A 144179-nucleotide genomic window follows, 5' to 3' on the forward strand; every position below is an offset into this window, starting at 1 on the left:
GGTATTTTGTTATATTGGGTCCCTTTACATCCAGTTTCCACTGTACTCTGTATTGATTGAAAGTAATGGCATGCATGCTTTCCAAGACTTTGTATTAAAGACTAAGTTTTCTTTTGATATGCCTTCACATTTGCTCATCTGTCACTACTACTGTGTATGAACTATGATGGTCTTCAGTGACTACTCTACAACCAGACTGTCAATTGTGGCATGAATTTGTATATGTGCACGTTTGCATGTGTGATGATGAAGGTAATGATGTGACAGTTATATTTTTGTTGTACAGTACACGCTTTGTTCCAGTGATATCATTGATTGTATTTTGTTTTATACGTACATTGATGATGAATTTTATATTATTGAAACCAAATAAAGATTATTAGAAAAACCAACCAAAGAGTGTGTGTGTAAAGTATTGACTAATCATGAGTTGTGTCCATATGGCATCTGCTGAGAATGAAAAGGGTGGTAAGTTGCCACTAAAGCAATTGTGTTTGAGGCACCTCCATGCTCTTCTCATTCTCAGCCAATGATAGATGCTTTGTCAGTATGCTAATAACTAAATATTGAGGTATCTTTCATACCATGTTTATCAACTGATATGGGTTGAGAAAGAAAAACTCAATTTTGAGAAGCTGTTGCTAGAGATTATCGGCATCTTTAACTACCACCACCGAAGGAGTAGTGATTCCTTGAGGGATGGGGGACATGCCCCCCCCCCCCCCCACCAATTGTAAAGCTTAATATTTTTATCTTTTTATGTTTTTAGCATCTTTTACAGAAATTGTATTTGTGAACCTGTTCAAAAGATTGAACATTTCTGATTTATTTATTGAATTTTTTACATATTCCACCACAAGAATGCACAACATTAAATTTCAATTTCAAGAATGCAATTGAAGTTCCCTCATGTCAGAGGGGGACACCCTGTCCCACAACCTCCTTCTGTTAAAGGGATGGTACAGTATTGGTAGAGATGAGAATTGGGCTTTTAACTTTTTGCGAGACACCAAGAAAACACTTATGAAATAGTACAGAGCATACCATTTTAAGAAGAATTCAAAATTTATTTGATGACAATCTGGTTTGGAATGACTGAAACATCCAAAAACAAAGTAAAACAAAGCGATCGTAATAAAGTGTGGGTCCCACACTTATTAGAATCGCTCTGTTTTAGATATCTCAGCCATTTCAAAACCACTTTTCATCAAATAAACGTTGAATTCCTCATGGATTTACATGCTCTTTCATATTTCATAAGAAGTTTCTCATTATCTCACCAAAAAAATGTTAGAAACCTGAAATTAGGTCTCAACCAAAACTAAACGATCCCTTTAACCTCCACAAACTTAATACATAGTGAAGATGCACATGCAGTAATAATATAATCACTCACTCATGATTGTCATGTCTTTAACCATCACTAACATCTGCTAACACCACCACCATTACTACCATCATGGCAAATACATGTAACATCCACATCTCCACTAAAATCATCACTGTCACATACATCAGCACTAACATTACAAATGCCATCACCATTGCAAACACCATTGCCATTGCCATTTCTGTCATCAACACCATTAACATCATCACACCACCACCACCACCACCACCACCATCATCACAAAACCATCTTCATCACCACCACCACCACCATAAAACCATCATAACCACCACCACATCACTATCATCACCACCATCATCACCACTACCTCCACCACCATCACACAATCACCACCACCATCACCTTAACCATCATCACAAAACCATCATCATAACCACCACTACCACTGCCATCAACACCATCATCACACCATCACTATCACCACCATCATCGCACAATTATCACACCACCACCATCATCACCATCATCACCATCATCACCCCCACTATCAACACCATCACCACCACCACTATCAACACCATCATCACCACCACCACTATCACCAGTCATCATCACAAAATCATCATCATAACCACCACCACACCACCATCACCACTACTACCACCATCGTCACAAAACCATCTTTATCACCATCATCACCACCATCACTATCACCACCATCATCACTGCTACCACCACCATCATTGCACAATTACCACACCACCATCGCACAATTATCACACCACCACCACCATCACCATTATCACCCCCACTATCAACACCATCACCACCACCACCACTATCACCACTGTCATCATCACAAAATCGTCATAACCACCACCACCACACCACCACCATCATCACAAAACCATCTTCATCACCACCAACACACCATCATCACCATTACCACCACCATCACCACAAAATTATCATCATAACCACGACCACACCACCACCATTATCACCACCATCACCATTATCACCACCATCACACAATCATCATCACCACTACTATCATCATCACACCATCACTATCACCACCACCATCATCACAAAACCATCATCATCACCTCCATCATCACCAGTAATGTTTCTCATTCACAAGTACAGAAGCACTTCAGTGATAACCAGGAGTATAATCACATCACAGGTTTTAATACAAAAAGCACCATAAAATCATATAAATCTACACTGTAAGTAAGAGTACAACTATTTACACTATGGTACACAAACCAGGCACTGTGCCCTTGTCAATTCTGCAAATACAGCAAGTGCATAGATCACGGTACTAGTTACTTTCATTCTCATTCCACACTTGGTATCATAATATAATTATGTAGCTTACCTTGGTGCTGCAAAAAGGATAAAAACAACAGTACGGCATATGAGCCTCCTGTGACAGGCTTCTACCAGGTCTTCTTCAGACTGAGTTGACTTATACTGTGGAAGCAACACTGAGTTTTGGAAGGCCTCTATTCACTAGTATGATCAAGTTTTAGCTTAGTTAGAATTGATTTGTCTTTCAGCCTTGTGCCTTTCCAAGGCACAATGTACCTACAAACCTAATGTGAATAAGTTCTGGCTGTAAGACACAACTGTCTGGGAGCCAGAGTAGCAAAGCCAACTTTTAAGGAGGCAACGTAAGGTAATTTCTTTTTTTTTTTTTTTTTGTTCAAGTACAATTCTTGAAAGTTCTAGGGAAATTAATGTCTCCAAGTGCTTAGATAAGGCATAGCTACAATAATTGCCATGAACATGCAACTAACATGCTCACTTCATGAATGTAGGATTAAAAACAGAAATAAAAACCAGATTGTTCTGGATTATTAGATACATATATTGCTCATGTAGTCGAAAAAAGTTGCAGCAAAAGCTTTGTCATAACCATCTTGCTTTACCATTTCTGCATACAGACACAAATTGTTACACCACTACACATATACAATAACTTCCCCTTTCAAAATTGCTCCAGACATATTCATCAGAAAAATTGTGCACTGTGTGAAGGCACAATAAGTGGAATATTCCTCACAGCAGTGTAGAAATTTTTGTTAGCTCAATATGACACAAACAAAAGAAAATGTGCCAATATTTTGTTTACTACATTAGTTTGTCAACATGAACTACCAGTAGTAGTGCCGTTAACACAGTGGCAGTCTGCAAAAGTAAGAACAAGCAAAGTTTATCTTTTTGCCATGGATTAAAAACATTTTACTCACACCAAAATTTCCACTTTTACAGAGGCTGGTATAGGAGTTCCACTTTTGTCCTGTAGCATTACACCAAACAACTTCTGCAGCAACTGCACTCATATTTAATTATACTACTTGACATTTTGTGTTCATTTTCACATTCAAATACATGGAGCTAATTGTAGTTATCCTGAGAATTAGTAATGTATCAAATTTTATAAAATTGCCATTTTACACCCTCCATCCAAAATGTGAGTTTTTGCAACTGAATTCTAATAGCGCTTTTCCTGTACAAGTTGAGATTTATGCATAATATTTAAAGTACGTACTAGAACAAAGGGTCAGTAGAGAATAAAAAACATATGTACATGTATGGGAGAATATATTTTAACAGTTTTCTGCATTGATACTGTTGTCAACTCTCATGAAAGGAAAGCATTACATACATTGTACATTTAGATTTCACATTTGACAATAATTAAATCTTAAATCTATTTCATATACAATTCCATACAAAGGCTTTCAGCAAATTTTCAGGACAAAGATTTTGGTACATTAGGAATAACCTATGATCTCCACTCTTTACTATTGATTCCTCAGAATCATTTCATATGAATTGCCATAATTGGACCAAATCTGTTCTATAGCAAACAAAACTTTGCTCTGCGTACTTTCACTCTAAACAAAGGCATAAATAAGACAAAGCAGAGCTTCAGTATCTACCCGTACACAATCAAATCCATGCAGCACCATCATACAGCCAATAAGCTTCAAACTTGCGTACAAAGAATAGAAATGCAGTTTCCAAGAACTTTTGAAAAATTAAGTTTGTAAGTTCGATATGTTCAATTTTAATAGTACCATCATTGATATACTCTTGTGATACATACTATGGCTATAAAGCTGCAGATAAGGTGAATGAGTTAATGGTATTAGTGATGGGGCTTACTTTTAACATTTCTTGATCAGTCATGATTTAAACCAAATTATGACTTTTAAGGCATGTTTTCATGCTCCTGTTATATAGGGACATACATACATACAATGACATATTGCATTAAAATATTAAAAAAAAATCGGCAAAGTCTATCATTTGTTTCCCCATGACATCCTCATAAGGCAACAGCAGCATTGAAAAAAAAAAAAAAGGTTCAGAACTTGCTTTATGAAATTGATTTTGTGCAGCAGGTTTCCTTTTAGTGTGGGGCAGCATGCTTTTTCAAGAAAAATAAAATATCTTGTTAGTGGGGGAGACTCCTCACAAACTTTGTGCGTGAACAGTTTTAATGTATTAAAAAATAAAAATCCCAATACGAAATGGGACTCAAGGCTTGCTCAAAATATCTAGTCGCAAGATCCAAATAATCATAAAAGAATAACTGTATTTCCCTTTGAAGAAAAACAAACTTTCATAAGGCGATGAAAATCCCTCTCATACAAGATGAAAGGTACACTCACTGAGAACCAAACATGCTTTTATCAACACACACAGATGTACCCCTTTAAACCATTGATTCCTTGTTACAATTTTAAGAACAAAATATAAACTTCAGACAAGTACTTCCTACATGCCCTTGGTAACAAAAAAAGCAAGAACAATTACAAAAACAAACCACCATAACATCACAAATAAAACACTAACTTGCTTTTATCAACAAACACCGATGTACCCCTTTCAACCGTGGACTCTTTCTTTACACTATAAAGAACAAGAAATATAAGTCAACTTCTGACAAGTACTTCCTACATGCTCGTAACAAAAAAAAAAGCAAAAACAATTACAAAAACAATCCACCATGACAACACAAATAAAAGACTTGGATGATGATATGAGTAGAAATAACTGTAAAACAATGCAGACTTGTATTCCCCCTTAAAGGGATCATATAGTTTTGGTTGAGACCTACCTACATGTTCTAACCTTTTTGGGTGAGATAATGAGAAACCTCTCTGTTTTTTGATGTATCGGCCATTTCAAAACCAATTATCATTAAATAAACTTTTAATTCCACTTAGAATGGTATGGTCTGTACTATTTCATTTCTTTAACACACAAGTGCAGCACTGAGGTTTAGTAGCACCAATTTGTATTATTGCTCTTAACACACAAAAATGCCATTGCTATGGTCTTCACGTTACCATTACATCCACAGCACCCTGTTAAATCCTGGAAATGGTTTTATTCAAAAGAAGAAAAGAGTATTTCATTACTGCTTAGCAGTGTTATTAACACATATTATTATGCTCCAAAGTATTGAAATACGTACTTGATTAATTTACACATTTTGTTCGTAGTTTGTCACAAAAATACATCATTTCATACCGATTAGAAAAAGTCTTGAAAATGTCTATATTTATATACAATGATAAAACCCAAAAAGGGGGGAGTTTCTATCACACTAGCATAATGAGACAAATGTACTTCAAATACACAGCACAAGCTGGAAAGACATGGATGGGGAACAAAGTTTCTAATCCCAATTTCACCGTTTAAACTCTTTCTTTTGGCCAAAGTCACCAATATCTATCTTTCATTTTCTGCTAACAGACCAAAAGTCAGGACCAATCACCAAAATCATAATGTTAAATTCCCACACATTTTCTACATAGGTATGAATTATTCACATCATCTTGGTGCATAAAGTTTTAATGCTAATTCTGTCCATTGTAGATAACTTGCTGTTACAAAAGAGTAGAATGCATAGAAAGTCCAAATAAGGAAGCTACAAGATCATTAAGGATAATTAAGGCATTGTGGTTCAGTACTTATAAATACATGTACCTGGACATCCATTACTGTTATTTTAGGGCTACCATTATGTTCAAAGTTATGGTCCTGAATCATTCCTTTGACAAAACTGCTAGGAAAATAAACCTAAAAGGAAAAAAAAATCTAACTTCACAAAAAAAGGCTCATGTTTTTCATTCATTTCACACTAGAGACACAAGCACTCATTTCATTCATTATCAACCCTCCTGCAATTTCAAAAGAAAGAAAAAAAAATGTACTTTAAAGTCTTGGCAGCCCACCCCACTTTTTGAGAATTAAATAGCTTTTTATATTATCCATACAGAATGTATTTACAGCGATGTTCCAAGGGAATCATCTCTCAGTTTATGACATTGATGCTCCCTGGAAACTTTCTGTCCTCGATCACACCACTTTGCCAGTCTTCGACGTGTCGTAACTGTCACAGGAATGAAATGTGAGAGAGAAGAAAGTCATCATCAATATCTGATAACAGATATGGAAAGAGCCTGTTCTCGAATATAAAAATTCTTTATCACTTGTAGGTAAAGCAAAATGTTTAATGTCATTTTTTTTCACTGCACAATTCCTTTTTGAGTGGCATAGATTATGCTGCTGAGCAAGCTAGACTGTTTGGCGTGAAAGATGTTGATATTGTACAGAGACATACATGTTTACAAATCATATAAGTTTGTTATGCAGATTTCCAGTCACACACTAATGACTTATCAATTTGCCTTCATGTTTATAAATTCTTTCTTTGTCAACGGTGAAATTTCCTTAAGGAATACAAACAAATGTTACTTTCTGCAGTACATTGTAAATACTGCATTATGTCACCTGTTCAAAGCCATCCCTATCTATAGCAGTGTGAGTGGACTGGTGCCTCTTACAACTTATATCACCAAGGGGCTGTTTCTCAAAGCTCTAAAAGCAATTGTTTAGTTCAATTGAGCTGATCTTAGGGACAATATTGGGATCAATCAATCCCAAGATGTTGGGAACTGTTTCACTAAGCCATTTGGGATCAATACCTTGTGCCAACCCTGCCACATTGCAATGTTTTTATTTTCGTGAATTTCATATGTGGGTGCTCTTTGCAAGATTAACAACAAGCAAATTTATTAACTCTGATCTCAACATGAATGCAACGTGCATGCGTACATTTCTCTGTTCATTAATTCTGTACTCAATGATCACAAATTTAACTGCTTTACATGGCAAAATTATCAGGAAGTCCCAATTCATGAAAAATTAGACTTGTTGAATATATGGTGTAATACATCTTGAATGTGATCTCTTAATCTATTTAAATCCTTCCCAACTAGACCTGATGTGAATCTGGCCCATTTTTGGGTTCATAGTCTGACTTGATATAGTTCCCATGGTAGTGAAACAGGGTCCAGACCTCAATCTTACCCTGATTTCCATGCGAGTATTGTTGCGCCTCAGTTCTTCTATAATGTTGGTCATAGAGTCCACTTTCTTCATCAAATCTGTTATCAGTTCCTGCATCTCCTCAAAATTCTCACATGTGGGACAGGCTGTTGGTAAAAGGAGGGGGGGGGGGGAGACAGGTTGAAGTTAGAGCACCTCAGACATACTATCTTGTCCTGGAAGAATTACTGATATTATCATGTTTTCCTCGTTAGATTGACACCTGAATTTCACTGTGTACTTTGTATCAAGATTATTAGAACTTGTTGAATTCATTATCATTTACACAAATTATAAAGAATCTTTAAAAACCCCACCAATTTGAGAGAGAGAATGAAGTTTAATCTTATGAAATGTGTTGCCAATTTGTAAGAATCACATTGTCGGTCACATTGACTATCATAATTGCTTTGTGAGCAGAATACAAAAGACTTTAAAGCTTAATCATAGTGAAAGAATTCCAGACAGATTTTGAAAGAATACTTCAGGCTACATCAAGTTGATCTGATTTTTATTGTAATTAAAGGAAAACTCCAGACCAGTTAAAAGTTAGCCTGAGAAGAAAGAGTTAAATGTGTGAGCACAACAGTGAAAAATTTCATCAAAGTTGGATTAAAATTTTAAAAGTGATGAAAGTTTGAAGTTTTGCTAATTTCACAGAAGGAGAAGGTCTAGAAACAAGATTTGAAAGAAAAAAAAAAACATGCTCAAGAAAAACTTACGTCTACAAGAGCTTCCATCAATGCCAAGCTTGGAGTTGGCTTGGCAGGAGCAGTTAAAGCCACCAGGGAAATTGGAACAGAAGTGATCACACCCTCCATTCTCCTGTGAACCAAACACATCACACATTTTGTTAAAAAACTGACATTTCTGTATAAACTGGTATTTATGTATTTATGATTCCCCTGCAATGTCGCACAATCATGCCTTTGTCTCAGGGTGAAAGGCACACCGAAGGTGAAATAAAAGATCCCCATCCACTGTATCTCAGAAGTGAGAGAGAGTTTGGCATCAGATTTTATGTAATTCAAGTCAGATTTAACAATTTGGTGTAAACATAGAACCCTCCAAATTATGTACAAGGGCTTGAATAAGTACTTTTAACGGTAGTTCTAAAAACAGATGTAAATAGGTCAAGTCTAGTCTGTTCAAAAGATGTGTGCAATACCACAGAGGCATGTGAGACGTAAATGCGTCATCCATTTATCATGAACACTGCTGATCAAATTAAGGACTGCTGGTTAGAGAAATGCCGCTGGCACCATCATAATCAGCGAGTGCAGTGACATCAAAGTTGCATTACTTGTGTATTTGATGTACATCTTCCATTTGAATCATTCAGTACAGGGGTCTGTTGCATAAAATTTGAGATCAAACATAGATCATGACTTTGAATACTAAATGCTGTTTGGCTGAACCTGACTTATGTTTGATTTTGAGACATATGTTTGATTTTGAGACATATGTTTGATTTTGAGACATATGTTTGATTGAATCTTTTTGTGCAGCAGGGACCAGTTTTCAATTTGAATTCCTCAGAAGAGGTGAAATTTAAGAATGAGCAGGTTGCATTTTGAGGCTGGTGTTAATTACTAACTTTAACTGCCCACAATATGTAAAAAAAGAGAGAAGAATAAGAAGGCTTGTTATTGTACAAACAATGAAATTTAGACATTCCAAAGTTTTTAGCAATCAGACAGAATGAAACATTGTCATCCACTACAGAATGATACAAAAGTTTTGACACAATGAGGTCCAAATGTTGTACATGCCAAGTTGTGTTAAATCTTTCCAGCTGTATTTTCAGGGTTATATCTACAACACACTCATTGTATTCAGCAATCAAGATGTCCTGAAGGACTTGCCTTTTTTGAGACCATCCTGCCCCCATCCGTATATACCCGGACATTTTATTAGATTGCCTTTAAATACTTTGTGACACAACTTTATTGAGTTTAACTCTGTTCTCGTGTATATGAAGACATTTGATGTGGTGATAAAGTGCCAGTAATTTAATTGCAAGTCCTTGCCAACTGCATGTGATGCAAACAATTGCTGTTTTGTGTGTGTCTGAAGTTCATGTCCAATTTGCTACATTTCCAGCAATTTTATCAGCTCTTTATCTCAATAACAACCTCTCTCACATTATGATGTAGAAACCACATACAGCCTCTGTGGCACCCTACTAAGTCATTTTATGAACTTACTGGGGGAAAAAACTGAATTTATTGCGGCACACAAAACCTTGTGAAACTCTCCAGAAAATAAGATAATCACTGTAATCATTAAAATAGACCTAGCAAAACATACACACGACAACTACAACCCACGAATTGCTCCTGCATTAGTCTCCTTCCGTACAAAGAGGGACATCCTCATCAAGAGTCCATCTAAATTTTTGGCACACTTTGAAAGTAGATTGAGTTACCTTTTTTTTCTTTCTTTTTATGAGTCTCTATTCTAAAGCAAGCTTGTGTCTCCAGCATTTCTCTTGACATCACTTAGTATCAGATAAATGTAATTTTAAGGTCTATTTTTTGTGTGGAATAAAGGGTTCATAAAGCTAGAGACATTTCTCACCGTAGCACACTCGTCTATATCTCTGCACCTGTTTGAGGCGATGTGATGCTGCTCATATCCTTCATGACAGGAACAGCTAAGAGTGAGGAAGGAGATCAAAAGAAATCAATACTGGTTAAGAAAAAAAGATCATAGGATCATATTATACAGATATTGCCTGTGTAGAGGTCTAATATAACACTTGACATCATTGCAGTAGTTGTATTTTCCCGAAGAGATCATAATCTATATAGTATATACTACCGTCTTGAGGAAAATATATCTCCCAAGGGAGTGTCGAGTGTTATATTACGCTACCAGACAAGGCAATATTTGTTATATCACATGGTCTACATGAATCTCACATGAGTCTCAACACTAGTTGACAGAAACTCATCACAGTTTGTAATCTCAAAATCCACACTTACTTGTGTCCTCCGTCATAATTTGTGCATATGTGGTCACAGCCTCCGTTGTTCAATTCACACTCGTTGATATCTGGAGGAATGGGACAAATCATAAGGCAGTATTTCATTTATAGTGGTTCATCTATTTAGGTCCTTGCCCCCATTCCAAGTATGAGCGAAGGAGTCATGTAATCAATGAATTAATGTACAAAATGAGTCAAAATGTGAATGAAATGACAAGAGATCAGATGGAGAGAATACTGTACCATTGCACTATTTTCATCAAAACAATTGCAACAATGTCTTTTATAAATTGCTTCCTACTACTACTAATACGACTGACAATGACTACCACTACTACTACGACTACGACTACTACTACTACTACTACTACTACTACTACTACGACTACGACTACGACTACGACTACGACTACTACTACTACTACTACTACTACTGCTGCAGCTGCTACTACTGCTGCTACTACTACTACCTCTTCTTCTTTTATAGATACCACTAAGTTCTACAGTACTATCTCTTCTACTATTACTACAACTTCTGGCACTACTACTACCTCTACTACTACAATTACAATTACTATCACTCTTCTTTGCCTGTCAAACATCTTGTAGTTTCAGTTCTCCATACTAGCTAGCTTACCGAGACAGGTGCAGTTATCAGCATCCATGTAGAAGCCTGGATCACAGCTACAGGTGTAAGTACCCGGGAGATTCACACAGTTGTGCATCTGGTTGCAGCATGCATAGTCCGTCTCACACTCATTGACGTCTTTTTTTTCAACAAGAGGAGACAGACAAAAACAAACAAAAACATAATGGATGATGATAATTGATTTAAGGAAGTAACTCTTCTGTGCAAGTCACTGATGATATATTGTTTATGCAAAATACTTTTTTGATGGTTTCAATTTTTGTGATCAACTGATATTCATGAAATATTAATACAGTTAAAATATTGCCTCCCACAATACAAATGAAATGTCTATTGTCTCCAAGGTGGGAAATCACTTTAATATTGCCTCCTGAAAATGGATGATACTTGTTTCTCATTCTGTTGCTCGCAATTTTAAGTTACAAAAAAAATTTTTGTTGCTCTTTGACAACATAACATCATTGCTATCAGAGCTGTAGATTAGCCTCCATCATTATAACCATAAGAGAACAAAACCCAAATATATATTATATTTGTGGAATAACATTTCACCATATTTTCCTTTTTCTAGAATTAAAGCACTTGACTTACATCTCCTCGGAAACAGGGGGAGTTATATTACCCGGGACATAAGTCAGAATCAATAGGAGAGATTGTGTTCATTTCATAAAACATAACATTTTGTGGAGTTATCATGTTTTCTTTTTAGGCCCTATCATTGTCCAGAATTATATCATGAAGTGAAATAATTTCCTCATCCAGGAATGGCAGCACTGAAACTTTCAAACTTTATAACTTTTGAATGGATTGTCTGATTTTCCCCAACCTTCACTGATGTGTCCTACTAATACTACTGCATTCCATCAATCCACATATTGTATATCTTGGTTTCATTTTCCTTAAAGTTTCAAAGACTCACCTTTACACGTCTGTCCGTTTTTCTTCAACTTGAACCCCTCTTCACAGTCACATCGGTGTCTGGACATGAAAAGTTTGAACACAACAGATCTCATGACAGCAAAACAGCACACAACTAGTGACTTCAAGGGGTCAAAGGTCATACATCCAGGTTCAGCCAATGTTACCTTCCACCATATAAACCCTTCACATATGATGCATCACACGTTACCCCGGGGTACCACGTTGTGTAGCGCCACCTCACGTCCACTCAAGGACAGCCGCAGAGGAATGCATGCACTGCGTGTACGTCTACAGTCATTAACTCTTAATGTGCCAGGCCCAAAACCTCTAACGTGCCAGAGGTTTTTACCTAACGCCAGAACGTTTCGAAACTGCACTGACAATGAAATTTAAAACCGCCATATCTCTGAAATTATTGACTGTTTTGAATTGAGTTCTACACAACAATTATCAAGAAATGTTTGTTCTTTCGTGTCATGTAGTCAGTTTGCCATAATATCTATCTGAACCTGAAATATTGCACAAATAATTGATACATCAGAAAAATTATTAGAAATTTTTGTGTAGTATGGAAAAAAAGAGTCAGTCGTGTTTTTTCTTCAATAGAACGCTCCCTTGACTCTGTGAGAAAGTTTTAGAGCAACATCTCCTCTTTCAAATGATAACTAAATTGCGTTCTAGAATTGTATGATTCCAAAGATACTAGCAGTTTATTTTGTCTTAGCAATTTCTCTTTCTGCCTCAGTAATTCATTCCCAAATCTGAGTCCTTTAGTCCCAGATCCTGTATTTGAAACTGAAGTGATTGTCCCGGGCCCTGGAAGAGTGTCTTTTGTCCACTTGAGAAGGAAGAGCCTGCTAATCCTTCTTTTTTCTAAGCGGACCACGGGCGGGGGTACTCTATTGAAATCGGCAGGTCTTTGTCCGCGCGCAATTCCTATGCTAGCGTGGGGACGATTAGTGACGTTCACCAAAACAAAAGGATGAAAGACTTGACCGACGAACGAAAGCTGACCTTCTTTGAGGGACAAAATCAAAAGAGCTTCCCGCAGGGACAGCATCCAAGCGGAACAATGCGAGTGGAACCGCATAGACAATACACGCAGACTCAATAGCATACACACGTGTGGTTTACCAATGAGACTTTTGATCCATACACATCTCGCAGAGGGTGCGCTCGCTGCGGATTTTCCCGACGCGAAAAAAATACATCTAGCTGAAAAATCATGTAATTACTCAAAATTTTCTAATGTAAGCATGTTCACATTTTCAGTGGAAACGATGGCTATGCTAATTAATCAGCTACCACTACATATCATTGGCAGTTTCTTGGTGTAACACATTGCGGTACCAGAAGAACTTAAATGATCAATGCTTTTCTCGCTCTTCTTAGTCGCCGATCGGCGACCATGGCACGTCAGGACTAAGGTCGCCGTTCGGCGACCATGGCACGTTAAGAGTTAACCCATGCCACTGCATGTGATGCATACATGGTATGCTGTGCTAGCAATATAGCGTGTGCTCAGTGCAGGGGCTAGCGCGCTAGCTCCAGCACCAAAATAATTTCCCACTTTTTGGCACCCACGGTACAACCTTTTTTTAAAAAAAAAAAAAATAATTCAACAAAATGGCTGATTTTTATTTGGTACCCCGGAATACCATTTATGTCATCATATGTCTGAACCTCGAAGTATGACCTTTGACCCTCCACCATGAAAACCCTGATGGAGTCTGGAACAGTAAGACAAAGAGCAATGCAGAATAATGGTAATTTGCCTAAAAACACATGGGGAAAAATCACTGATATTTCTACAGTTCCTGTCCAATTTTCATATGGATGGATATTAATTTTTATCTCCTGAAGTTCCTGATTACTCACCAGTGATATTACAACAGTAAGAGCACAAGTTTTAGCACAAGGCCATATAGCTTCCTACAGAACGTAGCAGCCAGAATGACGGCAGCGAAAGGAGTATCTTTCCTGCATGATGACACTAACCCTCCTCTGTCATTGATGCAAATCTGCTGGCAGTGTCCATTGTCCACCTTGCATTCGTCGACGTCCGAGCAGGACACTCTGTCGGAGGTCAGATAGAAACCCTCGTGACACAGGCAGGTGAAGCTACCATTAGAGTTGGAGCACAAGTCGTTGTGATCACAGATCCCGAGGTCACATTCATTAATATCTGCAGAATGGAATGGAAGAATGAATTTGTGTAGTCTACGTGCTTCCTCCACACTTCAGGGGCGCATCTCTAGTAGCGTTTTGTCAGATATTTCGTCTGACAAACTGTTAAAAGCTACTGAAATCCTTGCATCTGATTGGCTGAGAGCAAATTTGTCCGACAAAGTTGTCAGACAAAATGCTTCATGAAATGCCCCCCCAGAAGTCGGTGGGTTGAAAGCCTGTCAACTTTGAAGCCCTAATCACAAAATTGAGATATGTGGTACCTCTCTAGAAGCTCTGGAAAAGGGGCACCACTTTCTGTCATTTTTATTTCTTTAACACCCTCTGTTTCACAGCTCATTCTTTTGGTGCACAAGAAGTCTGATCAAGTTTATCATGTACATTGATACATGCTTAACAAATATAACATCAGACAGGAATGCCTGAGCACTCATTCAAAAGTCATCTGTGAGCTTTATGTATAATTTACTGTTCTGCTGCATATATCTGTCATAGACCTATCATGAAAATGATATTAGTAATTTCCCTTCTAACTCAACATCACAAAGCAACATGTTCTTGATAAGAAAAATCTTACAACACAGCTCAGATTATTTTATTGCAAGAGGTAGACACCACACACACACACACACACACACACACACACACAATGTAACTATATTATAACATTCCACATGTTTGTTGATTCTTTTATATGATGCACATATACAATATACTTGATATGTAACATACAATATGATATAATCTACAAAATTCACAGTAGAATCAAACACGTTGCACTAGATGCTATTTGTAATACCAACAGGGAATAAAATCAAACAGAGTATGAAACTCATGACTTACTACACAGATACAAAGCATTAATTATGAAAATACAGCATAGATTTAATCAATACTCACCTCTACAATGTGTTTCATTGATTTGTACATAGCCATTTTCACAGGTGCATATATGTCTGAAAAGAATAAGAATGAAACAGTCATGTGGTAATGTGGGCACTGTATGGTAGAAGCACAGAATGAACAAACATAAGAGCAAAATTCCCCTTTCTGCACTCAAAAGCAGACACACAGTCACACATAGACACACAAAAACATATAAAAACACAAACGTATAGGGCCTACACAGCTAGAGTCTATTTACTAGCTTCAGAGAAGCTAGTTCAATTCTAGAATCTTCATAACCGCGGCATGTTTACAGTCACTCATTACTGACATGATAGTTCAGGAAAGAAAATGTTTACGTCACTTCTTTCAACACAGGATGTTAAAAATGCGTTTTCCTAAAATAGTACTGAATGTAATATACAACTTACTACCACACATAAAACACTAGTGCTGTTTTATGTCATCAGCATCAAAGGAATCACTTATCAAATGCTCTAATGGTACCTACATTGTAGATTGATTTGGCATGTATATGTTATTGGCAAATTGTGTTTTTTTTTCATGTGATCCACTATTTCAGTAGATCACTCTTTTCTATCTCTGTATCTACTTTTTGTCCGAAAAGTGTGTATTATTTTCTCATTATATAATTATATAAATAATGTGAATTGACAAATGTATACTCTGTATCTTGTTACTTTTTGATAGATGGAAAGAAAGTGTAATTTAGTTGAAATTGTGAGCAAGTTGGTAGCTCATGATCTGATTTAGGTTACCAAATATCAGAACTGCCAAAAAGAAGGAAGATAGTACAGCATCAGTGATAGACACTCACCCGCCAAGTGTATTGTTGCAGATTTGCTGACAAAAGTTGAGAGAAGATTCGCTGCATTCATCAATATCTGGTCAAAGTAGAACAAATTATCTAAATCATCATGCAATGCATACAGTACAACACAGAGAAACTATATGGCTCTAATCATTCTAATGCTCTGATTCTGCATGGTTGGTACTGTCATACTATGGTGGTAAACTGAAGTAGTGTCTTTCAAAACACAGATGGGTTAATTGGCAATGTCATTCCCTGATTGATAATACTGCTTCTGGTCTCGTTCAGATGACGCCTCTTTGAAAAGCACTGTCATGTCTGTTCATCAGAATGGAACATCACTGAGGGGAAAGTTCAGTGGCAGATCCCCCCCTTTATTTTTCATTAAAGACAAAAGAAAAAAAATGAAATGAAACCCGGATGTGGCACCAGAAATATTTAGTTGCGCCCCCCTCCCCCCCCCCCCCCCTTTACAGAATTCCTGGATCCGCCCCTGAAGTTTGTCTCTCTTTGGTCTCCATACTCATATCAAGCCACACAATTTATTCCAGTAAATTAAATATTTTATAAAAAAAAAAACATGTATACACGTATCTAATGAACTGCATTGACTTCATTATATATTAAAGTTTAATTATACCAATGCTAGAGAAACTTGTTTATGCCACCATTAGGGATAAATATATATATATATATATATATATATATATATATATATGTATATATATATATATATATATATATATATATATATATATATATATATATATATGCTTGCATATTATAAGTAAACTTTGTATTTCAAAACATATAATAATATATGGCCAGTACTCTACATGACATATATTGTCAGCAAAGCACATATCAATCCTTTGTATACCCAATAGAATAAAGAGCTATACAACAGAAACAGATGGAAAGACAGACAGAAGACAGGATAGATGAAGAATGGGGGCGAATGAGCGGTCGCCATGGTTATACTCACCTCTGCAATGGAGCCATTCATAGGTTTCAAACCCATTAGGACAACTACAGGTGTAGTTTCCTGCTGTGTTCTGACATATGGCCTCCTCTGATGCCACACAGCGGTGAATGTCTTCTCGACACTCGTCGACGTCGACGCAGACGTCTGCGTCTGGAACCTCGGGATTGCGTGCCCGGAAACCATCAAAGCACCTGGGGTATTAGGCAGAACATGAGCATCTAATTCTCACAGAGAATCAAGACAGTTTATGATCCTGCTTTATGTGAAACAGGCAAACTCAATAGCACAAGGGAAATATCCATATAATATTGACAGTCCTGGAGAGTAACATCTACATAATTGCCTCTGTAGCATCGCATCGAACAAGTGTGAACTTTCTCACAAACAATGCCAAGCATGCACTGTGATAAAAGATTATACATGCCACAATGCCGCCACTGCAGCAGAAAAATATGATGTTGATATATAAACTATAAGATAGTGTAAAACAGAATATCTGATACATATGATGATATGTTTTATTGGTCTCACATATAGTCTGGCCAATACATATAAAACAAAAATTTGCTTTAACACACTTACAGCTATTGACAATATTCCCTTTCAGACTGTTAGCTCTGTAAAATTTGAGTAAGACTACCTGATTCTCAATGGTACTAACTTGATAAGTTTATAATTTCGTTCAATTTCTAAAGCCTTCAAAATGGCAAAAGAGGGTGCAAGTTATCTTTCAGTTCTTTTAGGCCAATACAGGATTCAGCTAGTGTCGCCTACATTATAATAATAAAACAAATAGACCGCAAGAGCAATTCTCCATCACATTGACAACAAAGTTTGTTTGTTTGTTTGTTTGGTTGGTTTTTGTTTTGCTTTGTTTTGTTTTCTTTTTTTAAATAGCTGTTTATAGCAGTTGTCTGTTTCAATGACAAACAGACTCACTTGCATGTCCAGGCTCCTGGTGTGTTGATACACTGCTGGCTACAACCACCATTCCTGTCTTGACATTCATCAATATCAGCGCAGGTCAGCTTATCCTCTCGGAGGTAGAATCCACTCCTACATGTACATTCAAAAGAACCTGGAATAGGAGATTCCAGCCATTACAATATGAAGCAGACTTCTAACTCAAATTGAGAAGGATATACGCTGACGCAAATGAGCATCACTCAATTCAAATATCACAAAGACACATACCTGTATTTGTGACTCATAACCTATGGAACAAGACTACACATATCATGCTGAAATTTGATGATCCTCCTGTCATTGAGTGAATGAAAACTTTAGGTGCCATGTCTACGTAAGCAAATAGTTATCATAGACATCAAAAACCAACAACAGAAGCATCTATAGATGCATAGTGGCTTGGCCACAGCAAGGAAACATTTTTTATATATGGCATGTACTGTATAAAAGTACACATTTTCATGGTGTTGAAATTTTTGTGCATTTGCAGAAACTAGTGCAAAAATTAAAAACACGCAAAAATTTTTGCTTGCCATATGTTCCAGTATTTGATGTCTTGATTCCACAGAATTAGATACACAAGAAACTCTCTTTACGGAGCCGAGTGTGAAAAGTTAGTCAACTTTTACAGTGTGCCAATCGTTGGACGTACAGTGCACAGTAAGGGGTAATGTATTTGGTACTACAGTGGACTCCCATTATAAAATCCTCGGGACCAGCAGTTTTCTTTCGTTATAACCGAACAAATAAACAATAAAAAACATAGAACCGATAATTTTGCGACCCACATTTTTATTTCGCTGTAAACGGAATTTCGTTATAACCGTGTTCGTTACAATGGGAGTGCACTGTACGTAGTACACTTGACTAACCTTGTGAGTTGCTACAAAGGTGGTCACAGGGACCACTCCGGTCTGCCGCGCACTCATCTATATCTACACAGATGGTGTTGCTGAGATCAGTTCCCTGGAATCCGCTGCGACACCGACATTCGTGCGACCCCGGCAGGTTGACGCAGACCTGCTGGCAGCCGCCGTTGTTGATGTCGCATTCGTTGATGTCCAGACAACCCGTTCGGTTCTCATTGGAGGCAAAGCCCTCACGACACCCACACTCAAAGCTTCAGGTGTGGCAAAGTAGTCATTGGAGAAGAAAATAGGAAACATACCCAATTAGACTTAGTTTTGATTTTGTTCTTTTTGCAGAGGCTTATACAAGGGAAAATTCCATGAGACAAAACAATGACCTCAGTTTCTACTTGTTACTGTTCCTGCTTCTGAAGAAAAAAAAGATGAAAAAGAGTCAACTTACATCAACTTATGCTTTGTCATCTCATATAAAATTTGATGCATGCTTCAAAGAAAGTAGATTGACCATACACATCATCAAAATCAAGAACAGTTCAAATTGATATAGTCTGTGAATAAAGTGAAATTGATCATTGTTCTCGATGCTATATGGCAAGTAAAGATCTTGCCATTCTAGTCACACTTACCCTCCTTCTAAATTGGTGCATACATGGCAATCATCCATCGGCGGGTCACACTCATCAATGTCCACACATTTGATGGTAGAGGCCATGGGCTGGACACGGTAACCAGGGAAACACTGGCATCGGAACCCTCCAGGAAAGTTGATGCAGTCGTGTTCACACTGGTACCTCAACTCCGTGGCGCATTCGTCGACATCTGTTCAGCAAGGTTTGATTTCAAGCATTACAGTTTTCATTGTAGTTTAATGTCATGTTGATTAATCGCTTTTCATTCATTCATTCAAGTCTCTTAACCTTACCTCAACGTAAGATCTCTTAAAGGGTGTGTACAGTTCTGGTCGAGGTGAGGATTTAGCATTTAACATTTTGATATTCAGAAACCACTCTATGAGATGCCAAAGAGCATGCAATTATAAGGGGTATCAAAAGTTTATTTGATGAAAATCGGTTTTGGAATGGCTGAGATATCCAAAAACAAGGTGAAACAAGGAGATCCTAATAAAAAGCGTGGCCTGTCGCCTTTTGTTATTATCACTTTTTTGGATATCTCAGCCATTTGAAAACCAATTTTCATCAAATAAACGTTGAATCCTTCTTAAAATTACATGCTCTTTTATATTTCATAAGAGGTTTCTCATTATCTCACTTTAATAGGAATGTTCAGAACATGAATCCCCAACCTCAACCAGTACGGTACAGTCCCTTTAACCTTTAGTCTCAACTTACACAAGAAAAATCTCCACAACAAACTACTATTCCAGCCAAGAGTCAAGCATTACCAACAGCTAAAAGAAGATAGAGCTGATGAGATTTATATAGTCATATATCTTATGTGAAATACAGGATTTGGATAATGTTTTTGTCCACATACAACCAACTGTCACGATCAGCTAAAATTTGCAATGCTTGTGAAAAGATATTCACTCACTGTACATAGAGGGGCAGATCATGAGATGGACATCTCAAAAAAAATGGATGCAAAGTCATAATAAAGCTTTTTTTTAAAATATACAAGAAAACAAGGGAATGCTGTTACTCTGCACACTCAAGATATTCCCATCAGTAACCTCAGCTAATGGCCATCAAATACATGATTTTCTGGAATTTGCTACCAAAGACAATCTGGAAATAAAGTTTGGTTAAAAATGAGAGTTTTTGCTGAAGAGAACTGCTATGTGTAAAATGGTTCATGTTGCATAATATTGCCAATCCTACCTTTACACACCCTGCCATTAGGGCTGAGTTCAAAGCCTTCATCACAGTCACAGTAGTAGCTTCCGGGCGTGTTCAGACATCGCTGGTTGCAGTGGTTGCTGTAGGAAGACTGCTCCGTGGCTGGAGTCAGACACTCATCCACATCTGAGAATGGTGAAGAGGGGAAGAGAAAGAGAGATTGGAAGAGAATTAGAGGAGGAAATGTGGAAGGGAAATGAATTGGAGATGGGTGGGGGGGGGGAGGGTTTGGTACGTGAATGTGGGAGAGAGAAATAAAATACAGAAACATACGTATGAAAAATCACACATCTATTGCATGGCTCGACACTAACTTTTTTGTTTGGTGGCCCGATGGGGCCACCAAAATCCTAAATTTCAAATTTTTGGTGGCCCGAGAGAAAAATTTGGTGTCCCGAAAAAAAACAATAAAAGACATTAAAAGTCTCTTTTTTTTTAAATGAGTCAAATATTTAAGTTTTATGACAGTAAGAATTAGAAGTTGGACATATCTACTCATAAATAAACTTCAACAAATTTGCAACACTCACTCTCAAGCACTCATTCAGTCCTTTTCATCCATCCTTTAAACAAATTTAACTGCTAATTTCCGGCGCAAAAAGTTACGAATTTATTGACATACTTTTCAAAAAATTTTGGTGGCCCGAGGCGGGCCACCAAATTTGCCCTTTTTGAAATTTGGTGGCCCGACTTTCATTTTTGGTGGCCCCCGGCCACAGGGCCACCGTTAGTGTCGAGCCCTGTCTATTGTGCATACCTACACATTTAAACACAAATATTACCATTAGATCAATTACCAGATCCTTAGGTATATGCAAGAATGTACTTTCCTGAAATTATTAGAATGAAACTTTGTTACGACAAATTACATCTATGTGACGATAATGTGACAATAATGACCTTACCTAGCAGCTTAGAGCTACTCAAGAACTTACTCTCCCTAATATAATATAATCATGACATCATGCTGAATTCTAGACAGAGGTTTTTTACAGTCTCCCTATCTGAATTTATTCTACCTGTAGTTGAAATAACATTTCACACTGGTGAGGTAGACAATTCATTCATTTTTTTTCCTCATAATTTTTTTTTTCTCACAATGGTACACTCTCTTTTTCACAGGTAATAAAAGGCAATAAAAGTCAGGATGGAAAACTAAAAAGGAACAGGAAACAGGTGAAAATACTACCAACCCCTTGAGGGTTACCCAACTAAACACTAAAAAAAAAAAAAAAAAAAGGGGGTACCTGTGCAGTTGATGCCATTGGGGGCCAGATTGTAGCCAGCATGGCAGGAGCAATAGTGACCTCCGACCCGCTCATGGCACACCTGCTGGCATCCTCCGTTGTTGTCACGGCAACTCGTCTCGATTATTTCTGTATGAGATGGTAAAGTCATCAAATGACGCATCAGTGATCCTTAGCTCAGTGTTTGTTTTGGTTAATGTCCATGCACAGTAATGTGTCACATTTCATTCATTCAAACCTGGGTTAACTAGTGATGCAAGGCATACAAGTAAGTTTGTGTTTGAAGCTACTGCCTTCCATGTTATCACAACTATACGGAACAAGAAAGGTGATGTTGTGACACATCAAAACCCTTTAAAAAATTACCCTTGCACAAAAATCAGCTATGGTGGTCCAAAACATATATTTTCAGATCAATTGGGATTTGTCCATCATGCAAGTTTTGTAGGTTTTGTAATGTACTGATCATTGTAGAAAAGGGATTCTCTTTAGAAACATCAAGATGATGTATTTCAAGCAGATTCACAAACAAGTTTATCAGTGTTGAATGCATGTCCTTCCATCATCATTTTATCTATTTGCCTCCTCCCCCCCCCCCCCCCCCATTGGTTCTGGCAACAGTCATGCTGTTATTCCTCAGATTAAACAAGTTCTGGCACGCAAAGTACAAATTATGAACTCCTTGAAACATTTCCGTCAACATGAGACATGCTTCATTAAACTTGAAAATATGACGAGGAAGTCATCTCTGGAGTACAGCCAGATTTATATCACTGAAGGAACAGTAGAACATTGCTTATTCAGCTTTCATGACACACGGATCTTAAAACTCAAAGTCTTTCTTCTGAAAAGAAGCATAAGGCAAAAAAAAAGTTATGGTACTGGGAGTCATGTGTCACTGAAAAATTGGTTAGGTAGGGCATCTTTTTTTAATAGCATGAATGTGCTTTGCTTGGCTTTTACTAACCGCAATAGAGTAATAAATTGTGGATATCACCAAAACAAGTGTCACTAGATATGCTCACAAAATAAAAGAGGTTAAAGTTTCACCACAACTGCTTGAAGCACATATTCTATGACAGGGAAAATACATATTCTGTCCACAACAATACTTCACAATTTGCTGAACAGCAAATTTTATTGCAAAGGCAGCATGATCATTATGAGATATCGATAGCAATAAAAAACAAACATAGAGTCACTGATATATTAAGGGTCAGGTGAGTTACGACAATACAACTGCCCCCCAGAAGGGTGGGGGGTGGAGTGCCTGATATTGTGGCAGATGAACTCACCAGGAGCACAGGTTCTCATGTCATCCATAAGGATCATCCCTGTCTCCTGGCAACCACAGTAGAAGGAGCCTCGGGTGTTGAAACACAGCTGTGAGCAGCCTCCATTGCTGGTATCACACTCATTGATATCTGTGAAACATATACACATATAAACATGAAACATATAAATTCATATCTATATCTATCTATTATAATCTATGTATACCTTCATATACATTATATAGACATACTGTATATCATGTTTACACAGACAGGCATATATTCTTAGCGGTGTACACACATACATCTAAACAAAAAGGTACACTTTGTAGATTGATATAAACACATACAGGCCTACTACTACCACTAATAACTGAAAGGAATGCAAGCCAAATTTTGTACCTATCACATCTTTAAGTGATTTTGTATTCACCAATTTCCATGAATTGATTGCTACATGTTATGAAACTTAACAACATACTAAGAGACAGTGGGAAAATGAATAATGAAAGGTGAGTGTGTTTTTCAGCTCTGTTTTTGTAATTTACTATCATGAATATCTTACAATGAAAAATGACAACTTCTGGCACTTTAAACATCCACATCTACTATGGTACAGTTGAACATTGCTGCAAAGCTCTAGAACTTACGATCACTTTTATTTTGCAGTCAAGATATAGGACCTACCAGAGCTCATATGCAATTCACTAAATTGGCAACTCAACATATCAATTGGAACACATTCCAAAAGGTGAAAAGTTCAGTGCACTCTGAGGAAAAGGCACTGACACAGATATATTTGCATGACCCATATATTGCTCAATCCCAACATTTAGGCTAGCTGTGGGGAAAACATTAAAAAAGAAGATGAAAAGACACCCCTTGATAGGCAGAAAGGAATTACATTTTCAATTGTCCAATTACTCTACACTAAGGGTTATCCCTGGATTACTTTCATACAAAAAAAAGGAAATAACTGAATTAAAAAAGATCTTATGAATCATAACAATTATTAAAATGTATAAATATGAGCTTCTTTACCCAGGGTAGCCTCTTCAGTGCTGACGATGTTCTACCACAGGGCCCTGCCATCATTATCACCCCAGCATTGCCAGGTACCCTTTTTTACACCCAAGACATGGTGGATAAAAATACTTTGTCTAAGGATGTAAGCACTTGGTAGGACTCAAAATCAGGTCCTCCATTTTAAAAATGAAGAGTGGTTTCCACTGTACCACAGGTCCCCCAATTGTTTATGGCAAATAAACATAGATGTGCAATGCTTGAAGTACATCAGGAAAGATTAACATGACTCATTTTCACATTGTTTGACATTTCCCTTCGTGATAATGTGGTCAGCTCTAAAGCTTTTTCCTCTTCTTTTGCGCAACACTTTGTCACGCGGGTAGTGATGAGGGGAAATCGCTTTTCCTACTCGGGCACCCAGATGACGTGATTTGTTTTTGATGCGAGAATGAAACATGTGTGACCCATCACGCTATATATGGACCTCACCGTCACAAGCCTTGCCATTGGCCGAGACTTGGAACCCCTGGAGGCATTCACACCGGTAGCTTCCTTCCAGGTTCACACAGATGTGGGGGCAACTTTCGCTCCTCTGACACTCGTCAATGTCTGCCAAAGAGGACAGACATGAGGTAGGAGGATTCAAAGTCTTTCAGTAACAGACATGTGGAAGGACTACTCTAGTTTGATTAACCTCTAATAGCAACTGAAGATTCTGTACATAATGGCCTACGATTCTCTGGAAGGTACAACAATGTTGCTCTCATTTCGACAACTTTCTCAATGATGTAAAATAGCTCACTGCATGTTTATTCTTCTTCCATCTAATATAAGTTATGTTTATTTGAAAGCCAACTAGGAGTTTACCAAGAGAATGGTGTACCACAAAAATAATTCTGACATACTTTAGTTGACCTTTGACCTCTTCCAAATTACATGATTATATATTCTCTACAAAAACAAAAACAAGATATACAACATATAACTATGGAAAAAAGGGAGGGTGGATTTTGGTATTTTAGTGAGTAATAAAACTGGCAGTTTCAGGCATTTCATTGACTAAAAGGTTAAGATGATTAGGACATGACAAAGTTGAGTAAAGAAACCCATGAGGTTATGATCCATGTACATTGAACCTTATTTCCCCACAATATATTGATGGAATCATATTGAGTTATAACTTCTCGCCACAGACAAATTGTTTATAAATGGTCTACCTGTATTTTGCAACATATTTTGTTTTTGTTTTGTTTTTACTTTTCTTTGATGGGAGTGTAGCGAGTCATTGGCCCAAAAGGTCTGCCAAAGTGGCCATCATAGGCAGTTTACCAAGTGTAACCTCTTTTTCCAGGATTGTTTCTGGGGTGGAGGGGTGAACACCCCCCCCCCCCCCCTTTGCCCCAATACTTTCGAAAACCCTTTCCCCCAGATACCTGTTTTTAGTCAATACTTCGTTATTAAAGTTTGTTGTAAGGAAGGGGGTGGGGTTGGTTTGAGCCTCCACCCCTTCCTTACAAACCTGTATAACCCCATCAAAAAGAAGAGCCACCACTGCATCAATACAAATCCTTGAAGACTTTGTCTAATTTTTCTCTGTCTAGTTTTCCTCACCTACACAGTCCTTCCCTGAGGAGTCTAGTTCATAGCCCTCCAGGCAATCACACACAGCATTGCCGTCCCCGTCGACCCGGCAGTACCCTGAGCAGCCGCCGTTGTCCACCATGCAGGGATCCGTGGCAGCAGGGTTTACCGCTGCTGGACAAAAATCAGAAAGTGATGTGATGAAATTTTGATTGGAATAAATGCAAATAAGGGAAAACTAGACCAGAAATTTTCATTTCATTTCAATTTATTTTCATATTTCTCACATATAGCACAAAAAAGTATATAAACACAAAAAATTATACAAAACATACATTGATGAAACTTCACCGGAATGTACAAAAGTTTGTCTTGGTATAAACACACAAGGTCTGTATACGGTACATGAGAGTTGAGCTATTGGTCATAATGCGAGAAATATGTATGATGGGGCTTGCGTAAAAGCATATGAATTAATATATTAGTGAAATAAATTTTTGGAAACCTGATGGGATCTTGATGGAATCCCATTTCTTTGCTCAATTTTTCACAAAGAAATCTCTATTGGAGTAAGATCCTCCTGCATCCCCCCCTTTTTTTTTGGGGGGGGGGGTGGGGAGGGGGGACTCCAAAGTTGGGATACTGCTTACACAGAGGGGCAGCCTTATTGCCAGTGAATATGGTATCTGTCTATCAGCAGCACAAAATTTGACCTGACCAACAGGAGATATGGACATGCTAGTAAGTACTTACAAGATTTCCTTCCATTGTTCCTATCTATATTGATCTCACACTGATTTGATAAAATAAATGAATTGAAATTGAAAATTGAGATTGAAATTTGTGTGTCAAATTGCTCAAAGTATAAATTACACAATTCTACAATACATTACATAACCACAAGCACATAACACTTACTTGGGTGAATTGTATGCCTGCTAAGCATGCATGCTCATCATATCATATTGCAGGTAAATATGAACTGAAGTAGAGTATTACACAAGACATACCAAAGAAAGAATTTGTTTTGTGCACAAGGGAAAAATGCCTGCTCACCTGTTGCTTCATACTCCAGCATGAAACCTTGCATCTTGACAGACTCATCGGTTACAAACCTCAGCATCATCGTGTTGCCAGTGGACACCAAGACTCCCGGGTCCTCCTCCCCACAGAACCGGCCTATCGACTTTGACTCTGAGAGTCATAAAAATCAGCATGAGATGTAAGAGTGCAAAAGATGAGAGAGAGACAGGGAAATATATACAAACAGAGAGACAGACAAACAGACAGACAGACAGACAGGGGCACAGATGAATCATATGGAATGCACAATTCAGGGGCGGATCCAGTAATTCCGTAAAGGGGAGGCGCCTTTGCAAAATTAAAGGGGGACGCACGCACACCCCATTTTTTTTTTTTTTTTTTAAACCAAACATAGAGAAGGGGTGCAGACCCGATGCGCCCTCCTCTGGATCCGCCACTGCAATTATTGTCTTATACTGCACTTCACATATAAAGAGAATGTGTGCTCTTTAATCCATTTGAGCTAAAAAGAGGTATGCATGTACTTGTTGTGCTCACAAGTCAAATGTTGGGAGACAATATATACACTTTCAATTAACATCCAAAAGCTCCAAATATTTGAATAATGATGCCTTTCAAGTATGAACTAAGAAGCAAATTACTCGTTCAAGTTTCCTTTTAAATTTTCTCTGAACAGCATTCGACTTTAAAAATCTGCACATTTTTTTTTTCCTGTCAAAGCTTGACAGGAATGGCATTGAGATTATGGCTGTGATATGATAATCAAACACTACACCATCGTGAGTTTTCATTTATGGGCCAAAATTAATAACCTGTCACTATTTGAGAGCTGTATCAGTGATTTGCATATACTGGCTCATAAACATATAAAACATCATTGAAGAGGTTACAATGAGAAGCAATGGCTAATGTAAAACTAGAAATTTTCATGAGCATGAAACTTTTCACAAGTTTTTGCAAGGAGCCAGGATTTGCAAAAGTAAAATGAATGCAAAAGTGCTTGTCTTACCAAGGCATTGAATGCTGTAAAAATTTTCAAAAGGTTCATGCTGCAAAAAGGGCAGTCGGTTCCAATTTGTGAAAGTTTCATGCCACTAATGTTTCTGGTCTCACAGTAATCACTTGGGTAAGGAAACTTTGGTCAAAACTGAGATATGTCACAAGAATGTGCTGGTTAAGAATGAGCTGAGAATGTTAACAGCCTTGTCACAATTACACCACTTGACAGCACATTTTTCTAGGCCGCCAACAAACAAGAATGCCATATCGCTATGCCAATCTCTGCGATTGGAATAACTTCCTCCCTCTTTCCGGCATTAGCGGCGCCGATCCCAATGATTTCCACCGCGGCCAAAAAAACACCCGGAGCACTTCCCTCAATGGCAAACAGGAACCCACTGCTTAAGCTAAGAAAGCACGGAACACTATAGGTCTAATTCCCAACACATTGTTTTTCTCTGCCCAACTATGCTAAAGTTTCTTCATCAAAAGATACACACTGCATTGGCAGAAACTGATATTTTATAAAAGGAGTCAAAAAGAGAGTTTAAAAAAAAATCTTCAGCTAATGAGTGGTAGATAGTTGGAACAAATTCCCAGAAGATGTCATCTAATTGCTGACACTCCACATACAAAAAGAAATTGTCCAAATTGGGTTACTAATGGTCTACAAAGCTCCTCAAACCCTGCAACACTTGCAATCTAAGTGAAGATGGAGGTGCAGCACTTTAAGGTTAATTCAAGGTAAATTCAAGGCAATGCTCAAAATCTAGAACATTCTAGAAAGTACGTAGGAGATAGAGAGAGAGAATGCCTACAGCACCCTCTGAAGTGAAGACATTTAAAAAGAAAAGAAGCGCTTATCAAACACCACCATATGACAAAGGCTTTTGTACATGTACTAGCTTCTAATGATTCTTAAAGGGAGATGGTAGTCCCAATACCATTGTAATCATGAAGAGTTTGTTTTAAAACACAAAGTTTTCAACTGAATAAAAAGTCAAGCAAAATTTGATGATTGTGCTGAAAACTTTAGTTCCTCTACGGTGTAGATTTTTTTTTTCAATCGTTGCCTAAGAATGGATGGCATGAGGCAAAATGAGTCCATTTCTACTTCAGACTTTAGAAAACACTTTACAAATGAAGGGCTGCTGCCTACAACACTAGACAGCTACTTCATAAAAATTAAACTCATCAAGCACAAAATTCTAAAATCCCCATACACTTAGCACACGACCTGTCAGGTTCTATGGGTGCATGATGAGTTACATCACATCTAGGATGGGCCTGAAGACATTGTTAATTACTGACTGGACAGCTTGATGGGAAGAAATAACATGTTGCGCAATCAGTCTGTTAAAAATGCACAGTCACCCCCAACTTTTATTGTGTGTATGTAGCTATTTTTGTCTCAGCCATAACCGCAAACTTTGCAGTACAATAGAGTCATCCAGGGTCTCTCATGCTTATCAATCAAAATACCTCAGATGGCTGGTCTTAAAGGTTGATGCTTTTACTTCCACCTTCCCCAATGGTTCCCATGACAACCTTCCCCACTGCCACCCAAAAAAAAACAACACAACAAAATGATTCCCACTGTCATACATAAGCACTGCTTACCAGCTGAGGATCCATCTCGTATCTCCAAGTAGTCATAGCTGCAGTACGCTGTACCGCCCTCTACAGAGAAGGCCCGGAAAATGAGCCGTATCACCTTGTGCCGCCCCACCACGATCTTGAAGATGCAGTTGAGGTTGTCGAGGTACCTGCCGGGGTAGTTTGGCGAAGTCACCGTCCCCCTTGGTCCAAATAATGTCCGGGAGCATCCTGGACAGACGTGGGGAGTGAGAGAAAGAGATGGAGAGAGAGAGGGAGAGATGGTAAGGGAAGGAAAGGGGGTGGGGTGGAGGGGGAGAGAGAGAGAAGGAGAGGAGAGAGAGAAGGAAAGGAGAGAGAGAAAGAAAGTGAGAGAGAAAGAATGCAAGGTAGAGATGGTGAGGGAGTGGGAGGGATCAATGAATATCATATCATACAACATTATATTTGAGTAGGAGGCAAAAATATCATATTTTGCTAGAAAGTCAGCACTGAAATATTGAAACACAATGTCAGCTTTTCAAATATATACATCTTCTTTCAGTTTATATCTAAAGAATTATTACTACACAAGTAATATGAGAGCTGGCTATCTGATAATACAACATGTTTTTGAGAAAAATTGGCAATGAGGTTAAAGGTGAACACCCTCATGCAATAGAAAGGCATTCAGAAACTATTGGTCAACTAAAAATACATCACAAACATGATTACAGCCACAAAAAAAAGTCTAAAATTCAGAAAGATGTTAGGCAAGATATCAAAATTCCTATCCTTTTGTTAACCATTCTTTGATAACATATATCTTTGGAAAGACCCAAAAGTTTTATGTCTTTCTCCACTATAGTTTTTTATTAGTGTACGAGGGTGATTGACAGGTCACGTGTACATAAACATCTTACATTAGATATTCAAGTTATGCAGCATCAACAAACATGTATCACAAACAATTTCCTTTGTTAGCTCTGTCCTTGGTTTTCAGCTGCCTACTTTCTGAATACTTGATTTTCTTTTATTACACAGCAATTAAGTTTTATTTGTATGTAAAGGGCATTTTTTTCCCAAAATTGGGCAATCTACAAAAAATAAACAGTATGAACCTAAATTCTGCACAAGAGCAGTGGTGTGTATCACTTTAAGCTGAAATTTTGAGGAAGCACATAAAAAATGAAGTATGCAGAGGAAACATCTTTACAAAAAAAAAGGCTGATCATATATGTTGTGAAATGTGGATTTCACACAAATTGCAGACAGCATGATTATATGTGAATCTCTCTGCTAAACAGTGCCTCTGCTCAAAGTTCTTTAGATTGCATTATGACACAAGGAATAGATGCGATATTATGCAAATTAGACAGGGTTATCGTTCCATCACCATACAAGTCTCCAGCTTCATTATATCATCAAATCATTCTTGAAGTCACTAATTCAGGAATTTCGACCTCCCTCCACGTTACATTATCATCATTGCTCAGTCATTTAAAGTTTTGCACAATTTGAAACAAAGGATGTTTCTTTTTTCCCCAGTAAACATGATCATAAACCCTCAGTGCGCTGACTGAGTACTCAGCCGATGATACGGTGACTGAGTTGTTTGGAGATTTCTTGTAAACAACAATAGTTGACTCCACCGCAAGATTTCTAAAAATAGGCAACAAAACGTGGGGTGCTGAAGAAATACCTCAATAATGGAAGCAATCATGCATACCATGCTTTATTCTAATGTCTGTAGGCATATACTTGGAAAATGATTGTATGCCGATTGCATGTAAACACGCACGTGGCACTCCGCCACGTGGCCATAAATATTGAAGTGACATTCCATTAGTGGCGAGCAAACACAACACATCAACTGTTAATGTTTAAAAAAGGAGAAAATTTTGATAAAGGTATGTGTGCAAGTGTGTATATGAGTCTTTTACAGACCATGACATCTTCATTTCACCTAGTTTGCATAAGTGAATGGACCGTCATCAGTTTTTAACGAAACAAGTAAAACTTTGACATTATTTGAATTCTCTTAGCCAGTTGTGGATGAGAGTTTTAGTGTTATGATTGTTTGAGCTCACTCTATTTCATCAAGGTCTATTCAGTCAAGAAGTCAATTATTATTGAATGTCCCAAGTGATAGAAAAAACAAATAACAACAATGGTGAGCCTTTCATGGTCATACAATACCACAAATCAGTGACATGAATTCTGTGCTGAACTCTTGTCCATGGTTACTTCATGGTAATGAACTTTTAAACTCCTGGTAAATCTACTTTTGCAAAGAAAAACAACTAAAAATACACATACAGGATGAGCTTGAAAGAATAAAGAGTCACAAACAGAAGAAGGTGCCTTACTAGGTTACCTCACCTTGCTCTTTTTATTAGCTTATTGGCATAATCTCTTTACAGGTAGGGGATACCTTTTACAGACCTCCCAAAATGCAGCAAAACATTCAATATGAACCTCAGGGGACTTGTTTAGGCCACTGCTGAGAAATTTGGAAGTCAACAGTTATCTACAATTTGAATAATGCACAAAACTCAACTACTCAGTAGTTCTGTGTGTCAGCCATCACTTAAGCCTTTTTGTTGCAGTCTTCTATATTTTTTATCTATAAACACAAATCTAAAAGTATAAGAGCTGATGTAATAACATATAGAGTGTGTGGCAAGAATGTATATGGAAATGTTTGTAAGTTTTGATGAACTTTCTTCACAAAATATACATGATGGACACACATGCAGTGCATGGGTCTGCAAAGCTAGCCTAGTAATGCACTGGAATTTACGGTGAGCCCCGAAAAAAATTCAATTCAAAATCTAACGGTCAATAAAAATGTACTAAATGTTACCTTCCACTTTCAATACTTTATGGGAGTTTCTAAAATGATACTCTCTTCAACATACCACTATATTTATACAACTCTTCATTTAAGGCATGCAAATGGGATTCCCCACCTTTAAATCAATATCAGCACATCCTTAGAGGTGTCCTGATCATATACTTTTTTTTTTTGTGGTGCATACTCGCACCTTCCTGCTTTTGTTTTTGCTTTGTACTATTTTTCACCTAGATCTAGCTGAAGTTTGCTGGGATCTTTCTCAATGACAATAAAACAGCTATGCATGAGTTCACAAAAAATTAATCTACCTGCACCATCCAGTTACATAATTGAATGTAATGGTTGTAATATTCGTTTATATAGCTGACATACTGTGCCATCCAAATCTATGCTGTCAAAATTTTACTGAATTTGATCAGTTTAGAGCGCTTTTGTCAATTTCATTAGCAGCACCCAATCAAGTTGACTGATCAATTTAAAATGACTCTTTGAGACTGTTATGGCTACACTAGATTGTTTAAATGAATAGCCATCCACTGGCAAATCCAGTTGTTTGATATTCCAAGGCAATATGAATGTTTGTTTCTAAAAGAATATAAAAAACCCTGAAACCAAATATAGTATTTGCTTCTGAATTTATCCGTGAAATATTACGCATTCCAAAGAGAAAGAGCAGCAATAATGCTGCATTTCATCCTCATAGTTTTTAAGTTGATATCTATTATTCAATCAGTAAAGACGCCCCCCTCAAAAAAAAAAAAAACATCCTTTGAACAGAACAGATAGCATTCTGCACATACTTGTCTTTCAGTACACATAGACAGCATGCCCTTGAAACTGCCCACAGTTTATCGCAGCAAAAAGATAGCTCCTTTTATTTAAAGAGTACATGAAAGTCATTTCCATCTTGTCTTTAAAGGCACACAGAAATGAAATGTAGTCTGAATTCTTATAGGAATTCTTGATGGAGGAAATGGAAGAAAAAAAGCCAGAGTCCTATTTCATCTCCTCCCCGAAATCCTAGTTTTGAACCAAATGGTGGTATTATGACCTTTATTCTAACTAATCTTGTTTTCCCCTTTAGGCTACGGGTCTATATGTGTCTCGATATATGTATCATCATTGTCATTCACATCTATTTCACAAACACTATTCCTTTTAGTAATCTGCCACTAAAAAGAACATGTCAGTTTACATAGAGGAATTTCCAGTAACCTTACTGATTAATTAGTACTTGAAAGAAGTTATGCACTTTAACTGCTCTTTTTTTTTGTTTTTGTTTTGAGGAGGTGGTGATGGGGCGGGGGGGGGGGGGGGGGGGGGGAGGAGAAGCAATTTGTTGTTTGACAATTTGTTTTGGATTGTGGTGGTTTGGTAAGAAGGTGATTAGGCCTATACATTGTCCTTAACAATACTCAATACTAAGAGACATTCCTTGCATTAATCTCAGAAGTTATGCAGACCATTTCTTTAAAACACACTGTCCTAAACAACAACAATGGAAATATTTTATAATTTGTAAACCCCAGGTGAAGGCTTTTTGGATTGGTCCATATTCATTGGATCCCCCCCCCCCCCCAAAGTCGGTAGACCGCAGAGCTCTCCTTTCCAAGAAATGATACCTACTCTATGATGTGATGAATACACTAAACTGAGCAAAGGTTCTTATTGTGATTATTTGTGGCTTCATGCTTTGATCACATTGAACTAATATTGATCCTTACGTGGTTACAGCGGTAGGGCTAATCCTGTTTTGATGGCAAGCCAAGGAATGTGGGCTAATCCAATCTCAGCAAGACATCTATCTATTCACTACCTCTAAAAGAAGACCAGAAAATAATTCGGACACAATGTCTCGAGGTCTATGGATCTCTCAACTCAATATTGCCAGTTGATTCGTAAGAAACTACAATGAAAACTTGTCAACAGGTTTTCATTGTAGTTCCTTACGTCTGAACTGGCAATAAATCAAATCATTCCATTCAAGGCAACACTATAAGGGACAATTTGATGGCAATTGAAGAAAATGGGAACAGATATGAATAGGGTATTAAAGAACTGATAACTTTTGCAGAGAAAGTATCCAATAACATGTGGATTCTTTTGCTCTGGCTCTGTGAAAGTAAGATAGCTTGTTTTCACTGTATTTTAGCAAATGAAGCAAAAACTTGAAACAAAACAAAATTCATCCCTTTTTCTTCCTCTTTGGTCTCTTTTTCCCCTGATGCTGATTGCCATTGTGTAGAGAGATAACATCTAAAGAAAATCTGCAGGTCATGAAGATTGAGGACCTTTACAGGATGTCAAGAAAAGGTTTGGTCTGCTGCTGTCTGTTTGCTTCAGGTGCTATTAAGCCCTTTTTACACTTGTGTTTCTTAATCGCCAATAAATCCCGTACTAAGCTCTTGTCCTGGGCCTAAGGAGAAAACTGACCTTTTTACACTCGTATTTCTTAGTCCCGGACTTTCCAAACCACATGAATATTCATGATTATGCTGTGCACTGTACAAGTACATGCACGCATCCGCAGCACTTGATTATCTCGTTTCTGATTGGTCAGTGGGGGGTCGTACTTCGTCTCCGTCGCTTAGCCCCGATTATTTTTTCGTTCTGTTTACACTCGCTTGCTTGGCACTGCAATTGCAGTGATGCGGTGCTAATGCTGCTTTTTTGCAGGGCCAGATAGTACGGGATTATCGGTGGGGCTAGCCCACTTTGGCAAAAACAAGTGTAAACAGAAAGTGGGCTAAGGAAAGTCTGGTACCAACGGTGGGGCTAAGGCCCCCCCCCCCCCCCCCCCCCCCCTTAGCCCCACCGTTGGTACGGGACTAAGCAAAAATTTGGCAAGTGTAAAAAGCCCTTTAGTAATGACTGTTTGCACAAACTCACAAAATAGATATTAGCATGCAAGAGCCAGGATCAAGGGAGACCTATCTCTCTCATCACCTCCACTGAAGAGCTGAATCTGAGGAGTGGTGCCCTGAAGGGGCTAGTGTTTGCAGAAATTTTAGAGTTAGAAGTGGTAACACATCATGCATCAAGACAATATATTTTTACCAGTCATTTAAGAAAGATTGATATCTAACATATGCCCAAATATGGTATGTATACATCTAAAAGTACTGGTTAAGTATGAGCAGACAATCAATGCTCTCCATCTTTCTCACTCTATCCACTTCTATTTTCTTTCCCTATTTTTTTTTTTTTTTGCAATACGATTTACCAATTCATTATCACATCATTGTGTAATCAGACATATTACACAGCTCCACCCACGACAAACTTCACCTCAAAATTCTTCCCCCAAACAAAATGAAAACAGATCAAAACATTTATTTGGTCAGTATCAATCATGCATGGGCAAGGTTCTGTCAGTCAAACATCTATGAGGCACGCCAATCATATTGTTCCCTTCCTCAATACCAAAATGCCTCAGTGGGAATAGTGGGCAAGCTTAATTGCCTTATCACTTCTCTTTGGTAGACAAATAATAGAAAAGTTCATTGTCCCCTACTAAGTCAAACAATACATGAACAGTAGACATTCCTCATGTCATAACAATGCTCCTCTCACGAGGGAGCTATAGCCACTCAGGCACAACGCTCCCTCAACCAAAGAGAGAAAAAACAAAAATGAAAGAATGCGAAACGTGCAGAATGAGTATTGTAACAGCAAACCACAAGAACGATGTCTTTAAGTGGATTAATGCTACCAAGAGATATTGCACCATTCTTTGGTTGATTAGCTGTCAAGCCTACTTCACAATCCCATCATGTTAGCTAAAGGGTAACTGTATTCAAAAGCAATTTGCATTCAATTAGCCTTATCATCCCACTTATTGCGACCACATGATTACCTACTAACTTATACACTTCCTATCAAATCATATTACCACTTGACTTTGCCACTGCCAGCTGAAATTGTGGCTACAAACATAATATCTTAAGAGCTAGGGGATGGGGTGGTGAAGTGACCTTAACTTTGAAGTTTGACCTGTCATGGAGATGACTGTCCCTATACTTCTATCCTTCAAGCTGGGGGCATTTCATGAAGCATTTTGTCCAAAAACTCTGTCAGACAAAATTGCTCTCAGCCAATCAGATGCAAGGATTTCAGTAGCTTTGAACAGTTTGTCAGATGTAATATCTGACAAAATGCTTCATAAAATGCCCCCAGATCATACTTCCATCAAACATTTCTTATTATTATTATAATATATATTATACATATTTGTGTGTGTGTGAGAGGGAAGTAGTTACTGTGGAATTTCCCTCTCAACTCTGTCCTGGGTTTTGAGATCCAGGCATGCTATCATGTCATCATACTTCACTGGCCATGGAGAGCCTTCAGGGTCACCAGACAAAGATAGACAGTTCAACTCTGATTGCTGTGGTATTTTTATGACAATGATGCAACAAATTAGACACATTGATGAGCATGATCATGAGGCATACCATGCAAAATTGCTTGGTGCGTAACTGATCATTTGGCATGCTTCTGGAAAAACCAAGTCTGTGACCTTGCATCAAAGAAAAAAAAATAGAATTGCCTGACATGGATTTTTAGTTTAGGCAAAATTTTGACAGGAGATATGAACTGAATCATAGCTCATCAAACCTGGATGCTATCAATTTAAGCAGGTGATTAGAACTGCTTATTTTATGAAATGTTAACCCATTGAGGACGGGCTGATTTTACTACAACATGCATTTCCCATAGACACTCACCTGAGTATACTCATCCTCGTCTCAATGGGTTAAAAATTAGGATTTAAGTTACAGTAGCAATAGTACTGGTAGTACATAAAATATCAGTATAGATGTGGTAGTATGCAATTGTACTAGTGGTCATATTGCATGGTAATATGGAGATACATCAAAAGGGATGGTATATATAGTTTTACGCTGAAATGGGGACTCGGGTTTCCTTCTTTATTTGTAAGATAATGAGAAACCTTCTACGAAATATGAAAAAGCATATAATTCTAAGAGGAATTCAAAGTTTATGTGGTGAAAATTGGTTTTGAAATGGCTGAGATATCCAAAACAAAGCATACCTAATAAAAGGTGGGACCCACCTTTTATTAGGATCGCTTTGCTTTACTTTGTTTTTGGATATCTTGGCCATTTCAAAATCAATTTTTGTCAAGTAAACTTTGCATTTCTCTTGGAATTGTATGCTATATAACTTTTCATAGAGGTATTTTTAGGTATCGCACAAAAAGTTAAAAGCTAAATCCTCACCTCACCCAATTCTATACCATTCTTTTAAGCATGGTGACGAAGTATCACTTGCATGGTAAGTTAAGAAGACCTTTAATTGACTATTTGGCAACCACAAAAGTTCCATGTAGCTTTCATAAATTGAAAAAAAAAATTCTCACTGGACATGCCTGGGCTGAAAACTGATTGACATTATTCATAATTTTTGGGGGTTATATCAAGAAGCTGGTGAATTCTGCACATCTGTCAGTTCAGAAAACCATATTTTTACTTAATACACCATGCTGTGAAACCAAGAATGTTCAAATGCATTTTAATTTTGTGAATTTTGCATGAGTCTAGATTCGTAAAATTAAAATGCACACAACGGTTCTTGTCTACACTATATGCATTGAATTCCGAGGGCAATTCAAGAATTTCATGCTGTGAAAAGGGCCATCTCGTCCAATTTACAAAAATTTCATGCCGCAAAAATATCTTGCTTTACAGTAATTAGAAACAAATACCTGTGCTATAATTGGCACTAAAGCCCAGCCTCTCAATTGACGAATCGGTGACAAAGCGGACGAACAGCGCCTGCGAGCTCGATGTGATGATCCGCGGTTTGGTCGTCCCGCAAAACTTTCCAAGCAATGGCTCCCTCTGACTATCTCCATCATATACTTCCACATAGTCATAGCTGGTGGGCAAGAAAGAAAAGAAGAGGAAACCAGAACAGAATTTTAAGTAAGGTCTCAGAAATAAAGAAACTCTACAAATAGCAAATAGCCACTCAAACTTTGGTATTTGCTGGAGACACTTCCACACAGTGACAGTTCCTGTGCAGAAGAGCAATGATATAGAGCAAGATGTTTCGATAGTGAAGAAGTGAGGATGTATCATAATCCATATGAAAAAGATCACAATTGTCTAGCTTAACTTCAAAAAGTTACCAGACATGGCATTCTGTAGGGACCACAGCATTGTATTTTTCATTCATGTTACAATATATACAGCTCATGTAGAGCTCATCATTTATCTTTCACACAAATGTTACAGAATTGGGATGAAAGCCAATCTAATCAGCCTTAATTCACATGAAAGAAAATTACCCTAGAGCAATTTTGTTGTCATTAGTGTTCCATGTCATGACCAAGTTACATCTTGCAAAAAGACAATTACAAAACACTTCCTACTGGAAAATGTGACATTAATTCAATTCTTGCCCACACAAACAAAAATATGCCAGCAAAGACAATGAACATTCTGAACCAAACTGTTTTCTGAAACCATATCCCTGTCACAAAGTGATTTTAACCCATTATGGTATATTAAAACAGATAACCCATTATGGTATGATAAAACAGATAACCCATTATGTTATGATAACACAGATAACCCATTATGGTATGATAAAACAGAACTGCTAGACCGGATCAAAGCTTAACAAGATCAGTCATGGAAACTGCTGTAAGCTGCTGATAATTTTCTGTGCAACGGCATCTCTTTCTGGTAATTTATTTATGTTTTTCTATTACTTTTTAAGTCTCCTGTTTTGAATCTACAATGGCTGTTGATCAGTTTCCACGCAGACTCCATGAACCTATTCTACACGTGTACTTGAGTTGTGAAAGCTGCACACAGTGCATGCATAGGTAGAATCTATCATTGCATCTATACTTTCTCACAATCAGAGTGACTCAAGTTTGCCCTAAGTCATCCGCTACTTGAAGTATACACATTATAAGCTGAATATTTCACATAAAGCTAGCAATTAGCAAGTTGGAAAAGAGAGATAAAGAGAGAAAAAGATATATCACTACAACCTCCAACTGCTGGACATTGCATTTGTGAAACTTTTATGAAAGTAAATAGTTCTAAACTTCCTTTGCACTTTGCTACCACCAGCCACCTCCAATCTACTATCACATGACCATCCCAGCAGCCAAACTATCCACTGAACTGGCTTTGAACTCTTTCAAATTCCTGCAGACAGAATTCTGCTCTACACCAGATGATTATGGGGGGGGGGGGGGGGGGGGGTGATGCCCTCTTTATGGGGCAACGAGAACAACATCCCAATACCATTACATATTAACAACCAATAGACCCCCCCCCCCCCACCCCCGCCAAGAGGTAAAGGTATATTTTTATCTACCAGGGGAAATGAAATAACTACAACAAATGGTGTTTCCATTGGAGAAAAAAACTAAAACAAAAACAAAACAGAATTGCATGCGGTCAAAATTAAAAATATCTCTGACCTGACCGTGATAAAGGTAGGCGTGAGATGTCCTTCAAATCTAGGGACTTTATTGGAAATGAGCCTAGACAGGAAAACGTTATGAGTGGTAGAGCTGGATCAAGTCTGGCAGAGGAGTCTGCACCAGTCTGCAGAGCAGTCATTGATGGCAACGAATATTTGTGGTACGATCACTGTGTTGTTTTGATGTACCAGATGTTTCTACAAGGTATTGTAGAAGCACATTCACATATATTGGGGGATCTCCTGACTCAATTTGTCTTATTTTTTTCCAAATAACTTGCACTACTACTGGTAGATTAGAATTGGCAAAAATAAGCAAAAGCGATTGACAAACTATTCTCCAAAATCAGTATTCTTAGGACCTGTCAGAATTTTGTTCAACATTTCCTCTCGTAACAAATTTTGCAGAGCTAGGCTTGCCCTCTCCCCCTTACTAGCCCCCCCCCCCCTTTTTATCTTCTTAAAGAATTTTCACACAGTCAATTAGTGAAAAAAAAAAAATAAATCCATTTCATCATGTTGACTTTATGAATTCATGGCAGGGGCGGATCTAAGAATTCCGTAAAGGGGGAGGGGGGGTTTACAATATTAAAGGGAGGGTGCACACACACCCTCCATTTTTTTCTGTTCATTTCTTTTGATTGAAAAAAGGGGGGCACGTGCTCGGTGCTGCCCTGCCTGGATCTGCCACTGCATTATCTTTTTTTAACAATCCATCATAAATTGTAGACAGAAGGTAAACAGAAAAGATTACATCCTCATCTATCACAACTAGAAGAAGATATCATTGGACTAAAAGCTTCAGCATTTAAACTTGAAGGACACAAAAGTACAAAGATTATAAAAAGGTCACTTCCCAGCTAATGTGTGGCTAATTGTAACATGCAATTCTGATGAAGTCACCAAAATCATACTCAGTTAAACCTGCCAACACTGCTGAACACAAGTGATTTGTATTTTCCCCATAATTAATAGAATAAAATCTTTAATTTCAAAGTATGTTCTACCTCAAAATATCTGTTTATATCAAGAATGTTCCTATGCCATGTTGAATTGACCCATTGTTTATTATGTCTGATATCCACCTTGATTGATTGCACCCAAATTTCAAAGCCAAGTTCTAGTAACTGCGGGTTGTCTAATCCCTTGTTTGGAATGGTTCGTTTTGTGCTTTTATTTCTTTATTTTTTACAGTCTTCAAAAGTTAGAACTAATAAACATCAAAGTAGGTCAGTTGACCTTGTAGGATTCTCATGGTAATTGGGTTATATATGCCTATCCTTATGCTTTTACAATATTGTAGGTGAGGAGAGAATTTGTTAAATCAGTTGGTCTGGTCTTGTATTAGTTTTTAAACTCTTTGCAGCAAATTTCACTTTGAGAGATGTCAATCATGCATGACAGGGAAAAAGTATCTATCAACTGGTGTGTTGTCTGAGTTTCTGCCAAGTAGGGGACGTGCCAATCTCATGCTGTGTTGACACCAGGATTTTGTGCCACTCTCCTTTGACAATGGGGAACTTTTTTTTTTAATTCCAATGGAAACCTCATCACATCCATTTCTCCTCTTTGAAACAAGGTATGTGTGGAACAGGGCACGGTGAGGTGACTATTGAACACATGGTATACAATGTGCAGCTAGGAATGTATGTCAATATTTGGTCAAAAAAAATTCCACAGGAATGTAAATATCTAAGTTCGAGGAAAATATTGTCTAGGAATGACACACCTTACAAATCAAACATGGCATGTAATAGTCAAATTGTTTGATTTAAAAATCATGTTGCAAACAAAACTGCACATTTTATTCTAAAATATCTGTCATGATCACAGTCAGATCTATTTGCCTTTTAATGAATCACACATTACAGAAAAAGCCATCGTCAGCCGGAGTCTGACAATCTTGATATAATCACATTCAATGGCCTGAATCTCTTGGAAATCATACAATTACGTCGTTAAACATATAATCCCTGCCTTACTGCTATTGTGTCATCATGTGCTAACGCTGTAACCTTTTTGACAAATCCTTCTGCCTTGCATCTGCTAGGTAAACATGTGGCAGTTAAACTTTGCATCTGAACATAAAGTAGCGCACACGGAAGTTTTTCAAGATGTCAAAATGTTTTGCGAATAGATACTAATTCTTCTTGAGTGTGCTTTATGCCATTTACATTGTAGGTATTAATCATTTCTTTTAGTTCAGACAAGCACTATCAAAGGCACATGTAGGACACTTCTTTATACCATGAAATGCTCAATGGTTGACATCCAGTCTGAGCTAGCCCTGACTTCAAATCCTGATCATGACAATATCTTTTCTTTGAATTCTGCCATTACCAGGGCATTACAACAGATATCTCCTTCCTTTACCACAGTGGGCTTTCCAGCAATGACACCGCATTTTCAACAGGCTAACTAGGCAAGTGTACTCCTTGCACTCCGGCAGGTTTTACTTGCTCTGGGCAACCAGAAGCAAGCTATGGAATTTCGAAGCTTCACAGGATGTTTTTTTAAAGCAAAAAATTATATCGGTCACAATCCACTTCATACACTGACTGATGAAAATCATATTTGCAAACCTTATATGCATTCCATCTTTAACCTTACAGACATTGCTGATACCAGAAATTCTTTGGCAACTAACAAGAGTTCCTGAGTGTCATCTTCTGACAGTTCACCCTGCCGGCACTATTTACCGTCATCATATAGGTCAGGGAATCAAGCAGTAATTTGGCACAATTTATTGAGCTCGCAACACAATCATCCCCTGAGCAACAGGGAGTGAGAAACTCATCAAATTCACGGCCAGCAAACTCCTCCTCCATGTGAGACAGTTCAAGTAACATTTCTATAGATTTAATCTTAAAGGTTATAGTTTTGGTTGAGATGGGGGATGCAGATTTTAACTTTTTGTCACAAATGTACACACTAGTAGTTATGTACACGTACATGTATGATGTACTGTATGCCTGGCTGTTTTAATGTGTATGTACACAGGTGGACCAGATTAATGGAGAACATTCTATGTGGTATAGATATAGTACATACAGGCTGACCAGATCAGTGGAGAATTTTCTAGGTGGTATACAATGTAACTACACAGTACATGCATGTAAGAGGAAATACATTATAACTCACTCAATCTAGAATGATTTCACCCTTTCCAGAATTTTCTGGGAAGTGCTTACATATTTGGCTGAGTGAGGCACTGTCCCTGTAGCCCAATGTGATTGGTAGTTATTCTTGGTAATGATGTTTTGTACATAGTTAGGTAGTGAGTCATCCAGGTTTCCTGGAACTTGGACTGGCTAGTAGGTTGGAGAGAGTTATAGAATGTGCTAGAAGGGGTTGAATGGATAGTATATAAGCCAGAGAAATTCTGCAGTAGGCAGAGTACCCAACACCTCTGCTCTGAGAGTTACGTCACTTCTGGCTCTGAAGCGACTTGTTATAGTCAGTCCTGTGTTACCTGCTGACCTGTTATGTTTGTGGAGATACTTGGCCTGGGAGACATTTTGCCTGCAGAGAATTAATGTGCCTTCATTGGACTCCATATTTTAATGTCAACGGACATTGCTACGGCAAAGCTGTGACGGGCTGGATTCCTAGCTGGACAATATAAAGTGAATCATCATTCAACGCATCGACTGGACGTGGTCGTTGGATTCTGCACATTTTGCTGGGAACATAATACTGTGGATCTATTGTGGACATATACCCTGGAATTATAACGCGGACTATTGTAACCTGTGCCTCTGGATTTACGTCGGAGGAATCATTCATCAGTGCGTCGCGGATCATTCATTTGTGCATCAAGCATTGTATTTGGACACTACCAGGGAACTGTAGGGATTTCGTGATTTAGTGAGTAAGTGATTTCACTACCGATTTATAACTGTTTCTATTGATCATTGTTGTACTGATGTGACGCCGATTACCAGTCTGTACCCACAATATCACTGTTAATAAACCGCCTGAACATCAGTTGATTGTTTCTTTTGTGCGATCATTCTCGGAGTGATTTTGGTCGTAACATTTTTGTGAGATGATTAGAAATTACTTACGAAAAATTGCAGAGCATACAATTCTAATAGGTATTCAAAGTTAATCGGAGGAAAATCGGTTATGAAATGGCTGAGAAATCTACAAACAAAGTAAAACAAAGTGGTCCTAATAATTCCTGGATATTTCAGTCAAATGCAAAACCAATCTCAATCAAATAAACTTTGAATTCCTCTCAGAACTGTGCACTCTGTAATATGTCATAAGAGGTTACTCATTATCTCATTAAAAAGTTAGAAACCTGAACCCCCCATCTCAACCAAAACTATCTCATCCCTTTAAAAGCCTATGTTTCAAACAAAGTAATTTACATTACAATAATGCTCACAATTTCCAGCAACAGACAAGTACAAACTTGAGCAAAATGACTAGACATTACATTAGGGGCTTATAATGTTTTCTTTCACTTTAAAAAGCAGTAATGACCTCTCAATTAAGTCACAGGCCAACTACTGGAGAAGTCTCAGTGCACCACTATAGGGCACCTACTGATGATCTACCTGGTATACAATAGTCTCTAAACTTAAAACCTTACCAATCTGACGACCCACTCAAGTTTAACAATACTACCACAGTCCCACATTATTTACTTTAGAGCAATTATGGATGAATAATATTTCTCTTCTCCATCCCAATCCTCTCCAAGAAGAGAAATCCAAAGGGGAAAATGGTCGCATGAATGCTTACTACTTGGTATGAATTGATGCATGGTTACACTGGTATAAAGATTAGTGATTTTGTATAATTTAGAAACATAAAATAAATAGACTGTTGCAACAAATCTACAAATAAAATACAGTGATATAAAAAAAGTACAAATAACAATCATTAATTATAAACAGTTATCACTATTTTACTATTTGATTAAAAGTGTATCAAATTTACTGATTTATCCTTAGTGTATGTGGCACTATATTAATGACTTATACATTCTGTTCTAGGTATAAAAAGAGGGAGCATCAAGGCCACCACTTATCCTATACTGGAGAATACAGCCAAGTCAGTATAGCGGGCAAATGCCAAGGTCAGACTTATAGAAAGGTTACTTCCCTTCAATCCTCCCCCTTCTTACAGCCAAACCTCAAAGTTTTTAAATCAGACAGAGGAAAGAGGACTTCCAGAAACTGCATTTTTTTAGTAACTTTGCGAGGAGAAAAAAAAAGTACATGTTGTTAACGAACACACAAGGGACCTGTTTAACATAAAAAAACAACAACCTCACAGTATCTTATATTGTCTGCAAATACCACAGCTTGCAAGTCTTGATTGGGTGTTTCCAAGCTTTCATCAAGGTAGCTCGAACTGCTTGGGGTTGAAAGTCTAGCAATTTTACTATGGCATGAAACTCACGCCTATCTACAAGTAGATTATTAATCCTCTTTGCGATAGTGTTTCACCCTTGTTCCTGTTGTTGTTTTAAAAAGAAAAAGAAAAGGAGAAAAAATGGGACCCTATTAAAAAAATAATTCACCCCAGACATTTATACTGACATAAAATCAGACCATAATAAATTCTAAACAAATCAAACATTATCACTAGATATACAATATTAAGTCTACACGAGGGAGCTCATAATTAAAGGACAAGTCCACCTTCATATACATAAGGATTGAGAGAATGCAGCAATATTAGTTGAACACATCAGTGAAAGTTTGAGGAAAATTGGGCAATCCGTTCAAAAGTTACGAATATTTTAAGCATCTGCGCAGTCACTGCTGGAAGAGAAGACTACTACAGTGTATGATGTCACATGCGTACAACTATATAAGGAAAATAAAAAGAGAATTTCACAAAACTTTACTTTTTGAATAAAGTGCACATTTCTTCGACTTGCTACTGACGTATGTTAAGGGTAATATCATTCCCCCTGCCTTCTGAAAGAGAGAAGTCGAGTGTTCTTTTATTATGCGAGAAAAATGGAAATATGTTGAATTTTCTTTATTCTTTCTTTATATCGTTGTACTCATGTGACATCACAAGCTATAGTAGTCTTTTCCTCCAGCCATGACTGAGCAGAAACTTCAAAAATTCATAACTTTTTAACGGATTGTCCGATTTTGCTCAAACTCTCATTGATGTGTTCTATTAATATTGCTGCATTCACTCAACCCACATGTCTATGAAGGTGAACTTGTCCTTTAATGTCTCCACAAGGGAGCTCGGAATAAATGTCTCCACAAGGGAGCTCATAATAAATGTCCCCATGAGGGAGGTCATAATAAAAGTCTTCAAGAGGGAGCTCATAATAAATGTCTCCAAGAGGGAGCTCATAATAAATGTCTCCACAAGGGAGCTCATAATAAATGTCCCCATGAGGGAGCTCAAAATATTACCCTGCTTGTGCTTTGTTTGCCACTAGGCACAGATGCTGTGAGTACTTTCAAGCACTGATTGGCACAGATGGCTGGAAACTAATTGTCAGATGAACTAAGATCATCTAATCCGCCTAATCCAAATTGTGCCACCATGGATCATCTAATCCCCCTAATCCAAATTGTGTCACCATGACCATCTGTTGGACTGAGGCACACTGGTCCACCTATTTGCTTAATGGGTTTGAAAATCTACAGTAAAAGGGTCAAGTTTTACCAGTAATTCAAATTGCTAATTATTGCATCGAGTTGGCTTGTATATAGCAAACTGATTGACAAATTGCCCTTCATCAACATAAATACACACCGATTATTCAGTGTTTTTGAGTAATAGCCATGAGAAAAGTAGGTCAAGCTTTGGAAGGATTAATGAAGATAAAAAGTTTGGCAGGTTGAGCTATAAAAGTAACCAGGCATACAAAGGGTGAAGAAACAAGACACATTCACAAATTGGATGTAAAAAATTGACACTTCAGTGTGGTCCAGATCTGTAATATTCATAGTGATAATTACCACTAATAGATATCTGGACACTGAAGTGGCCTATAATTGGGCTTCAAAAAGTGAGTAACAATGTCTTAATTCATCTTTACGAAACATTCACTTAAAAAAAACTATTACGTATTGTATCTAGTAAATTTCAATTGAAAAGGTCACAAAAAAATGGCATGATGGATGCCCGACAAGAATGAAAAACTTATTATTTTCACCATGATTACTGAAAGTAGCAGTAGTAGTAGAAGCAGTATTATTCAAACTGTTAACATCACAAAACATTTGAAAACATACTATAAATTGAGTTCTTGGATGACAGCTAGAACCTATCTTTTAAGGGCACATAACATCAGCAAATACTAAATGAGGGCCCATACTTCAAAATTCCTGCACGATCCCTTTAATTTCCCTTTCCTTACAATCGGAAACCTCTGGAGCCCTCCTTTGCCAAGAAACCCATCTTGGTGACATTACATGCCACAAAAAAGAGAGTATAGAATGAAGAACCGAGGGACATCTTTCATTTCCTACAGACAAAAACATGACAGTGACCTCCTGTGCGATTAGCTGCACTTCCAGACCTTTGGCATTAAATATTATTTGGAGACACTCAACTTTTTACAACCTACTTATCCTAATTCAATGAATGATCTATTCAGAACCCATTATTGTATGTCTTTGAGTTAAATCAATAATTTCACGCTAATGATCAGATATGCCTTGTAGCCCTATAGCACAAACACACATACATTGTACATAAAAAAGAATGGCAGGAAGGAACTAGACTCCTTGCTTTTGAGGAGTAAAAATAAAATAAAATAAGGCTTTATAATCCCAATGGACCTCCCCCCCCCCCCCCCCCCCCCCCCATAGTGTCCTGGTAGTGATAATCAGCCCATGACCCATGTGTTAGCCATGATTCTCATCATCCCGTTGACAATCCTTCAACATGTGTGCCTGAAAAGTGACGAGGGAGAAATCGGAGACTCTGGAATCATCCACTGAAATTGACTGATGCCAACCAGATGGGTTGTGGATACATTAAAGGGAACCCAAACCCAAAGAGCAATGTGGATCGAGTAAAAGCAGCAACATTAGTGAAACACATCAGTGAAAGTTTGAGGAAAATCAGACAATCGATGCAAAAGTTATGAATTTTTAACGTTTTGGTGTTAGAACCGCTGGATGAGGAGACTAAAAAAAAAAAAAAATCATTTTTCATGAAAATTACACATTCCATCAACTTGATACTGACATATGTTATGGGTAGCAATTATTCTTTCATTATGCTAGAAAAGTGAATTTTTGTGGCATTTTCTTTATATTTTCTTTGTATTGTTGTCCGCACATACATTGTACGTCATAACCTCTAGTAGTCTGCCACACATAGTACATTATGCATCAAATGCCGAAACTTCATTTTTTTTTTTTTAAGTCACTGCTCCCAAAGGTTAACAGTAGGCCCTACCTTTAACTTTGTGACTTGGGCTGCGTTTAGCTAACAATTTTCTGAGGGAGAATCACGACCCTAAACGCATTTGAAGGCATTTTCAGGGGTTAGATAAATGCAACCGTGTTTTCAAACGCGTTTAGAAATGCCGTTTTGAAACGCCTTTCAAAGGGCATTCTGAAACACGTTAGAGACCACGATCGTCGTTCTGAGAGTAGATAAACGCAATGCCGTTTTAAAACGCGTTTATATCTCAAGGTCAAATCCCAGCTGTTTCCGGTTGTGCTGTCTACCCATTATTTGTGTGTGAATGATGAGGCATGTTTGGTGGCGGGGTATGCAGTTGACCTTTACTTCCCGGGGTCAAACGGCGCAAAGCAGCTGAGCAGTGGCACCACTTGAATCGCGATTGTATGATGGTTAGATAAACGCGGCACCCTGAGAAACGCGTTTCAAACCACGTTTGGAACGGTGTTTGTAAACGTGATTCTCCCTCTCAAGTTAGATAAATGCAGCCTTGGAAGAGCACCTAAAGCCCTTTTTACACTTGTGTTTTTTCACCCAGTACTTTCTCTGAGCAAGGACTATCGTTAGTCCCATCGGTACCAATTTTTTCAGCTTTTTACACTCGCCAATAAGTCCCATACTAAGCTCTTGTCCAGGGCTACGGAGAAAATTGACCTTTTTACACTCGTATTTCTTAGTCCGGTACTTTCCAAACCACATGCATATTCATGATTACGCTGTGCACTGTACACGTACACGCACGCACCGGCAGCACTTGATTATCTTGTTTCTGATAGGTCAGTGGGGGTTGGACTTCGTCTCCGTCGCTTAGCCCCGGATTATTTTTTCGTTTTGTTTACACTCGTTTGCTTGGCACCGCAATTGCGGGGTTAGCACCGCAATTGCGGTGCTAACCCTGCTATTTTGCAGGGCCAGATAGTACGGGACTATTGGTGGGGCTAGCCCACTTTGGCAAAAACGAGTGTAAACAGAAAGTGGGCTAAGGAAAGTCCGGTACCAACGATGGGGCTAAGGCCACCCCTTAGCCCCACCGTTGGTACCGGACTAAGCAAAAATTTGCAAGTGTAAAAAGCACCTAAGAGTTATCCCAATGTGCTCCTCCTTGTTAGTCTCCTTCTTCCATGCTTACTATGTAACTGAAATAAATTATACACCCAGAAATAATTAAATGAAGATCGTTATTCTGAAGGTTCATTACTCTGAAACTGAAATACGGTTAGTTATTCGGAAGGTTTGTTAATCTGAAATGAAAAGGAGAGGCATATACTAATGAACTCTCAGAATTATGAACCTTAGTTGCACAAGTGGAAGTTAACTTTGAACTTGACCTAGTAATAACCACACATTATTTTACATGAATATTCATGCATTCATTCTAACATTTCCTAACAAATAAATTTCTTAGTGAACACTCCTAACTGAAATTACTGCTAAAAAATACCACTGTAGCCCAATTTTACTGACATTTGACCTTCCATTTTCACCTTTCTCAGATTTTGTCCAAATTCGCTAATCAGCACATCTCCAACTCATAGCCTCAAGTAGTACAAGTGTACAAAGAACCAAGAAAGTTTATAAGGGCATTCTTTTTTTCTTATTAGAGAGGAAATCCATCCAAAAAATGATTAACTGCAAAACAAAATAAATCAACAACAAATAAAAAATGAAAAAAATTGTATGAGAAATAAGATATGACATTTTGAAATTTCAATTTTTTTTTTTTTGTGGAAAACATTTCCTGACCAGTCCTTATTTAGATGAGTGAGTTGATAATGTCCTGCCCTCACAATTTTCATGTATGTTAATGAAATTCAGAAAAATTGTCATTTTTAGCTGACACATGAAAAGGCATAATGCGAAGCCAGAATGCGAAGTGCTCCCATGGTACAACTGCACAATTCAGAGGGACAACTCAGCCCTGCCGTCAAAGCAAGGCCAAGTTGTCCCCCAGTCCGAATTAGCCTGACCCCGATTGGGTAAACTTTTTTGGTTAATATTTTACATTTTTTGTCGTTACCAAACGAATATCCTGTTATTAAAGCATTACTCCACACATTTCTTAGGCATATGTGTACATTTTGGAGCAAAATTTGACAGTTCTGCAGGCGTACGAGAGCTATGTTTTACCTTTAACAGTTGTTATTTTTATTTCGGGTGGTTTTAAGGCAAGTTTTATATCTACACAGCCAAAAGATTAGATTTTCGTTATTTCTGTGTATGAAATGAATAAGAAATTGACCTGGATTTCTTCTTTAAGTTGTGGTGGAAAGATCTAGAGGAGACAGAAAACCATGCAATCTCAATCAAACATCCTGTGGAGACATTAAAAGATGTATGCAAATCCAATTTGACTACCATAAGGAAAGAGGGTAAGATGAAGATGAGACTAGGGTATGTGACCTTGAAGTCATCCAGATAACATTCAACCGGTCTCCTCATGATCATCCTCATGTCAAACAGGTGGATTTCTTCACATGAACAGTGACTCGTCTCCACTTTTGCAATATCGAAAGTGATCACATGAGCCAGACAGAGCAAGAGACTTATCAAAGAGAGAGGTATATGAAAAATACATTTCTTTAACAAAATACAGTCAAACCTGCCTTTGTGGCCACCTGTCTACCTAGTGACCACTTGCCAAATATGGCCACTCAAAATGATCAGGTAAGACCGACACAGAAGGAACTTACCAAGGAGACAGGCACATGAAAACACACTCCCTTATCCCGTTGAGGACAAGCTGATTTTGCTATAACACATGTTTCCCATAGACACCTGCCTGAGCATACTTGGGACAATGGGATAACAAAATACAGTCAAACCTGACCTAGTGAGCACCTGTTTATAGTGGCCATCTGCCATATATGGCCAGTAAAAATACCCCCCCCCCCCCAAAGCCATGTTAATAACCCTGTCTATAATGGGCACTTTTTACATCTCCCTTGGAAGGCCACTATAAATTTAAAAATTAAAGGGGGTGCCCATGCCCCCTTTCAGGTTTTTTTTTTTTTTTTTTTTTTTTTTGTTTAAAAGGAAAAGGTGCGCACGGGGTACCCCCCTCTGGATCCACTTACGTTTACTGTGAAAGGGAAACTGATCCACCAATAATGAGCTTGTTCACTTATTGCCTATCGCAAATGACAGGATTTTCAGTTTTTATCGAAGAGCAAGTGTTAAGTTGTGCTAGCAACAACTTTAGTTTCTTGCAAAGAGCTTGTTCCCAGGGAAATCAAAATTTTAATTTTGTTTCATTAAACATATAAGGCTAGCTTATACACTGTATGAATGTATTCCAATGCATCTGTTATTAAGAGGTTGTAGAGGCCAAGATTAATCACGCGTTCATTGATAACGGCTTTCACATGGATCACTAACAGCAAAGCTCCATTGGGGATATCCCCTATCTATCCAGCCATCTGAGATAATCACTGCTAATCTTGTGGTTACCATCATCCACTGAACTTTATTATAATTTGAAGTTAGTACACTATAGACCCATTCACACACACTCCCCCACAAGAATTGACAAGATCAAATGGGGAAACACAGTACAAAAACTGGTAAATTTTTGTGTGTGAGCACATACACACAAATCACTTAATATTGTGATCCACATGATGTTGCTACAATCAGTCAATCATCTTAATAGTTATTTTTTCCAAATCCTTAATTTGCTTCATGCAGTGGGAGTGATGGGCCTGTGCTCAACAATTCTTTTGTTGTTGTTGTTTTTTTTTTAAATCCCATGATCCAACTCGTCCTCCAAACCTGGCATGAGGGTGCCTGGATCATGTTCTAGTTGTAGGCATGAACAATTTTAGGATTTAAAAGTTTCAACAGAAGCAGAGTGAGTTTCTTGGCCATGTGTGAATGATAACAAATAAAATTGATTTTAGTCTTGCAAACATGATCCGAAAATTGATAATACTACATGTGTGAATGGGCCTTCTGAGAAATTCTTGAGGACCCTAACTTCTAGCTTACCTCCCTTTGGGCATTATTATCATCATAAAAAGGTTGGCTAACTCCATGCTCAACTTAAAGTAAAGCCAGCTCCTTGTGAATCTTACTAACACATAGGGGTAGTTTAACTGCTCATCTGCTTATAATCAATATGAGCTGAACATTTATGCATCATAGAAACATGAGAGTCTCTTCACTGTCAATTTCCATTATGCCATGCTCATGAGTACATGAATCAGATCCTCTGTTAAGCATGCACAAAGCCTGCAGCTCTCCCCGCATCTCCAAATATCATAAATCCTGCCATGCGACTGCACCATGCTCTGTGTTTGAATGAAAATGTGTGCACATGCAGGGTTGCTATCAACATTCACACATCTTATATTCAAACTCAGGAAGTCCCCACAGAGAAATCAAAGAGATGCTGCTAGTGTACATGGATCTCTAATAGGTGGAAAACAAATACCAAATCAGGAGGCTTCTATATTCTCTTGTAAGGGAAATGACAAGATTTTTAAGTTTTCAGGAAACCTACTGCAGAATAAGACAGCTTTGTGTGTTCTTGCTAGCACACGGCTTGCACCTGAGCGACTAAACTTGAGCCCTCGCAGGCCTTCAACATTGGGCTTCTGGTGACTGAAACTGAGCAAAATGTGATGTTTTGATTGACGAGGGTTTTTCTTAAATCGCAACAACAAGATGTAAAATGGAACGAGACATGAAAACTCGTCACATTGAGGACGAGTTAGGTGATACGCTTGTGGTCATGAGATGACAGTCATCTGTGATCGACAAAGAAAAGAATGTGATATAGGCACCTTGAAGTTATATTGAGCGTGCATGCGAAACCGTATCTGTAACCACTCGACCACGGGTCATCCACGGAAATGGTAAGACAAAAAAACAACAACAATGTATAGATATAACGGGGGGAAAGTCAATGCCCACTCAACTAACGTGGCCGTGTGAACATCTATTGCATTGCTAGACGGAAAAGCGGCCTTGTAACGACTGAGGTCGCTATGCCATTTCTGGCAACTTGGGAAAAATACGTCCCGCAGACATAAAACCTATAATCGGCTGGTTTTGATACCTTGCCTTTAATCACAATTTTCAGTGTAATGACGTCATCAAATTACAAAACAATGACATGGTCTTGAAAGAAAATTGTTCAAAGTACAACACCTCAGTCGTCGTCATTACATACTATGATCGGTTTGACAAAGTCAACCTGCAAAATGTTGCTGCAGTCGAAGCAATGTGGTCTCCAACACACAAAAAAGAGGGATATGGCGTGTGTGTGTGTCTGTGTGTGTGTATAGGTGCGTTTATATACGAACGTGATTTCTACATGGACGAATATGTAATACAAAATTGAAGAAAAAAAAACAGTAAAGTAGCTAATTATTTTGTTTCGTGATCTTGTGGGGTTCGAACCCGCAACCTCACGTCTCTGAGACGTCGCCTTTAACCACTCGGCGACACGTCTCGACGGGAAAATATGGGGAACGTTATGGACTTGAAAGACAGTTGTTCAATATATAACACATTCATCGTACGTTGTCAGTTTGCTATTGACATGACGATCTATCATTTGAATATGAGGCAGGCATTAGTACCTGTATGAAATTATTATAGGCATGGTTATCAAATTGCCCTAAAATATCCTTATAATTGCCTTATTTTTACACACAGTTACGCTATCCCTTTAAACTCGTCACAGTTTAATCAGAATCATTAACATCATACATTAGTACCATATTCAGTTCCATAGCTGATCACGTTTGCTAATCAATTAAGAGTAATTGTCTAGCATGTGTCATATGGCCAACCTGTATACACACGTATATACACACACACAATGCTAAATGTATGTATCAAACATCTGTAACACAGCTTTGAACTAACTATAGGAATTATCGCTGCACTTATCATCCATACTTTTTATCACTATCTGAAACTCCACAAAAACCACTAATTGACAAATAATCATCAATACAGAAGAATGAATACCTTTTTTACAATGTATAGCTTGTTACATGTATAAATCAGCACAAAGTAACCACGACTACATTGTGTTACTGAATTAATATGAACAAATTTCATGTTGTGACAGTATACTATATCAGTTTGAAAAGCCCAACCTGCAAAACTATAATTTTGCAGCAGTCGAAGTAATGCAGTCTCCAACGCAAAACAAAGGTATACTGTGTGAGTGTGTGCGTATAGGTGTGTTTACATGCAAACGTGATTTCTACATGGACGAAGGTGTAGTACTCTATTGAAGAAAAAAAGTAAAAAAAATATATTATTTTCTTTCGTGCTCTTGTGAGGATCGAACCCGTACGTGTGCAACCTCACGTTTCTAAGACGACGCCTCTAACCACTCGACCATACGTCTCGACGAGAAAATTAGAGGAACGTAAGCTTATGTACGTGAAAGATGAATCAGGAATCGTTTGGTCCGCATTCCATTCTCATTTTCAGTTTTAAATTGCAAAATTGTCAACCTCATGAGGAGATTTCAAAGAATAAAATGCATGATTACTGCAGCTTATTGTCACAGCTACAACATAAATAAGTTTCAGAGGAAATGAAGCAAAATCAGCTGAGATAAAGGTGCTTAAACGTTGTCAAGTCAATGCATGGTTTCTAAAAAAATCACCTCCCATAGACATAACACGTAAACTTGTCCGATTTTGCGTCTTTACCTTTAAACACAATTTAAAGCATGATGACGTCATCAAATTTCAAAACCATGACATGGACTTGAAAGGCAAATGTTCAAAGTACAACATATCTGAATTTGGGATAATATTGAGCTTAAACAACAGAGATACGAGCAAATGAATGTCAGAAACAGTACCTCAAAAAAATTAATTCCACTTTTTTGATTTCAGATGACGATATGATGACGTCATAATGTAATTATGGAAATAATGATACTTGAAACGTCATGTCCAATTTATATGCTTTTGTAATATGCAATAAAAACATAGGGTCACCTGACGTTTTAAAGAGCTATGGCGAAATAAACAAAGACATGTTTTTTCACTATATTTGCACATAGACGCGCACGCGAAATTTGAACTTTGACGCAAGTGCATTGCTTTGTTATTTGTAGGAATCGATTAGAAATCAATGGATATTGTTGCTCAAAGTATCAGGAATCCAAATCTGTCAAAAAAAGTGTATTTTCATGTTGCTGACGCGCTGTGCGCGCGAAAATGCGCGGACGGACGCGCACGCGCAAAATTGTTTGAAACGCATAAAATTGTCTGAAACTTCGAGATTTCCCATTGGAAAGTTGTTTTGAGCCTTTTAAAATTTTGATGCGCGCTTACGCGCACTTAATGATGTCCTAGGTAATTAGCATCAAAAGAAGTAAGATAGAACGTGACCTGAACTTTATGTCCACAAAAAATGATACAGAAATGACCTTTAGTTATGAAGTTATGATCGATCATGTAACATGGTCCAAAAATCACAAAATGGCGCCTAGACGACGTCATAGATATGTTACTGTCATGAAAACCTTATTGTGGCTAGATATTGTCATGAGACATGTTCCCTGAAAATGTCATGTTATTCCGTAATGTCATTCTTGAGATATTGATGACACAAAATTGTCCAGAAAGAAAGAAGAATAAAAAGAAACGAGACATGAAAACTCGTCACATTGAGGACGAGTTAGGTGATACGCTTGTGGTCATCAGATGACAGTCATCTGTGATCGACAAAGAAAAGAATGTGATATTGGCACCTTGAAGTTATATTGAGCGTGCATGCGAAACCGTTTCTGTAACCACTCGGCCACGGGTCATCCACGGAAATGGTAAGACAAAAAAAAATAATGTATAGATATAACAGGGGGAAAGTCAATGCCCACTCAACTAACGTGGCCGTGTGAACATCTATTGCATTGCTAGACGGAAAAGCGGCCTTGTAACGACTGAGGTCGCTATGCCATTTCTGGCAACTTGGGAAAAAAATACGTCCCGCAGACATAAAACCTATAATCGGCTGGTTTTCATACCTTGCCTTTAATCACAATTTTCAGTGTAATGACGTCATCAAATTACAAAACGATGACATCGTCTTGAAAGACAATTGTTCAAAGTACAACACCTCAGTCGTCGTCATTACATACTATGATCGGTTTGACAAAGTCAACCTGCAAAATGTTGCTGCAGTCGAAGCAATGTGGTCTCCAACACACAAAAAGAGGGATATGGCGTGTGTGTGTGTCTGTGTGTGTGTATAGGTGCGTTTATATACGAACGTGATTTCTACATGGACGAATATAGAATACAAATTGAAGAAAAAAAAGTAAAATAAAAAAAATTGTTTCGAGATCTTGTGGGGTTCGAACCCGCAATCTCACGTCTCTGAGACGGCGCCTTTAACCACTCGGCCATACGTCTCGACGAGAAAATATGGGGAACGTAAACTTATGTATGTGAAAGATACATGTGAAATCGTTTTGTCTACATTCCATTTTCATTTTCAGTTTTGAACTGCAAAATTGTCAATCAGATGAGGAGATTTCAAAGAATAAAATGCATGATTACTGCAGCTTATTGTCTCAGCTACAACATACTAAAGTTTCAGAGGAAATGAAGCAAAATCAGCTGAGATAAAGGTGCTTAAACGTTGTTAAGTCAATGCATGGTTTAAAAAAAAATCACCTCCCATAGACAATACACGTAAACTTGTCCGATTTTGCGTCTTTACCTTTAATCACAATTTAAGGTATGATGACGTCATCAAATATCAAAAGCATGACATGGACTTAAAAGGCAAATGTTCAAAGTACAACATATCTGAATTTGGGATAATATTGAGCTTAAACAACAGAGATACGAGCAAATGAATGTCAGAAACAGTACCTTAACAAAATTAATTCCACTTTTTTGATTTCAGATGACGATATGATGACGTCATAATGTAATTATGGAAATAATGATACTTGAAACGTTATGTCCAATTTATATGCTTTTGTAATATGCAATAAAAACATAGGGTAACCTGACGTTTTAAAGAGCTATGGCGAAATAAACAAAGACATGTTTTTTCACTATATTTGCACATAGACGCGCAGGCGAAATTTGAACTTTGACGCAAGTGCATTCCTTTGTTATTTGTCAGAATCGATCAGAAATCAATGGATATTGTTACTCAAAGTATCAGGAATCCAAATCAGTCAAAAAAAGTGCATTTTCATGTTACTGACGCGCTGTGCGCGCGAAAACGCGCGGACGGACGCGCACGCGCAAAATCGTTTGAAACGCTTAAAATTGTCTGAAACTTCGAGATTTCCCATTGGAAAGTTGTTTTGAGCCTTTTAAAAGTTTGACGCGCGCTTACGTGTCCTAGATGACGTCCTAGGTAATTAGCATCAGAGAAAGAAAGATAGAGCGTGACCTGAACTTTATGTCCACAAAAAATGATACAGAAATGACCTTTAGTTATGAAGTTATGATCGATCATGTAACATGGTCCGAAAATCACAAAATGGCGCCTAGATGACGTCATAGAGACGTTAATGTCATGAAAACCTTATTGTGGCTAGATATTGTTATGAGACATGTTCCCTGAAAATGTCATGTTATTCCGTAATGTCATTCTTGAGATATTGATGACACAAAATTGTCCAGAAAGAAAGAAGAATAAAAAGAAATAAAGAGAGATTTTGACAATCACAATAGGTGATACGCTGATAGCGTATCACCTAATAAAGAGAGATTTTGACAATCACAATAGGTGATACGCTGATAGCGTATCACCTAATGATGGACAAAAGGGTGCTTGGACAGGTAGTTCTCTGTTCATAATATGTCATGCATTTTCAGATGTCAACATTTTTTGCATCAATGAGAAACTCTGGTACTTGACAGATGTGCTAACAACTGAACTGGTATTCCCAAATGATTTTTTTTTAAATAAACATTAAATGCAGTGCTCATTGTCTGCCAGGAATATTCAATATTCATTTATCAGCATAAAATTGTAAAACTCTGGACTCCTACACTTGGAACAGGGAGCAGATTGTTTACACTACTTACAAAAACGATTGATCTGGCATTTAAAACGACACTGCTGGTTACCTGCTAATCGTTTCAAACTCTTTGAACTTTCAAGCAGGAGAGTGAAACTCTAGGATTGGACAGTTATGCCAGGAATATTGGGCTGTTATTCACAAGACTCTTGTTCAAGCATTAATGTCACTCGTCGCGGAGAGAATCGCAGCCGAGGGGTAAATGACAATCAGATGTGGGCACCAGAGAGAGAAGAAATTGGCATGTGCGTCATCACGGTCGGTGCTCCAACGCTTAGGAGTTTCAGCTGTTCAAAAACGCATTGTTTGTAATCACGTTTTGACAACCATTTCTACACGACATGCTCAAGAGTTTTCACAAACTGAAATGAGTCCTTGTTGACTGCTTACTGCAAACAACATTCCACACAACAGATGTGTAAAATTCTCCCTGGCCTGTCCATCAAATATGCAACTATTGACATGCCTACACTGCAAAAAGTCCGGTGTTAAATGGTGAACACCGAGCTGGTGTTAAATTTTCGGTGCTCATTTATGGTGTTAAATTAACACCTCCGGGTGTCATTTCCAAATTTTAAACTGTTTTTTGAAGAGTTTCTTAGTAACTGCACTTTTTGTTGATTTCTAATTTAAACAAGACGATCAAGAATTTTGCATTAAAATATTAGATTTTTGAAAAAATGTGAAAATAAATTTACACCAAAGTAACACCAGCTGGTGTGGTCTCTTATTGAAGCTGGACGGGTGTTAAACCATTGATATTAACACCAACAAATATCAAATCAACACCATGTGGTGTCATTTTTGAATTAACACCAGTACAGTGTCAAAATAACACCAGGTACAGAGTCAAATTAACACCACGAAGTGTCAGGTGAACACTTTTCAACACCATCACAGTGCATTTTTAACACCTGTGGGTGTGGTCCTCTATTGAAGTTTGATCAGTGTTAGATTTAACACACCCGTGGTGTTAAATCTAACACCGATGTTTTTACAGTGTACATGTCAGACGACATAATATACAACATGAACTTGTATATAAGTAATCAATCTCAATCATGCTTTAGTGGTCTATACTTTCAGACTGCAAACATATACATAAGAATCATGCAAAACTACCACTAGAAGCACTTTAAGGATAACAAACAAGCAAACATGATTGGAGAAATTTAGAAAGAAATGTGATTTGGCCTGCTTTCAGACTTACAAAAGCAACCTAATTAGAATGAAATATGTTTTAAACTTATTGATTACTGCGATTTTTTTCTATAGTCTGAAACCACACCCTTTGCTTCCACTGCCACTACCACCACCACCACTACAACCACCCATTCCTCATCATCAGACAGTGGGGGTGTGATGCCAGCAAAATATTCTGAATTTTATGTCCACTATTTGTTTTCACAGACTGTTCGGGTTGGGTGTTTACCTAGAATTTAAGCAAAAGGATAACATTAACACAGAGTACATTTGATCTGAGCCTTTCTGCTGAAAGACATCATCCAAAGAATGCATCTCATGTTCTACACATCTTCCATCATCACATGATTTCTCTAGCATGCATGTTCAGGAAGTCAAACATATCATCTGGCAGATCTCAGGTCAGGTTGAGAGCATGACTGAAGCTTTCTGAAAAACTTTCAGAGAAACCCCCTTGCCCACTCCCCCTCCCAGCCCCACCCCACCCCCCCCCCCCCCAAAAAAAAGAAGAAAGCACCGCCCTCTTTGGCAAACCCTTGGTATCTCTGCCCAAGTTCTGTCTGCAGGTGACACATGACACCAGAACAACAAGCGTCAACTATCGGCTAAAACTCACTCATGTGTTTAGTGGTGATGAAAGAAAGGAATACGTCTTTATCCGTTGAATGTAGAGAATAATACCAGGCAGAGAAGCACTAGAAATGTCTTAAGCTTTGACCCGACAGAGTTTATGACAGCAGGACTTCAGATTCACAAGATGAGAAGAAGAACCTACATGACAAAATTAAAGTGACACATCTTAAATCTTGATAAATGATGCTGCTCCCAAAAACCACTGAAAAGAGAGGGAGAGCAGGAAGAAATGTGGTGATGCATGAAAACAAATTGCAGACATCTTGTTATCACGTGTGAAGCGACTCAAGTTCACGTTCAAATGTCATCACTTACTAGCAGCCTGGGCTCTCTTCCAGTTCAAACGCCTCAAATGTCAGTGTCACATGACCCGTATCCTCGGCGATAAGGGTCCACTCGCAGCCGATGTCGCTTGGATACTTGCTGGGGAAGTTGGGCGATTTGATGATGCCCCGTCCAGCGTAAAGTCTAGACCCACAATGTAATCCCGTTGCTGTTATGTGGTGCAAAAGACTGCACAGTCTGAAAACAAGAATGAATGAGACAAAAACATTTTGAGTTGGACATTTTATGAACTGATTGATATCCAGGTGGGTTTTTGTGTATTTCTTCTTTAGCCTCTGTTTGTTCATCTTGCAGATTTGCTTAACCGTTTGAGTGTGGGCATTTATGTATGGTATATGTTGAATTCCTCTTGATTGGACTATGAGAAAGCAAGCTGTAGTATTCATTTGTAATACTGACCATTTACAATGATACAAACTACACTGTATATATAGTTGGTGCTGAATCTTAACAAACAAGAAAATACAAATAGATAAATAACAAGTTTTTTATGTCACATCATATGAACAAATAAACATGTATTATGGCATAAGTCTTGCATCACTGGTTTCAAGGATCACACACAGAAAAAATGACAGCCAATTTGCAAAACAAAACAAAAATAATGATAATAAAAATGTGCAATTATACATGATAACACAATGTAACATATCAAGTCTTAAAGTATGTGTGTTCTTTTTTATTTGTTATATTTGATATCAATGCATATGATTCCAGCTGAATGACTAGACATACACTGCACAATGCCAACAAAAATGCAAGCCACCCAGTTAACAAACGGACTTTTACAGTGGTTAGATCAGTCAACTGGGGAAGTTAACCAATTGTTCTTCACATCACAGCCACAAACAGCCTAATTTTGGAAGAAAATAGCGATCAGTGGACTGAAAGGTTCGGGTCTGTTAGAGACGCACTGAGCAGAAAAGTAGGGTAATATCATGCAAGCCTTGTGTTTTTTCTTCTTCATATGGAGGTCATGAACCCATCCAAGAACCCAATTCACACTTATAAAAGAAAACAGTACTGTGAACATGCACCAACAGCTGACAGTATTCCGCTACAGTGTTCCAGCAGATCTAACTGAAGATGAAATAGCACAAGCTGTACTCAGACATCACAGTAATAGGATCCTAATAATAGGCTCATTTGGCTTTCACTAGGGAAATAATACTATCCGGCAGGAAGACAAAAGAAGCATACAAGTTGATGGTCCTTCTGAGAGGGTCTGGAAGAAGCCATGTGCATTATAAATCACATGTGAATGGGGTCTTATTTTTATCTTGACTCCTCCTGTCTAGACTCAGTCATCAGACATGGACACTGCCGTCAGTCAGGTGTCCAGCTCAGAGACAAGTGTTGGAGACGAGAGTCGGAGACAAGAGTCGGATTATGGCATGATTGAATATGGAACAGCTGTGGATGTGCAGGGGAAAGACAACAAAGAAATGTATGTCGCCTCTGAAATTCCCTTTGTGCCAGAAAAATTAGCTAAAATCACGGACCCACCCTTGATAAGATAAGATAACGGTAACAAAGAAAAAAAAATCTTGTTTGTCGATTTTAAGCAAGATAACGGTGATGTTATTTTCAGGCCTCAACTGACATGAGGAAGATCATTCATCATCACTATACACTGATGAGTTATAAGTGATGCCAGTTTCCCATTAAGTTATTGATACAATAGAGAACATATCAAAAGGGAAGATTTATAAATTGGATACAAGCTCATCACTGAAATTAGTCAGTTTTATCAAAAAAGTCTGGTTCACACCTGCATGATGACAAAATGCCATGGCAACAGCATGAGAAAAGATACATCATTTTGGTGACGCTTGGTGTAACGCTTGACGTCAATAGAGTAAAGCTGAGCTTGGCATGGTTATCAAACAACAACAAAAAAAGCTGCATAATTATTTTTGTCTTCTGTCATCTACTACAGATCTCTAGCTTCATAATAATAACGACTACCCATGAAAAAACACTAAAAGAGTTTGGCTTAAACTAAAATTGCTGAAAATTCCCTTTGCACAAAGGAAAAAATAGGGCAAAGTTAGAGGCATTTGCAATGTCTATTTAACTCATTAAGGGTATGTCAACAAAATCTAAAAGTCAATTAAGTTAATAATTTAAATATACTTTTCCTTTTCATGTTTGTTTGTCTTTTCTAAAAAATGTAATGGCCTTACATGAACCAATTATTTTTGCTCAAGACTTTTCCTACAGTCACAGATATCGTGTCATCCTTTCCTCCTTTTGTTTCCCTATGTCTGGGCTGACCAAACTCTTCTTGATCCTGTTCTGCTTCTTGTAACCAATCATTACTGACATATGAAACCTTATCTCAGGAAATTTTCAATTCTCAAATTACAATGCCACAAATAACCCATGGGAGTTGGGCCAGCTTCAATTTCTCCACTTGGAGAGGATGTTTTTGACCAGCAGGACAAGTTTTTAGCTATCGTCATGGAGTCAGGAATACTTTCACATCAAGAACAATTTTTTAAACTTTCATGACTGAAATGTAGCCTACTGCAGCAGTTTTCTTGCTGTGACAAGCATTTTAACAGTGATAAACTCCTCTGCAAAATTTTGGAGAAGTCATGTAAAATAGAATTCAAACATTTCCCTAGTGTTTCCATTGGTGATCTCAAAGAAGACATCGCTAATATATGACAAAACTTTAATCCGTCACTGCAATTTTCCACTTTTTGTGTGAGATGTGAGTGGAATTTGAAATCAGTTACAAATTCTAACCTACTCCAAGAGCTAACAAGCTCCATAATTATCTCCGTTCATAAATTTCAAGTTCACAGCTTTCACAAATGTGCTTGCTTTTTTCATCTTCTTTACTGGGAGATCTTGCAAGGTCATTAACAATCGTATTACTTGAAAATTTGTCCTTCCTGCATTGTGTCATTCAAGAATTTCTACCAACAAAACAAAAGATTTAATAAATATGGAAACAATAGATGTACACATTTACACTTACACAAGATTAAAACAATGAAATTTTTTGGTCAATTTTCATAGCATTAGATTACAACATAAACCAAAGGCATATATATTCTTAATATATGGATGAATCAAAGTTTAGAGATTAAAGCAAATATGCAACTTTGCGCTTTCTATGTAAGTGTCAAGGAACTCTCCATTTTGCTACACGCAAAATCAAACAATTTTTATTTTTCTCCTGTAAATTTTTTCTTCAGATCTGTTCTTGGAATATCATTCAAGTAATATGTTCTTGCCTGCCACCCTCAGGGCATACGTTCTTTTTGCATCCATACATTTGAGAAATATGAAAACAACTGAAATTTTGTGAACAAAACAAAAGGAGAGTATCTCAACATCTATATTACACAGTGTCACTTTGACTTACTCTCTCAACTTTTACAAGTCATAACTTTTTTAATGTGTCTGATTTTTTTTCTCCAAATTTTCACTTTACTTCTCTGATTTCTCTACTTTCATACAATTCAAGCAATACAATATTAGGATAGATTTTGCCATTAAGACTACTTTGAAAATGATTGGATTATCTTTATGTACTCCACTGTCCCCTCTAAATGAGCACAAGCTGTTTGTGTCTGTTCATGGTCTAACAGATTTATACAACTGTTGAGCATCAGACAACTTGTTTTCCTACAATCTTTTCATTAAGCCATGGAGCCAGAGAACACAATTAACTTTGCCTGCCATTGTTGGGGGAAAGCAACTGGTTCCCCAGGTACAGCCATCGACGACATGTTATTGCACTGAATGATCTATTATGATGACGCCCACTGGGGCATTGTCTGTTTTTTCCAACAATTATCCACAATGTTTGATGTGGTACATGGGGGGAAGAGAGATGAGTGGCATAATAACTCATAATGCTTTGTTGAAACTATTTCCCTAGAGATAAATGGACGAAGACAGAACTCCATCATCCACAGAAAGAATTTGAACTAGTCCATTTATACACTTTTCTCTTCATCTCCCTAACATAATTGACAGAGGATTATCCTGGTAAACTACAATACCAATACTTAAACGGTCTGGAGGTTAAGAAGGTCAGATGTCTCATCTAAATCCCTTTGGCAATGAAGAGACAATACCATCAAGGTGACAAGCGAGGCATAGATAAAATCTGCTACCTGTCACGCACTCTAGCTCACGGATTCCCTCTCAGGTGATAATGCTATAAGGTACATTGAGTCACTGTTGACCTCAGAGAAATTCAGAAGTTGAATTCTCTACTTTAAAGGGATCATATAGTTTGGTTGAGACTAAACTTCAGGTTTCTTACATTTTTGGGTGAGATAATGAGAAACCTTTTAGCATGAATATGCATATATCTTTGTTCATGTCTCAAGACAAAAATGTTCTTTATACACATGCACACACAAAAAACAAACACGCAAAGATCCTTACCACCAAGGATATTACTGTCATGCCACTTTATTACACAAATATTTTGGCTTGTTGAATGCTTTAATAGGCGATTCATTGGAAGTTATATGACAGCAATATCTTTTTTTCCTCATACTTAGCTAATTCTCTCATTCTTGCTTTTGTCACTGGCATTATAACAACAATAATTTTTTTTTTTTCATATTAATCCACTTCTCTTACTCTCTGTAACTCTTGTCTCTTGCTTTTGTTTCACTTTTTTTTCTCACTTCAAGTTTCTTCTTTAGTATCATTTTCCTCTGCTGAAATAAAAACACAAAGACAGAAAGACTAGACAAGCAAGGGACTGTCACTTCCTGTTATCCTAACTTTTAAGCTGGTTGCATCCAGAGGCTCCGGGACCTCAACTTGAATGTTAGACAATTGGATTGTAAAGCATTATACAGCTGGCATTCCTTAAACTGTGTTACTGAATGAAGACAGAGACAAAGTCTCAACAGAGGCATGCATGAATTTCTATTGTTCTATGGATGACTCAGCATATTGGTTATGATGTAAGTCGCTACGCCTCCAAGGGGCTATGACGCACTGTTGGTTAATATTATGACCAAATGGTACATCGAAGTTTAAACAATTCTCCCTATTAGACTTAAATTTGCTGTAAGATGACCTGAAAAACCACAAAATAATGAATTGCAACACCCATGGCTGCAAAACATAGAACACTGATATGAAAGAGATGACAGATCCAAAAGTAAAAGCCAGGAGTATTTGTTATGTTGCTTGGATGCTTCTGGCTGTAAGTATCTAAAGATGCAATCATGATATGAATTTGACAATGATCAACATTTATAAAAATGCCCCACACACAAAATATTTCAAGGTGCTTGACATGGAAACCATATAGGACCTATACTGTAAGATGATGGCAATCAATTATCTAACTGTGATCAAATTACACACTCATATCATACCTTTACAGCTACAATGAAGCTTTCATAAGATGGCATGAAACTAGAATAGAGTCCAGTTTTAACCCATTGAAGACGAGTTGATTTTGCTATAACACGCATTTCCCACAGACACCTGCCAATCTTACTAAGGACCAGCCTTCAACGCGCTAATTTCTGCTATCTGTTTCCTACTGAAGCATATATTAGGTCTGTGAATTTTTCAGCAGTATTGTAACAGCATGTTAGATATTTCACTGTAAAAAGTCCTGCTTCGGAATTGCAACAGCCTCAATAGAAAGTATGAACCGAAGACTTATTTTTTCCAGCAACTTTGTGAATGACGTGTGACACATTGCGGGAGCCGGGTGCCTTTGAATGTTTCAACATATAAATGGCGCTATATAAATGCTGTTTCATCATCATCATCATCATCATCAAAAAGTTAATAAGGTCTCAAACCACTTTGTACTCTTCATACATCTCACTTTACCTCACTTGACATGACTTCATTTCATTTCATTTATGCAATAAGTTCTGCAACATATTTCTAATAAATGTCCATATCATCTTGTTACATACTTCTGTTTTGCATAGAATGGTATTGCCAAAAAGTTGTTCTACAGCTATTTTTGCCAGCTGAGAGGGTTATTATGGCTTCCTGCCCTACATGTTCCAATAAAGTAATCAAATAAATAGTTCAAGTGGTCAGCATTTCTACAAATCACCTCATGGGTACAGCTTGATTGACAATGGTTGACGCCGTGCCAGGAATCACATCGTTTAACAAATATTCCTATTATCCAAGAGAGCTGTTTTTCATGCCGATGTAACAGGTTCCCTCATGCTCAAAAAAAAAAAGAGAGAAAATGATGCTGTAGCTGTTAGAGTTGAAGATAATGATAGGAAATTGTGGAGACTTAACTCGTTTGAGAGTTGGCCAAGAATTTCTGTTTTGCACTCAACAAACTGAAGGGCATTAACATTTTGAAATCAGATGGACATCATATGATCTTTCAGGAAAAATATTTCGGTTCCAGACAGAAAATCACACCAATCACAAGAAAAAAAGAAGAAGATGGACATAACAATAATCTCTGCCAGCCACATCAAGGCATACTAAACACATTTTTTGTAGATTTTTTTTAATGAATTGCAGCAATCATAAATCATATCATCTGCACAATAATTAATGACAAAAGTTTTTATGCTGAGTGACAGAAACAAAGATTGAGCAAAAATGAGAAGAAATTCAAAAACTTGCTTTACATTGGCTTACTTTAGAAAAGCATATGAAGAGTTTGAATGCAAAAACAGATAAATGCTATTTTCAAAGTTTTTGAAGGTCATTTTCACTCATAGAGGAATAATATCTGTCATTGATACTACTCCATTACTATACAAGAAATACTTTTGAAGATGTCATCAAAATTATTGAATATATTTCAATACATATATTTCTCTGCTTTTCAACAGATTCAATCTGAAACATTTCAATTTCTTTTTTCAAAATGGAAAGACTGCTTTTTTTTGCATCTAAACCCTTCATAAATATCAAAAACAGTTTTCTTTTTTCCTGCTGTTGTTTCTTTGTTTGTGTGAGTGTGAGTGAGAGTGTGTGGTTTTTTTTTTTCTTTTTTTTTTTGGGGGGGGGGTGGGTTGGGATGGGAAGAGGGAGTCTTCATAACAACTACCCTCTGCTAATCTTGGCACAATTTCATGGAAAGGCATATTGGTTTTGACGGAAAATGTGAAATTAGCGAGAGAAAATGTCTTCCTGGCAGACCAAGGGGTTTTCTGTCAGTGGGAGACTTTGAGGGACCTGTCAAGATCAGTGACAAGGTCAGGAGAAGTGACAGAAAGGGAGGGAGAGAGGGAGAGAAGAGTGTGAAGCGGAATTGTCTAACAGACATGGTGGTTAGAAGCTCAGCCAGCTGTATAGTACAGAGTGCCAATGCCAACTTAAAGGGACTGTACAGTACTGGTTGAGGTGAGGATTCAGCTTGTAATGTTTTGCAAGATATTTAGAAACCACTCTATGACTTGGTAAAGAGCATAAAATTCTAAAGGGAATCAAAAGTTTATTAGATGAAAATCGGATTTGAAATGATTGAGATAGGCCCCTACCTAAAAACAAGGAAAAACAAAGAGATCCTAATAAAAGTCTTGGCCTGTCAATTTTAATAGGATCACTTTTTTTTATATCTCAGTCATTTCAAGGCCAATTTTCATCAAATAAACGTTGAATCCTACCTGCAATTACATGCTCTTTCATATTTCACAAGAGGTTTCTCATTATCTCACCAAATATATGTTATAAACCTGAATCCTCACCTCAACCAGTACTGTACAGTCCCTTTAGGGAGATTTAAAGGGAGATTTACCACAAACATATGCATGTCTGTGGATGCAGTGAATGCAGAAATATTAGAGGAATATTGGACAATCCAATATTCAATATGAACTTTCAATGGTCAAATCCATGCACTGATATCACTGGACAAGGACTACCAAAATAGATATCACAGTAGTTGGAATTATATAAATGAAATATAAACAGAATTCCACAAATGTGATCTTTCTCATGATAAAAATTACGTATTTCCTCAACTTATTGCTGACATGTGTTAAGGGTAATATTACTCCCCTTACTTCTGAAGGAGATTTAATTCAGTTCAGCCCCTCCAAAAAATATGAGGAAATTTCTTTGTTTTTTTCTTTAAACCATTCCCCTATTGTGACATCACATATTTTGTAGCCTTCTTACCCAGTGAAAACGGTACATGGATTTATACATTACTTCAAAAATCCATTAAGGTTGATGTATTCATTGTAAGGGTATATTCAATGTGGATGAGCAAAAACTTTCTTTTATAAGCAATACTTAGCACTCCTCACTTCAAAAATATCAATGCATTTGGGATTCATTAAAGGGGCATTGCACACGCTTTTATCAAAATAGGATAAAAAAAACCAACAAATATGCATGAACACACAAAAAAAAATTAAATGAATAAAGCACTACCACAGGCTACATACATGCAGTGTCTAAAATGATATAGTTTGATCTTTAAGAAATGCTCATAAATGCCAGACATTTTTACAGATATTATTCATACACAGTCAGAAGTCAAATATCCCCTGGAGAGCCAACATCTGGTAACAAACCAGACTCTACAAACATTGTTCTGCTACTTGAAAAGAGACTTGTGTCTGAACCCATTTCCCATGAAATTACAAAATCCTCTACATATCCTTTTGACTCAAACTTACCCTCTAGACTTCATACAGGTCATACCAGGTTATCATAGGCTTAGCAACGAGGTAATAAGAAGGATAAGTCATTTCAATGAAGTGACACAGCAAATTTGCAATATAAATAACATGGCATATCCAAACAGACCCGATTCACATTGGCAATCTAGCTCTCTTCTTTCTTTCTTTTTTTGGCAGTTGATAAACATTAAGCTGTTTTGAATATGGGATTAGAAACTTGTTTCTGAAACAGCAAAAAAAGTGCAATCACAAACGGGTTTTGAAACGCATCTCTGTCAAGTTGACGAATCTGCCCACAAAAACTGCTGCTGACTACACATCTCCACTCCTTAGGTCAAACTGCGCAATGAAGCAGCACAGTGACAAGGCCTCCCTATCAACTCCCGACAGAGTTGATGAATGTAGCATCTCGAGAAATGTGCTCCTAAAGGCATTTGTAAGTTACACATTTTGATAGCAGGTATTGAAAATACTTTCAAAACATGGGAAAGTTGATGAACTCAGTCCAAGAATGTCAGTAACAAAAACGTGAGTGGAAAATCCAGGGCACAACTTCCGCCTACATTACCCTGTAAGTGACCTGGATTCGAGATTAAAAATTAACATGGTTTCTTCAATCAACGAATAAGTAGCCTTGCTTTTGCATGACTAAAACATCAAAGACTTTATCTGTATGTTGCTAATGGCACTGGAACAGCCTGGGTCAAAGGTGAAGTTTAAACTGTCTCCCATGAGAGCACCAATTTCCTCCACTGATGACGAGAAGCCCAGTCCCAGTCTGCTATGAATCACATGGCTCTTACAATGTGTCAGCCTTCATTTTGACATCCACTCAAGCATTAACTCATAACTGCCTCCTAACTACATTTTCAATCTGATTACTCCTGAGACATTTGATATACAGGGTTCTGCCAAGGATTACACAGTGGACTGTAAGATATGTTATTGGCACAACAACTGCAGAACAGGTAGGTGATGATGCAAGCCTACAATCTCATCATTTTATCTATTCTCACATCAATTTCTAGTACATTCTTTCTTGACCCCCTTAGCTTTTACCATTCTGAGTCATTGCACTCTGTATCTTGTCCTATTTTGCTATACTCAGAGTACAAGTTGCATGATAAACTATTCTTCGATTATTGCTGAATCTATATACACTGTCCTTTTGATTCACTTAACACTACCAAACAGATATTTTCGTCCTTGTTGTCATCATCTTACTCTTTCTTCCCCTCTTCCTCCTCTTCCTTCTCCTCTTTCCTTCTTCATCATACTCCTTGTCCTCATTTTTCTCTTCCCCATCTTCTCTGTATCTTTCTCTTCCTTCATCTTCTTTCCTCTTCTCGTCTTTTTTTCCTTTGCCCTCCTCTTCCTCTTCCCTTTCCTTTTCTTCCTCTTCGAAGAGGAAGAAAAGAAGGAAGAAGATGATCATCATCATATTCTTCTTTCTCCTCTTCCTTCCTTATCTTCATCCTTCTTCTCATCCTTTCCTCCTCTTTGTTCTCCTTATCTTTCTTTTCCTACTCTTCCTCCATCTCCTCAACATCCTCCACGGGTCACTGACGGTTGCTATGGTAATTATCAGAGACTGATAACTTGTCAGGACTGACAACCTTCATGGAAAATTGCCCTGGATTATTGATAGGAATACAACTAATACTGAGAAAGACCCAACAGTCTGAACGTATACTGAGCCATCCAAGAGGTGATAGGAATGAGTGGTCTCTGGTCAAGTCACCTGACTAGTCATCTGACCATGACATTAGTCTGTCAATTAATGTTCAATTTTCATATAACCTTGCTCTGTACATGAAATGTCTCCTGTTTGTTGGGGCTTTCTTTATGGGGGGAGGCTCTTGTATCATACCTCAGTATTCCACTTGAAGTCATTTGTGTGTATGCGAGCAAGTTTCAAACAAGTGGTCAACTTCCATCCTCTTGCAGCCCCCCCCCCCCCCACAACACAACAAAACAAATCTTGAACTCATGATGTACAACTTCAATATAGACTATCAAATGAGAATACAGCACACGCTGGATGTAAGACGACAGCCAAGGTTGAGTCACTTTATAGTGAAGGACAGAAACAAGATGTCCTTTGTACAGAGCTTCTCAATGATGCCATCATGTTGGAATTTGCCACATCACTGTCAAAAGCCTATAGTTTCCCTGCTAATACCATCTGTGTAGCACTGGGGATCTCTTACCATCTTTTACAAACTTTACAAGAAAGCTGTCTTTTTGAAGCAGGGACTTGGTTGTCAACATGGCCAGATGAAATAACACATCAATCAATCAATCAATCAATCAATCAATCATAGTTTATTTCCAATCATCGAAAATCAAAAACATAGTACAAAGTATACATGTGATGAAATAATATTGTTCAAACGTTTGCAAAAGATTCATGTAATATATATAATATACGAGACAAATTATAGAACAACATATATGTACAATAATTAGGAAAAACACTGTATAAATACTTCGTGGGCGAGCGGAAAATAAATTCGATTATGGAAAATAGTAATCCACTAAAAAGCAAAGCTTGTCGGACGTGGATCGCTAGATAAATAATGAGTAAATGATATACTATTCTATAACAATATACATGTAATTATTTTGAGATACACCGGTTGGGAAAAAAAATATAGAATACCAATGCTAGTGCCCGGACACTGTTCACTGAACCACGTGTACCGGGAAAATATGACAAGGACAACACGTTCGTACACACATTCAATTACCCACACTGTAAGACGCGAGACAGTACCGAGAGGAGAGAAGACGGTAACAATACAAGTCTAAGAAGAACAAAAGACAGGAAAGGAAGAGGAGAGAAGAAAGAAGAGAGGTCTGCACACAGAACACGCCAAGTGCTGCGACATCAGGACAGGTGAAAGCTCAAGCATGAATTAAAACAAATTAAAACAAATTAAAACACATAGACAAATAGAAAAAAACCCAAATATGTAGTTTATAATAACAAAACAATATTAATAATATAAGTGAAAATGGGACTCTTGAATATATTTAGCATGACACATCAAATTTTAGAAATACAGATTATTTCAAAAACATGCATGCTTCTTACTTTTAATGAAGACAAAATTGCTACACATATTTAAAAACTTAGCATTTGGAAGCAGTGCAAAGGAATAGCATCAGACAGTCATGATATTCCACAGATAACATCCGAAATACTTACTCATGTATTCCTATTAAATTGTTATGAGATTACGAGGTCTGAGCATAATATGTCTTTTTATATCACCGTGCACAATGCATACCGAAGTTGTTCATTATCATCAAACTCCTCATGCTAAACTATTTATAATGATCGACTGTACTCAATGCCTTGTGATGGTAAAGAGGGTCTATGTTGTCTGTACAGGGACTGCAGACAGACAGGATGTACTTGACTTCTTCTCTTCCTCCCATCCTCACTCAATTCTTCCTCTCCTCAGATCTCTCCTTCCCTTTCATCCACCGTATAGTAATCTGCACACTAGGGGGACGACGGCAACCTGGTCTAAATTCTTTTCATTGTCTGCCTCCTTAAATCTCTTACGATGTAAAGACATATCTCTCAGCCCCCAAACAGGTGCCTTTTGATATTATTATCTAACTTCATAACCCTCTCTCAGCAGATTATCTTGGTTTTCTTTTATTCAGGCCTCATCGAAGTCACATCCCCCTACTGGAGTACCTCGGGGGCATAAATATGATATTTACGTCTAAATACACGACTCTGTAGAGATTACGGAGTTTCGATCCCAGCAGCCCAGGAGAACATGAAGGAAGCAAGGATCAGTCTAACGTGGAAGAAATCTTGGAAGTTTTGGACCGCCCCGTGACTATTTACTGCTTCACCTTTCAGTTGCCTCTGATAAGGGAATGACCTACAAAACTTCCTCCAGAGCTCTGGCAGATCAGGTTGGCTGTGTCATTAATACCTGGTCGTCTGCCGTTCACTTGAATTTCTACCATGTAATGACATGATGTTGAAAGCTGTAAAAACAATCCTAGAAAATCTATGTAGGCAAATGTCTTGCCAGATGTTATGATCTGAACTATGGCTGAACAATGATGCCCTTCAACAAGGAAAAAACAAACAAACATGCACACGCACATACAGGCAACACTGGGAGTCCTGAACTGCTGTTCAGGACATTTTGATAATGAAGGTTTAAAATCAGTGGCATACTCCTCTAAAGAAACTAATGAATAGATGGATTCAATGAGTGATGTAGAATCCAACAAACAACTCAGCCATCAGAAACAGACAAGACCCATTTTTTTTCTGACTCACCTCACAAATTTACACAGGGTTACCAAGTTAAAGGTGCATGGTCCCGGTGTTTTAGTCAAATGCATACGCGAGCGCATGGCGCAAGCTTCCTATAGAGACCTATGCTATCGACTCCTCTTTGGCACTTACACTGTGGCCTACTCCCCCGAGTCCGAAGAAGTCTGATTCACTGTAATCAGTGGTCCGATCACAGTTCGGCTCATGATTCGGCGGAGGGGGATGACAGCTTTAGCAAACTTCTTTTGTGATGTCATAATAACAAGCACATAAGCACACACCCTGGCATTACTACAGGCTGCGCGATGCGCACAGAAGACAATGAAGGCAACGTTACTTAGCAACACCTACGCACTTTACTCTTGATGACAGCTCAACTTCGGTAATCTTCGTATCAATGCTAACGGTGACCGGCAGTATCATCAACAGCACCCTCTACACTACCGGGACTATGCACCTTTAAATGCTCACATCTTTGATATCTGGTAAGGGAAGTTTGTGGTCACATGCAGGATGAGCAGACACATTTTGCTAGCTGCTTGAATTCATTATGGCAGAAGCTTGAAAATGAGTTTAACTACTTTTTTTTTTTTTTTTACGGTCATAGTAATGACACGGTGCTATCAAGAAACACAGGGAAGCTTGTGCACACCCTAAGGAGGTACCATTATACACAACTTGTAAAGTTGAGCAAGTACAGACTTGGCTGATATAAATCTGCACAGGATTAAGACTTGCATGTAGAGAAAACATCTAGGAAGATCAAGAAAATAGACATTTTTCTCCCAAGAATTCACCCCAACCCCCCGAAAAGCCTTTCAATTGCAAAGTCACATGCAGACCAATCTGAATTTGCAGTTCCTAACATGTTATATGTTTCATGACTTACATTCATTCAAGTATTCATATTCTTCTCTGCATATATATTTGTTTAAATTCATAAATTCTGTGTTTGTAAAGTTTACTGTTTTTTTTCTTATCAAAACAGATAGCTCCTGAGGAGAATCCCTTTACCTGAAAAAAAGTTTCTTGAGGTCCTATTAAAGGTAGCAAACATTCCTCACAGTTCTTTTAACGTTTCTTGAAGAGTTTTTTACAGATAGCATTCAAAATCAAAATACTCAGTCAAACATTAGCTAAAACTACAGAAGCACTAAAAGAAGAAAAAGAAATTGTATTTTTTTTTTTAATACCTTAACCCGTTGAGGACAGACTAATTTTGCTACAACACGCATTTCCCATAGACACCTGCCTGAGTATACTCAGGACTTGTCCTCAACAGGTGGAAAACTATCTTCTTTTCTGACCATGAATGAAATAATGAATCAGATAGATCAGATCCATAATATTAATCTTTACATAAGTCACAAAATGTTACCACTTCAAGTTGCATATATAAAATCTTTTATAATACCACCTGCCCTCTCATCCTACCCATGACCCCTCATAAGAAAAGACAAAAACATCCAGAAAGTTCTACCACCATCTGGTAATTGCTACCCTGCACAGCAGTTAATGGATTTAAATGTTTTCCATTTCCGCCTTTTGACCGACTTGACAGACTCGTTTCAGAGATCACGGAAGACCCTACTTCCCTCCCACCCAGATCCTGGCACGCAATCACAGTCTATGTTTGTTTGGTATTAACATGAAACATGAACACAAATTCATTGAGGTAAAAGGCCCTAGCCTCCACTGGATCTCTTTTTCTTCTTTTGTTGGCACGACGCAAGGCAGACACCATTTTGTGGCTTGCTAGTCACCTGAGGCAGACCCCATAAGATAGGTATCATTCCGCTGCTCCCAAGGTGTGTGAGTATAGACCACTTGACCAGTTTTCACTCTGCTCTTCGTGAGGAAGTGAAATGCTGTATTTTACGAAGCATGAGTTCTGTCTCTCCTACACACAGAAGACCCTCATTTTACTTTCTATCCTACAGACCAGGGTGTTTTGCCTCTTCGTAGAGTTAATGGAATGACAAAACATGATACTGCATAGCTAGACCCAACGTGGGCCTCTCGCCCAGACAAATTGATTATAAGGCAGACACCTCAATCTATTGGATTTCAAATCTAAGGAGTGTCAATGACTGTACAACTAAAGTAACAACACAAATCAATTGCTGCTCATGTATGAAGTAAACTAATTTTCAACTTCACCTCTTTCTTATGCAAGAATTCAACATACAACATTATTTGTGACCGATTGCAAAGGAAATACCTCTACACTCATCACAATTTACAGGTACAATTTCTTAAATTAACCTCAGTACTACCATATTGTTTTGAGTAGTTACATGGCAGACCAAGGAACAAGGAAGTAGCTACAGGAGAACGTTCACACTTCTAAACAGGAGGCAGATGGATTAACTTGAGAGTACATGGAGATCAGATAGACAAGGATAGAGGTTCTCTAGCCATAGAGATTTGAGAGATGGATTTGAAACAAAATTATTTAAAAAATCAATTGTGTGACACATGAAAATTTTCAAAATTTCATCACTTTCATACATTTTGTTTGCTTCTAATGATTTTGTTTTCTTTCCATTTACTTCTTTTTATTCTTTATCAGAATCGACACAGACATGGAGTAACAATAAACTTAAATAATGAAGAACTTAATATCTTCTACAGTAAACGTAGCTGAAAAGAAGCTGTAACATGTTGAATTGTCTCCACACAATTCGTTCCTCATGAAATTCAAAAACTGCAAGAAATTCTGGCACATTGGAATGGTGTTTGCAGATTCATGCATTTAGCATCAAGAACGCAATGCCATCTCTCCCACGTACAAACTTGGACGACATTCACGCCATCGTGTCGAAATCGAGAATGACTCGGTCGGAATTGCTGCCTCCAACCACTTCCCAGGCTGAGCTCGCATCTGAGGGGATTTTCCCCGGACCTGTTTTGATTATGCATGCCTCCCACAATCCATGGGATGCACCGCAAGTCTGGTTGCCATGACAACAATATTCAACAAGACCAAACACTTGTCTTCCTTTTCTCTCAAACTGCAATTCCAAATATCAAATTTTGACTCACATGTATCTCCAAGACAGAGAGACAGTGGAGAGAAACTATTTCCTACTTGTGGTCATTTTATAGCATATTTCATTTTATTTTCAACAAAGAATATAAAAGTACAAAACATAATATGAAAATCAAAAGCAACATATAGGCCTATATATTCTCCATATGGCATATATCAACAGAGAAGGGTACGGAGTGTGTAGAACTACATATCGACAAAGAAGAGTACAGGGTAGTTAATAGGTTCAAATTCAATGATAACCAGAAAAGCATTGCTTGTCCAATCGTTAGATTGAGGCCAACTACTTTCAAATACAATCTATACACGGAGCTTCCATTAGAAAAGGAATGTAAGCCCTCTGTTGGCTAACATCCAGGCTGTACTCAGTACTCAAGTGCAGCTGAGTAGACAAGAGCAGTATGAGATAAGTGTCAAGCTAATAAGGAAGTCACTGAGGCTCCTTGGTCTGGTTCAAAACTCCTTACAAATATTGGCCAACAAGCACAGTCATGTCAGAATAATCAGCTTTAATGCGTGACAGAATGGTGGAATATCCATACAAAATCAGACCTGAAATAAGAATGCTGCAAAATGTTTAATTTTTTTAATGTGTTTTACTAAATAGTGATATACTTTCAACCACATATGCAACTAAATTTAGGTGAAAATGTCACCAACTCACAGCTTTCCCATCGATTTGTACACAACTATATCATGAGAATATGTTTTGGGTCAAAACTTTTAGAACTACATTTTTTACAGAAAGCCATTTTTGCTGGGTTACAATGACTCAACAACAAATGTGAAAGATGTATTTTTTTTCTTTAAATTTTTATGTCAAATGGGTTAATTAGTAAAGATGTGCATGCATATAGGCCAATAGGAGACCTCATCCCCCTCCCCCGTTTTCCCGTTTGCATTATATGTGATTGCTACTAATATTCATGTTTTGCAAAAAAAAACAACATATGAAACTGGAGAATTTGTTAACTTTCTATTGATAAGTCTGATTCTTATGAGACCTCTATCATTCTTTTTTTTAAATCTACAAAGAAAGTAAAATTAAGAATTGTTTGGTAATGAAATTTGCATTATATCCTCAGCACACAAGAAGTATATATGCTTGTATTATTTTGTCATTATGATTCACATGGAAAAGTTAAGTTCTGAAACATGATTGAACTGTTCAAGAAGTGAGCTCATCGAGAAGAAGTCATATTACCATCTCTTTAACATGGCTGCTCCTCAATAAAAATATCATCCCATCCTCTTTATGAAATGCTTTGAAAATGAACTATATGATAGCAAGAATTCTACATTACAGCACATTTTTTGATATGCTGACGGAGCTGTATAGAGGTGTGAGTGAAGCAAGCATCGTGCACTGTCATTAGGGCAAATTAGATTTTGAGCGAAGTATAATGCCATGTTTGCACGCATCCTAGCAACGAAGGGCGAACTTCGCATCGGCCCTTTGCGAGGAATCAACAAATGCACTGCCGATAGCGGGATATGATGGCCCTGCCAGAGACATGCTCTGGGTCAAACGTGAAATCCTCGTGATGTGTTGAAGTACATATCCCAATTAAGAGGATCAAGCGCTCTCTTACACAAGGAAAGTTGTTGTGCTCGTAAAGATTTTAGTCAGCTGCACTACTTCAAAGGAGGTTGTGAGTCGTCTTGATCTTGTCCAGGTCTTGCTGCACATGGGAAAAAGAAGCCTCATACACACTGTGACATAAACACACTCCTTGTCTGTATCTCAACTAATCTGTGATCATTCGTGAGAGGCTCCATTCTGGATGTCACAGGATTCACTTTACTTTGTGGTATAATTGATGTCATTGAGTATGGCTTTTGTGAATATTCTATTTTACATCACAGAGAGATGCCTTGATAGAGCACTTGTCAAACATCTAGTATTGATCAATTCACTTATGTTGGATTTAAGGCCCTTTCAGACGTATCAACTTCTCGTACTTTCATACGACATATAGTTCACGACGTATTGATATAAGTCCATTCAGATGCAACACCCTGTTATTCAATAATTGTATGGGAGCAGATGAGAAAAAAAGATGCGATTTTTCTGTATATCGTTTATCCATACATTGTATATTGATACGAGAACTCTTGTCTGATAGGGGGTATGACACATTCTGATGGGACTGAATAGTGCAGTATAGAATGAAGACAGCAGATTGCATTCATCACTACTTTAAAGCAAGTTGACACCAGAAGAAAATAAGACCTGTTTGATGTAATTCAATAAGCAATTAAAGTAATTGTAGATTTTAAATGCTTCAATCACCACTAATACTCTTTGTGCAAAAAACACATGCCTTTGAATTTGGAAGTCATTCCCATCACACTCCAATGTTTCCAGATAATTTTTTTTTTCCTCCTCACATGGCAAAGCCGCTTCCTCATTTCAAATGGTGCAAAGTGATGTAATGTCACTTCACTGTATGTACAATCACATGTCCATTACCACATTTGTTTTTCATTACCCCCCCCCCCCATTGCCGAACAACTTTCACACCAGGGAATTTTCACTACGTGCACCGAGGACAACCCACTAAATCAAACTCATCCGAAATCTCAGCATAACTGGTGTTGAAACACCAATAAAACAGTGACAAAAAATTTGTGCTTAGAATGTTACCTTCCTTACTGGGTGATGTTTATTACTCCAACTATGAACTACTCACTCTCATGGTTTGTTATTCTGAATTACATGAATTCTATATACCTAGATATTCATCAATCTGAAAATGAAATACTGGTTGGGTTCGCGAATCTGATAATTTGTGGCATTATTCCAAAGGTTTGATGTGCTGAAGGTTTGTTAGTCTGGAAATGAAATAAGGTTTGTAACTCCATAAGTTTGTTAATGCAAAAGTGAAATAAGGTTCATCAATTTATTAATTCAAAATGAAAGAAGGTTTAGTATTCCAAAGGTTTATTAATCTGGAAATGAAAAAGAAGTGTACACTGACAAATATTCAGCATTATGAACCTTTGAAGTTTACCAACCTTCTTTTCGTTTTCAGATTAATAAATCTTCAGAATAACAAACCTTCAAAACAACAAACCTTCAGAATAGCAAACCATTTTCAGATTCATGAACCTTTGGAATACCAAATCTATTTCATTTTCACATTAACAAACCTTTGGAATAACAAACCTTTAGGAATAATGAACTGTAACCTCCTCAACTTCCCTCACAGTAACTTCTAACTGTTTGATGGGGGACTCAGTGTCATGAGACTGTGGTTTGAATTCCCACATGCTATTTTATGGCATGGTGTGCAAGGGAGCTAGCTCTTCCTGATGTGTATTAATTCATCGACGCACGAGATACGCTATGTCAAGCTTTTAGTCTGCCATTTAGGTCCAGAAGGTATAAGTAGGAAAATTTGAGACAGTTCAAATCACTATAAAAAGTTAATGATTTTTAAGGGATAACTGGAATATTTGTGATCTCATTGCTCTACAAATATCGTAGTTGAATGTGCCTGAAAACATCATCAAATTTCAATGATTTGAAATGAAATTAAAAAGACCAAATCCCATCTTTCATGTCAAATTGTTGTGGAGGTGAATAACTGAGTAATGAGTTTCAAGGAAGGGTCTGTAATTGCTACATCATCACGAAAAAGAAAATATCATACATCAAAACACCAATGGAAGAGTTGTGAAGCAATGATATCATAGCCAATTCAACATATGGATGTGGTTGATCAAATACTAACTATTTTCAGTATTACAAACAAATATTGTACAACAGGATTTATATATTTGTCTCTTCATACATTTGATTTCAGTGAATCTTCTTTCGTTGCTTGTGTGACCCAACTCCATTCATTAAAATTAACTCGAAGATGAAGTGATGATACACTAAACCACAAATCCTAATGTAATGTTTACATGCCTCAATCAATCTCTATATCTTATTTCCCCTCCCCCTAAAACATAAAAGTATCACAGCTGGTTTCATTGATAACCATTACACAACAAGGTCATTATGATATTACACAACTCATGCAAGGTTATGTTGCAAAACATTTGCTGAAAGCTTTCGTCACTCGATTACACAAGCATGAGTCTACTAGAGAGGTGAAAACATTAGTGATAACACGTTTAGTGGTTTCCACAGAAATCTTCTCTTCCTCCAAATTATCACCTATAGGTAGACCAAAAAAAAAAAGAACATAAAATTCAAATCAGTAAAGCACATATTAATTAATGATTTACTTAATATTTGATTATAGTTCTAAGCTACTGATAGGATTCTTCACATATTAATGTTTCCCTTTTCCTTTGGGAAAGCAAATAAAACAGCACAATGCATCATCATCACTATTTTTTTTTTTAATGCGTTGGCAATCCTCATTTCCGCCTTCTACTCCCATGAAAAAGCTAATAAAATGATAATAACAACAAAACTGAACATGATAGGAAGGATAGCAGGTACGTCATATGGGTCAAATGGAAATTGAATTCTAATACTAGTACTACAGAGAAGTGCAACACCATGGAAGACTATTGTGGAAAGAGCTTACAGTTTCCTTCTGACTCTACAGAAGGAGAAAGAAAAGTGTGTTTGTGTGTGTGTGTGTGTACGTGTTTGGGAAAGGAGAAGTTAACCTGGGAATTATAGCCTCAATAAAAGGCTTAAGTATGACACGGACATCTCTGTAGCAGGGGCCATCGTACATATTGAACATTGCTGAAGACTAATTGCCCTTGTGGACGTAATGAGTTCCTTCCTGGAGTAGTTGAAGGGAAATGTGTGGCAGGGGTGACTTGGACAGAGTGCTGCTGACAACAATCCTCCTACCAAATGTCACAAGATTCCTTCTTTCCTTCCATCCCTCCCCTCTCTCTCTTGTACCCTCTTCCACTCTCCCCATCTCTCTCTCCCTGTATTCATGTAGCTTGTGTAATTCATTTTGTATATCTAGTTTCATGTACAAAGTAGAATATCAATTATATGATATGTATAATTGTTTTACTATGTTTGGGGGGGGGGGGAATGCACCCTACAAGCATTTCTTCTTCAGCATTCCTCCCCATCTCCTGCATTTTCCAAACTGTTGTTTGTGCTTTTTCTTTTTCACCCTATCATTTGTATATCCATAAATTTCATTTATCATATTTTGTAATGTTGCCATATATATGTACTTATATCTTATGTGAAAACAAAAATGTATTTACAAGTTCTATTGGAGATAGAAAGAAATGAATGAATGAATGAATGAATGAATTCATCTACAATTTCATTCACACTTCACCATTTGCATTCCCTTGCTCTTGTTGGCTATTTCTGACCATATGATCACAACTTAATTATTTTCTTCCGGTTCCCATACAATATTCAATAATTCTTTGATTGATATGTAATATTTATTCCACCATCAATTTCATCCAAACATCCACAGGGCTGCCATCTCTAACATGTTAACTCTTTTTGTTATGTTCACAATTGTTTGTGATGATTCATAATATTACCATGAGGTATTTTTCCACTCAAGCATGACATTTACTGAGATCAGAGCAAGACTGTAAGAAATACATGAAATGCACAAGTCTTGTACAGGGTAGAGACTTCATACAGCTCAAACAAAACAAAATGCATGGAATAAGAATTAGTAACCAGAGTGATAATCTTATCATGGGGTAAGAAGATTCGATCATGAAGACAGAAATATATATATTTTTTTAAAGTTTTCAAAGAAATACAGCACATCAACTTGATCATATGCAAGCATCAAATGATAAAGTCAATTAGCCATTAAGTATGGGCAAGTTGCTGTGCTACAGTAGCGCAGGTCCACTTGTAGATCTATCACTTCTGCACCACATAAACCAGCAGCATGCCAAAAACCGAAATGTAACACTGATCGTTGGGCTTACATTTCAACAATTTAATTTCCAATGTAGAGCACCTGACTCATAAGTTTGATTATCTCAGACACAGGTACTCTGCATCAAAACTGATACGTCATTACGGCTCATTATGAAAGCAATTTTGCCCATCGTTAATGCCATTCTATATCCCTCTACCTCAAGTTATGACTGCATTTAACGATCTATTCCTTCCCATCATTCCAAAATGACCTTGAGTCGAAGAGAAGCATCCTAAGGATTTCCTTCAATCCAACATCTAATCTTCCTCATTGACAGACTGAGTGCCTGAGGGGTTGATCTGATCATTACAAGCAACCTGGCTGGTACCTCACAGAAAAACATATATATGGGACTGCAGCTGTAGGAAGCAAGATATATTCATTGACCTTCAGAAACCTTGGTGAGATACCGGTACACATACTCGGTGTTTCAAAAAACATTTCCCACTTTTGATTCTTAATAATTCATAAACTATATATCAGATAACACTGTCATTGATATGAGTAATAGCTGAATAGTGTACAATTTGGTTGGAGGTGGTTTGAATATGAAAACATAAATCAGTTTCATGAAATCAATGATTAATTTCACAGTTAGGTTCCAGATTTTGCTCTATTTTCAACCCTCTGTACAAAATTTCACTTTGCACAGGGGTCAATGGGTGTGTATGGGAGTGTGTGGTTAACACCCTGACAATGGTCCTAAACAATGGTTAGGGTTTGAATGCTTCATTATTTATTCATGAGAAATTCCACTATCACAACTAGTCTTTATTCAGCCTCTGGCAGTATCCGTGTAAAGTCAAACGCCTGCCGATACTGTCGTTGGGTCTCAACAGTGCTCTCCCTACTTCTGAAAAACGAAATTACAATGAATACCTTCTGTTCTATCGTAAACATGGTGACAGGAAGCAAAGAAAATCAATTAGAGTATACACTTGTGTAAATGGAGCCTTAAATAAATCTACTGTGAAACATATCGCCCCAATGATAAATGCTGCTGAACTCTTAACCAAAAATGATTTCTTTTTATCAAAAAGAGAAAAATTTGTCAGACTATTTAATTAGTAGACAGTTGTATTAAAATGAGGAACTTTAGATCATTTATGCTTATTTACATCCCAAATTTAGTGATATGTGAAGCAAAAATTGAAAATGATTGCCAGCTGGAAAGGAATGTGGTGTTTGCAAGCACATGGAAACGTGTGCATGCAGTTTACCCTTTACCGTGCATGAATCCAGACTAGCAGTGCCCAGGGCAATCTACATGAATTATTGATTAAGCATTCATGTGCCTGGGAGCACGAGACTGACGCCTAGTTAATAGTGGTTCAGGCATGTCCATTGTTAAGGGCCATTGTCAGCACACACTCACATACACATCATTGCTTCCTGTGCAAGGTTCAATTTTTGTACAGAGGGTTAAAAATTGACCAAAATCTGAAACCTTACTTCAAAATCAATCTTAGATTTAATGAAACTGATTTATGCTTTCACATTCAAATTACCTCCAACCAAATTGTACACTATTCAGCTATCATTTATATCAATGACAGTACTATCGGATGAATAGTTTTGGAGCTATCAATGATCAAAAGTGGGAAATGTTTTTTGAAACACCTAGTACATGTGCAACATATATCACATTTGTTGACTGAGTTGTGCAAGATAGACCAATAAAGTGATTTACTCTATAGCCAACGTAGAGAGGCATATGCTGTATCTTTCAGGGAATATTTTCCAAGTGTCTATTTCACATAGTCAGTCAATTTGCGCTATATTGCTATCAGTGACTACACTACACTGAGCTTAATCATGATGTTTAACTCTTTATGTGCCATGTTCGCACGTCCGACTCAGTCGACGGCATGCCAACTTCACATATTCCGCTCAAAAGCACAAACCCGCGCGCCCAAACCGATTGATAAATCGCCAAATGCCACAGTACAATGAAAGCGTTTCTCGCTATTCCGTTCCTCTCGTCTATAGCTTGCATTTTATGTGGTGATTGACTAACAAGCAGTGTTTCACACTGTATTTGCGTGCAAATTCTAAGTTTCTGTCTCTGTTTTGTGTGTAAAAGTCATACATTACAGTAATGTAGTTACTGGGCATTTCGAAGAAAATTAGTTATAGATTTGCCGTAGAATTTACATCAATGCAAAGCTTGGAATTTTTCTCTACAACTTTGCTCACTTCGTCTACAATTCAACATAAATCTATAAATGTTATATAGATTTGAACAAACAGTATGTTTTCTCATCGCATGACTACGTTGGTGTCTCAGAATAATGTGGCACACAGGGGGTTTCCACCATGGCACATAATAAGTTAAATGGGTTTTAGAAAAACTCACAGCAAACAAACTTTTTGAGAATTACATTGCCACAATCAAGAGAGCTGCATCATACCAGGATACACTATCTTGCTATATGGTTAATTCTAACACTACTGCCTACATGAAATAATGGCATGAATGGTAAATCTAGTGTCATATAGATTTTCATTCTTTTTTCTTTCCACCTCACACTTTCAACCCTACTTTTTTTAAAGATTCAAATTCACACAATATCAGAGACTCTTGTTAGCATCAGTCCAAACTGGGCTATTGTGAAAGAGTTCCTTTATAAGTCAACTCCATCCTTCAATAGTCATTCTGGGTTACAACAGCATCCGTTGTAGCCAGGGTTGTAGTGAATCCCTATGAAGCATCACCATCACCATTGCTGTGTTGCATGAATAATACAGAACTTCAATTGCTGCAGGGACAAAGTGAAGTACAACCTGTTGTGATGTTACATTGTCACCAAGTAGGGGGGCATATTTTCCATAATCAGTATTGACACCAAGGTGTCACAGAAGACAAAGGAGATGAAAGGCCGCCCTCATGTGGTGAGGAAATTGCATCCAGCTGCTTTTTACAGCGTCCCCTTTTAGCCTCACATCAACTTTGGCAATCTGTGCAGTTACTTTTAACTTCAACACACAGGCCAGAGGGTAATATGTGGGGAGAGAGTCATTTTCCGAAGTCTTTCAGCTGTCCCAATTGGCTCATTAATGGGCAATCTCAAGTTACAGACCCCACTTCGAAAATCCACATCTATGGTGTCACCGCTAGCCTCAGGAAAACATATCACTGCTTGAGAATTAGAAGCAAGCTACAGAAAAGGATATTGTGGATATAAACTTGATGCTGCACACACACTTATCAGCATCCTTCTGATATGCAATACGTACAATGAAACATCTGTCACTTTTGAGCATAACAGTCACTTTTTGTCACAATGTGCTTAGTAATACACAAAGGGTCCTTCATAACCATGTGTGGATGATGGTGCAGCTCATCTGAGTAAGTGAATGAAATCAATGTGCTTTTTTTCCTTTTTTACTTAATCAGAAGTCATGATAAATTGACAATTTACAGCAATTTATCTGCAGATTGCAGTCAATGGAAATGTCTCCAACTTTTCTCATAATAACTTACTTTGCCAAAAGTATGGCTCTACGTTTAAGTCCCTCAATCTTGACTACTTACCTCGCTAATTGACTTTCAGTCCTCTTTCTCCCAAAAATATGAATAACATTCTCATTGGATTTTCTTCAGTTATATCCCATTATTGGTATTCTAAGCTAAATGTTGGTGACCCTTACTATTTCAGCCCTGTCAGTTCACATCATATGATTAAAACACATTTTTATCCACCTCATCGAATGGTGTACATTCAGTTCTTCCAAGCTGAAGTGACAGGTGGAAAGTGATATCTCTACCAAACAACATTAAGATCTGACAATATACTAGTACTCTGTATGCCCCAGCACTTCATACAAATAACTGCTAATTCACGATCATGGTATCCTTCCAACCAAATTATATATTCATTGGACTATTTGAAATTACAGCTGGTTAAAAGAAGAAAATTAACAAGAGACCCGAGGGTCTCGCGCTCACCTGAGTATTGCACCTTCACCCGAGTATTGCACGTTCACCTTCCATGCATTCTTGCAGACTCTTACCTGAGAACATTGGAAACTTGTAGTGGGGGTAGCTTTGAGAGATGGGGGTATGGTGTCCATTTGCATATTCCATCACACTGGTAAAAATACCTGTCAAGTACACTGTACTTTATGTTGAATGTTGGATTATGCAGTATGGAAAAAAAAAGACTTAAAGCCCTATCACTTAAAATGATTCTAGAGAAAAATATTATTGAATATTCACTAATTTACGAGGTTTGGACCCCCTGGGGCCCCCAAGGAAAGCATGATGCCCATTCAAACACTCTGAGATCTTATCCCCCTAGGAATGCTACTTGCCAAGTTTGGTGAAAATCCATTATGCTGTTTTCAGCAAGAAAATAAAGATTTAGGCCTGCATTCCTCACTGGGGGGACCCCTGGGGGCCCCCCAGGTGGGGCATGGTGTCCATTTGATGGAATTGAGATTCTATCCCCCTAGCGATGCTACCTGCCAAGTTTGGTGAAATTTCATGATGGGGTTTCAAGAAAAAGATGAAAATTTACAATTTAGGTCTAAATTTAGGCCCCCTGGGGCCCCTATGTGGTTGGTGCCCATTTGATGGGAATGAGATTCTTTTTCCCTAGGGATGATACCTGCCAAGTTTGGTGAAATTTCATAATGGCATTTTCAAGAAAAAGATGAAAATGTACAATTTAGTCCCAATTAGGACCCCTCCCCACCCCCCTCCCCTGGGTCCTAAGGGGGGCACCCCTGATTCCACCATGAACAAACTTGAAACTACAGTCATCAATGTACTAACTCATAGTATTAACTTAGCTCTATCACTTCTGGTTCTAAAGAAGAACCGGAAGATTTTTAAAGATTTCTTAATTTTGGGGGTTTGGGCCCCTCTGGGGGACCCCAGGTGGGGTATGGTGCCCACTTGAACAAATTGAGATCCTATCCCCCTAGGGATGCTACCTGCCAAGTTTGGTGAAAATCGGTCAAGAAGAAGAAAATGTAAAAAGTTTACGCAGGACGGACGATGCACGATGGACGCCGGACGAAGAGCTATCGCAATAGCTCACTTGAGCCTTCGGCTTAGGTGAGCGAAAAAGCAGAAGTCCGGTGACATTTGACCTTGACAGATCATGCTAGAATATAATCAGAATATCAATACTTGTATACGTGTATACGTGTATTATTTCTGGGCCAATTATTATGAAAGTCTACCAAAGGAAATTCCTTAACCCTTTCTGTGCCAGGAACTTTGGAAAGTGTGTACATTGCTATGACGTTCGAATTGGCGCTACAATGTAAAAGCACACAGAGGCTTACGGTTAAATGTGACCCTGCATCACAAAACCAACAAAAAGTCGCCAGACATAGATTTTTAGTTAAGGGCAGATTCTTAAAGAGCAGACTCTAAGCTTTAAAATGATGTATAACTAAATTCAAAAGGATTCCCCTAACCTACATTGTATCTATATACTAGAAAGAAAGCACATACTCTGGAAAAGTGTGAACTGAGAAAAGAGGCTCTGAAGTACAGGGTCTATTCAAGGGCTTAATCTTTACCTAGCTGTGCTAGCTGTGCAATGAAAGGGACAAAACACAGAATGTAAGTCACGGAAGCAACAACAATGAAGGAATTATCAGATCAAGCCATGTTCTATTAACACATTCTGTCCATGATTAATGCCAACTTTCAAAGCAGCAGTTATCCTTTCAAATGTTATTAGACTTGAAAGTGAAGAGTGTGCAAAGGATTTCAAGAAATGAAAATGGGACTCTAAGACATACCTGATCACTCTATTCTCCCCCAAAAAAAAGGGTTGTAGAAAAACTGCTGAAAAAACACTTTCCCATTCATGTAATGACCCAAAACTAAAGAATAATGTAGAAGTATAGCTCTTTCAGAAAATATGAAAAACTCAAGATTGATTCGGTTGACCCATTTCACCTTTTTTGAGTCCTCACGTAAAATCAAGGGGTGCGAAGTTTTGTTCGTTTTGTGATGCATGGTCACAAATCATGTTCCTGAAATTTGTGACAAAAAGACACACACACACACCAATAAAACAAAAAAGAAAAACAAGAAAAAAAAAAAAAAACTTGCCCTCAAGTGACATTTGTAGAAACTGCTGCATGTTATTATAGTATACATGCAACTATGTATTTATACTCCAGCCAAGTGGTTTTTAGCTGGAAGAGAGATACATATACTGCTGATGCTAACATAATTTAACCCCCTTGAAGAACAATTTCAGCTCATTCTGCCCGTTATTTCCTAAAGCCTCCCTACAGACTGCAATGCTTTAAACTACTCATATCATTTTTTCTTTATCTTTTCCTTCTTCTTTTCTTGCTTGTTTGCCTCAATTTCACCATTTCTTCCTTTCTGCTTTCTCATTCATTTCTAAGCAGAAGGGTAATTAATATCTTGTCCCTGTTTCACTGTCCCTATTGCAAAGTTGTAAGTCAAAGTAAGACAATAATAGTAATTCACAATATTCAATTAGCGCATTATCACATGAAATGTCTCTAAGTGCTACGGGGGAAAATAGAAAAGGAAGAAGAAAGAAAGAACGAAAGAAAGAAAAACAGAAGGTACAGTTTCAGAGATGGTTAGATATGAGATATAAGATTACTCAATAAAGAAATAAGTGTTCAACATGGATTTGAATTTGTTTATCGAGTCTGTTTGTTTTATGCATTCAGGTAAATTGTTCCAAAGCTCAAAGATTTAAAAGTTTCGTCACCTGAATTGACAACCTAGTTAGTAGTGACTTGGTTGTAAGGTATTTAGTCATTGTGGGTTTATTCCTGTAAATGGGCTTGCTGGACATCTGGTTGTATAACTCCACTGGCACAGATATATGGCCTGGAAACTGATCATGAGGTCAACGTCCAGTCTTGTCCAGTACTTACTGGGGTCAACATCAATTCATCACCAAAATATAATGTTCAATGAGGTCAACTTAAATTCATCACCAAATGTTTATTGAGGTCAACATAAATTCAAGCACAATTCTTGATGAGGTCAACAACATTTAATCACTAATGTTTGATACATTGGCATCAATTCAGGACTAATATATGCCGAGGTCAAACATCAATACTTGTTAAACCTTTGAAGAGCAGATTCAGTGCATTCTGAAATTCTACACTAGATTCGCAGTCAGATGTGCTGATAATTGGACTCACTCTTCACTTCCCAGTGTTGAAACATCACAGAATGGATGGATGCCTCTTGACAAAGCAGTGAGCAGGGAACTTGAACAAGGTCAGAGGAGAAGCCTGGAGGTATCCCATAGCAACCGTCTCCTGGGAGATATCCTCATGAGGTCATACATCAACATCAGGCTAGGGGCCAGTCATAAATCTCTTCTAGTCTCTCACCGCAGACTCCTTCTTTACAATATCTCTCCTTTATACAAACTTAGGCTGCATTAATCATCTTTCCCCAGTCTGAAACAGCTTTCTATACCCACTATCAAAAGTCGTTTCTATAGCCCTTTGCAAACGCCTTCCAAAATAAGTTGCGTTTATCAACTTATCGCCAACACGAAAACTGGCCATGTCACTGCACAGCTATACTGCGCCGTTTGACCCGAGGAAAAGGGGTCTTATACAGTGTGTACAGTTTGCGTTTACCTCGCTTCTAGAAATGCGTTTCTGGCTGAAACCCGTTTCGGAAAGCATAAATTTGTGGTCTTCAAAAAGGCTTTCCAAACCCCATAATCAAAACAGCTTAGCATTTATCATCTCTAAAAAAAATCGCTGAAAGCCATTTGGAAAACTTCTGCCGAAAAAAAGAGTTGATAAACGCACCCATAAAGACTTTGCTTTGCATGAACATTTCTTTTACAAAGTAGCATAACAATCTGGTCTACTTAAGTTGTGCATATAAGTCCTATATCCTTAATAGGAATCAGCATACACAATTAGCACATATTGAGCATTCACACATGTATCACGACTGGTATGCCATTGTGATTTATCATGTTTGCAGAGAGCTACTGTACAAGAAACTTATGTCAGCCTCAATCAATAACAATAAAAAAAAAAACAGGGAGAAAAGTCACTGATTTATTGTCAAGTAACCCAGAGTGGAATGCTGAACTTGTGCACTGTCCTACATTCAACAACCTGTTCATCCCCATTATGCCCCTAACTTCAGCCTTCATATAATCGCTGTTGTTTTAACCCATCAAGTTGCACTGCAAAAAAATATCATATTCTCCTCATTAATTTGGCAACTCTGTATTTTACTGCATATCTTTATATTACAGAGAGACTGGATACAACTTAATTAACTCTTTAAACTGCACAAAACAGGAAAATACAAAGAAATGCCCAATTGATGGAAGGAAAAAGAAAAGAAACTTCATTCCTCTAAAAAATGTTGCTAATTTGATGATCAGTTGTAACTTTAAGAAGCATAGGCTTCTAAAGGCTATTAATAGTTTTAGTAGCATACAACCTGGACAAAATAAAAACTAAAAAGACTGAAATGAAAGAATTTTACTCTACCTATGAGATGATCATGATTACTAGCAGAAATTGCCTTATGCACTCATTGAATTTCTTGAGTTTGGAAAATATCTCAGATCATCCCGAGTGATTCACTAAAAATGCCAATGACAATTTGAGCAATTAAGAGATTCTTTCTTCAACCCTGGGGCAACTCCCAATAATCAAACAGTGATTCAATAGAAGATTCATGTTTCTATAAGGCCTCTCCCATTTAATCAATGTTGAAACAATGCCATTTACAACCACACACCCCCAGATCAAGCTATTAACATTGGTGGCCAAGTTTTCATGGCCGTTTGGTCTGAAAGGTAGGTGGAGGAAATTCCTGTAACTCTTTAGGTGCTACGTTCACACACCCAAGTCAGTCAACGGTATGCCAAGTTTGCATATTTTGCTCAAACGCTTAAACCCATCCAAACCGACTGATAAATAGCCAAGTAAGACGGTGTATTGAAAGCTTCACTCACGTTTATATTCCTCTCACATGTAGCTTGCATTGCATGACAATTGGATATTAAGCAGAGTTCCCTAGGGATTTAAATTCTAATTTTTTGACATAGCTGTTGTGTTCAAAAGTCATGCCTTTCATTCCTGGACAATACATGCAGTTACAGTGTCATAGCCTATTGAAAGAACAGAACAATAATCATAGAATGTCATATAATTTACATCACTTTATGTCACTTAAATCATGGCTCATAAAGAGTTAAAAAGTAATTGGTATACACCATATATAACAGAAAACTTTCATCAGTTTTAGTAAGATAATACCAGAAAGGCCACAGAGCTGGATGGAAGCTGGTCGGTAAAATATAAGGTTTGTTGCAGCATAAATTTTATTGTGAAATATATATAGTGAAATAAACGCTCATGCTATCAGGAAATTGATCACAAGTTTATTTCCCACACATGAGGCTGTGTAGTAGATGTACAGAGTGAACTGAGTCTGTTAAGCTTTCTTTTTATACATAATCCAGGACAGTCGGTGGAAATTTAATCAGTCTGTCACTGGCTCTATTTGGAATAAAGAACAAGTATATCTTCAACTTATTTGCAATCCCATATTACCTTTTGATGCACAAATTCAGAATATGAGTTGCAGGGGTAGTGGTTTTGTTTTTTGTGTTTATTGTGTGTTTTTGTAGAAGCTCCTTGTCATATGACACACAAAAAAAAGAAAGAAGAAGACTGATTAGATCAAAATGGTTGGATCAGTTTTCATGAATCCTCTATTCTACTTCTCAATGGTCTCTTTGAATGCCTTCATACATATCATATCACAGATTATTGAAATTTTACCAGAAAAGGCCAGTATCTAGACAATCACTGAGTTGATTTATGAATACAAATTGTTCTGTTACATCTCTTTGGTTGATGATTCTTACTGCTATAATTGTGAAAGTTTAATGCAGGCAACAATTTCTGCTTTTACAGTAGTGTGAGAAGCTGGGTTTCTTTTAGGAATGTTTGTAATCCTAGATGGGAAGTGTCAACGCTGTTCTGAAAGTTGAAAAGCCATCAACAATCTGAGAGTGAATAGGTGGGTTCATTTTGGGTCAGAGGAGTCATAATTCTACAGGGTACTGATATGACCTTGTGACAAAGGCAGGAAGTCAACGGGACAGCTGATGTAGGAGCTCTTAGAACAAATCAAGCTGGACTGTAAACAATCCGTACAGTGAAGTTCTCAGACCATCCAACTTCAGAGTGACCAACATGTCATGCACAACTCAACAATCACACAATTCATATAGCCTTTTTTTAACCCATTGAGGATGGACTGATTTTGCTTCAACACGCATTTCCCATAGACCCTTGCCCGAGTATACTCAGGACTCATCCTCGACAGGTTAAAAGACTAGTTCTCAATGCCAACATTGCAAGTAATGAGAGCTAAAGTCGAGCATGTCAAGAGAATTTTTAGATCTGCAAATGTGACTACTATTCAGTATTCATGAGCTGAAAGAAAGCTTAACCTGCCTACTACACCTCCTGTATAATTAAGTAACAACAATTCAGTTAGTTAATCAAATAAATGGAATTGCTGATATTGCCCATCAGCATTGGTGTGAATTATAAATGCATTAAGCTTCTTTGAATACAGCTCCACTGCTTGGTTTTGATGTTTTTAACCAGATGCTGGTAAACATACAAAGTAGGGACAAAATATGTTCTCTTTATATAACAAGCATATTTCATTTGAGCTGAACTATATCACATGCTCTGCTAGCAAATGTCATCTTCAGACAAAATTCGTTAGAAATTGGGAACAGGAGTTGCAAAGGGTTACTCCCATCCTTTTTAGAGGGAGTTATCACTCTGTCAATCTGTCAATAAGCAAAATTGACCACACATAAGAATGTGTCACAAAACCACCAAGATTCAATGTATTGAAATATTGCTGAAAATCCTTACAAATGTGTTGACGCCCAGTTCTATTTTCACAGGAAATTCCAAGGCCTAAATGTAGGAGGTGTTGGCACACTACAGGGAGTGCAGTCCAATAACAGAGAGTAAAATTGCTGCCCACCTCCATGATCCAGTATTTTTGTGTCACATTTCAAAACACCATTGTCTAGCTATCAATCACTTCTTTATCATTGGTATGCCAGAGTAGTGAAGTAATATTTATATAGATTTAGAATAAACTCTTCTTTATATCTGGGAGGAAGGACATGCCACAAATATCATTCTCTCATTCCCCCGCCCCTCATTCTCCTAGGGATCACAACAAAGTTTAAAGAGAGGGGCGTCCCTTGCACTTTAAGGCACCAACACTTGCCATCACAATTTGGTGACTCTGTATGACAGACGTGCCCTCAAATGACCATTCTTGCTAGTCTCATTCTTCAGCCCCCGATATTTGCTTGATGTAAACACCACCGAACCACCACCAGTGTCGTGGCGTCATCTATAGCTTGTGGATAAAGAATGTTTTCTAGTACAGCGCGCTCATATTAAACTTTCAGTCACAGCTTACAATTTGCCTCAATCTTTGACTCAATACAACAGGCAAAGGAAAGACTTTTGAGATGATATCAAATAATAGTCTTGGCACAAGGGCATTTCCCCAAACACTGGGTTGCCCAAAATGGGCACGTGTTTACACCCAGGTACAACAATAGATCTTGGAAGGAGCACTTCTTGACAAACAAATTACTGAGTTAGACAAACACAAACAGACCAGCAAACATTCGTGGTTGGGTTCAAGCATGACAAAGCATGACAAATGCATCACAACTATTCAAATACTCCCAGTAGTTGATGAAACAGCAATGCTTTTTCTGAAAAGAGACACAGTCGCCATATGAGGTATAGTGTTTCAATGCATCTCATACTTTGAGCTAAGGGGGGAGGGGTCCAGTCAACTCATTACAAGGGTAGTGTGTACAGCCTTTCAGATGGTCAACATGATACTGCCCATATCAAAACTAATAAAATAATGTCTAAATCTTGAATCTAGGCCACACTAGTCAAACGTCAAAGCAGACAACATGGCCTAATTCTGTCTGAATTGATTAGAGTCCTTTCTCACAAAAAAAAGAAGAGAAAATACCAAAACTGTAGCTATCTTTCTTATCATGCTTTCTATCCATATAGCACTGGGAACAGTTAATCTGACAGCAATCCACTCAAAAGTACAGGTTTGGTGGCGCTATGAATGTCACCAAATAGGGAACAAATCTAATCAATTTAGTCTTTAAAATACTGGAGCAAGAGAAATGAAGAGTCCAGACTAGGAAGCGGGTGCATCCAATTAGTGTATCCTCTAAAGTCCTCAGAGAGAAAAGTTCTCTGTACAGTAAGGGGGGGGGGGGGGGGTGGGGGGGGGGCGGAGTAGGGAAGAAAGATGGACAGAAGCTTCAGTTTAGGATGCCTCTCAACACACTTCATTCCCACAATTCCTTGACAGCTAACAGCCCAAACTTGTACACCATCCTCAGGGACCATTTTAGTGGCAAACAGTTCATAACTTCAATTGACAATCATGTACCCCACTGTAACTATACAATCAAAGCATGGACTACTTTTTTCTACAAGGCCAAAAGAGAAAACATTATGCAACTCCAGGAAATTAAAGGAAATTGCATAGAAAGCCTGAATTTTTGTGTCTACGCCAAGAGACAGTTTTGATCTTTAATTTGTCATGTTGCATAACAGTAACCCTTCAAAGGATTCTTTTTCTCTTTTTGTGTTTTATTTTCCTACAAAATATGTCAATGGCACGAAAGAGGGGCATATTTTATTAAGGACATGATCAATGCTAACTTATAAGCTGTTCTATATGTAGCCTGCATATTCTGTAATCATGAGGGAAATATCCCTAGTGCATATTTCTTTTACAAATGGCATGCAGTCATCCAAAACTTTTCTTGAACCCACTTCAGATGCTGTAATTTTTAGAATTTTGTTTTTTGTTTGGGGGATTCATTTTGTGTTTTTTTGTTTTTTGTTTTGGGTTGTTTGTTTGTTGTTGTTGTTGTTTTTTTTGGGGGGGTTCTGCTATTACAATGCCTCTTAAATCATTTGAAGTGGATCACAGTTCTATTGAAAGTAAAGCATATCAAATAATATTTCAGTAATTGGTAATATTACCATTCAAGGAAGAGAGGTGACTGAACTATTTTCTCATTTTGATTTTTTAAAGAAAGTGAGATAATTCTCCTTTGTTCTTGTCCCCTCCTTGAACTCATGCTGAAACCTCATGTTCTGAGAGGTAAACTAATGTGCTACAAAAACAAAGAAATTCTGTAAATTTCAACTTTGTGCATCAGCGCATAACATTTGCCACAAACAAACAATTATGCGAAATTACATAATGCAAACATCATATACATGTGCATGTGTCTTCAACACCACAAACATATTCGATGGCTTCCAGATATTTAGTGCCTCATTGCATTTAATAGGTCCTCACCAACGTCATCACATATCAAATAGACAAACAACACATAGGTCAGATAAAAAGATGATCTGGAATATTCTGTGATTCTTACTCTATTGAAGCAAAGCAGTTGTACAATGATCAGAGGAAATAATGTAAATATTTGTTCCAAGTGTTCTATTAATGAATTAAAAGCAAATGCTGATTCTTCTATACACACTCTCTTTCATGATTTTTAATAAAAGAGGGGAAGTAACAAAAAAAAAGTAAAAGTCTGAGGCAATTTCAATCAAACCTAAAACCGTATCCAAATAACGGCAGAACATCATGAATAGTTAAAGATTCCTGAAGTCAACGAGCAGTAATGAATAGAATATGATTATTGGTCACTTCATTTGTTTATGTAGTACATAACATAAAATTCTGCACTAGAGATATAATGGAGACAAGATCAAGAACGGTACTCAAGAGGTTCAAGAATGGCAGGTTTGCTGATCTTGATATTCAAATGCCCACTTAATACCCCAAGTACTTGTTATACAAACTGGATTGGATTGCTCACTGATCAACTGCTTCTAACAAGAGTTTTAATAAACAAAAACTTTGTTTTATGAGAAGGAATGAACTCTTATTTCTGATTTACAAGTCAAAAAGTTGATGTGTCATTCTTAAAAAACACTATATTCTATCACTAGGCAACCACTTCACACTTTAGATTCCCGGGAGCCAGGGGAGGAGAGGAAAAAAAAACTCAAGGGTATACCAGGCGGAGGTGTTTTTGTGGAAAATGTGGTTGAGCCAGGTTTTTGTTTTGATCTAGGGATCCATGGCAACTACAGGTCACATGTGAGCTGTGATGTGCAACTGGGAATCAGTAGCAAGCTGTTGCTCACATTTGTACTAGCGGAAATGTAGAGGGCTTTTGAACAGACCACAGCATTGGATGACATAAGCCTTCCACTCGTCAGGATCAGAAGTTGAAAAGTCAATCACCTTTGAGCTTCACAAAATCATGCTTATGCAATGTTTTCTTAGTTTGTTTGTTTGTTTTTCTCTTGAGTGTATACACCTGGTTCTAAATGGCTATATATTTGATAAGGGAGATTTAATGCCTCCCTATAGTTTAATGGTGTAAGAAAAGAAGTAAAAAAAGTGCAGCAGTACCTTTAAAGAGGTCATGAACTTTCAAATCATGCATTACACCTTTCCGTGTTTCATATCTGATTTTTAACAATGTAAAAGACACTATTATAAAGTGGATCTCATGTAGTTTCTCTGTTGCAAGACATGTGAAAGTGTGTGCATAAATGTTGATATGTGTATGGGTTAATATATGATCATTTATATGCATTCATATAATTACTCATGAAGGCGTCCTGCATGCTTGCTTATCCATTTTCATCAAACGAAGAAATGGCATCAAGGTGTAGCTTTAAAATGGATTACTCATTCGACCCCTAAAATGAAACCACTTGCAAAATATATCCTGTGTAGACTGTTTGTTTTAGACAGATCACAAATTTAAATCTCTCTCCCCAAACCATGCCATAATTCAAAGTCTCATAAACTAAAATATTACCCTCTCCCCTCTCCTGTCACCCCTTCCCCCTAACATAAAAAGATGAAACCAAACCAAAGCAAGACACCCAATGCACATGCCAGACTTGCTTGATTGACATTATCCGCTAGTACGGTGTCAGTGTCCTACCTAGTTCTTTCTGTTCCACACACACTGTTGCTGCAGGTGTCTCAGCATTGTTTCTATTAATAATTGCAATGTCTTGAAAGACATTGGAAGAGTTAGAATTTAACTTTCACAAATCAGTCTCTACTCAAATGCATTCATTACATGTGACCGTGCATCACAAAACCAACAAAAAGTCGCACCCCTTGATTTTACGTGAGGACTCAAAAAAGGTGAAATGGGTCATTCAATTCAATCTTCAGTTTTTCATATTTCCTGAAAGAGCTGTTCTTCTCCTACATTAATCTCAAGTTTGGAATCATAAAATGAATGGAAAAGAGTGTTTTCAGCAGTTTTTCTACAACCTTTTTTTGTTGTAAAGTTGTGAGATCAGGTATGTCTTAGAGGCCCCTTTTCATTTCTTGAAAATTCTTTGCACACTCTTCACTTTCAACTCTAATAACTTTTGAAAGGATAATGCTACTGCTTTGAAAATTAACATTAACCTTGGACAGAATGTGTTAATAGAGCATGATTAATTTCAGCTGAAGCTGATAATCCCTTCATTGTTGTTGCTCCAGTAGTTTACATCTTGTATTTTGTCCCATTCATTGCACAGCTAGCATGGTGATGCAGAGTCACATATGGCATACTGTTTCTTGCACATCCTGCAAAGGCAAGAATTACAAGTCAGGCAAGGGGTGTAATATTTTTTTTTTCCCCTCAGGAGCTCATTTCTTATTTTTTTCTTACCCTATATGACAGTTCCCCTTAAGATTATCTGCGGTGAAATCGACAGGAAATCTGACAATTACTTTGCTAAATTCAATCTTACATTACTGGGCATTGAACAGACCTAATAATGTAGAAGTGACAGGTGCAACCAATACTGTCACCCCAGCCTCTGGCACTGTGCCCCCACAACACAGAATTTTCAATGTCGTGCTTATAAAAAATATCATTTGGACTGCTGATGGCAATTCTGGTCAGGAGGAACACTAAATGGGATGATAATGAGGCCCTGCAAATCACAACAATGGTGACACACATTTGTCACTTCCATAATAGATGTAGATATGAACTGTGCCAAATTGTAATCCTAAACCATGGTGACAGAAATCTAATATCATGCCAATCACATTGAAGAAAATGAAAGAGAGAACATTAAATGAAGAAAAAGAGAAATTTAAGAGTATGGGTAGCAAACATGACAATGTCCTTCCAACTCAAACAATAGTATCATACATAAAAGTTCTTACAGCTCCTTTCCTTAGTAAATAATTTTATGATAATCATTGACATCCATAGCTGCAGTTGCCATGGCAATGACCATAGGCAACAACCAATCAACCAAGACCACAGCAGTTTTGCATTTGTAACTATATACTATTATTGAAACTTGCAAGAACCAAAGCAAGAAGGACACACAGTCTATGGGTCATTTTCTTTTTCCTTTCCTGCCAATTTGGGACATTAATAGGCAAAGTTAATAATGTTATTCACACTTTCCTGTAATAACAGGCAAAATGTCCTTTTATTCACCCAAACAAAACATCAACTGCAAAGGTTATGCAAATAAAGGTTTTTTCCTCTGAACAAATGAAAAGTGGGAATCAAAATTGCATCACCATCCACATCCCTTCAAACTGGAAAAGAGAATGAAACAAAATGCAGAAAACACACATGCAAAATAAGCTCCTACAATCTCTGAATTGATGGTTAATAATTTGCACAATGTTTATCAGAGATTTTTGAGCCATGACCATCATACAACAAATATGACTAAAACAAAAAACAAAATAGAAACAGCGGGTAAACATTCAGATGTTTACCCATTTTCCTTTTTTTTTCCTTTCTCTCTTTATGGGGAGGAGGAGAAAGGCAGATAAAAGAAAAAAAATGCAACAACAACAATCATGCACACTAAAAACAAATAGGAAATTTGACTAGTGCCCAAATTAGCTCATGAAGAACCATAAATAGCCTCTAATTGTATATATGTCCTTGCAAACCAGCTCCATGGAAATAACAACATAGTGTGTAATTCATGAACCAATGTGAACAGTTGTCAGGGTAAAGTCCATAAAAAGATTTCAATTAATTAACACATTGGCACTTGACATGATGTACATGCTTCCAAGGACCTGTAGTTACTATGTTCAATATCCTGGCAACATTTGGGTCCCAAACTTTCAAAGTTACCATGACGTCCAAATTAAGCCATTAGATATGGTAAACTAATATAAACTGTACAAAGACAATGGAGATTTCATTATCTCTAAGAAACAAGTTAGCATCAACTGTTCCAAGCTCTATGACAACTGCAGCTTTGTTTATGTTTATGTTTATGTTTATGAGTAAAGTCAAAAGTATATACCTAAAATTAGAGCCTCAATTATGCTGAACATTTACACCTGGGTCATATATGTTTCACTAATATATCCTTGTCAGAGAACATACATTTTATTCTTTCTTTTTTTCCCTTGACTTCAGGTCTGATTTACTATGAATGTTTTTCCATCTGATATAACTCTATCTATAAAAGGAGCCTCATGAATTAACTAATTTGAATCTATTTCTACTTTGTGTTCACAAACACACACACAAAGAAGTTAAATTACCCTTATTACTACAATACAATGACATTTTGTTTTCTCCTGATATAAATAAGTCAAAACATAGATTTTAGTAACTACAGGTGATATAAACAGAAATCAGAACAACATTGGGGTACCTGAATCAAAAACACAGCTTGCATTACATCACTTAGGCCCCATGGTGATGTCATGTGTAGACAACAATACAAAGAAAATATAAAGGGAATTCCACAAAAACTCATTTTTCATGAAAATCACACATTCCATCAACTTGATACTGACATATGTTAAGGGTAGCAATCATTCCCCCTGCATTCTAAAAGCGGTTAGTCAAGTGCTCTTTCATTATGCTAGAAAAGTGAATTTTTGTTGAATTCCCTTTATACTTTCTTTATATCATTGTCTACATATGATGTCATAACCTCTAGTAGTCTCCTCATCCAGCAGTTCCAACACCAAAACTTTAAAAATTCATAACTTTTGCATCAATTGTCCGATTTTCCTGAAACTTTCACTGATGTGTTCTACTAATGTTGCTGCTTTCACTCAATCCACATTTCTCTTTGGGTTTTGGAAGATCTGCCTATATGCTTATGACAGAGGGGGAAAAAAGAAGAAAGAGAAAGTAAGGAATAAAGTTGAGATGGAAGGGGAAAAGGAAGATGAAGAAAGGAGAGAACATAGTGTGGAATTGTGCTCTTTGTTTTTACACACCATCATATCGGAGGAAAAATTTCTTCCTCATGACCTTTTCTTCAATGCATGTATGTGGTCTATATGCAGTTATACACCACTTGCAGTGACTTTGGTTCCTTCTGTTGTTGCATGTCCTTTCAAAAAAATTGGGCTGCTTGAAATTTTTCTATTTTTGCTGCACTTATTCATCCTCCTCATAGATTGACCAGCATGCCACTTGATTTTCAATTCAATTCAATAGTTTATCTCCATCATCAAAAAAGAAAAAGAAAACATGATTCAAAGCAGTACAAGTTGTCGATTTGTCTTACGGACAGTTTTTTTTTTTCAAATACAATATAAAGTATGCATGAGTATATTCAAAGTATATGCAAAAGTATATTCATGCTTGGAAATTGTTCTAACTTGTAATGAACACCACTAACAAGGCAAAATACTCTAACCTATTCCATACAAGATTCTCGAAATCACACAGGCTTTCTACAGGACCTACCAGGGCTTTAGGAGTCAACAGGTTAAAGGCCTTCCAGCTTTCTGTGCATTGCTTCACACTCCTCTTGGTAGATGCAATTATTGAAATTTGTGAATTTTGTACATGCTTCGTGGAACAGGGTCCACGTATATTCATTCTGTCACCCATAGGTCAAAACGTCTCTTAAACTTTTGTTGAGACATTCTCTGCATTTCCCTGCCAGCATGAAAAGCAATTACAACGTAGGAACGCTTTCGTTAATGGGATCAATCCTCACCCAAATCAACCCACACTTTTGATACAGGTATTCCATTCATCTGTCGAGCGTGTCGTCTGCTGGCACAAAGTCAGCGAGTCTGGCCCGCGAGCCCCGGTGGAGAGCTCGCAGAACAGACAACCATGTTTCATTTGACAGTTGAACTATAAAAAGAAACATTTGCATTGCCAATGCAGTACCACAGACATCTTCTGTGTGTGTGTGTGTGAGGGGGGGGGGGGGGAGAAATCATCTGGCAAATTCTGGGTTGCAAAAATGTGAATTCTTCCAAAATGTTTCTAGAGAAATATACCTCCACAGGAGGCTGAGTTGCCAGACATAATAAAATGAAGGCACAGACATATAATATAAGGATTTTCTCACAGGATGTATTACACTTCCCAAGCACTGGTTGAGATTCTCAGAGCTTTGGTTTGGGGTACTATGAATGATTTAGACAAATATTAAATGCATCCACTTTTACGGTGAAATAACATGGTATTTTGCACATTGAATTTGTAACAGGAAATCACATAGATTGATCACTTAGCTCAATTAGTTCGTTTAATTGACTTTGTATTTCATCTTTGTATGAAAAAGAAATTCAGAAATCAAATCAAATCAATCACAAAGTAAACCACCAAATACATTGTGAAATAATATGGTATTTAGTATGGTAACACAAACTTTGCATGAACTGCGGACACAAGATTTGATTTTAAATGAAAGAGTGTCATGAAATGCCACCAATCATATGGCAGTGTATTTCCAAAATGACCTGATCACCCCTTTTTTCTTCCTGTAGGAGATATGTGTATGTGCAGTGCTTTCCTCAGAGAGGTATACTTTCAGGTTAGAAATGCCATGGTATTTTATGAATGAAAATGGTATGTACTGAAATACCCTGGCATCTGTTACTGCGGTATCTAATACCATGGTAAATCAAATGTGAATGTTTGTATTGCCACTCTAGCTCTTTCACCTAAGAGATATAACATCACACATCTAACATCATCTTTGACTGGTTTAGCAATATAAAACAAAATAAAATGAATGAATGAATGAATACATAAGTAAATGAATAAATAAATAAATAAATAAATAAATAAATAAATAAATAAATAAATGAAATAAATAAATGAATAAATAAATAAATGAATAAATATAAATTCATAAACACTTAAACAAATAACCAAACAAATAAATAAGTAAACAAACAAATAAATACATTAATAAATAAACAAATAAATAAATGAACAAATGTCTACATTTTCTTAACACAAAGATATATGATACTGCGGGCACATCAGGAGAAACTGCAATAAATCTTCTTCAATCATAAGCCTACAATATGCAGAGGGGATTGAGCACCATGCTTCATGGCACACTATTGGAGGTCTAATGTTTGTGCTTATTGCATGATATCAATCATAAGTCAGTATCATCTACAAATTTGTCAGAATTACATCTTGTAGAGATAATGTTGTGTATCCTTCATTGCTCTTCAATAAACATCTAAGCTAGATATTAGATTACCAGCTGAAATTGCTGATGGGGTTTCTCTTATTTTCCTTTTTTTTAAAGCATTATATATGAAATGTGACTCAATGGATCCGAGGCCTGTAGTTATAATCAGCATGTTTTGATATTGACTCAGACAGACTGAAGATTCAATTTCCTGACACTGAGATTGTTTGCTGGTATGCAGTGACGACATAAGAACATGATGGGATAAGATAGTTCCAGTCCCAATCTCGTGACTGGAGTTTCCAAAATATCAGACACTCCCCCTGTTCAGACGCTAGCCAGTTTATACCAAAACTCGTATACAGAATCATCGTATAGCCGACAGACCTGTCAGATGCTAATCTCGACCATTCTGGAAAACGTCGTATAGATGTGCAGTTTCTCAATGCACATGCTGTTACGGTCATGAATGACAGGTATAGGGTCACCTTTCATGCATGCCCCCCATCAAGCCCCGCCCGGTTATACCGTTCTATGTTCGCCATATATTCAGACGCACAATGGACATGATGGAATTCTGACTTCTAGTTTGAAACGATGCTCTGACCGTCGTTTTGTTAGTCAGCGTTCAGACATATAAATTCATCGTATAGCTATACCGTTACGGTATAACTACACTGGTTCTACGATAAAATTTTTGCATCTGAACACCCTGACTATGTAGGTTACCATATCAACAGGTCAATTTGTAAAAAAAGAAGAAAAAAAAAATGGTTTCAGGGAACAATAACTTCAATAAAGTCTTTAAGTCAAACAACAACATAACAAGCTGAGAGAGAACAAAAACTGACCTGAATTTCACCTCAAGTTCACTGATGGAAATTATAAAACCCCAGGCCACTTTTACAGTCCATCTCTTTGTCAGTGTCTAGGGGCACTTCACGCCTCCTTGCAATGTTCAGTTGGGATGGTGATTACCCCATAAAGGAGTCAATCACAAAAGAATGGTGTTACACTAGTCTTTGCATGCAGACCTTTATCTGTCAACATCCTGTCACCGTGGATGTAAATTTCTCCCAGCTGGTGGAAGAAAACCTGTTCCTAGGACTTCAGAAAAATAATCTTATCCACCTTTGGGACAGAGCTAACAATGAAGGAGGAGGACAGTCAAACTTCAGAAAGAAATATTAGACAAAAGAGAGTTGTGATCATAAAAGTATCTCCAGACAACCATTTCAGTAACAAAAAACTTTAGAATGAAATACTCTTTTTTCTTCAATGTTGGTTGCAATAGTTTGGTATTTGCCTACCATTATTAAGTTGTCTCTAAGTAAGTCACTCTTACCAACAATTTCAATGGTCTTATGGTGACAGGAATCACCACTTCAGTGACATAAAGAAACTATGGTATTCTACAGCATTTTCCTGTTAATACAGAAAGCTATAAGGGATTCAGAGCATAATTAATTGAAGTTACATTTACCACATAAAGCTCAACAAAGTTCCAATATAGCTTAGGAAAACTTCAATCCAAACGAGTGGCTCTTGTTGATGAACCAAAAGGTACAGTCAAAGAGTATTATGTTAATGTCGTGAAGCAATTCCACTACAGGGAGAATCAGGTAAGTATCAAATTTGGGGATTACATGTGGATAAACTAAACAGTGCAGCAGAAAGCAGATCACAAACGCTGCATTACTCAGCCTCCAAATGAAAGTAGATCATTTCCAAACTGATAAAAATTACTTATCTTTGGTAATATCAGCAAGTTTCCTTCCCTCACTTAACTTCAGATCACACTGAATAGTGACAATTCACAGTATGTTGCCTGAAAAACCAGACTAAAACATCATACAGGTAAAAAGACTCAGACAAGAAAAATACCACAAATAAACAGTTAGCACCACTTAAAAATCCATTCACATCCACAGAGTCCTTGTCTTCTAGTTTACAGGTTGGGACAGCTGACTAAATATTTTGCCTACAAGTCTTAATCTTACTATTGTTTCCAATTTGTTTACACCAGTCGCAATTTAATCCATACAGCCATTCGGACATAGGTGAAAAAAAGTGATGTTTAGAAATCTTTTGTGCATCTGACTAAGGAAAAGCAAAGAAAAAAAACAATATCACAAAAGAGGTCTATGGTCCAAACCCCAGTATGTTTTGTGAGTTTGTATGCTCTTGATAGAAAAGCAGTTCTTGCCGTACATACAGTATTACATTTGTGACCATAGAAGTTTTCAAGCCCACAATGTACTAGCACAACATGTAATACCCTTCCACTTGTTTTAAGCATTCCTATTTTCCATTAGGCCTATACTACATAAAATAACATGAAAAGACATGGAAAAATAAATAAATGAATGAATAGATAAAAAAGGTTCTCAGCAATATCATTCACAGGCAGATAAAAATGTAGACCATTCCTAAAAAAAAAAAGTTACCAGCATGCTGAACCTCCAGACATTTAATGTTTCTTTTTCCTCTTTTGTTTTTTGATGGGGAATTAAGTAGGCTATGACACTTCCTAAGCATTCTGCCACCTGCTCTAATGCTCTTCTTATAGAAAGAGAGAGAGAGAGAGATTCAATACTACTAAACATATCAATCTATTCTAATCTGTAATTACACACCAAACACTCAAATAAAAAGAGAATGTTTCCTCTGTCTTTTTTTTTTTCCTCTCATAGTGCAAAGTTCAGTGACACGATGAGCGAGATCTGAACCCACATAACCAGACACCCGAATCTGACACCCGTATCAGGAGATAAATCTCACCATCACAAAAAATCGTAGTAACACACAAAATTGAAAAAAGGCAAGTCAACCTGATGCCTACTACAAGAGAATAACCCCCTGAATCACTGAGGTATTTAAACAGCATCAGTTGGGGATTTTAGCAATGCCAGTAATCGGCAAATCTCCATACTACAATGCTACCCTAATCATGCCTTGATTCTAAAGCCCGCTCATGGATCACGATAAAGCTGCAGCACTGATATGCTTCCCGCTAGTTGAAGAATTCCACTCATGTACACGTAGGCATTCTAAAATTATTTGATGCAATAGTCCCAGTAGATCAGTCATTTTTCATGACATTCCTCAGAAATCTCTTATATTGGATCTGTCAAACTTCTATATTTGATCATTCTATCCCTCTGAAAGGACATTAAAGGCATATGATCGTCATCCCTTATGGTACGTAAACTCTGAACGACCGAAGTTTGTGCATGCAATTGTGCAATGCCAGACTCGATGCTATATATCCATAAACGTGTGGGACAATGCTGCCACTGAGACACACGTGTGTGTGCGTGTGTGTGTACGCATCATACACAAACATTGTCGCAGCGAGCTGCGGTGATTGGAGGAGAGAGGCCAGAAGACGCGTGGCTCTTTTGGCCTCTCTTCATGCGCATGCGCACTGAGAGTGTGCGTCCATTCGGAAGCTCTCGTGGCTCGCTCGGACAGCCATTTTGGGTTAGGAGATTTGTAGCACAGAGCTCTTGTAGTCTAGAGTGTTGTTCGCCGACCCATTGAGCCAGCACTATTCTCATTCGGGGTCACTACATTGATACAGAATGGGGGAGGCAGCGTGTTGCGTTCGTCTCCGTGCCGCACAAACCACTTGCCACGATTGTATGCCTTTAAATGGAGGACCAGTGTGTGCAGAAGTATCAAGTCACAAATGTAGAAGATCCAACTTCTTTACACAGAGCAGGGTCCAAACCCAGTGAAATGGTCTGCCCCCACTCCCACACCAGAAAACGGGCAAATGAAGCCGACTCCTCATGATTCATCCCATGTAACTACCAATAGTGAGCAACTACATGTATACTATCAATCTGGCATATTGTGCCATCTGAACAAGAAATGTGCCATCCAAGTAAGAAAAAAATGCTATTACCGTCAGAAAGTTTGTTTTTTTATGTTTCAGTTTTGAATGCAAATTTGACAATGACTAAAAGGTAGTATATCCATCGAGGCAAACGTAAATTGTGTGAATGCAATGAAACTAAAGACCTGCTTACAAATCAACGATGCCTGAGTAAATCTGTCGATAGGGGTGATAAACCAACTTGTAGCATGAATAGCTAAAAATCTCCTTCAATGTTCAATGGGCACTTCAAGAACAGTTGTCCATATGACAGTTGCTGATACATTACTGGAAATGTTCAAAGTTATGTCCACTGATGGTTACTCCATCAAAGTTCATTATGAAGTGATGTACACATTCCCTGCTTCCCATGATGTCAGTTTTTGCAAATCATTGAATATCCATTCAATCAACTAAAGTTACTTTGCAACAGCTGAAAGTACCTAATGAGAAATACACATTTTGTGTCTACAGATATGAATCACAAATTTGCATACCCCAATATTCACATAACCAAAGATGAATTTTATCAAGAAAGCATGTTAGATTGAATGATAGTTTCAACATTCTGAATTTGTCCTGGCAGTTCAAAGTATTCCAGATTCAGTGAACACCAAAGGTAACCTTAAAGGACAAGTTCACCCTCATAGACATGTGGGTTGAATGAATGCAGCAATATTAGTAGAACACATCAGTGAGAGTTTGAGCAAAATCGGACAATCCGTTAAAAAGTTATGAATTTTTAAAGTGACATCATACACTGTAGTAGTCTTCTCTTCCAGCAGTGACTGTGCAGATACTTAAAATATTCGTAACTTTTGAACGAATTGTCAAATTTTTCTCAAACTTTCACTGATGTGTTCTACTAATATTGCTGCATTCTCTCAATCCTTATGTATATGAAGGTGGACTTGTCCTTTAAATCACTAGTATGCAATTCAGACATGTTACCGGTAATCAATTTATAAATCCTCAACACCTTCAGGTGGAGTAGCAGAAATATTCCATGCTGCTTATTGCTACAATGTGCTGTAGTCATGTGTGTAAGATTCGTTTCTAGTTCAAACTTAGAAAGTGTGAACACACGTCAGACCAGTGTGCCGTAATGGGTAACATGATTTGATTCGCTGCTGTGCTTACGTATTGGAAATGGCGCTGAAATCGATAGGGAGTCCTGGCATACTCTGTGACAAATCTTCAGTTGACAGACTGAAAGAATGGCATGTATCAATTACCATCCTTCCCAACACTCCCATTCTATATTACTCATATTCCTAAATTGACAGAATGAAAGTTCATAATCTTATCAATTAGTTAATATGGTCACTACAAATAGGTACATTTGCACCCTTCCTTTTATGTTCTCACAGCCAGAGTACCAATTGGCCCATTCACACAGTCAAATTGTAAGTTTCTGGATCGCACGCAAAGCAAAATCGGTTTCAATACCACCATATACACAATAACAACAACAACAACAACAACAACAAAAATCAGTTGGTTGCAAGCAAAACACTAGAAATCTTTGAACTGTGCAAGCCTTCACACAATGACATACTGTACGAGCTGAAATTTTCGCGTACAGATATTTTTGCAAATTGCTACTTGGAGAACATTTTCGCGTGTTGTTAATTTCGCGGTTGCGAGGCTCTAACTGAACTTAGTTATTCGTGCGTTGTTATTCTCACGGTTCAAAGGCGGTTCGTGAAATTCACGAAAATAAGGCCACTTATAATAACAATAATTGATATGATTTATATAGCGCCAAATCCACTCTGCAGAGTGCTCTAGGCGCGGAAGGAAGAGAAAGTGAAGGAGATAAAGGACATACAAATATCAAATACATGTAATGAGTAGTCAAATTGAGGCTTTAAACAAGTGAGTTTTTAGACTGCTTTTAAAATCAAAAAATTTCAGCTCGTACAGTATGCATAATGAACTTGGTTACCCTCAATCAAGCTTCATGCAGGAAGTAGAACCGTGAGGTTGGAAAAAATCATCAAGATTTTTGATTTTTGCATGGTGGTCATACACACTGCACCAAGCAAATTATTATGAGGGTTTTAAAAAAATCAGGACAAACTGATTTTCACAATGCAATGCAGATTGTGATAGTTCTAGTCATTTTTAGGTATTCACACAAGAATTGTTTTGCATCAGATTGCCCAGGATTTACTTTTAAAAACACTTATATTCAGACATGTGTGAATGGTTCTATTAACTATTTATTGCAACTTGTGGCTCTGTATTGATGGCACAAGAAATCACAATTCTCTGCTCACTAGGGGGGGGGGGGGGATTTACCCTTATTAATCCAGCGAGATTACGAGGCCTGACGAATCAAGGGCAGTTTATAATTAACTCAGAAAAGAACAGCATTTCATGTCATGATGTGATAATTACAATATTTCAGGGGGAATGCATTAAAAATTACACCACAACGATCGATGATCATGCTACATGGATTCTGATTTTCTCTTTTGTCATGAAAGTTTAGGAAGTGCTCACAGTTTTCTCTTAATCCATTTCCTGATTACTGCAGTCACTATAACTCTGCGCACCAACAAGTTAATTATCACTTTTATACAGCGAAGCTAAGGATGATAATGGCACTTTTTTCTTTAATGCTGAACTTTCCTATAATCCATCTCAATGAGTGGAAGACCTCATACAGAGACAATCTAGACTAGAAGAATGCTAGGGGGGGGGAGGGGGACAGTTGAGTTACTAACATGCGATTTATCCAATATATATGAACAGCACATGAAATAATCACCTTGAGACCTAGATTCTACCTGTAAAGATTTGCAAGACTTTGTCTTAACATACATACAGAAACACACACATAATTGCAAAACTCATTGCATTTCTTCTTCTTTTTTATTGACAGATATCAGATGCAATAATATATATAGAAATGCAAAATAAAAACAAACCATGTTTACAATTGGCAATTCTCTGTAATCACATTTACTGGGGAAGCATAAATGCAAAATCATGTACCCTGAACAGTTCGCTACAATAGGAACTTATAGTTTTTCAACAATACAGTGCATGTTTGCAAAATCGGCTCTTTCTTGAGCTCGAAGGTACAGTAAAACTGAGCATAAATAGCAAAGCTGTGAAGGGCACTTTGGACCAGTAGGCGTGTCTTCATCAGCCCGAAGTTTCAAAATAGCGCGCTATCTTGCGGTTACCAAACTAGTCCGATGTCAAAATAGCGCGCTATCTGTGTAGTGAAGACGCAGATAGCGCGCTATTTGATCGGGAAAATTTCCCCCAAAATCTTGGTCTAGTTCGTCAACTAGAGCGCTAATTCGTGAAATAGCGCGCTATCTTGGGTGCGTCTCCATCAGCCCGAAATTTTCTCGATCCCTCCACGCTGGCAATGGAAAGCGCATGTACAAGCAGTGAGTGATTGTGTATAGTACATTACACGCACGGTGTATTCAAGGATCACATGTGTGTACTATAGGCCTACTGTTGTTGTCATCTTTAAAACCAGGGAGGTGATTTCTCTCACCTCCCTATTAAAACTCAGTGCCGTGCATGCTAGCTGTTTTTTTTTTTTTTGTAAACTTTTTCTTCTGGTCCACTCTACCTTAGCTGAAGATTCTTGCAGATTGTGTGCATTTTGGATTTGTTTAAACATTGCAATTCGTTAATTTCATATAAGATGCCTCACTGGACAGAAGAAAGAGTAGCGTTATTAATATCCCTTTGGAGAGGATTTGCTGTACTGCTCACCTCCCTGGTTGTAGAATCGTACATACGGTGATATAGGAGATTTTGAGCGGGGAAATCCACTTTCGAACCGCGAGCCAGGCAGAGTAATATTGCAAAGTGCGCATGCGTCAATTTTCGGACTAATTTCCCGAAGCAGGCTGTTCGAGCTGATGAAGACGCACATTCGCTGTATCGGGCTATTTTCTAAGACCGCAAAATATCCCGCTAGTTTGAACTTCGGGCTGATGAAGACACGCCTCGTGTTTCCAAATGCTGATTCTTCCTTCTAAAATCAATCACAAACATATCCAATTCCTTTCCCTCCTTCACTAAGATCTAGAGTTTTGAAAACTTGTCAACACTTTATCTACCAAAAGGGAAAAAACATGCCAGAATTTATAGATCGCTGGCATTGGTTAGGAGAAATATTCTGTTATGCTTCTGGAACATACATATGCCACAAAATTAACATTAAGGAAACAAATTTTGGGGAGATTGGACGATGGGGTATAAATCTGCGGGGTAATGAGGTGACAGGAGTGGAGACATGTGATTCTGATATTATTAATGTATCCCGTGGTGAGATTGGTTGCCTCATAAGTGTTGTTGTTGCTGTTTCTGCTGTCAGGGCACACTCAAACTATCAATGTTCTGCTTTACGGATCAAATGCTAAATAAAGATTTAGTGCAGATGGAATGAGGGCTCTGTGGATGTAATCCAGACAGTGATAGGGTGAAGGAGAAGTGGCTATTCCAGTTTGATGCAACATCAGCAATTTTTTATATAAAACTTTGGATCTTTAGTCCATAATCAGAAAGGTGAAGACACTATGGAAAGTATGGAATTGTACTTTTATCGGGTAGGAGCATAAACTCTCTCTCTCCCATGCTTCCTCATGCTTAACTATCAATCTCCTTCCCCTCTTTCTTTTTCTCTTTCTTTCTCAAATTTCTTTCTCTCTCTCTAATACAGCCAAATATGAAACATGCCAACATTGGAGAGACATTTCTTGATACCAGCGTGTTATTAGTCAAAGCAAAAATCATATCAAATCAAAATGAACATGAAACACACAGCTAATGACATCATGTTCCAGATATTCAATATGACCACTTTATGCTATAACAAATCTGGAGAAATAAAACTTATCATACATAGTATCACACATATCATTCACTCATATAATACCTGAGACACATTAATTGTAGAATCCTCAACTTTTTGCCTGATAAAATGAAAGTAACTATAACATTTCATCTGATTTCCAGATTTATGTGGGTAACATCAGTCCCTTTCAGAGTGATGTCATATAGCAGGTATGGTACTACAAAGTTACATCAGGGTATACAGTTCAGTGGTTCCATATGCCACATTAGAATAAGAGATGAAACATATATCAAAAGAGAGAAAACAAAGTTTAAGTAGAGATAATACTGATTTAAATCAGAAATCATACATATTTGAATGAGAGATGATAACAATTTGGCAACCCCCTCCCCCCCCCACAAAAAAAGAACTTAACTTAATTTTGAGGCAAGAGTAAGCACTTTAAAGGACAAGCTCACCTTCATAAACATAAGGATTGAGAGAATGTAGCAATATTAGTAGAACACATCATTGAAAGTTTGAGGAAAATCGGACAATCCGTTCAAAAGTTATGAATTTTTGAAGTTTTTGTGCAGTAACCGCTGGATGAGAAGACTACTGCAGTGTGTGAAAAACTTAGATGTCACATGCGTACAACAATATAAGGAAAATACAAAGAGAATTTCACAAAATTTCATCTTATGAAAAAAGTACACATTCCCCCGACTCGTTACCGACAAATGTTATGGGTAATATTATTCCCCCTGCCTTTAGAAAGAGGCAAGTCAAGTGGTCTTTTATTATGCGAAAAAAGTGAAAATATGTTGAATTTTCTTTATATTTTCTTTATACTGTTGTACGCATATGACTCACAAGCTGTAGTAGTCTCCTCAGCCAGCGGTTCCAACACAAAAATTTTAAAAATTCATAACTTTTGCATCGATTGTCCAATTTTCCTCAAACTTTCACTGATGTGTTCTACTAATATTGTTGCATTCTCTCAATCCTTATGTTTATGAAGGTGAACTTGTCCTTTAATTCTCCAAACTGCACTTGCCTAAACATGACTGGGGAGTGACCTAAGGCGTTTGTGCAGAGACGATAAACGCAAAGTCGTGTTTACATGTGTTTATATATAGCTGAGACCATCCCATGTCAACCACTGCCAGTTAAGGCCTCCCTCTCAACTCGGGATAGAGATGATAAACACAACACGAACAGAACAACAGAAACATGATTCGAAAGGCCTTTGCAAATTGCGTTTTGATAGTAGGTATTGAAAGGTGTTTCAAATATGAGACATATGATGACCACAGCCTATTGACAAGATGTAAATGACTTCAACATAGGACTTCACATAAAAATTAGTAGACTCTTAAAAGTGCAACAATGCCTATAGGTTTTGCAATACACGATAAAGCAAGGCAGTCTCGTGAGGAAGCTCATTTTTAGGCGACCAGTTGTCAACGTCGGCATGAATATGAGGCATTCTTTGGAAATCCGACTTTGAAGCAGGGAATAAAACGAAGCAAGAAAAAAAAAAGAACAGAAGAAGAAGAAATGTTGGAAGTGCCAATGGAAGTTGAACAAGAAGTCATTGTGCTGTCAAGCTTGATGGTAATGGATTAGCCACGTGAACCAGGGTTTCCTGCCTAGCTCCCCTGCAGATCTCATTTGAAGTCTAGGGAAGAACCAATGCTTGTTTTGGCAGTCCTCTGAACAAATCACAGAGACTAGAGCAACACGCACATGAGAAATATACAAATGACATCATCTGAAAAATATGACTAGCCTATTTTTGACAGAAAGGAATGAACATGCTCTAACAATAACATGCTTTAGTAATACTAGGCACTTTTTAAGGCACAATTTTGAATGATATGTTCTCCTGCATGCAAGAAAAAAAAAGATGAAAACCTGCTCTGCTTGAAACACAGTTTGGGTATCCTTCTGAATGATACACCAGATTTAGGGGAATTATCGTCAAAAGATTGAGGGACTGATATAAAGCATGAACCGTCACTGTGTCACTTGTTTCTTTTCGTACAGCACATGGGCATCAGGGCTCATTGACTCTCCCCGCATGAATCCCTTTTCGTGGTAAACTAGCCCCAAAATCAACCCAAGAGGCTGCCTGACACGCTCAAGTATAATCCAAGTGCAGCCCAAGTGACATTTAGCACATATATGACTAACCACACCAGCAATCTCACTTCTCTGATCGCAGTGGCAATCAAGACCAATTTTATAAGAACGGCTCAGGCACATAACACAAGCAATTCTCTCTGCAAGCATGGATGCCAAACTGATAAAGCTAGATAATGTTAGAAAAGACAACATTATCCTGATACTCTCATAGATACTGATCACAGCTCATAAAAAAGACCTGAATATTGTTCTTGTGGATTCTCGGGAAATTGTGCTTTCACAAATAAAGACAATGAGTAGAATTCAAAATTATGACTGTATGTGTTATAGCTGCACCCTAACTGGGTTACAGGTTTATAATGGTCATCATAATCAAAGGAAGGTGATGTGGTTCAGTCTGTAGCATATCCACTCCGCGATCGAATGACTCTGGTTCAATTCCCATTTAGTTTGGCTCAGCAATGTTGTATGCAATCATGTCGCCCCCTCTTAGAGGCAAAAACACTCTGTCCCTGGTCTAGGCCATTAAATGGAGGTCCTGTGTGTGAGTTAGTCATGTCTAATGCATGTAAAAGACCCCATGACAGTCAATCATCGCAAAGAGTAGGGAGCTAACTTGGTGAAGTGATCCACTCCCATACCTGAACCAGAATATTGGCATATGATGCAGACCCCTCGTAGCTCACACCTGGAGACGAGCAACAACCAGGCACATTGTGCCATATATGAAGAATAAGAATAGTTATTATGTTCATCAACTTTGTGCCTTCACTACTGCAATAAGCAACAACATTATCACCAAACCAATCATAGTCATTAGCATCTTTGTCATCACCATCACCATCATCGTCATCATCATCATCATTACTGTCATCATCATCATCATCATCATCATCATTTTCATCACCATCATCATCATCATCATCATCATTATCATCATCACTGTCATCGTCATCATTATCATCGTCGTCATCATCATCATCATCTCATCACTGTCCTCATCAGCTCTATCAGTAAAACAGAAACATAACAATCACCTGCTAAAATGCAAAAGATGAACACTTAAGTTCTAATCCAGAACGAATAATGATTATACACAAAGTCACTAAGTATACATTCTATCAATCAAAACCATCGCTCACATGGGAGTTGCATCATAACAAAAATGAAAATCTCTTCAGAAAGTCTGTAAATGCACCTGAAATGCACCTGTGGGAGAAAAAAAGTGAACTTTTCTGGATACTTACATTAAAATCCACCAAACATATCCAGTTCTGGGTAAGATTGCCATGGTCTTATTGTGTCCAGAGAACAAATGAAGCAGTCTCATACACCAATCCCAGTGTTTCCACTCAATATGCCTCCAGAGAGCTGACTTGACCACGTTCTTATGAACAATATCTTTCCTTCTGTACTGTAGTCTAGATCAGCACTTTGTAGTTGTCTTCACCTGGGAGGAAAAAAAAATGCAAATGTAACAAAACAAATTTAGAATTTATATTATATCAACATGTAATACTTTTGGAAAAAAGAGGTGCATAATTTTTAAAAAGCATCACCAATGACATTTTACTGAAACAGATGTTGTGTCAGTGTGCAATCATTCAAACATCAAAAAATACCAAAACGTAACATTAAATGATGCTGTAGGTTTGGCTGTATGTGGATATGCTTCTGTATTTTGAGCTGCTATATATAGGAATGAAGAAAAGACCTAATGTCCTTTTAAATGTCAACAATGACAGAATTATTACCACCATCTGAAATATATCATCAATAAAATCATTACATGCATAATCATGATAACAAGTGATGACTAACAAGGAATCCCCACTACAGAACAATTCATCTGAGATTTGCACTACTTTTATTTGAAAAGATTTCCTTTACTTGTTTGGGCAAACTTAGGCCAATTCTATAACAAATATAGAAAATATCAAAAATTGTAATGTTGTCATAAGTTATACTAACTCATATGGCAATGAAAAATCATGGCGTCAATAGCACGAGAGCAACTGTGTTCATATCCACATGTGATTTGCTCAACAGTCTTCTTAACTTAAGAGAGAGATAATAGTCTGTGGTATACTATAAAGGTTTTCTGCAGTTTGTATTCACACTGCAAATTGTGGCAGCAATCTTCAGGCAGTATTAGAACAAATCATTATTTCACCGTAGTATCAAATTAGCATTCACATTGATAATTACCACCAGGGAGGTTACCACAAGAAACACTGTGGTATTCATGATAAGTGTGCACCTATTCCAGAGGCGAATCCAGGAATCCCATTAAAGGGGGACGCTTTTAGAAAATTAAAGGGGGCACACATATCCCCTCTTTTATTTCTTTTGTTTTAACGCAAATTAAAGGGGGGCGCCTCTGTATTCTGGTATGCTCTTTCTCTATGACGCAATGCTACAGGTGGGTATTGGTACAGTTTGCTTCCAAGGGAACTTTTGAAGGGAAGGGAATATCATAGTTTTTCACTGTCAGAATGAAAGGCCCCAATAAAGAGCTTTTCTACCATTATTCAAGCAAAATTGAGGCATTTGGATACAAAACTGATAAGGACAAAACAAGCAGGTTTATGAGGCAGACAGCAGCCTTAACATGAATCCTTCAGCCACTACCTGATAAGACCTACAGGAGAAGGGGGACAATTTATTGAAAAGCAGACTCCAATCTAGAGGAACAGCCGTGCCCCCAAAGGTAAACTACACATCTGTCACTAGAGCACTTCTGGCGTATGTTTATCAAGATGACTCCATCACAATATCATATCCAGCCCAGTGAAGTATCCATAATCGTGTCAATATTATGGCATAGATCCTTGATGGGATTATGAAGCTGAGCAGGGCAAAACCAGGGACCAATCTCAGGGATCAGGTTCAGAGTCATGGGCCCAAATCCATTGACCCCTTTCAGCCAGTCAAGGGGCTGAGATGATGGTTCCCATATTACCCAGATGCCATCCTCATACAGCCACAGTCAACCACATCCAAAGAAATGTGGCAAATGGCCAAGAACTCATAGTTAGTGACCCTGGAGTGATTCACTATCAAAGTACGTAACAATATTGTTTCTTCTGCATCTGTTAAAAGGGGAATTAAACCAGAAAAATATGCGTGCTTTGAGAGAATGCAGCAATATCAGTAGAACACATCAGTGAAAGTTTGATTAAAGGTGTAATTTACCATTTGCAGATGAAACAAAAACCCAGCATTAGTGCTTTAAAATAGTTCTAAAGTGTGAGTTATGGACAGAAACAACCACTGTAAAAATCTGAATCTGGATAATTGATGTCAAGTATTGTTAAATACACAAAATGTGAACAATAGTTATAATAAGAATGCTTCCAGACTAAACCGTCTACAGTTATGGTTTATTGAGAAAAATACCGACATCTCCTTATATCTTAGGCTTTATTGCGAAAATTTTATATGGCAGGATGTTTTGTGATACAACAGACCTACACATATGCACTGTACCTTCAAAATACAACAATTTTTGCCTCATTAATTATCTTACACAGATAATATCAATTAATTTCAAACCCAATCTCAGGCTTTTTAACAAACAAGGATCTTGAAGAAGCCTGTTTTATTTTCATAAAAGCATAATCGTTGAAATATTTTCCTCTTCTGCAAGGCACTATTATAAATGACCTATCTCAGCTCTCACTCATATAGCCCCGACAATCATACATTTCTGGGAATCATATTCCATCAAAACAGCTTGTGTCTGGCGATGTTATCGCCCTATTTGTGCTCGTTAAGAGTGATCAAAATCTGGCGATCTTGCCTGCATCTTGTCTGAAAGAACGGACACATCAACAACCTCCGTCTGAGGTCTGAGGTTTGAGATCTGAGCTAGAGGGCGACCGTACCTCCAGCACAAACACATCTAATCGGCTCTGAAGATGCCCAGGGAATGACAAGTACGGAGGAGGTGGCCACATTTATCACTCACTGAGATAAAAGGGGAAATGCGATTTATCAATTTGAGACAGGTTTGTCGGACTCGGTGTTTGGATAAGACTTGACTCGACCTAGACTCTGTCAGACAGAGTCTGGGAACAAAGTTTACCGCTGCTCTAGATGCAGAAAATACACAGTCACACAGCAAAAGAATTGTTCTTAATGCATATTGTATATGCTTTGGAGTTAACCCATTGAGGACGACTCCCGAGTATACTCCGGCAAGTGTCTATGGGAATTACGTGTTGTAGCAAAATCAGTCCGTCCTAAACGGGTTACAAGGAGTAACACTTCAGAGAAATTCGAGATATGAGGCAAGCTCGTAACAAGCTTGTAGCAATTCTTCATGAGACTGCATGTACTAGTACTACGTATTGCACACTTATTTCTCTTCAGAGCCCTAAAAATTCAGTCACTCTGCCCTTTATCTGATAAATCCTAAAAGTTGCTCCATTATAAAAAAATGGGATAAAGTCTGGTCAATATACATAATGTAATAAAGAATCTATTTAAAAGAAGGATTAATCAACTTGATTTCCGCCTTAACAACATGGAATGATAAATTCAATGCACCATAGAATTAAAAAAGGAAAAAAATAATGCTGGTAAAAATCTAAACAAAAGAGCAACCTACCCATAAATTTTGTAAAAGTTGATATGCAGTTACTTTTTTTTTTTTGCTGCATGAAAACCTAAGAGAGTTAGCTGTACAAAATTTGCGCACACTGTGATTTTCTTGATCAAATCTTTATTTCACACAGTATTCTACAAAGATACCTAAGTAATGATAATATCATACACAGCAAAACTATTCCACTACATGTGCTTCAAAATATAGTATATGACCCTTGACAGAATTTCAGGCTTTTTTTAGGTAAGCTAGAAAACATGCATTCCATGGTGAAGCTTTGAATGGTAATATTGCATTCACATGCTGACCGGTAATATATGTTTCAATTCTTGGTATCAAGCTATTATGGATTGTGTTCAGACACACAGTTTGGCAAAATTTTATGTTTGTATTGGTACTCTCAGCTTCTATTTCCAATTATTAGTTTAAAGGGACTGTTACTCCAGTTGTACATGCAGATTCAGAGAATGCAAAAATTATGTTAGAAGAACACATTGGTGAAGTTTGAGGAAAATTAGGCAATCGGAAGATGTGAATATTAACATTTTGGTTAAATCCATGAGCCATCGTCGCTAGAGCTGAAGGTTTTTTAAGCAATTCTTCATGTCACAGTAATAGAAAAATACACAGAAAATATAAAGAGGATTTAACAAAACTTGATAACAATTACACATTCCATCGTTTTATTACTGACTTACTAAATAAGACTTCGGGTGTGAAATATTCTCCCCTACCTTCTGAAGGTTGTTGAGTCACAGCTTCTTTAGGCATTCTACAAAAATGTAGAATTCTATTCATATTTGATTCATATAGTGACATCATGTGACATCATGAACTGTTGTAGCCCTTCTCATCCAGAGATGGATTCAGCCAAAACTTTAAAGAATTTAATTACTTTTGATCAGATGGCCCAATTTCCTCAAACTTCACTTATGTGTTTTGATTATTTCTGCATTCACATAAAGCACACATGGGGAGTACTTCCCTTTAAAGGGATGGTACAGTATTGGTGGGGATGAGAATTGGGCTTTTAATTTTTTGCGAGATACCAAGAAAACACTTATGATATAGTACAGAGCATACCATTTTAAGAGGAATTCAAAGTTTATTTGATGAAAATCGGGTTTGGAATTTAACTGAAACATCCAAAAACAAAGTAAAACAAAGCGATCATAATAAAGTGTGGGTCCTACACTTTATCAGAATCGCTCTTTTTGGATATCTCAGCCATTTCAAAACCAATTTTCATCAAATAATCGTTGATTTCCTCATAGAATTACAAACTCTTTCATATTTCATAAGAGGTTTGTCATTATTTCACCAAAAATTGTTAGAAACCCGAAATTAGGTCTCAACCAAAACTGTACGATCCCTTTAAGGCATTATGTGCAGCTGTAAAGATGGTCCCTGGGTCAGAAAAGGCTTGATTGTCTTGTTGACAGGATATAAGGTCATTGGCCAATGGCGCTCACCTTTAGGGTGTGCTATTCTAGGGATTTTTTTTTTACGCGTTGAAGACTAATACTGAGTATACTTGGGTAGGCATCTATGGGAAATGTTTGTTATAGCAAAATCAGCTTGCCTCAATGGGCTAAGACTGACAGGGTATTATTGAGCTTGGGTCATGATCTCTATAACAAAATCGTGTATTCACAACCATGCAGGATAAATGCAGCCGTAGTATCTTGCTTGACTGGAGTTTCCGATTTGCAATGCATATTCGCTGACCTGATGGGCAAATGCTATTTTGTGCTTGTTGCAATTTTGGAATGTGCCATGGTGGGCAGCGAACCTGGATCGATTCAGTAAAAGAACCATAATATCCTACTTACTCCCTTTAAAGTTTAATGCCACTCCCGCGTTGCAGTTGACTGTAACATGAAAAAGTAAAAGTGGACATTTTCGCAGTGTTGAAATTTTAGCGCATTTTGCGCAACCAGAAACTAGTGTCAAAATAAAAGCATGTGAATATTTTTGTTTGCCCTTTGTTCCTGTTTGTGATGTACTACAATGTTTTCTGCTGAATTAAAAACACATGAAACTAGCTGTATGAGCCTAAGCATTTGTTTTCCTGTACCTTTCGCACATGAGGAGGTCACAGACATTTAGGCAAGATGCCATTTTTCATGATTTTTACACCGAGGCTATTATAAATGGACTTATGCCTGTCACTTTCAGATATTTTCACATACTGTTAAATTCACAGTTCAATAGTGACTCACAAGATTCGTCAAAATTAAACCCTCAACAACAGCTATTGCAGTAAATCTGATGAACGATAAGAAAGGTATGGAATCTTTTGAGTTTCACACATTTTTTATTATTTCACAAAATTACACATATAAAATTGGTCTTAACCAAAAGAGCACATAAGATGAGGTGATGGTATTATCAGCTCAATACAGTCCTATTGGTTGTGAAGACAAAAAAAAAATTCCACATGATGTTTTCAGTTACATAGTCGGCAACTACAACTCTTTCCCAATAAATGGCATCAATGACTTAGTTAAAACTCAGAATTGTTGAATGCAAAGGATACAATGCATTCTCCTTTATTCACTGGCAAGTGCGTAAATGAGTGGGGATCAGTGGCAGTCTTGGTATTAACATCTCGTCTGTAACAATCACATTTCGCAAGAAATTATTTAAGCAATGTAAAGAATCTTATAATAATACTCTATCCTTTTGTTCTCTAGTCATGCATGTAGTCCTTGCCCAGTCAGGTAGGGAGAAACAAATAGAAGAATTATTTTCTATTTTTTAATGGCAATGTTATCATAAAAACTAAAGACGTTGATAATTACAACTCATAGGTTTTGGATGATTACCCACTGAAATACATGGTGAATATTTCCCGCTAGCCTCAATGCTGCCATCCAGTTAAAAGTCCAGTGCCCTTCTATGGATATTACACTGAAATATTATTTCACATGCCATTCACTTTGAACACCTACTATTTGTTGTGGAAGAAAAGCTCCCAAAAAGCCTTAATTTCTCAATGATCATGATTATAATTATAAGTAAATGAAAGTACGGACAATATTGTTACACATAACTGTTTTTTTGTGTGACAATGCAATGTACAGATGAAGAAAACCTCGTGGATTACAGAAGTTATATTGCAAGGCTTACTGTGGAATAAGTTGTCCATCAATGTGCTTTCACGTACTCATTCCTTCATTCAATTCAATGCTTAGACATTATCATAACACACAAATACCTCCTTGCACAACATATATGCTTCGAATGTGACAAGAATAAAACTTATTTAAGAATATAATCACTGATGAATGCCCTGTGTCCTATGGTGACACATTTCCATGTCCACAGGAGAGTGGTAATATTTGCTGACAGCAAACCTTACCCTTTAGGCCAAGTAAAAAAAGAAACCAGTTTCTCGTCCTCGCGCGCATCGATTTTGGCCGCCGCATCGATTTTTTTACTATTTACTATTTTCAAAATGGCGCTGAAAATACCAAGAAATTCGTAATTCTCGTCTCAGCCCGCTCCCCGCCCGCATCGATTTTCAGTTGCCGAATCGACTTTTTTGATATTTACTATTTTTTCGGCCGCCGAACAAAAATCGACAATTCACCTACCAATCGTGATGTCTCATTTCTAATTACGCCTTGCGTCCTCTACTTAGCTGTAGTACAGCTGTAGCTTCTGTAGTGCGTATGTATAAACGCATGCATTTCACACTGCGAGCTCGGCAAGAAGGCATGACCCACAAAGCAGTCGAACTGTAGTTGGATGGACGCGGGCGCCCGGGCGCGGGCCTGGGCTAGCTGTGATGTACAGCGCACTCGGTACGTCGTGAACGCGATAGCGGCAACATTTTTTGCGATCAATCGCTGATATTCCACGCATATTTCGCGCATTGTTCGTATTGTTCCCCGTTTCTCATATTTCAAGCTGATGAATTGTACTATACAGATGCTTGTGAGGATTGTATCGAGTTTGTATACATTTTCATGTCATTGTGACTACAATTGTATGTGCATGTGTGTGTGCAGTGTCGGAAGGTACGGTGCCGGTGCAGTGGCTGTGCCGCACCGTATTGGCAAAGTGTGCGTGTCTGTAGCTGTCCAGGGCCAGGGTCGGTCACACCGGTACCATCCCCAGGGGACCGTTTCATGAAACTTTTTGTCAGTGATTTACACTGACAACTGTTAAAAGCTACTGAAATCCTTGCGTCTGATTGGCTGATAGCAAATATGTCGGTTAAAACCTCCGACGAACTCGTTGATGAAACACCCCCCTGATCTGTCAGCTGTCTGCACGCACGCATGAACACATTCGAATGTATAGAAGCCCGTACACTCTGCTCTGTAACGTTGCATCGCTGACGGCGATTTATTGTTCTATTTTGAAGAGAAAATGAATGCGCTTTTCCAGCAAATGTAGAATGATCAAATGGGTGTATCTACAAAATAACTTTTCCACGGATTCTGGTTTGTCTCGTATTTCTGCGGGATACTTTTCTTTACGATGTAAATTCACGGACACGGCCGTGAGTCGTATCATCTGTAGTGTGGTATACAATCATTCATCATCCAAATGATGAGTGATTTTCAAATGTCTTTTTAGAACATGAAACATCTTTAAATGTTTAATGCTATAATGCCATATCAGTATCAGTTTGACATCCATCTGCAATTGTACAACAGTTTCCAGTTAAATGTGCTACAATTGTACTGTGAAGAAATGCAGACCAACTGATACATACCAGCTGTGTGGACACAAAAAGTCACAAACACCAATGATGAATAAAGCAGTGTTTTGAATATCATGGAATTTATTTCAGTCGTACATTCTTTGTTGAAAGACATGTTTTATACCTGTTTCTGAATAGCACAATACATCAGAATTGCAAGTACACTGGTATCAGAAATGCCATTACAACACTAAATACCAGTATTAAGATGGTCATTTTTCCTTGACATCTGTATTGGAAAGAAAAAGCAAATGTATTTCTGCATGCATGAAGTTTCATTTCAAGTATGGTAAATAATCTATTTGTTTGAAAATGCACAGAGTGCAGGCAAGACATACATGTACACTTGGGACCTGGGGGGCATTTCATGAAGCATTTTGTCTGACAAGTTGTCGGACAAATTGGGCTCTCAGCCAATCAGATGCAAGGATTTCAATAGCTTGTAGCAGTTTGTCAGAAAAATATCCGACCAAAATGCTTCATGAAATGCCCCCCCCCCCCAGGTCTCTCATAACACAGCTACCAGAGTAATATTTCATTTCATAAATTGGATATAGAAAATAGTAAAGCCCTCTCTCGTTACCTTTCTCAGAATTACCGGACGAGAAACACATATTACTTTCATTTTGACAATCCTCGAAAAAATAGTAAGATATTAAATAGTAAGGACCTCCCTCATCGCCTTGCTCAAAAAACCCGGACGAGAAACTACTATCTTTTTTTACTTGGCCTTAAGCTTGTAAGAGTGACAAACTGCCGCTTTGTTCAGTCTACACTATACCTTTATCACTCTACCAGTCCACAAACAGATGAAGTCCTATCATATGACCTCCCCAGCTTTTGCCAAAGTGACAAATTTCAGTATGTACATGCAAAATGGCTTAAAGGGATTGGATGAGACCAAACTTCAGGTTTCAAGCTGTTTTTGGTGAGATCATGAGAATTCTCCTATGAAATATGAAAGAGCATGTAAGTCCAAGAGGAATTCAACATTTATTTGATGAAAATTGGTTTTGAAATGGCTGATATCCAAAACAAAGAGATACTAAGGAAAGGTGGAATCCACCTTTTATTATGATTGTTCTATTTCACTTTGTTTTTGGATATCTCAGCCATTTCAAACCTGATTTTCATCATAAACTTTGAATTCCTCTGAGAATGGTACGTTCTGTAACATTTCATAAGTGGTTGCTTAGTATCTCACGAAAAGTTAAAAGCTAAGTCTACACCTCCACCAATACTATACCATCCCTTTAAAGGTCATATCAATGAAAGGTAGTATTGTTATGAATTTTTACATCCCCTTGAACTGTCTACTGTGGGATGATTTATGTGCTGCCACATTCCATTTGCTATTAACTTGGTATGATGCAATTGTAATTAGGTGATACAGACCGCATAAGATATTGAACTTGATTATCTATAACAAACATAAATCCCGGAATTTGATTTATGATCACATTATGACTGAATTTACAAACTAATCACTTTTCCCAAGTATTTAACCACATATATATATATAAGAATAATCAAATGTGAAAGCAATTAAAGATGAATAGATAAATGAATATGTCATAACTTGAGAATTACTAGAAAGATACTTTTGCATCCACATGAAAAGTGATATGTGACCCGCGACAACGGTTTCAGGCAAAAGTCGCAAGAGCAAATTCCCTCCTAGGCGGGTTACAAAGATTTTGACCATTATTTTTGTCGATTTAGGTTTTTTGCAGAAATCGTATCTTTGATATGTTTTCTACATCTACACTAAATTTCAGAGCATAAGACTAAGTTATTCCTATCGAAAATGGAATTTTAAGCACCCTATGTTGGATCGCACTCGTCAGTTTCGAGCTTCTTTCGAACGCCGCGCCAATATCCCCAGCGTTGCTACGGCGCATGGTCTCGCATGCGATTGGCTGGTGCGTCGCATACATTTACATAATTCGGCTTTCGGAGACACATTACCAGTTACAGCGTTTGGGGAATGCTTTGTCCATGCGTGCACGATTACATGCTCCATTGTTCTTTCTATAGTGGTTTATAATACGCTCTGTAGGCGTGCTCTTCGTTTGGCTTTCTATCCAAACTATTCTACCGCAATGTTCGACAACGGAAGTGAAACAAAAATCATGTAGCATGACATAATCGTGTGAAAAGAAAACTAAATATTCTCACATGTGTCTACTTGTACATGTAGTAAAAATTATGACAGCAGACTGACTTAATGGAAGGTAGATGAGAGGAAAGGAGCGGTTACATGTGACCAATTATATTCAAGTACTACACGTCAAGATCGCACCAAACATACGAGTCGTGTTTGTTGCATGTCTTTTATGCATGTCTTGAAAAAACAAAACAAGCAGGAAGCGTGACCCTTGCCAGCACTAGCAATTTTCTCCCTTCAAAAGGGTCGCCAATGAAAAAGACAAATCAACCACAATGAAAACGCGATGTGTAAATGTGTGGATTCGCCACCGCTCCTGTTACATGCACACGGTCATGGCATGTGGATGCCATTGCGTAATGCGTACACCATACACAATGAACTATGTACACCATACGTGCAATTATCGTGTTCGCCATCTTGAAAGACGTACTGGTAAACAAACCCGAGCGAAATGCATTGTTTTTTGGCTCCATACGCTAAGCTCCGAGGAAGGTGCCCGGGAAATTTGACTCTCTCAGTGAGCCAATCAGAAGGTGATGTGGTTGCTAGAGGTGGAGCTTAACATCGATTGGCACCATCGTACGGATGGGTGATTCTCCCCTCGCATCGCCGCTCGGACATTGTCTTTGAGAAAGAGGTGAATCTTCAAAGCCTGTTTTCTCGCAATTTTGTCAGGCTAACAACTTAAAAAGTGCATTTTATTTCTCGTTCTATGCCCACTTATGGTGCCGAAGAATAGAAGTGTTTTATATCAATGCAAAGCTTAGGAAATGGGCTATGTGATTCAGTGAAAAAATGGATTTTCAAAATTCCCGACTTTTGCCTGAAACCGTTGTCGCCGGTCACATATCTTCTACTTGCAAATGACATACTTGCAGATGACAATTTAGTGTGTGAAGACCCTTTAATGGTGAAGGATCAAAACTTAACATTTTGGGGAAAATGTCTATAAACATGACAGTATATATTCAAATGTATTATTTGCACAAAGATACATGTACTAAAGTTCTCAACTGTCATATCATGATCTTTAATGCCATTGAACACTGGCCTTGATCAAGCAACTGTGACACTACTTGCATGATATATAACATTTCTTGGTGCATGACAAAAAACTAGCACAGAAATAGTTACAAAACTCAAATTTCTTTTCCTGACTGGGCAGAAAATGTGTCAAGGATATTCATTATGTTATTCAAACACCACTGAGACAATAACAATTTGTTCTGCCATAAAGATAGAATCAACGCATGAAATTTTACTGCACGCAACAAGAGAAGCATTAACATTCACGGTGAAAAAACGTGGCATTTCATAATGTGAATAAAAATTTCACTGTGTAATACACTCTGAACTGCCATGGTACTTTATGGTGGTAATCCAAACTTTGCATGAAATATGCCTGCAATACTTTAGTGTGAATCATGTAATGAAATACAACTTAATGTACAGTGGTGTATTTCTCCCTTGATCTGACACATTCTGCGTCTTTTCCCATTGGAAATATGTGCATTTGCAATTTTCAGTACTTTTGTTTATCCACAAATGTTGTTTTGTGAGTCAGAACTGTACCAAGTGAATTTCTATGTTATACCATGGTATTTTGCAAACGAGAATGGTGCCAACAAGTATTCAGAGATAATAACAGGTGTTCAACAAATTCTTCAAATTCTGATAAAGAAACTGAAGTACAGTCCAATGACAGAGCTCCTTGCACAATTACAAGGCTATCTCTGCACACACTCAAATAATCCCAAGATGTAATCTTATCTTATGCAACAGTGATTTAGAAAGATTCACTTGAGGCCCCATTAACATATCAATCTATACACAATGCCTTGTAATGATATTCAACAGTGGAGCCTACATTCAAATATCTCTTAATCTCTCCATTTTTTTTTATGTCACAGTGCAACTATCAAAAACTTCTGTGTTTGAACATGGCTTATAAAAAGTGTGCTACATAGTGAGCTACAAATTAACTTTTATCTGAGAAATCACCTTTTTGTTCAACTTGAGTTGTAGATTTTTGCTACATCCTTAAACAAATCTTCATCAGCACTATTCTTTGGCAGGGTGACATTGATGTATCATCAAAAATATCACAAGATAAATGCTTACCAGAGATACAGACAGTCATGTCCATTAAGTCAAAATCCTTCCGTCAATCCTCACTTCATAATCCTCACATTCAACAAAGAAGCAGTTTTCAGTTCCCCAATCATATGACAAGTCTTTATTTCATTTTGTTCAAATTTTCATAACTTTTCTATATTATATACTAGTACTTTAGGCTTTCACAAGGATGCCCTTTACCTTAAAATAGGTAGATTACTCATTTTGATTTCAGAAAGTGTCTATCTTGAGTAACAGGCTTACCAATGAACCACACTCTACATGTATGACTCATACCTGTCGAGACGGGCCATGAGGTCAATGTGTTTTAGTAGTATATGGATCAACAACACAATACTCATCTACATCTTCACAAGCACAGTTCCTCATTCATCATCATTTAATTTTTCAATATTATTACTTTTTTTTTGGGGGGGGGGGGGGGGGATGTGGAAGAAAGGTGAAGGTGAACATGAAATACCAAACTCTGGTAGTCATGCTTTTGTTGCATTTGTACTATAGGCAGTATGATATCTGTTTGTCAACAAAGTCATGTCCAGAGGAGCACTGTACAAGTTTTTGGCTTCATTAACCCGTTGAGGACGAGTCCTGAGTATATACTCGGGCAAGTGTCTATGGGTGTGTTGTAGCAAACTCAGTCAGGCCCTAACAGGTTAATTGATTTTAGACATGAAAAAGACAATATGAAATCTTCTTCTTTTATATGATTCATAAAATACAAAGAAAACAAAAATCCATCATGCAAACCATCATAATTCTGCAATATAGTTTGAGGGATAATAAATTCTTCTCTTTAAGTTGATTTTGAGCCCGAATCATTTAGATGTTTTTATATGCAGTTGTCTGCAATGCCTCTATTACTCACATAATCATTCTCTATGACATAATGACATGCCCTCCATTATTTACATTTTGATGAAGTAAACTGATTTTGACCACCTGCTGATGATTGACCTCTGACCCTCTCAGACTGAAGGAAATGTGTTCCAGTTTATTCCTATTCATTACACCTGACAACATTATGTACATTCACACGCAGTTGCCAAACTTTAAGTTTAGATCAAAAACTTAAATGTTGATAATTAGCTTCACTTGCGAATTCACAATGCGGGTTCACACACGCACCTAAACTTTAAGTTACAGCTTACAAGCGAGCCCTACTCGAGTCCAGTCTTTGCTAGATGACCTTCTGCCCATACAAAAAAGCGCAGAGAACGAGACGCGAGGTTCACACTAACTCACAAGCTCGTTGATTATTGTGTCTACACGGAGCAAAACTGCGAGTGGAGACCCACCCCCTCCCTGTGGAAAGAGCATAAACCCTAAGATGTCTTGTGGTTCTAATCATCGACTAAACTTAAAGATTGCTAACTTTTGAGCGCATCCACACGGTGCTAAACTACAAGGTAATCACCTAAACTAAAAGTTTAGGAACAGCGTGTGATCCAAACTGGCCTGATTAGATTTACCAGTGGATGAATTTATGACAAAAAAAGAATTGTTGTGGCTCTCACGAGCAGTGGCTCATATGAAGCCCCAGGGGCGGATCCAGAAATTCTGTAAAGGGGGGGGGGGGGGGGGGGGCGTGACTAATGTTTCTGGTGCCACCTCCGGGTTTCATTTCTGCTTTTTTCCTTTTATTTCTCTTGTTTTTAACGAAAAATAAGGGGGGGGCGTGCACCGGTTGCGCCCCCCTCTGGATCCGCCACTGAGCCCGGTATGTTGGTAGGCCCACAACATTAATCACATTTGGTAAACAAGCCCAAGGACACTGAAAGACAAAGAACGAAAGAAATCAGAATACGTTTAAGGAAGTGATATACAGACAGTAAAATTCTATTTCTTGAATTGTACATCTATTCCTCTCATTGAGTAAATTGCAATTCCCATAATAAAAACAAACAAACAAACATAACTGTTCATCTTAGACGAATGTCGATATCATACTGAAGTGGCCAACAGGTAAAAAAGTGTGAACTCATTAAAGCACATTCAATCACCTCCCACTGTGATTAACTTGATAGCCAATCTAATGTGTAGCAGGAGATCCTGCCAGTAAGCATTTATGGAACATTAAGCACCAGCTCTTATGAGGCTTCGCAGACAAGGACACGAAGCCTACCTCTTCCGGCAGGTGAGGAGTAATCTGCCTACCTTTCTAAAGGTGTCCTCCTAGCTCCAGATAAGCCAGCATTTTAAATGTTGGATCATTAAAGGCATAATCTACCATTTGCAGATGAAACAAAAACCCAGCACTAGTGCTTTAAAATAGTTCTAAAATGTGAGTTAGGAATAGAAACAACCACTGTAAAAATTTCAATCAAGTATTGTTGAATATGCAAAATGTGAACAATGAATATAGTAAAATTCACAAAATTTAAAGGGACATTCCAGACGATTTTCATAATTTCACATCATGTAGTACATGAATCCACAACTCCATGTATAGATTTGTGAAATTTATGGTGATTCTTGACCAGAGAAATAATACTTTGAAAAATCTTAAACAAAACAGAACAGTACACACCCTTTAAAATCTGAAGGGAGCAATGATGAGCTCTACCCCCTCAATAAACATTGCAAATCAGACATGAACAAATAGTGGAATTTCATATGAAAAGACAGAGAATGTGATGTCAGAACAAATATCTGTCTAGTCTTTTGTTCTGGCATTCAGTCTGACAGTACTGTATGTCTGTGTTACTAGTATTTGTCAGCACCATTAGTCTCAACATATCTGGCACAATGTGGTTCAAAGGACATCTAATACACCAAATGTGTGGATGAGGGGAAATCATACACAAGGTTTGTTTATCAACTCATAGGGTTATGGGGGGGGGGGGGGGACCCACAAAAATGTGTAAGGCCAAGCAATCAGTGTTGGCCAAACATTAAAGGGTGTATACAGTTCTGGTCGAGGTGAGGATTTAGCTTTGCGAGATATTCAAAAAACATTCTATAGGGCTTTTTACACTTGTAAATTTTTGCTTAGCCCCGGACCAACGGTGGGGCTAAGGGGGGGGCCTTAGCCCCACCGTTGGTACGGGACTATCCTTAGCCCACTTTCTGTTTACACTCGTTTTTGCCAAAGTGGGCTAGCCCCACCGATAGTACGGGTACTATCTGGCCCTGCAAAATAGCAGGGGTTAGCACCGCAATTGCGGTGCCAAGCAAGTGAGTGTAAACAGAACGGAAAAATAATCCTGGGCTAAGCGACGGAGACGAAGTGCGACCCTCACTGACCAATCAGAAACGAGGTAATCAAGTGCTGCCGGTGCGTGCATGTACGTGTACAGTACACAGCGTAATTATGAATATTCATGTGGTTTGGAAAGTCCGGGGCTAAGAAATACGAGTGTAAAAAGGTCAGTTTTCTCCTTAGCCCCGGACAAGAGATAGTACGGGACTAATTGGCGAGTGTAAAAAGCTTAAAAATTGGTACGGGACTAACGATAGTCCTGGGTCAGAGAAAGTCCGGGGTTAAGAAACACAAGTGTAAAAAGCCCTTATGAGATGTCAAAGAGCATGCAATTCTAAGGGGTATCAAAAGTTTATTTGATGAAAATCTGTTTTGAAATGGCTGAGATATCCAAAAACACAGTGAAACAAAGAGATCCTAATAAAAGGCATGGCTTGTCGCCTTTTATTTTCATTTTTTTTTATATCACAGCTATTTGAAAACCAATTTTCATCAAATAAACATTGAATCCTTCTTAACTTTACATGCTCTTTCATATTTCATAAGAGGTTTCTCATTATCTCATGTAGGAATGTTCAAAACATGAATCCCCACCTCAACCAGTACTGTACAGTCCCTTTAACATTTGAGAAACAATCAGGCTTATTCATTGGTTTCCTATTCCTCTGCCCCCTATCTCTACCATAGATGACCTTCTACATTTGGCCAGCAGTATCAGTGGGTTTGATTTCCTTTAATGTCCTAGCCTGACATTGAGGGTATGATATTCTACTTTATACCTGTATACTCTGTTCTTAGTCTAGATTATATATTTCCATGTGCATTGGTGAACAATGCACATGGATCATTTGTTTCATATGGACTGAAGTCTTCTTTTTTTCCCCATGCATGGTATGATATCACCAGTGAGAACTTTGGTGATGATAAAACACTCTTGAGCACGTAAACATTACCCTGGTGAGGACGAGTCCTGAGTAAGCTCGGGCAATTTTCTATGGGAAGTGTGTGTTGCAGTGAAATCAGCCCATCCTCAATGGGTTGACTTAATTAGCATGCAAATCATACAAACCAATCCCAGAGATACGCACCATCTCTGGTAACATACTAGTATCTAATGGGATTGGCATGGAAGGTGTAACTCCACCCCCTACCCTTCATCATGTAATCATGGTCCATGCATGTCAAGGTACAGACCTCCAATGGCAGCTGCCAGTATGCTAATTGGTATACCTGACAGCCAGTTTGAACCAAAAGTTGGAAATTCTGCCACTTGTTTATAAAAATTTCCACAAATTGCATTCTTAACAGACATTTACAGATTACACAATAGCAACAGAAATTTCAGACAATACAGAATGACTTGAATTGATTAAATTCTAGCATCAGATTGTTTTTATTGCAACTAATTGACGACTGTCCTACATCAACATATGTTTGTATAGAAGCGCTGATGAGTGTTTGATAATACCCATGATAAAAGAAATCATGGGCATACATAGGTACTTGAGCAGGATTTGAACCTACGACCTCCTGATCTCCAGACAGGCATCTTGTCAAGCAGTTGCAATACAAAATGAGCACAACATGATAATCAAAGTTACAGGAAATGAAGCGGATGTGACAAATAACATGTTTTGCTCTTCTTTTTTTTCATGTTTAGTAGTCTGTCTTTGTTAACAAACAGCTTCTGTATCACGTTTCTTCTTGACGAAGGACAAAACCTTCAAAAAATCTGTTATGCTCTTCAAATTCCCGAGGGACTATTTGATTAAAACTGCTTCCTGGTAACACTATACCTATCATGTAACAGGGCAACAAAGGAGAGTTTACAAGCTTCTACTATGGCCATACACAAAGCTCACAATATAAAGACGATTTGGACAGTTTTCAAAGCACTCTTATCATGTTCATCTTACATCATGTTTAAATGAAATCTAAACAAAATCACAAGCCTGAAAAACAAAGAAATTCATCATATCATTAGCTAAGGAAGACTTAAAAGCCTGGCAAGTTCTGACCTTTCATTACCCTATATTTTTGTCTGTATGTAGAAGAATGGCAATGTCCCCCTTTTCTCCCAGACTGGTTTTTGCTTCAACCACAGATATAAATCTTACCTGTGGTTATTTACAAGATGTCTGGGAAACTGGTAAAGAGGCTTTTGATGTTTCATCATAAAAGTCTCTTTCAAAAATAAACACAGTCTAAACATAAGCAAAAATTGCGTGTCTATCATGAATTTCAGATATCAAAATTCTTATCTCTACACAGGCACTGCCAAGATCATTACCCGGGGCATGGATTGTATGTAATATAAACTTGACAAAGCAAGGATATATGGTATCAAATGCAGAGCACATTCTGCAGCTTAGGTTTTGAGTTGAATCACGATGACGTTTTACTCTCTTGGCAACAAACCTGATACACCAATAGCTGTGCAACACAAAAGAGGCAGTGCCTTAATCTAAAGCATTTTTCTGGGTGCATTATATCCAGGTTGAAATTGTATTCTCCAGAAACAAAGGCTGGCATTTAACAATTTAATAGAAGGCAGATTGAAGATTTACTAAGATCGTTGGTGTTTTTGTGCAGGGGCAGATTTTAATCTTGAGATCATATGATACCCTTGATGTTCGGAGGCAATCCTTTGATCATTGAGCACTGGTACTTCATGTCTCCGTAAATAAAAACAAAGTTATTGTATCTGGCTGAAGCTAGGTATGTCATGACACACCCCCTGTTCAGACGCAAGCCAGTTTATACCAAATCTCAATTAAAAAAATGAAGTATGACGAATCATGTAGCCGACAGACCATTAAGACGTTAATTTAGACCATTCCGGAATGGTCACCACTCCCATTAAGCCCCACCCAGTTATACCGTTCTATGGTCGCCATATGTTCAGACGCACAATGGACACAATGGAATGCTGATTCGTTATCGAGTTCTAGTTCGAAATTATGCTCTGACCATCATTTACCTATACGTCGTTTCATTAGTCAGCGTTCAGATGTATTAATTCATCATATACTGTAAAAGTGGATATTTTCGCGCGACTAATTTTTCGCGCTTGGCCGGGTCAGAAGAGTTTCGCGTGTTTTTAATTCCCCGGAATCAAGATGTCACGCACAGGAACATATGGCAAGCAAAAATATTCGCAGGCTTTTATTTTCGCGCTAGTTTCTGGTTGCGTGAAATGCGCGAAAATTTCAACACCGCAAAAATTTCCACTTTTACAGTAGTTATACTGTTTTGGTATAGCTATACTGTTCTAGTACAAATTTTTGCGTCTGAACACTCTGACACACCTGTACCGATATATGATACATTCCTCTGCCTTGATTTCAGTGACTCTGGTACGGGGCAAAGCTCAAGTAGAACATTATACCAACTGAAAAAAAAAAAAGTTGTGTGGCTGGAGAAAGCAGATCATCGGGTTTCAATTTTCAGCTGCAGCTAAATTCTTCCAGTGTAGAAGTTCACTTCTGTGACCCTTTTTGTTTTGTTTTTAATTTTTGAAAATCATTCTGTTTTCTTTGGATGCCAAGGTGGGGGCAATTCAGAGCTTAAGTGAGGTAAAAGGGTAAAGTTACACTTGGAGGGATAGCTTTTAAGCCCCAAAGTTGTCAATGTCAAAAGGGCCTGCACAAGTAAAAACTGTTCACAATTTAGAACAAACCTGAAGTCAAATGAACTTAAAGTCACACCTCATTCTGTGTTGAAAACAAAAAATAAGAAGATAATGATATTTAGACATACAAGAAAAAAATGAAGTTTTCAAGTAGAAATATTGGTAGGTCGAGAGCAAGGAAGAAAAAAAGTTAGGTTTTTTTTTGTTGTTGTTGCAGGAATACAGTGTAATACCAGTGTGTCATGATTATCAAAACTTTTACAAGTGTGAAATCCTTTGAAATTCTCAGTAACTTTGCATGAATCCCATACCACATACTACTATTCTGAGAGCAGAAATGCAAAATAGATTTTCTTTCAGTTGGGTGGCTATTACTAGTTTGCTTATTAAATACATGCTCAATCACTACCCACAACAAAGAAACATCAGTACAAGATTTTTATAAAAATGTTGACATTGAAGAAAAAAAAAGTTTGAACACTCTAAGCCGCAGGCAACAATTGAGGCCAGTAAGTGCATGGTCCAACGACTTCGTCACGCCTTTTGTGGTCAGTACCTCATCAGAACATGTTCAACTACAACCATTCTGTACGTTGACAAAGGAACGCGTAATTCTGTCACGAACACAATGAAAAAAGCGGTCTGCTTGTCATATCTTGCAGCACCAACAAATTTGGGGTTTGTGGTTGTGGCTGGCAATGAGTCACCCTTCATGACTGCAATAAAAGACTTATCTTTGATTACTCTGGGCAGTGAGGCCATTCACACATACATTGAAATACTGTGAGATTTCAAACTTTGAGAAGTTTTTGCTTGAACTAATCAAACAGCAATCCAAAAATACAAGTGAAAACTAGAAAACTTGTTTAAACCAGTGTGCCACCTAGCAATTTTTGAAAACTCTTGAAAAAGCCACTTGTGAGTTTCCAACGTAAACGTAGTAGCAATTTGCAGCCTCAAAGTTTGCTTTTGTGACTACTGTGGGCAACAGGGCAAGTCATATACATTAAAATACTGTGAGTTTTCAAACTCTGAGATGTTTTACTTTAAAATCAATCCAACAAGGATCCCAAAATACCACATGTGAAAACTCGCAAACTTGTTCAAACCAGTTTGTCGCCTAGCAAATTTTCCAAAACTCTTGAATGAGCCACTTGTGAGTTTCCGACGTGAACGTGGTAGCAATTTAATCTCTCAAAGTTTGTTCATGTGACCTCCCGACACTTCCTATCAACTTGCACCACTTGGGCCACCCATTGTTTGCATGTCCTATACTCAAAGGCTCCCATGAGGTGCGAATTCACACAGCAAACTGTCAATGTCAGGAAGGAATATCATACATGCACCTACACACATCAAGTGCCTGAAATCAGGGAGGCGACTCCCTGCTGAAATACAGCAACTTTATGTGATAAGCATTACATCTAATGCTCTGTGAATCATTTTAAAGGTACTGTTTACCTTTGGGAGCAGTGATTCAAAAAATGTTCGGAGTTATTACATTTGATGCATAGGCCTATGTGTAGGTCAGTTGTATCACAAAACATCCCACCATATAAACAATTTTGCATTAAATGCTAACATATCAGGAAATATCACTACTTTCTCACTAAACCATAAATGTCGACAGTTTAGTCTAGAAACAATTTTATTATAACTATAGATCACATTTTGTATGTATATTTTACTTAACATTGATTACACTGAATAACTTTTTAACACTGGGTGTTTCTATCCCTAGCTCACATTTCAGAATTATTTTGAAGCACTGAAACACTGGTTTTTTGTTTCATCTGCAAATGGTAAACAATGCCTTTAAGAAAAAATTTCATCTCATAAATCTTGTGATATTTAAACATGTAATAATATGAATCAAAAGCAAGCTCTATTCAACAATACCTTCCCTGAATGATTAAAGGGAGCTTCAACAAAGAAAAAAAAAACACTTTTCAGTATCACCAATCAAATTTGGACTAAGAGTAAATTTGCTCAATCAACCCAAGTAGGAATACAGAGTTTTTATCACCTTGCTGTACAACTAGCATAACTTCTTACCCCATCTCATGCAACAATGACAACGTATACAAACATTAGACCCTACTAACTACAGTAGAAAGTTGTGATATTGCCATCTTGTGCCATCAATTTATTTCTATCATCAATTATCATTTTAAACCCCTACCCAAAAATTTTCCCCGTTTGGCTGAAAAGCATTTTACAACCAGTGATTATCACCATCAGAAATCAGGTCTGGGTGTGGGTTGGCCGAACATGATTTGCCAAGATGTGTCCAGGAGAATCGTGATTCTTGAGTGCTTTCAGGGTTACTAAAAAAAGGACCAGAAAAAATAACTTGATCACCATGAGACGTGTTTCAGAAGTATTTACAAACAGGTTCCTTTGTAAGTCTGAAGTCCTTCAAGATCTGTTTCCTTCAAGATAAGAGGATCAAGCATCCGGCCTACTTTGCTAAAGTGTCAATTACGTGTCTGTTTCACAGCTCCTGACAGTAATAGGACTAAGTACCATTCAGGAAGGGAACTAATTCCTCATGGACACCATGGACTTCCCTTTTTAACAAAGCCATAAAACCTTGATCCTAATTGATAACAAAAACAAGTAATAATTCCATCATTACAGAAACACAAACACATTAATGAAATACAGGACTTTCCCTGAAACATTCAAAGAAACAGATGGGAGTTGGACATGGTTTTGAATTTTGAATCTGATGATGCTATTTTGAGTTTGTTCAATAGGATTTTCTTAATACTACCTTCACTTGACACAAACTCTCCAAACTGGAATAACATACTTGTATATTAATATATGCTATTTAATATATATGATTCACTTCTGAAAGTTATGACCTACATACACCTTACTAACCTATTCCCAGGGCTGTGTACCTGGTACTTTTAATCAAAAAACTATCCAGATCCGACAGAAGAAAAAAAAAATAACACACTGACCTTGTTTATACAGTCAATTCACAATTGGCACCAACATTGACACTTCGGCTTATGAATAGATAGGCTTATGCTCAAACATAGCTTTTGTCTGAGGTGTCAGGACTTGCAAAAAAAAAACAGTAAATGCAGCACATTATGTGCGTGTGTGTGTGTGTGTGTGACTTCCTGTTTTGATAAACTGAAGCCACACATTGGTCTCTTTCAGTGCTTGTCCTCACACGACAGCAATGCTGTTAAAAACATTTCACCTTCTTGTACAAATTGATTATGCTACTTTGCAATTATTTTGTATCATTTGGATATATGGAAACAAATAAAAGAAATGAAATGGAACAGTATCTAGTACAATAGTAGCATTAACAGAAGTAGTAAATCTAGTACAGCTGAAGTAGAAAAACCAACAATAATGACATTAAAATGTGATCTTATATTGGATCATGGTAGCCTCCAAAGTAGGCCTAATGGCAATGTCCTACCAGAGGGCATTGGCATTATCATTACCCATGTTACTATTGAGGTGCCCTTGTGTACCTGGGTTATGAGGGACATTGTGGGTTAAATCCTATTGGTCAGGGACGAATAGGCTTTGTGATAGTCAGTCATCCATAGAAGTCTGGCTGACAAAATTTCTAACACAACTCAGCGGGAGATCCCCCACCAAAAGCCCATTTTTGCAAAATCTCCCATTCTCTCGCTTTTCGAGATGCAATTTCTCACGCCTGACATGATCTCTTCCTTAGCGTCATCGTATGTCGAAAAATAAGCATGAGATAGCACGAGGGAGCATCTGGAACCCACTTCCAAGGCCCGCTTAAGGGCCCAGCCTGGACCCCGGCCACAAGGAACTCTGCGCTTCGCGCTTGTGATGTGCACTTTGCGCACATGAAATTGGAGTCTCCCGTTGGCTAGGGGTTTCAGGTGGGAGAGTTTCCAAATCAGAAGGTGTTTGGGGTTGGAGTCTCTGCTATTAAACACGTCTAATAAAGGTTGTGCAATGATTATGCTTGTTTGCTTGTTTGTGTCTTTTTTTTCTTGAATGTCAGCAGTATCTGACACAGTGTCTACTCTAGAAATTCTTATGAAATATTGTACATGCCCTTCTTTGCAAACCTCTATTCGAATTCTGCCAATTTCATCTCAAACTTTGCTTAGAAATGAAAATGTCATGTTTATATATTATGAACAATCCCTCCATAAAGAAAGTACAATAGGTATAAACAAGATTACTCTTTGATTTATCTTGTTATCTTCTTTCAGTGTTAGGATCAAACTATATCATCATGACAACATCTTGAAAACAATTAATAAATAAGCAAAAAGAAAGACAATGAAAACCTAGTTTTGTTTATTTTGTTAATATGTTTCTACAAGAGTTGTTTCCCAGATGTTCAACGAGCTATATGTAATCTCTATTCTAGCCTACTTAGCAATCTTTGGTAGTCACACTATAGGTAAAAAACTTGTGACTATTCAAATATAAACTTGTACTGTAATGAAGACATAATAGTGAAACATCAGTTGTTTACAATATTGTTCACGATGGCCAACTCTACATTTTTTTTTGAATATGCAATTGCTGTAAATTCAGCTCACATTTCACACACACACACACACACACACACACCCCAAAAAAACCAAAAACATATTCTCAGTTTGGTAGAGCTATTTTTGGAATCAGATTTTTTTTTTCTGCTCCCCGACTATCGAGGGTTGACTGAACATCATTTAACCTGGCCCAAAATACAGCTATACACCAAACAGATAAGATCTCTGAACAAATAATACAAGAATGTCTGATACACAAAACTTAATAATAAAAACTATATAGTATATTATCAAGCGAATAGGACATTTCCTATACCCTACATGTCATTTTGAATATAATACAAAGTTTATTACAGAATGCTTGGCCTCAAATACCTGCACGTAAATGCTGGAGAGCAATCCATATACCCACCTACGCTTGCGACCTTTAGACTAGGGAAAACTTCTGTCTTAATATGCCAAAAATCATTATTTTCAGCTAAATCAGGGGGCATGTCATTTTGACTTCCAGCAGTAATTTACGGTGATCAGTCAGCGATCGTGCAGCGGGTGAAAAGTTCGTTGATAGAATTACAAAGATTTGCGTACGTGAAGGATGATAACATTTAGGGGGCATGAAGTATCAAGATTTTATATTCCTATCGGCTTATTGATTAGAGCATCACCCTTTGCAGAATTCGTGATCAAATACATTCTCGAAATGTTTGCTAATTAATTCTCACCTTCATTCAAAACAGAGAAGGCGACAATTCTCGTAGAACGCAAGGCCCTATCAAGGTCGGTTCTAATCCAACATGAATAGGAAAGACCTCAGCAAAATAAACAACACGTGATCTTCACTCACTGCGATGTCCACGACAAAATGACTGCAGGATCACGGAATATTCCTCCAAAAAATTAACAGACTGAATAGCTCAAGTATCCCTTGTCAAATTGATTTCAAGTCACTTCGGAAGCACACATTCAGCGTCAGTTTCACAGGGGTGAAATGGGGTCCAAAAATGAGTATCTCGCAGAGTGCAAGCGGAATTACCAGTGGGGATTTCACTTGTTTTCGATGGTTCAGAAGGAAGTCGGAACGGATTAGAGGAGCATAAAGGCGTCTGCTGCGGCTGTGCCCCTGTCTTGAACTAAATTGTTGAGTGGACGAGAGAGTGTGAGATTTTAGCGATGTGTTTGGGTCGGTCGTGCATGTACGTCACCAGCGTGCGGTCATGTGTTGTGCCCAAGCTCAGCTGTGAAGAATCCGAGTAGATCATTGGCTACGAGTATCAAGGGGCTGACGGTGTACTGAGAGTGTATATAAACAACACCCCGCGCGCGGGCTGATGTCGTCTGATCATTCATAATCATACCATCTGCACAACCAGCATGGCAAGCTCTCTTCTTCCTAATTAGTTGCTAGCATTCATATCACAATTAAACCCTCAATAAAGCATGGTTGGTAGAATGATAAACAAGAAGTCATTCATTAAAATGACAGACAAAGTCATTAATCTAACAGGATAATATGCTGCTTGGTGATATTGATAATTTCGGGCAGGAACTCCTTGATTTGAAATATGCATACTGGTATTTGGAATAAAAATAACTTAACAACATTTTTCTGAAAGCTTTTAAAAAAAGCAAAAAAAGTAGAGTAATCCATGTGAAAGCATTCAGCAGACATTTAAAAACAAGCAATCAACTAAAGTTGTGTAAGGCAAAAAAAAAGTTTAATAAATTAATAAATCAAATGACCAGGGAAAGTATGCGGATCTCACCGTGTCTTTCTACCAGCCAGTCAGGACGACGTAAATTATTCAGGATCTAAGCAGCGGGGAAGATACAATACACACTCGCTCCCAAGTATGCAGTGTGCACAGCACGAAACCAAACAAAATACCGGTACACATAGCATACACAAACAGTACACACTGCTGCAGTCTCACGGCAACAGGGGATCACCGGCAGAGGGGAAACCGGACCGACCAATCAGAGCTCACAGAGTCCGTGGTTTGATGAAAGTTTGCTCAGTCTCGACCAATCACTGATTGGCATTCTGACTGGGCGCTTTAACAATAGGCCCGGGGGCAAATGAGAAGCAGAGAAGAACTCTTTCAAAAGCCAATCACAGGAGAACGCCCGATAAACAAGCTTGGATTTGGTAGTCCACATATTTGCAAAGGGTGGATTAGAGGAGTTTACTCACGGACAATTCTCCGGCCCAGTGCCAATATCGTTTACAATGGGAATCAGGGCTTGCATGTAACAGAGGCTAATTAGCTTATGTTTGCTACCCACTTTCATAAATGGACTCCCAATTATGGTCGATACATTTCAATGACTGTTGTCACACACTAGCAGTTACCTAAGCTACAACTGAAACAATTGCATTGCATTGGTTGTTGCTGTTGTTGTTGTTGTTATCAAACTGATATCATAGAAACTACAATATTGTTACGCTGCAAATGTTGTATTTTTACTTTCTTTTTTCTTTTTGCAAAAACAATGTTCTTGTCCCGTTACATAATCCAAGGTCGAGCAGAATTGAAGCTAAATCTATAAAAACTCTGACACTGAGAGACAATCCCTTTCCTTCAACCAAGAATTTGTCAATGTATTTCAGAGGTAAACAACAAACAAATAAACAAACCCCCAAAAATACTAATTCCTGCCTAGTAAGTGTACATAACATATCCCTATGCTTTTAGGTGTATATATTGATAATAAATTAACATGGCGTGAACACGTTGGTGCCGCCTGCAACGGCGTAGTGAAATGTGTTGATGTGCTTTGTCGTCTTAGACATTTTCCGAAACACGTATTGATTATGATATATTATGCTTTGATATTTTCTCACATTAATTATTGTAATGTAGCGTGGTCAAATTGTTCCGATTGTTTTATGAAAAGGTTATTTGTATTAAAGAAAAAAGCAGTCCGATCAATTTCAAATGCCCCTTTTAGTGCCCATACATTGCCAATTATCCATGAATTACACTTATTGAATGTATATGAAATTAATATGTTGAACACGCCATGTTTATGTACTTATGTTCCACAGGTTTGCTGCCTGTAGTTATGTTAAGAAAGTTTAAGTTAAATAATATTATTCATGATAGCCATACGCGAAACTCCGGTTACTTTCACCTTCCTTTGGTCCCAACAAATGCTTATAGAAACACTATCTTTTTTAAAGGTCCAATCCTTTGGAATAGTTTACCGCTTCTTCTTAAAAACATCCCATTCCTTAATGGTTTTAAACGTGCTTATAAAGATCTTCTTATGAGTTTGTATTCTTCCTGTCACTGATTTGTTTGTAAGCTACTTTTGTAACGTTATCTACTTTTTAATGATTGTCCGGTTGTGTTTGTGTTTAGTGTCCTTCTTGATGTAATATTTTATATTTCAGGGGTTTACGTGTCATAAAACTATAAAGTTCTTTTTGTTGATCCCCATTCACATGAAATAAAATGTTCAAAATTTGTAGATGTATATGTCCTTGTATTTTTATGTATTTTATGATGAGTGAAATAAACTGAACATCATTCATGGACAGCTGTTAAAAGGACAGTGAAAACAAACATAATATCATTACTTTTTTATATCCCAGTAAAAATACAGAAAAGTCAATTTTGTCAAGTAGTGAAAATGAATACACGCCATGAGCCAAACTTGGAATGAAAATGTCTAGAACAAACTTACAGCAACCCAACGTGAGACAGACATGATGTAATATTCATGACATGGTTTATTTTCTAGGCATTACTGGTGATGCCATTGCACAGACTAAGACGTCTTAACCTTTAAGCAGCACACTGAAATCACACACTTTTTCCCCAATTTCTCCTGCCTCATGTCCCACGTGAATGTTTTTTTCCAGGGATCTTTGCATTCTGCCCCTTTTTAGGAGCTTCAATAAGCACCACAGCTAACACAATCCCCTCAACAGGAAACAAAGTTAAATACAATGAAGCGAAATAAGGAGATTTTCCAGGTGCCGGGCGTCTACCTTCAAGTGTCTGATAATTTAGTTGGGTAGCAGTATTCATGTTGACGACTGATTCTGGCCTAGGTATGACTCACTGTACTTCCTATAAAGCAATAAGACGTTTGCATCTCCCAGGTCATTCTTAAAGGTAGTGTACAACTTCAGTTTTTATTCAGTTTCTTCATTTTTTCTACATTTTTCCTAAAACACATTCAGCCAAAGTATGATATTTCTAATGGTTTACAGGCCAACAAGCAACATCCAAATTATGAAGATGTATCAAAATGAATTGAAACTAGAGTGTGAAATAAATATGATAATGAAATTCCATTGTGCCAAGAAAAAAACACCATTTGACAGCTATCTTCTATCAATTCACAGTATAAATTTAACAAGGAAATATGAGGGCACATGCAGAAGAGGTGAGGTGAAAGTATGGGTCCGCTAATTATGAGTTTAACACCCCACCCGCCCCCCCCCCCCCCCAAAAAAAAAGAAAGATACATACATACATCAAACTACTGATTGATTGAAAATGCTTTATATGGAAGTTTGTAGAAGTATCTCCATATCAAACTACTGGTTGATTGAAAATGTTTTATACAGTGTATTGCAGTTTATATGTCTTCAGGGCTTCAAAGATTAAAAGAATCAAACATTTGTTGCTAATTATATGAAAGTGCACATTGTCTTGAAACTCTTAACAACTGAATGAAAACTAACTTCTATAGGATTGATACCCTTCTGCCAAATTCTATTATATTACTTTAAAGATGAAGATCAGCACATGATATGACAAATGACAGAGGTAGAGTTTTTTTCAATGAAAATCATGCATGAAAGTTAATTAATTTTAAGTTTGATTTTCGCTACATGCATTCAAACCTACATGCACATACTCGTGTTGTTGGGGCAAATTATTTGTTATATGCGGCCCTATTTTTCTCTCTCTTCTTGTCTTCAAAACAACAACAACAACATAATCAATTCACAGTGTAATGATCACAATAAGTATTTAAACAAATACAATGACATTCAGGAAGTCAATGATAACTTTTTTTCCACTTTAGAGACTTAGCAGGGATTCCAACCTGGAGCATTGACTCCCTTGCAAACTGATGTCTCTGATCGAGTAAAAATGGGCACAATATTTTATACGCATAGCGTACACTGCAAGCGCAATGTCTATAGGGTTTTAGATGCTCTCTGTGGTGCTATCTTAGCCTTATCTTTTAACATGTATGTGACAAAACAGTTACAGCTCGTTATTCTGAAGGTTCGTTATTTCGAAGGCTCTTTATTCCTAAGATTCGTTATTCCGAAGGTTCATTGTTCCGAATTTCATTTTAGGATTAACCAATCTTCGGAA

General features: G+C 37.6%; 1 protein-coding gene across 1 annotated transcript; it reads right to left on the minus strand.

The window, feature by feature from the left end:
- Positions 1-5618: 5618 nt before the first annotated feature.
- On the minus strand, positions 5619-115293 carry LOC139744848 (uncharacterized). The gene is made up of 24 exons (XM_071655260.1): positions 115106-115293; positions 60559-60765; positions 38239-38411; positions 29699-29905; positions 27092-27229; positions 26066-26206; positions 24944-25063; positions 23450-23578; positions 22155-22283; positions 20890-21033; positions 19678-19870; positions 19055-19302; positions 18156-18294; positions 17217-17407; positions 16238-16304; positions 15415-15470; positions 14326-14512; positions 12326-12384; positions 11395-11523; positions 10756-10825; positions 10349-10424; positions 8491-8593; positions 7751-7875; positions 5619-6770 (listed from the first exon to the last, which is right to left on the minus strand). The coding sequence occupies exons 1-24, from the start codon at positions 115186-115188 to the stop codon at positions 6693-6695; spliced, it is 3192 nt and encodes a 1063-aa protein (XP_071511361.1). The 5' UTR covers positions 115189-115293; the 3' UTR covers positions 5619-6692.
- Between the last annotated feature and the right edge of the window lie 28886 nt (positions 115294-144179).

This window comes from Diadema antillarum, unplaced genomic scaffold (assembly GCF_040938485.1).
Source record: "Diadema antillarum isolate AM-2024a unplaced genomic scaffold, OU_Dant_1.0 seq00001214_RagTag, whole genome shotgun sequence".
NCBI lineage: Eukaryota > Metazoa > Echinodermata > Echinoidea > Diadematoida > Diadematidae > Diadema > Diadema antillarum.

Bases quoted from the DNA above. Each gene is read 5' to 3' on its own strand.
- LOC139744848 (XM_071655260.1), bottom strand. From the start codon at position 115,188: ATGAGACTGCTTCATTTGTTCTCTGGACACAATAAGACCATGGCAATC. The intron at 16,305-17,216 runs GTGAGTATAACC...TACTTTGACCAG, and splicing joins TGAATGGCTCCATTGCAGAG to ATATTGATGAATGCAGCGAA. The intron at 10,425-10,755 runs GTAAGTGTGGAT...CCTCACTCTTAG, and splicing joins AATTATGACGGAGGACACAA to CTGTTCCTGTCATGAAGGAT.